The sequence below is a fragment of the Suncus etruscus genome, chromosome 2 (assembly GCF_024139225.1).
Source record: "Suncus etruscus isolate mSunEtr1 chromosome 2, mSunEtr1.pri.cur, whole genome shotgun sequence".
Taxonomy (NCBI): domain Eukaryota; kingdom Metazoa; phylum Chordata; class Mammalia; order Eulipotyphla; family Soricidae; genus Suncus; species Suncus etruscus.
The window spans coordinates 94,674,115-94,791,819 of record NC_064849.1 but is presented as its reverse complement, the minus strand read 5'-3'; the positions used below and the strand labels follow the sequence as shown (position 1 = coordinate 94,791,819).

Genomic DNA, 117,705 nt, shown 5'->3' with positions numbered 1-117,705 from the left:
GCCCAGCACCTCTAGTCCCTTCAGTGGACTAGAGTCTGAAGATTGCAGGGTAATGGTGGAGAGATTAATTCACAAGCAGTCAGAGTTTCTTTGGAGTCAGCTTGCTTTATCCCAAGGCCCTTACCACCATATGCTTTTCCTCACATGGCTCCTATGCTAAGCTCTTTCCTCCAAGCAGCTTCTTGTCTGATCCTCCTCCTCTAGCTCTCTGCCTCTTTTTCTACCTTCCCTTCCCAGCCAGACTTTCTTTTCTTTCTTCAAAACAGCATGCCCACCCTTGGTGTGGGTGGGTCTGATTCCCCAGGTGTAGTTTGCATTAACGGAAAGCCCAGGCGAAGGGATACCCCACACCACATGGCAACACATTATAGATGCATGCACACAAAGATGTGCATATATCAGCATTGGCACAGATGCACATGCCAACACGTACTCAAAGACACACATGTGAAAATTTACACACATGCAAAGACACACACCAACACTCACAGGCACACACAATGACCCACACCTGTCCACCTATCCACAAGCACACATTTGGACATGCTTACACACACAGGGCAGAAAATGTGAGCTCAGCTCTCCGCTGCACATCATTTTCAGTATAAACAGTGGCCTGATCAGTAGTACTGGACAACAGCAAGTGGAGCTGCCCAGGTCAGGTCAGCATCCCCCTGGAATGGGACATCCTCTGTCTCTTCTGTCCAGGTCAGCTCAGAGCCCTGCAGCTGCATGGTCTTGAGACCCTGAGCACCAGGATGGAGGCTCAGGCAGGGGTCAGGGGGACCAGGTCAGTCCCCACAGGGGCCCACACACCTGGGTTCTCTCCCACTGGGCATTGACCCCACCCCGGGCCCCCGGTGAGACTAATGCCCCCTCCCCTCCCTTTGGGGTCATGTCTCTCCATCTCTCTCAAACTCTGGCTCTTCTGTGTCTCTTCCTGTCTGTTCATCCCTGTCTCTCTCCATCTCCTTCACTCTGTCTCTCTTTCTCCCTCTTCCTCTCAAACCCCCAGCCCCAGATCCCTAAATATAAGTCTAATTCTTTCTTCCTTCCTTCCTTCCTTCCTTCCTTCCTTCCTTCCTTCCTTCCTTCCTTCCTTCCTTCCTTCCTTCCTTCCTTCCTTCCTTCCTTCCTTCCTTCCCTCCCTCCCTCCCTCCCTCCCTCCTTTTTTCCTTCCTCCCTCCCTCCTTCTTTCCTTCCTCCCTCCCTTCCAGGCCCCCTGTCCTGGGGCAAAGGTCAATCCTGACCTAACTGATAGTGACCGCATAGCCCTGTCAGGCTGGTTCTGAACATCCTGTGGACAGGAGTCGTGGGGTCTACTGTACAGAGTAGACATGACTGTCCAGTGTTCTTAAGGTGATAAAGAGCAGGGGTGAGACCAGGATGCCCCTGAGGGGTGAACAGAGGGGTCGGAGATGACAGCATCCCTAAAGGAATGATCAGGGGAATGAAGACCAGCCTGTCTGGAGGCAGGGCCAGGGGTCATGAGCCTAGATGTAGGGGCGGTCCTTCCTCCTGCCAGGCCAGCCATCCTCTCCTCTGGGCCGAACAGTCTCTGGAGAGTCTCTGCACCCAAGCACCCCGTCTTCATCACTGCCCTGCAGCTCCTATATACACCTGGGGCCCAATTTCGGGCCCAGGAAAACTTGGGCAGGGCTACTCTGAGCCCGGTTCCAGGGGGATCCGCACTCAGACGTTCGCCAACACCCCGTCTTGGCCTTAGGGTGCTGTACAGGGTCTGGGGGCACAGGCCTAGCCACTGCTCCCCAGGGTCCCTCCTCCAGGGGAGCTGGGCGTGTCTGGGCGGGCCAGCGGGAGGGTCCCGGCGCCACCCGCGGCAGATAAGGCATTAACAGCAGCCTCCTGGGCTCTGCTGACGCGGCTGCTTGCGGCCCAGGTGCGGGGTGAGGAGCCAAAGGTTCCCTATAAAGGCGCTGGGCCAGCCTTGCCACTCTGCTCCACTGCCCGCACTGCCGCCACCTCCCGCAGCCACCATGGTGAGGCTTGTGCTGCCCAACCCGGGCCTGGAAGGACGGATCCCGTCCCTGGACCAGCTGGAGCGGCTGGAGAAGGAGGAGGCCAGCTCTAGGCCTAAGTGGGACAACAAGGCCCAGTACATGCTCACCTGCGTGGGCTTCTGTGTGGGGCTAGGCAACGTCTGGCGCTTCCCCTACCTGTGCCAGAGCCATGGAGGAGGTAAGGCCATGGAGAGGAGGGTCATCGGGAGGGATCATGGGCAGGGAGGGGAGTCTGGGTGGGGGATCTGGTGAACCTGGAGGGGCGGGATGGGGGTGTTCAGTGAATGGAGAGGGATCCAGTGGGCAAGAAGGAAATCCCAGGGACCAACTGAGCTGGCAGGGAATCCATGGACAGGGAAGGGGTCCCAGGGGATCCAGTGAGCTGGCAGGGGATCTAGGGGGCAGGGAGGGGAACCTGGTGAACCAGTGGGCATGAAAAAAATCCTAGGGGCCAGAGAGATAGCATGGAGATAGGGCATTTGTCTTGCATGCAGAAGGATGGTGGTTTGAATCTCGGCATCCCATAAGGTCCCCTGAGCCTGCTAGGAGCGATTTCTGAGCGTAGAGCCAGGAGTAACCCCTGAGCGCTGCTGGGTGTGACCCCAAAAAACAAAAACAAAAACAAAACACACAAAGAAAAAAGGAAAAAAAAAAAAAAAGAAAATCCCAGATCCAGTGAGCTGGCAGTGGATTCCCGTGGGCCAGGAGGGAGCCTTGGACGTGGGCCCTGGGTGAAGGTGAGGAGGCTCTGCAGAGTGCCCGCCCAACACCCCCTTTGCTGGCATAAACACTGGCGGCCAGCGGGTGGGGCTGAGGGTGCTGACACTGCTTTGTGGTGGAAGGCAGGGCTGGGCAGGGGTGCCAGGGTAGGCCAGCGTGCCCTCCTCTGGGCATACACAAAGCAGCCCCTGACTCCGCTGTAGTCCTGGGTCTCCTGGTCTCCACCAGGCAGCATGGGCAAGTTCATAGGGAGCGGCCCAGATACCACCTGTGTGGTATCTTGAGGCTTGTGTGATCTCTGCCCTAGGTCCAGGGGCCCCTTGTCTCAGCGGGAGGCTGCCGGCCTGGTGCTGGGGCTCACCTGGGAAGGAGGCAGGGCAGGATTGGGGTGTGAGGTCTAGGGACCTGGCATCAGGCAGGATTTAGGGCTCCAGGCTGGATCAGTTGAGGATGACCACACAGTGTTCCTGGTTGACTCCACACAGCGGGACTAGCAAGGCTTGTGTTGTCCCCTCCCACATCCTCTTTCTTGGCCCGGTACTGTATGGAGTGCAGGCAGGTCTCAGGGCAGCACAGGGCAGGGGTCCCTGACAGAACGCACCTTGGAGGGAGGTGAGGTCTCAGTGAGGACAGGGACAGGCTGGAAGCTGTCAGCTTCAAGAGGCACTTGTATGCCTGGAAGGAAGGAAGGAAGGAAGGAAGGAGGGAGGAAAGAATGGAAGAAAGTGAAGGGGGAGGAATGGTATGTGCGGAGGTTGATGGGAAGAAGGAGGGAGGAGAGGGCAGAGGAGAGGGCGATGCTCCTTAGGAGCGGTGGCTCTGGGGATCTTTGAGGATGGGAGGAGGCCCCACCCCTGGGCAGTGACAGGCACTGAGTCCAAGGCACCCAGTGGAGTCCGGTCCCTGTGTTTGGGAGTAATTGACGGAGTCAGCACAGCTTTGCCCGTGGGTACCTGACCTTTGCCCACACCCAGGGCTAATCTGGCTGATGGTGCCAACCTGCAATGCCCGATCACCTGCAGCCTTCCTGGTGCCGCTATTGTGAGGGCAGTGCCTCCCCCTGGCACCCACTTCTGCACCCTGGCCCAGAGCACTTCAGTCCATATGTATGTGTGTGTATGAAACAGTGCACACATGTGCACATGCATGTCTGGCCCCGCACCCTGCTGACCACCCACCGCACCTGCTCTTTCTCCACAGGGGCCTTCATGATCCCCTTCCTCATTCTGCTGGTAGTCGAGGGGATCCCGCTGCTGCATCTAGAATTTGCCATCGGCCAGAGGCTGCGCAAGGGCAGTGTAGGAGTCTGGGGCTCCATCCACCCTGCGCTCAAGGGCATCGGTATGCGAAGGCAGGGCTGAGTAGGGCTGGGCCAGGGATTTTGGTCCACATGTGTGCACTGGGCCATGCCCCTGCCCTGCAGCCTGCAGTTCCCACCCCTACCCCCTGGTCCACCCTCTGACCCAAACTCAGCCCTTCCCTCTGCCCCTCTCTCTGCCCTGTCCTGCCCTGCCCGCCAACCTACTGGCCCATTGGTACCTGGCCCACTTGCTCTGGGCCATGTCTGTGACCCCTCTCTGACTCCTGATTCCTGCCTCCCCCTGCAGGCATTGCATCCATGTTTGTGTCCTTCGTGGTGGGCTTTTACTACAACACCATCATTGCCTGGGTCATGTGGTACTTCTTCAACTCCTTCCAGGAGCCTCTGCCCTGGAGCCAGTGTCCCCTCACCGAGAACCGAACAGGTGAGAGACACACGGGACCCCACCGGGCAACGCCCCAGTTCCCTTGTGGAACTGGAGACAAACTGCCCAGATGCAGGGACCTTCCTGGCAGGTCCTCCTTGTCTTCCCAGACTCGATGCTCCCCCCTGCTGGTGCTGGTGGGAACAAGCAGACCTGCCCTCCTGTCACTTAGCCCAGCATGGCAACCTGCCCTGTCCCTAGCTGCCAGACACCCTCTGGGCTTCAGGACACTTCATGAGCTCAGGAGGCAGGGCTGGGACCCATAGAGGCAGATCAGGTGGATCCTCCCCTGGCTGGATTGTCCTGCATATGACTATGTGCACATGGCAATGTGTTGCAAGTCAGCCCTTGAAGAGGTTGACTGATGGAGGGATGGAGGATGAGGCCTTTCTCTTCCAGCCTGGAGCACGCGTCTGCCACCCTGTCTTGCCAACGGTTCTGAGGTGAAACGGCGGGTAAACAGCTCGCAGACAGGCTTGTGGAAATATTAGCTTTATTTGGTGGACAAGACTGAGGTCCAAAGACTCAGCCTCAGTTCCAGCAAAAAGCCCCTCGCCTTCCACAGACCCTTGTTTTTATCCCCCAGAATCAGGTACCACCCAATGGTGGGATCAGATACCAACCAATGGTGGAAGCAGAATCAGGTACCATCCTAGGGTGGGGGCAGAATGCCAGGTCACACCCTAGGGTAGGGCACAATCACCGATCAGGTTAGGGTGAGTAACATAGTAATCCCCTAAAATATTTACATACACAACAACAATGAATGTTGAAGCCATGTATGTCTGTACACGCTCTGTGTCTTCATATGTGAATACATGTGTGAGGTTGCATGCATGTATGCCCTATGTGTGTCTGTGTGAGGGGAGGCAGAGGGGGCATGACTGAGTGGGTACTGTGCCGGTGAGGCCATGTGCTATGTGTACATGCAGGTCTGCATGTGTTGACACACACATGAGGCTGTATGCATGTCTGCATTGAGGAAGTGTGGTTTGTGCCTGTGTACAAATGTGTCTGCATGTGTGAGCACACGTGAGTTCTATATGAGCATACGTGAGACTGTGCATGTGTGTCTGCATGTATAAACACATGCATATGAGGTGGCACGTGCATGCATGCCTGTATGTGTAAGCATGCATGTGAGGTGACTTGCCCACATGTATCCTATCCTGTGTGTATGCGGGCATCTCCTGCCTATGCTTTCCCAGTGTGACCAAGGCTGTGCCCACAGGCGTGGTGGATGAGTGTGCACGAAGCTCAGCCGTGGACTACTACTGGTACCGGGAGACGCTGAACATCTCCACGTCCATCAGCGACTCAGGCTCCGTGCAGTGGTGGCTCCTTCTGTGTCTGACTTGTGCCTGGAGTGTCCTCTACGTGTGCACCATCCGTGGCATTGAGACCACGGGCAAGGTAAGGGCCAGTGCCGGCTCCCGCAGCCCCTCGCCAGCGTAGTACCCGGTCATGTCTCCCTCTTTCTCCCCTCAGGCTGTGTACATCACCTCCACGCTTCCCTATGTCGTCCTCACCATCTTTCTCATCCGAGGTCTGACTCTCAAGGGGGCCACCAACGGCATCATCTTCCTCTTCACGCCCAATGTGAGTGGCCATAGGGTGGGGCTGGGGCAGCAGCTGGTGGGGTGGGGCCGTAGCTGTCCCTGACTTGCAGCTGATGCTGTGTTGGGTGGCAGGTCACGGAGTTGGCCAACCCAGTGACCTGGCTGGACGCAGGGGCGCAAGTGTTCTATTCCTTCTCGTTGGCCTTCGGGGGCCTCATCTCCTTCTCCAGCTACAACTCTGTGCAGTGAGTGGGCTGCTGGGGCCCTGCCTCTGTCGGGAGGATGCAACGGGATGACCAGACAGGCAGAGCCTGGGGTAGGGACAATTCCTGGGGAGAACACAGCCGCCTCCTTCACCCACTTCTCTCAGCCTTGCCCCCTTGGCATGTTTGGACCCCAACTTTGGCGGGGTCAGCTGGGCTCAACTGCCCAGGACATGCAGAGCAACTGTCAGCTGCGGGGCCCCTGGGAGTGAGCATTGGTGGGTGGCAGGCACGAATGGGGAGGCCAGAATGAAGTGGGAAGTGAATGCTGGGCCTGGGACATGACACGCTCTGTCCACAGCAACAACTGCGAGATGGACTCAGTCATCGTGTCCATCATCAATGGCTTCACGTCGGTGTACGCAGCCACTGTAGTCTACTCCATTATTGGCTTCCGTGCCACTGAGCGCTATGATGAGTGCTTCAACCAGTGAGTGCCCAGCGCCCACTTTGCCCTCTCTCTCTGTACCCCCATGGGAGCCTTCGCCCACCCCCACCCCATCCCCTGGTTCACGGTGCTGATTATTCAGAAACATTTTTATTTTTTGGCCACACCCAGTGGCACTCAGGGGTTACTCCTGGCTCTGTGCTCAGAAATCACTCCTGGAAGGCTGGGGGACAATATGGGATGCCGGAATTGAACTGGGTCCATCCAGGGACAGCCACAGGCAAGGCAAACTCCCTACGACTGTGATATCATCTGGCCCCTCCAGAAACATCTTGACGCTCATTAATGGCTTCGACCTGGCAGAAGGTTCGGTGACACAGGACAACTTCACAGAGGTGCAGAGCTACTGGAATGCCACAGACCCCAACACCTTCGCCACTCTCAGCTTCCAGACCTGCGACATCAACTCCTTACTCTCTGAGGTGAGGTGGGGCTCAGGACCTGTGTTCAGAGCAGGGTCTGCTGCTTACCCAAGGCCCCTTATGTCTGTAGAGCTGTACCCAGCTGTGCAGGGTTATAAAAAACTGGGGCCACCAGTTCCTGAAGGTTCAGTGGTGCCAGTGGGGCTGGCGGGAGCTCAGAGTGCACATGCATCTCAAACATGCCTCCACAATGCCTGTGCCCATGTTGGGAAGGAGCAGGGCCCAGAGGCCTGAGCACCACTGGGTGCCGTGTCCCAACAATAATCCCTGTGTCTTTCCGGGCACTGCCATGTCTTTCCGGGCACTGCCACCCCAGAGCTTGGCATCCAAGCTTGTCTTCATAAACAAGCAAGGGGATCTGGGTTCTACCTGAGACCAGGTCACAGGACATTAGTCTCTTTGGTTTTGGGACCACACCCAGTGGTGCTCAGGGGGTTACTAATTCTGGAGGCTCTGTGCTCCATAATCACTCCTTTTTTTTTTTTTTAACCACACCTGGCTATGTTCAGGGGCTATTCCTAGCTTTGCTCAGGACGCCTTCCTGGCATGCACGGGGGGCCATGTGGGATGCCGGTGACTGAACTCAGGTCGAGCGCGTGCAAGGCAAGAGCCCTACCCGCTGTTCTATCGCTCCGGCCCCTCCATAAACACTCTTAACAGTGCTTGAGGAACTATATAAGATGCTGAGAATTGAACCTGGGTCGGCCACCTGCAAGGCAAATGCTTTCCCACTGTGCTATGGCTCCGTTTCCGGATTCTGAAACTAGACTTGTGTCTAGGGCTAGCATGTGGCATGGGGGTGGGGGCACAGTAGGGCAGACTCCGAACCCTTTGTTTTTCGAGATACAGTGGATCAGTCAGCAGCTGGAGCAGGTCCCAACAGAAGGCTCTGAGGAGGCCAGACCAGGCCTGAGATTCTTCTGCTCATGACTTAGCCTTGCACAGGCAGTGCTGTTGTGGGGTGCTGTGTGTGTGTGTGTGTGTGTGTGTATGTGTACCCTTGGTAATGCAGACCCTGCACCTTCCTTCACGGGGCTTCCCACTCTTCCCAAGCCCCCCAAGTCTCCCTGTAGAGCCAGGGCTCTATGCCCCGGGGAACAGCACTCTCCTCATAGGACTCAAGCCTGAGCATCCTGGACTAGTTCATTCCCAAGCCATGGGCATCCAGGTGCAGCCCTGCTGAGGTCCAGTGTGAGGCCTGCAGCAAATGTTCTCTGCCTGCAGGGTGTGGAGGGCACCGGGTTAGCCTTCATCGTCTTCACTGAAGCCATCACCAAGATGCCCGTGTCACCGCTGTGGTCCGTGCTCTTCTTCATCATGCTCTTCTGCCTTGGCCTATCATCCATGTTTGGCAACATGGAGGGCGTCGTTGTGCCCTTGCAGGATCTCAACATTGTCCCCAAAAAATGGCCCAAGGAGCTTCTAACAGGTAAGGGATCAAGCCCGGGACAGAGAGGGGCTGGCTGGGGGCAGCGCAGGCCCTGAGCCTATGTGCTTGCAGGTCTCATCTGTCTGGGGACCTACCTGCTGGCCATCATCTTCACGCTGAACTCGGGCCAGTATTGGCTGTCTCTGCTAGATGGATATGCCGGCTCCATCCCCCTGCTGGTCATCGCCTTCTGCGAGATGTTCTCAGTTGTCTACATCTATGGCGTGGACAGGTGGGCAAGGAGGCCTGGGTGGGGTGGATAGTGGGGGAAGGACCATCTTGGACCCAGTGGCCCCTCTTCCTGGCCAGCATAGTCGGGTGCCACCAGTTTCCTGCAGTGCCTGCAGACAATACTAGGGCTCTGAATCCAGCCTCTGAGCAGGAAGGAAGGTCAGCCTTGTGAAATCGCCCCATGTGCCATATTTCCAGCCCCAGGTGAGTGGATCTGAAGCAGGTAGATGCAAAGAATTAATAAACCAAGCCAGTCAGGAGAGAATCATGAGTCAGTAGCTTCTCACCTCATGATCTTTCTCTGCATGAACCAAACTGATCTTTCTTTATTCTTCCAGTACAAATTCACCCCAGTGCAGGAGGGTCAAGTGAGTGACAAAGGTACCTATATATCAAGCTACTCCAGCCTAGATGGATGTTTACAAAGGGATAAGTGAAAAGGAAAGAGGAAGTTGGGGACCACCTTTATTTTGGGTAAAAGCAGGGTATCATCTCACAGGCCCTGACCAGATGTGGATGCTGTGGTCTGGCATCTGCAGTGAATGAGCACAAAAGTCCTAGCCAGATATAGCTCTGCCCCATGGCAGAGGGGCCAGGAGGCCTGGACCCTGGACAGCTGAGAGCCTAGGAGTAGGCCAGGGAAGGGAGAGGTACCTTCTCCAGCATGGGGAGGACAATGGATGCTACACAGGCTCCAGGTCTCCCATGGGGCAAGTCAGCTCTGGTAGTGGACAAGAGTCTGTTTCCAGATCCAAGTCCATGGCCAGTGTGGGATCAGTGCAGGTCATTTGTGGAGTTTTTGTTTTGTTTTGGGCCATACCTGGTGGCACTCAGGGGTTACTCCTGACTCTACACTCAGAAATCACTCCTACCAGACTTGAGGAACCATATGGGATGCCGGGGGATCAAACCTGGTTCCATCCAGGTTGGCCCGTGCAAGGTAAATGTCCTACCACTGTGATATCACACTAGCCCCTGTTTAGGCCATTTTTGTAGGGTCAGTGGAGGTTAGTATGAGGTCAATGCAGGGTCAGTGCAGGGTCAGTGTGGGGTGAGTACAGGTCAGTTCAAGGTTAGCTGCTCAGGGTCAGTTGTGCAGGGTCTGCTCAGGGTCCATGCCCTGAGTGTGGGTGCAGGTAGTAAGCTGGTCATGTCTTCCTTAGATATGTCGGGGTTTGCAGCTGTGAGGGAACAGTGTGGTGGTTCTGGAGACAGGATCACAGACAGGAGAGTGTGGGGCGTCCTACAGGAGACAGGGAATAGCCCTCTAATGCCAGTGCAAGTGGCCTGCAGGGCACCTGGCCAGGCCTCTGGTTGGGAAGCCGAGTAGCCAGTGACACCCCCTGCCTGCTCCCAGGTTCAACAAGGACATCGAGTTCATGATCGGCCACAAGCCTAACATCTTCTGGCAGATCATGTGGCGTGTGGTGAGCCCCTTGCTCATGCTGGTCATCTTCCTCTTCTTCTTCGTGGTCAAAGTCAATGAGGAGCTCATCTACAGTGTCTGGGACCCAGCCTATGTGAGCAGGGGTGGCAGGAGTGGGGGGAGGATCAGGGGGAGAAGTGGGGACAGGAGGAGCAGAGGCCTCCCAACTGTTTACCTGGCATCTCCCCACATCGCAGGCGGAATTCCCCAAGTCTCAGAAGGTGCCATACCCAGACTGGGTGTATGCAGTGGTGGTCATTGTCTCGGGTGTGCCCTGCCTCGCCATCCCCTGCTTCGCCATCTACAAGTTCATCCGGAACCGCTGCCAGAAACGAGGGGACCAGCAGGGGCTGATTGGCACCCAGTCTATGGCCTCTCTCAATGGCGACCTCAAGCACTGAGCAGGCCGAGGGGCTGGCTGTGTGTGGTGGGAGCCAGCATGCACGGACACCCACACATGCAGCCATGCATATATACTCCGTGTATGATTGAGCATTTCCTCTATGTGAGCTGGTATATTTATAGGAGTGCACACATGAATCGTGTGAGGGGCTGCCAGGATGTATGCATATGTATAGTATAATGATATGTAAGGATGTGTGCGCACATGTATCGCCTGAGAGTATGTGATGATGTGTGCATGTGCATTGTATGATGCTATGTGAGGATGTGAGCACACATGTAGTGTGAGGGTATATGAGGATGTGTTTACATATGTATAGTATGAGGATATGTGAAGGTGTGTGCACACATGTATAGCACGAGGGTATTGAAGATGTGTGCACATGTATAGTGTGAAGGTGTGTGAGTGTGTACACATGTATGTAGCATGAAGGTATTGAGGATGTACAGTGAAGGTGAGGGTTGCATGCACATGCGTATCGTGTGATGACAGGTGCATGTCTATTCATGTGTGCACGTGTGTTTAGGCTTGATCTGTTCTGTACATGTGTGTGGGCTCCTACATGTGCACGTGTGTCCCACAGCTGCCTCTCACTTATCCCTTTCAGTCTGCAGAAATGTAGGCCTGCTTTGTTCCCCAGAAGATGGCAGCTACAGCATGGGAAGCCCCTGGTCTGGGACTTCCCCGATTTCCCTGCTTGCACCCTTTGACTTCAGAAGCCCCAGATGCAGCCTTTGACCCTGCTGTGGTGTGTCTCAAAGTGGCCAGAGGATTCTGGGCACCTTGAGGGGACCCGCCTGTATGGCACGTGTGCCCTGGCACCTCGAGAGCCCCAGCCCTAGCCAGCTTAGTGCACGCCGGCCCGTTAATCATTGCCGGGACACAGCAGTTCAATAAAACCCCGCTGGGCGGAATGCACCTCTGCCTGTTCCCGGAGAGGACTGGGTGTTCGCTGTGTGAATTTTTAGCCAGACGTCGGTGAGGCAGGTTATAGGGTAACCGGCCTTGCTGTTGGGGTGGGGGCCTGGTGTGGGAAGCACCCCCGCCCGGTCCCTGTGCACCACATGACTGTATCCACAGTGGGGTGGGGATGGGCTTTATCCTGTCTCGAGTCCCACAAAAAATGCTGGAAGCCAAAGCTTCCTTCTGAGGAGAGCTGCACTGGAAGTGGGCCCAGCCCCCAAATGAGTCCATTGCTGCCTGTGCCTGGCACCGGTGACCTAGAGAAGGAAGGAGAGTGTGACTTCAGGGCTGCGGGTTCTGGACTCCCACCCAGCTAGCCCTCCCTGAGAAATGCAGTAGGGCTCCAGGCACATTGCTGGGTGTCAGGGTCAAACCCCACTGTTTTCTGTGAGCAAACATGTCTGGACAACTCAAGTGGGTGCACCCGCCCCACAGAGCAGGGTTGTGCTTCCAAGCTTTCCCCAAGCCTCTCTTCTAGTATTCTTTCACTCCCTCATCCCCCCAAAATATTCTAGAAACATTCCGAAAGGCTCACATTTCCAGGACAGTTTGTTGGATACCTGGAGGGGCAGCGGTGTGAGGCCAGGAGGGGCTGGGGGGTTGTCTAACCTGGCTCTAGCAAACCCAACAGGGAGCCAAGGCAAAGGAAACTGAGCCTGTATAGGCAATATCCGGGACCCTGGGGGGTGGGGAGGACAGGCCTGGGGGCTACATAGGCCACGAAAGGATCCTCAAGGGCTGGAGCAACAGCACAGCGAGGAGGGCATTTGCCTTGTCAATGGCTGACCCAGGTTCAATCTTCGGCTTTCCATATGGTCCCCTAAGTCTTCCGGGAGTGATTGCTGAGCACAGAGACAGGAGTAACTAAGGTCCAAAAACTAAAACCAAAAAGAAAGGATCTTCAGACACACCCCCAAGCCCCACCCAGAGCCCCAAGAAGCAAAAATCCTACTTTTTCCAGGCTAGCTTCTTGGGAAAACACTGGGATCTGAGCCCAGAGGTAGGAGGCTCTTCACAGTGAGTGTGCAGCAAAAGAGCCTGAATGATGCCATGATAGTCCACCTGAGGCAGGGCCACGTCTCACCTGGACACCCACCCATGTGTCGGGGACACTCATGTTTTCCTATAGCACTTTTCCTCAGTCCCTCTGCTTACTGCACCTCTGGGTGGGGTGGGGGCATGTCACACACAGCAGATGCGATTCACACTGGTTCTCATGCTCCTAACAAAGTCCAGAGACTGAGGGAAGATAGAAAGTGTATCCATAGAACATTCTTAAACGGAAGGCAGGCCAAGACTGTAGGGCATCACAGCGGGGTGGGGTGGGCAGCACTGTGGCCATAATGGTGGGAGTTGGTGGCTGTGCAGGCCTGAGCCCAGTCCCTCTGCAGGAAAAAGTAAAGGACCCACTGGCTTTAGGAGCTGAAGGGTGAGAGGCCCAGGGACAGTGAAGGCCAGGCTGGTGGTTAGCAATTAACAGGCTCCTCCTAGTGCCTTTATACAGGCGGCAAACAGTGGTATTCCCTGCAGCCCCCACCGCGAGCATGGCAAGCACCTGGGGATCCGGCAGCGGGGACAGCGGGGACAGTGGGGAAGACAGACCCAAATGGGACAATAAGCTGCAATACCTGCTGAGCTGTGTGGGCTTCGCTGTGGGTCTGGGCAACATCTGGAGGTTCCCGTACCTGTGCCAGGCGTACGGGGGAGGTGAGCCACCCCACCAGGGCTGAAAGGGCAGATGAGCCAGAGGGAGGTAGCTGGGGTCCAGGGGGTGTGCCAGCCCCACTTGGCATATACCAGGAGTGCTTCTCCCCAACAGGAGCCCCTGGCATGAACCTCCCACATATGAACTGGGGCATCGGGCGGGCTCAGGGCCGCACACAATCCAGCACCCACCCCTTGGATGGGTACCTTGAACCTGCCTCGGACCCCTGTTGTGCTTTGACCCTGGAATAGAACCTGTATGAAAATGCCCCAGAAAAGGAGTCCCAGAGACCTCAGAGACCAAGTCCCTGGGGCCTTGAGAACCCCACAGGGCAGCACCCGGCACCTGGACCCCAGGCCCAAGAGGTCTCAATGTTTGCTTCAGAAGATGCTCTTATAGATAGGAATGTGGATGTCTTCCTCCATGACCCCACCCCTACCAAGAACTGGGGTAAGGGCATGCACGGGATCTTTGATGGGACCAGGAACCAGGCCCTGCTGTGGGCCAAAGCAGAGCTATGCTGCTCTTTGCATCTCTAAAGCTGCCTCTGGTGGAAAGGGCCAGATATAAGGGTCTGGGGTGCTGGTTCTGCAGACCCAGGTCCCAGCACAAAGGGGTCTGTTCTCATGTGCTGAGGCGCCCAGGCCAGCGCCCATCTGGTGGTCACAGAGCTTGGCCAGTGAACCTTGGTCACCACCACCTATGTCCACTCCCTTCTCAAATCCCACGGTAGACTCAGCGTCCACCTTGGCCCTGGGTACTCCCACTTGCTGCCTCTGCTCATCCTACAGGTGCCTTCCTCATTCCCTACCTCATTGCTTTGGTGTTTGAGGGAATCCCCCTGTTCCACATCGAGCTCGCTATCGGCCAACGGCTGCGCAGGGGCAGTGTGGGCGTGTGGAAGGCCATCTCACCCTATCTGGGTGGGGTCGGTATGTGTGTCCCCCAGGGAGTGTCCCTAGGGCAGGGGGAGGGAGTTGCTGCCTGTGGGAAGTGACCTCTGAGCCTTGCCTGGCTGGGTATATGGACACCTCAGGACCCAAACAGGGGCCAGGCCTGCTCCCACAGCCTCAGCTCGAGTCCGGGATGGCCAGGAAGGAGGTAACTGATTTGGCCACCCGCAGGCCTGGGCTGCTTCAGCGTGTCCTTCGTGGTCTGCCTGTACTACAATACGGTGATCACCTGGGTGTTCTGGTATCTGCTCAACTCTTTCCAGCAACCACTGCCCTGGTCCACTTGCCCTCTCAACTCCAACCACACAGGTGGGTTTGTAGAGGTGACAGGAAGTAGCGGCAGTTGGGCAGGGAGACATGACCCATGAGGCTCCAGATCAGGCCTGGCTATGGGGGTGGGGGGTCCCAGGCGCTTGCAGCACTGAACCCCTATGTGGGTGCAGCCAGCTGGGTGGTGCGAGGCTGGCATCCCTGATGCCCCTTGATATGCCCATCCCAGGCCTAGTGGAGGAATGTCGAGACAGTAGCACCGTGAACTACTTCTGGTATAGGCAAACACTGAATATCTCAGCCGACATCAACGACAGCGGGTCGGTGCAGGGTCACCTGCTGCTCTCGCTGGCGGCCAGCTGGGCAGTGCTGTACTTGTGTGTCATCCGAGGCATTGAGTCCACGGGGAAGGTAGGACCTTGCACCTCTGGGCCCCGCACAACAACCTTGGGGAGACTCAGGCCCCATGGTCACAGGTTGAAGGGGCACTGTCCTGTTCTGTCCATCTTGTTCTTTCCAGCCTTTTCTCTGGGCTCTCTGAGTCTTCCTGAGAGCTTCTCACAGGCAGAAGTGGGGTGTGCTGGGTGTCTCTATCTCTGCCCTGTCTGGGTGGTCAGTGCTGGCCTCAGTCTCTACAATCAGCGTTGGACTGATAGGTACATGGTGCCTGCAGTGGGGCAGTCTCTTCAGGCTTGGGGGGTCCTAGCCTGGATGTGGTCAGTGTGGCCCATCTCTACCCAGTGCCACCCAGGGTACTTTTGTACTGTGTTGGCACCAGGTGAGGCCATTGTGTCTTTCAGGCAATCTACTTCACAGCATTATTCCCATACCTGGTCCTCACCATCTTCCTGGTGCGGGGACTCACCCTACCCGGGGCAACTGATGGCCTGGTCTACCTGTTCACCCCCAATGTAAGTGGCTCTGGGCCTCAGCCCCCGACTGGATGGGAACCACGAGTCCCTCTAGGTCAGCAGCCCTTTCAGATGGTTCTGTGTTACTCAGACCCCCACACTCCTTGACCTGAACCCCTCGTAAGCCCATATAACTCACTGCTCTGGCTCCAGGCAGCATGGTCCCAGGGAAGACTCAGGGCACCTAGTACTAGTGCACCTCTCAAGCCCCCACTGTGGGCAATTGGGAGTCTCCGGACAAACTCCAGGCCTGAGAACAGAATGACTGAAGCTCAGATCTCTGTTGTCCAAGTGGTGAGGCAGAGACCCCTACTAGACAGTTGTCCCTAAGGAAGCCCAGAAGGTTCCAGGATAGCTGAGTGTGTGGTGCCTCCCACAGATGCAGATTTTGAGGAACCCCCGTGTGTGGCTGGATGCGGCCACCCAGATCTTCTTCTCTTTGTCCCTGGGCTTTGGGGGCCACATTGCGTTTGCCAGCTATAACCCGCCCAGGTAGGGCCTGATGCTGCTGAGTCAGTTGGGCTGTGATGCTCCAGTGCCTGCATAACTGGATGCCATCAAACTGCCTGTGATTTGGTGCGTGGAGGCGGCTGAGTACGGCTCCTCATCCCATTATACTCAGCTCAGCAGCCTGGGTTTGGGGACACCCTACCTTAGGGCCTGGGAGGTTGGGGTGGAGTTCTTCACTGTCTGTGGGACAGAGCCCTGAGCAGCAGGGTCCCAAGCAGAAAGAGTCCCCTCACAATGGGAGACATGGGGCTATCTCCAGGAATGACTGTGAGAAGGACGCCGTGAGCATCGCACTCATCAACAGCATGACATCCCTCTACGCATCGGTCGCTGTCTTCTCTGTCCTGGGCTTCAAGGCGGCTAATGACCATGGGCACTGCCTGGACAGGTGAGTGGGACCTCAGCATGCCCAGGTTTAGGCCCTGCCAATGTTCGTGGCACGAGGAAATAGATGTCTGTGGTGCTTGCTGATGTGCAACGGTCAGGGAAGGGGTCCTGGATTCCTGATGGCACAGCCCAGAGACACAGGCATGGACAAGATGTTCTGGCCCACTGCTGCCCTGTCCGTGCAGGAACATCCTGGTGCTCCTCAATGCTTTTGAGCTGCCTGACCAGAGTGTTACCCGCGAGGCCTACCCGGACCTGCTCCTGCACCTCAATGCCACACAGCCTGAGCACTTGGCTAGGCTCCCCCTGGAGGTGTGCCGTCTGCAGGACTTCCTGGACAAGGTGCTGGGACCCCTAACTGGCTGAGGCTGGTCCCCAAGCTGTCCACAGTCACTGGGTGGGGTGTGGTGCTGGGTGAGCCCAGGGGCACTCATGGGTGGCAGTGTCCTTAAGGGACACGCTCTGTTCCCTGGAGACGTGACATGACTGGCTGCGCCTGAGTGCCTGAACACACACTGCGGCAGTGTTGCGGGCACACAAGTCCCGTGTGTGCCATTGCAGAGTGCATCGGGCACTGGGCTGGCGTTCATAGTGTTCACGGAGGCCATCCTGCACATGCCGGGGTCGCCTGTCTGGGCCGTGCTCTTCTTTGGGATGCTCTTGTCCCTGGGCCTGTCGTCCATGTTCGGGAACATGGAAGGGGTCATCACGCCGCTGCTGGACTTGGGGCTCCTGCCCAAAAGGCTCCCCAAGGAGATCTTGACAGGTACGTGGGCCGTGGAACTCCGTCGGAGGCGGCCCTGGGCCCAGCGCGGGTGCCTCTCTGCCTTGTGGGACGCCCCCTAAGCCCGCTTCCTCGGTAGGGCTGGTCTGCCTGTTCTGCTTCCTCACGGCCACCTGCTTCACGCTGCGTTCGGGCAGCTACTGGCTGGAGATCTTCGACAGCTACGTCGCTTCCGTCAACCTCCTGGTCTGTGCGCTGCTGGAGGTGGTGGGCGTGGCCTACGTGTACGGGATGGAGCGGTGAGCCAATCCAGTTCGGGCCCGCCCTCGTCAGGCCCCGCCCCTCCCCTCGCCCACCCCGCCCTCACCTCAGCCTGACTGACCCCTGCCTTCTTCCGGGATTCGCACCCCTCTTCCTTCTCCTCATCCCTCAGTTCCTCTCTGTACACACCCCATCTTCATCCTGTGCCATATTCACACCACAGCCTTGGCCGCCCGCACTCCATTCTTACACCAGGTCCTTGACATTCTTCCTCAGGCCATACTGTGGGCCTTTTCCTCATCCCTCCCTCCCTACAGCCCAGCCCCACCCCTTCCCTCACCACAGCTGTCAGACCGCCCCTTACCCATCATCCGGCCTACTTTCGGCCCAGCCCCTTCCCTCTCATCCCTCTCACCACAGCCTTCAGATCCCACCCCCCCACCCCCGCAGTTCTAGGCCACGCCCCTTCCCCTGGCCCCTCCCTTCTCAGTCCTCAGCCACGCCTCTCCCGACCCATAATAAGCCCTGTCCTCTAAACGGCCCTCAGCCCCGCCCCTTCCTCTCATGCTCCCTCCCATCGTCAGCCCCGCCCCTTCTCCATCCCTTCCTACATCCTAAGCCCCGCCCCTTCATGATGCCACAGCTGTCAGCCCCGTCCCTTACCCATCATCCCTCCACACCCTTGGCCCCGCCTCTTTCCTCTCATCCCTCTCACCACAGTGTTCAGATACAACTTCCGGTTTCCCAACTCCCCACAGTCCTCGGCCCCGCCCCTTCCTCTAGCCCCTCCCTTCCCAGTGCTCAGCCACGCCTCTTCCCTCCCCACAATCATAAGCCCCGCCCTCCCGCAGCCTGTCTTCAGCCCCGCCCCTTCCATCCCCCCACCCCACCCTCACCTCACTGCGTCAGTCCTATCCTCCACTCACCTCATCCTGACCCCTGCGTCTTCCTGTCCTCTCACCCCTCTTCTCTTCTTCCCACAGTTCCTCTCTTCACACCATCACACCACAGCCTTGGCGCCCCCACACTCCATTCTTACACCAGGTCCTTCACATTCTTCCTCACACCCTAGGGTCGGCCTCGCCCTTCCCTTTCTGTCAGACCCGCCCTTTACCCATCATCCCTCCACCTCAGCCCTCCCTCGCCACAGCCTCGGCCCCGCCCCTTTCCTCCACGGCTTAGCCACGCCCCTTTCTCTCACCTCCCGCCCCAATCCCTAGCCCCGCCCACTCCTTTTATCTTCAGCCCTGGGTCCTGCTCCCCTTCCCACCACACGAGCCAGCTCCCTTGGTCTCCCCGGCCCAGCTGGTCTGCCCCCTTCCTGGAACCCGGCCCGTGACTGCCACTCCTTTCCCCATTGGCAACTGACGGGCGCCGGGTGCAGGTTCTGTGCCGACGTGGCCTGGATGACCGGGCGGCGTCCGAACCTCTACTGGAGGCTGAGCTGGCGGCTGCTCAGCCCCCTGCTGCTGCTCGGCGTGCTGGTGGCCTACGTGGCCCTGATGGTGCAGTCGCCTCCCGCCTACTGGGTCTGGGACCCGCACTATGTACGTACCCTCGGCGCCCTCCCCAGGGGCCTGCTGGAGCCCACGCGGCCCTGCCTTCCTTGCTGAGCCCGGGGGTCCTTGCAGGAGAAGTTCCCGGGGCGCCAGGAGAAGCGCTACCCAGGCTGGGTGCAGGCCGCTTGCACGCTCATGTGCTTCGTCCCCTTGCTGTGTACTCCCGCCGTGGCACTGATCCAGCTGCTTGCTCGCCGACGACGCCAACGAGGACACCAACACCAGGACGGCAGGGCCAGCTGAGGGAGAAGCAGGGGTGGGGGCGAGGAGGGGACAGGCCAACCAGCCGCCCGTGTCAGGCAAGCCCCATTACACGTGTGTTCCACTCCAGGCGTGCCTGCCGTGGTTAATTCTCCCTAGCAGACTCACCTGCATCTGTCTTCACACTGATTCTGCGCTGTGGGACACACAGAGCACCTGATCACCCACGGAGTAAGGCAAAACATGAAGGGTCCACACGGCTCCGAGGGCTGAGCTGTCACACAGGTGGTCCTCACCCATCACCCTCACTCATACCATCAGCCACGCACCCACCACGGGCTTCCTACTGGGCTGGTCTCAGGTGGCTGATGCCCTCCCAGCTTCACAAACTGGGTCCATTGCCTGCCCCACCCACACCGGCAGCTGTGGCTGAGCAAATCTGACTGCTATGGCGTGTGTGTGTTTGTGGTGGCGTGCCAGCTGCCTGGCCATGTCAAATCTGAGCCCTTTCCCAAGCTCCCTGTCCCCCAGGCGCTGTCCAGGGTCCTGGAGGGCCAGAACACAAGTCCTCGGTGTCTCACAGCCCCCAAGATCAGTCAGCCCACACCCTGTGGGCATCACACCCACCACAGGGAGCCCAGGATGCCCTCCACCCTACTCCATCCATGGCTGACCATGTGCCTCCCTCTGCCTTGTGTGCCCATCTTCCTCCGAGGTAGAGCCCGAGATTAAAGGGGTCCACAGGCACAACATCCGTGTATGTACACACACACACACTTGATGTCTCTCAGCCAGGATCCCTGCACCACGTCCATTTCCTTAAGGGTCTGCAGGACTAGGGTGGGATATCCAACAGTCCCTTCACCTGAACTTCATCAGGCCAGGCAAGTCTATGACGGGTGGAGTGGGTGCGCAGCAGGCCCTTCTCATTATAGGGGGGATGTCCTACACCCTTTGGTCCCGCACCCCTGTGTGTTTATGATGCCTCGTGGACTTGGACCAGCCATAAAGTGTAGCGGGCACAGGGTGCAGGCAGTGCTGGCAGGCAAGCGGCAGCAGTGCCTGTGTCAGCATATGACCTAGGCACAGGGGCCACCAGGTCAACACAGGTCTCCTAAGACTCCAGAGCCCGAAAGGCCACTAGTTCTGGTTCAATGCTGCCATCCAACCCCCCATCCAGTCCTGGACACCGGGAAACCCCCACCCCCGGTGCCCACCCCAACCCTCAATACCGAAGGGCTGGGGGCTCCAAGGTTCTGGTACAAGATCCTTTGGAACCAGCTGGTGACGGGCCTTCTGCACAGCCCCAATACCAGCATGCTGGTGCCCATAACCTTCTGGAACAGACCAGGATGGAGCAGGGCAGTAGAGAAATGGCCTGCTCTAGCAGCAGTGGGCGGGGCCTCTACTCCCTCTCACCACACCCACCCAGTGACCCTCTGGGGCCCTCATGACACCCCAGACACCCAACACACACACGCACAAAAACGCACTTGAGGCAGCAACATCAATACACTGATATGTATGTCAGGAGTCCAGGATGTATTAGGGACACTAGGATGGAGTGCAGCTCCATGGAGGCCTTTGGTCAGGGAAGTGAGGACTGCCCTGGAGCACAGATAGGGCCAGGATGCAGGTGATAGGAAGGTGATTCAGCAGTGCAGCCTGACATCCTGGGCTTACTCACGCCCATACTAAGGGAATGATAAAGGAACCGAGGGGTGCCGCGTCTCCATGGCAGGCAGTGAGGTTCAGTCCAGGATGGCCCTGAAGTCTGCGCTCAGGGCTGGGCAAGACGCCGCTTCCAGGGCAGTGAGTGTGGTCCGTGGGAGCTGCTGGCACAGCAGCTTTCTGGCTGCAAGAAGAGGGAGTAGGGTTTGATATAGCCACGGGGACAGGTGAACATTAGTCTTGGGGTCCCGGTGCTGGCTCACCTGAGCGAAGTGGCCCCAGCAGGCGGCGGTAAGTGGCTGGGTGGCAACTCAGCTTAAGCAGGAAGGCCTGCATAAACAGCCACTGTGTGGCTTCCCGGGGAAACGAGCCCAAGGCACCTGGCGCCCCCAGAGATACCCCTGTGGAAAGACATGGAGGCTGAGAGGCCCCGCCACCCCCACAAGCCGTCCTGGGGTGCTATTCACAAGGGCTTCCTGTACAGAGGTCCCTCAGATATAGGCTAATTCGGGGAGGCTGAGACAGCCAGGGCTGGGGAGCATGGCTTGCGGGGAGGTGAACCCCACAGCAACAGACAGTGACTGTGTCCCCAGGCCCTCTTCATGCCCTCCTATGTATACAGAGAGCAAAGTTGAGCCACCGTGTCCCCAACTGCTGGCTTTGGGTTGATCGAATGCAGGACACCTGTCGCGGAGGCACACCTGGGTTCCGTGCACACAGGAGCCTATGGCCACAGATGGCCATGTCCCCCAAAAGCCGGAGGAAGAAGGTAGGGTTCCGGCAGACAGGCTGGTCAAACGGGAGCTGCAGGATGCAGGCATGGAACCTAGGTGACAGCACAGGTGTGGGACAGAGTTGGGGACACAGTTGAGAGCACAGGGAGGAATGGGGGGACACAGTTCTGGAGCCGCAGAGCACAGGGACTGGGCACAGCAGGCATGAAGAAACTCCAAGAGCCTGGATGGGACCTGCAGGGGGTGGGGATGGTGCTGTCTCCCAGCATACCACGGGCTGCTCTGTGGTCACCATGGAGGCGGGGGCAAAGTCTGGTCTCCTGGGATGACAGGGCACATAAGCACCGGAAGGGGACCCCGAGTCCCAAGAGAGCAGATGTGAGGAAGATGACAGTAGGGTAGATGGAATTGGGGAGGGATGGTTGGGGTGGGGGAAGAGCACAGGCAGGATGGACAGGTCTGGGGAAGGAGGTAGGGACAGGCCACATCTGCCCAGTGGGTTAGTCTCTGCTGCCCCCTGGTGGTTGCAGGAACTACCTGTAGGCCTGTAGCAGGAAGATCTTGTAGAGGTTGGTGTAGACAGTAGGCAGCGAGTTCACCTGGAAAACAGGGCAGAGCCCTTCACAGGCAGGACAGGGATCAGAGGTCCTTTGCCCCCTAAGGAGGCACCACAAGGGAGGGCGGCCTCACTCCTGAGCAGGCTCTAACCCTGCTGGGTTAAGGGACACAGAGACCTGGCCCAGGTGAGGATCCCACAAGTGGCACACACACACTGCATGCGAGAGGTGTATGGACCCATGGCTCCTGGTGGGAGTGCTTCCCAGGCTTCCGGCAGGGTGTTCCCTTGTGTGCTCCCCACAGCTCCCAGCAGTGACCCAACAACTGTGTTTTCCCTGGCTCCCGGCAGGGTGCTCTCTCATGTGCTTCCCACAGTTCCCAGTAGGGACCCAAGACTCGTGTGCTACAATTGCTCTAAGGCCCTCGAGTTCCTCACCTGTAGGTCCAAAAAGAGCCCATGGCTCCGCAGACACTGTACCCGGAGGAGTTTGCGCCGCATGTTCCTGCCAGGCTTATGGCCCTGGGAGAAGGTGAGGCTGGAACAGATGGACGTCTGGGCGTAACTGGAACACAAAAGGGTCCCTGACATGACAAACCGCCTGGGTGCTGGAGCAGCAGGGAATAACAGAGTACATGTTCTCGGCTTCCTCCCAAAGACTCGCCAATTTGCACATGCTGTCGTGAGGAGCCCATAACCCACACTCCCATGCCATCAACTGGGGAAAGATGGCCCTGAGCAGTTAACACCCAGTATCCAGGACATGGCGGGTGCCCATCCCTCTGCTAAGGTGCTTTCCTTACGCCACCCTGAGGCATCTCCCTCTTGAGCTTCCTGGCAATCATCAGGGCCCGATCTGAGTGGCCCTGTGCCGAGGCTCTTACCTGGAGTAGTCGCAGCGCACCTCCAGGCTTCGAGTGTCCAGAAGTAGGCCACACCAGGGGAATAGGCAATGGGTGGGCAGCTGACGGGGGCTCTGAGCCCCCAGCTCTCCCTCCAACACGGGGAAGTTCACCACCGTCTTCAGCAGGTTGGCAGTACACCCATACTCAGGCACACCGTGCACCAGTGTCCTAACGAAGGGTTTTCAGAGCTAACACACACCATGGACATGGAACAGCATATGCCCAGAGACATAAGAAGAGCCCACACTCAGGGACACGAACCAGCACATGCCCAGACACAGCACAAAGCCCAGGACACAGGGACGACATGCAATGGGTAGTATATGGAGACATATAAGGTGGTGTATATAGCATGCATGTTTGGTGGTATATGTGGGACAGTGTGCATGTGTGCATACATGTGGGCCAGTGTGTGGTATATAAGGGACAGTGCATGTGTGGTAGTGTATGTAGCATGGAGTACGCATTTGTGGTATATGTGGGACAGCATGCACATGAAGTGCATATACCAAGCATGTGTATGACTGGTGTGTGGCAGTATAAACGGTATAAACGTGCAGTTGACCGCATATGACAGTGGGCATATAGGACCTGGTCAGTCTGGAGGGGTCACTGTAAGGATAGCTGGTACCAAAAGTAGGGAAGGTGTTGGGGATGGGCTTTCAGTTCTTGCATCCCTCTGACACACACAGCAAGACCAAGCCAGCCTGGAAGTGCCCTAAGGTATCTTCTGAGGGGCCCAGAGAGCCTGTGTGCAGAAAGGGAAGATCTCCGCCCCAGGTCAGTGTGAGTGTACCCCTGTACCCCATCCTCTCCTGTAACCTCAGGAGCCAGAGACCAGCACCTGCCTCAAGGCCCTTGTCCTGTCCTCTACACTCTCTGCGTCCATAGAGGCATGTCCACAGGGTGCCCACAGAGGTGCAGAAGCCTCACCTGAGAAAAGCCTTGGCCTGGGTCAGGTGTGGAGTGACAAGCAAGAAGTCATCCACCAAGCGCAGAAGCAGCCTGGAACAAGGCGAGGTGTGTGTGGTGGTGGCCACAGTCGGGAAAGGCAGGGATGAGCAGAGGCCTCACTTTGTCTCAGGGCCCATGATCTGCCCAAAGTCCCTGCCTGACCCTGCAGGCTCGTGGGGGAGTGGGGCCAGTGGGCATGTGCTCACACTATACCCATCCTGCTGGATCCAGGGAAACAGTTGCTCCTCCATGTGGCCATAGCAGAGGCTGCAGAGCAGAGTGGATAGGATGGAGCCCTGGGGGATGCCCTGGCACTGCACATAGAACCTGGACACAGGGAAACAGGGCACATGGTGGCAGCACAAGTGTGGTACGTGTGTCGTGGCAGACACGCAGCCCTCATGGCACAGACAAGCAGCCCTCAGAATAGCCTTTCCTGGGCCCAAGGATAGAGTGGGGAGCCGGCCAGGGTGGCCACAGTCTGGGCCAGTGGTGAGTCCACAACTCACTTGTCCCCAATCCTGATGACATGGTTCCGCAGCAGGCGCTGGAAGAGGCTGAAGAGGTCACGGCCCTCTTCATTCAGAGAGAAGCTCTGGAGTAGGGGACAGTGGGCAAGGCTCAGCCCTAGAAGATGCCCCAAAGCCCCGTCCCACCCCCCAAGGGGGCAGAGTAGGAGTGCACAGGAAATAAGCACCAGGCACTTGGTGACCACAGTGGCTGGTTGCGCTCAGTGGCCATGGTTATGTGCGTACGCACACATATAAGCACACATGTGTACACATACACGCACACACAAATGGTCCTGTGGGCACTGTCCACCCACCTGTTCCACCAGCACAGCGTCATGCAGGGAGCCTGCACCTTGTAGCTGTTGCACGAATTGGCTGAGGTAGGGTTGCAGGTCGGCCAGCGTGGATACCTGCACCACACACAGGTGAGCCCCCAGGCCCGCCAGCCCCCCCCCCCCCCGAGACCACCACACCTGGGTGGGAGTAGGCGGGAAGGGGCTGTGTGTGCAGGAGGAGCAGGAGCTGATCAGACAGACCCAGCCTCAGACAGCACCCTTGTCTGACCAAAGGTCCCACTATTCCCGTTAACCTAGACCCAGGTCAGGTCACCTGGGAACTGCTCCCACGAGGCCCAGAACATTTACCCCGATGATGCCCAGGGTCAGAGGGAGCAGCCAGACCTAAATGCAATGCGGCCTCCCAGAGTGGGGGACGTGGCGAACAGAGCAGACATGCACGTGTGACATGCCACACATCATGCATAACAGGTACCATGACATGTCACATGCTAGACACACATCACGTTACAGGCACCATGGCCCACATCAGACATGTATCTCAAACCATGTGTCATGATCATGCCGTGACAAGCACCATACATCACAGCCACTACACAGTACAGCTGCGCTCTCACGTGTGTCTTGAAAGCCATGCTGGCATGGCCGTGGGGGGCCCCCCAGACCACAGCATATCGGCGCTCACAGTAGGTATCCCAGGCACTCAGTGCCTTGGCCACCACCTGCAATAGCTTGTCCTGGGGGAGCGTGTCGTAGGCCCCGGTCACGTCCACCTGCAGGATTGATGGACTGGGTAGCAGCGTGGAGCCTCCCCCTACCCTGGGATGAAACTCCACCACTGGGGTATCACTGAGGCTTTTTGTGTGGGACTCACCTTCACAAACCACAACTGGGGCATGGGGTCGTGGGCCCGCTGGCGCTGGGCAAAGTCCCGCCAGGCCCTGAGGATGTCATCCAGGCCCAGCACAGAAGCCCCCAAGAGCCTGGGGTGGTGTAAACGCTCATAATTGAGCACCCCAAAGAGCGTCCTGATCTGCGAGGCAAGATGTGGGCCCTGAGGGATGGCAGGAGAGGGTGAGATGCCTGGACCAAGCCCACCTCCAGGTTAGACCCTGTGACAAGCTGCCTCCCTCCTACTCAAAAAACAGTGGTTCTCTTACCAGGGACACAGGTCATCCCTCAGCATGGTTCCCTGGAGGGGCCCAGGGATAGCTGGGGTCTCTATGAGGTGGATCTAGGGTCTCTTTGGGGTGATTCAGGTTCTCTATGGGATGAGTCTGGGGTCTCTCTGAGGTATCTGGGGTCTCTATGTGTTGTGTCTGGAGCCTCTATAGGTGAGTCTGGGATCTCTTTGGAATATATCTCAGGTCTCAATAGGGTGACTCTGGAATCTCTCAGGTTGGGGTCCGTCTCCCTGGGGTGTGTCTGGGATCCCTGGGTTGATCCTAAGCTGGTGCCCACTGGTGTCTCAGGGCCAATGTCCCAGGTCCCTGAGGCTTCTGAGCAGCCTCTGAAGCTCCTCGTATACCCTGAGGTGCTCCCTTCCCCACCAGCAGAATCTCCCACCCAGACTGAGTTCCCTGGCACCCACCACATTGCCAGTGCTGATGATGGGCCGCAGCCCATGGGCCTTGGGTAGAAAGCGCAGCCTGGACACGGACAGGGAGGGCCTGGCCGCCTGGTACAGCCTAACCTCTGCATCTGACATCCTCCGCAACCGCGCCCGAGCAAAGTGCTCCCTGCCATACAGATGGGGCTTAGGGCCATGGCCACATAACCATGCATTCATGTATCCTATGTATCCACTCATTCACATGTTTATATGCACATGCATCCACACATCCATGTATCCATGGGTCCATGTGTCCACTCATCCATGAGTCCATGTAGCCATGAGGGGGCGGGGCAGCACCTACCTCATGCCAATGTGCTGCAGCTTGCTCCACACGCTCTTCCGGTAGAAAAAGAGCTTGTTTTTCTGAGTTGTGGTCTCTGTGACATAGAAGAAGGCCCTGAGCAGCCCCACCACATATGTGTCCAGCAGCCAGGCCAATAGGCCCGCAAGAATGGCCTCCCGGCGCCGGTGCTCAGCCGCAGAGACACAGCTCGACCCTGTAGAAGAGAAGCCACAGCTCTCAGACAAGGCTGTGTTGGACTTCGGTGGAGACGCAGCCAGCAAGATAACCGTGTGTTACTTTGTTGGAGGGGGAGGGAGTGCCCCCAGCACAGCTTCTATACCACTGTCCATTGCTCCCCACAGCAGGATGCCGGGGACCCTATAACTAAAGAGTGACTCCAGACTTGAGAATCGAAGTCACAACACAGCAGGGAGAACATTTGCCTTGCACCTGGCCGACTGGGTTTGATCCCTGGCATCCCATACGGCAGAAGACTGCCAGGATGGCCACAGGGGTGTGCCGAGTGGGGCAGGGCTCCTCACCTGAGCTGGCCCGCAGCCATTCACAGTCTCGTACCCTCATCTTCCACATCAGCTCCTGAGCAGACAGACGAGCGTACTTGCCCAGAAACACGAACTTCTTGACGGTGCGCAGGAAGCGGAGCTGGTTGTGGCGGGAGCCCCAGAGGGGGGTGGGCACCAGATGGCGCAGACAGGCCCGCAGAAGCTTGCACACCTGCCAGGGTGGGCTGTGCTGCTCCAGAAGCTGCAGGAGGTGGCTCGGGCCAGCGTTGGCGTCCTCGGAGGGGACAGCGGGCAGCGGGCAGTGCACACGGAGCAACGTGGCGTAGGGGCAGCGCGCGTGGTTCGCCAGCAGCTCTCGGAACAGCGGCCTCATTCGCCAGTAGCGTGGGGGCAGGCGGCGAGGCGTGCGGGGCGCCCCGGGGAGCTGCGCGCCTAGGAAGATCATCTGCACCAGTGCACGGGCACCGGCCAGGGTGGGCGGCAGGGCGTTAAGCGGGAAGGCGGCGGGCAGACGCTCTCTGGAGCCCGCGCTGTACAGGTAGCGCTTGCTCTCCCCGCACAGTCGGGGCCGCGGGGCATCTTGCGGTAGTGGCCAGGAGTCCTCCCTGCACTGGCCCACGCCAGGCGTTGTCCTCGGCCGCTCAGCGGCCCCAGACCCAGCTCCTTCGACGCCCCGCGGAGTCAGGCTGCTTCGGGGCCTCTTGGGCCAAGGGGCGCCCGCTCCCGGGCTACTCCGACGCCGTTTCTGGCCGAGGCTTTCCGGGCCGGCGCAGAGGTCGTAGAGCGGCGCCCCGCACACCTGGTAGGCGCAGCTGGGCGGCACCAGCAGGTAGAGCGCGCAGTGAGCCAGCAGGTAGGCGAGCACGTCGTCGCCCAGGCGGCCGAGCAGCAGGCCCCACGCGCGGCTCCCGCGCAGCGTCTCGGCGGCCGTGTTGGGCTGGAAGCTGCGCACCGAGCTCGTGAAGGCCAGGGGCGGCCCGCCGTGCGCCTCGTCCAGCAGCGCGAAGCCGAAGGCCAGCACGTTCCTGGCGCCGCGCTCGCAGAGCCGCTGCAGCACCCGGGCCACCAGCTCCGGCATGCCGGACTCCTGCGGGCGAGGAGTCGCGCGTGGGCAGCGGCGGGGCGAGTGGGGGGGTCGCCGGGGACTCCCACCCGGGGCCCTCCCTCCGCACCCCGCAGCTCACCTGGCGGAAGGACGGGGCGGCGGGGGGCGGCCGCGCGCCCCAGGGCACGCACACCAGGCACCGCGCCACCAGCTTGACGAAGGCCGCCGGGTCCCCGCGCTGCACGAGCCGCCGGCCCTCGGGCCCGAGGCGCCGCGCGAACGCCGCGAGTGGCAGCACTTGGCGGTAACGGCTCCGCAGCAGGGCGAGCACAGCCCGGCACCGCGGCGCGCGCATCTTCGTCCGCACGCGCCAGCACGTGCGCAGCCCGCGCGGCGGGGAGGAGCGTGGCCTACAGAAGAGGCGCGGTCTTGAGAAGGGGCGTGGTCTCCGGACCCTGAGGGGAAGGAGGGGACGAGCCTAAAGGAGTGGGTGGGGCAAACGAGAAGTCAGGGGCGGGGAGAAGGGATAAAGAGAAGGCGGGGAAAGGGGCGTGGTCTGCCGGCGGGGAAGGATTGGCTGGGGCCGGGACCTCCTGGGGCGAGGCCTCTGGGAGAGTAGGCGTGGCCTGACGGCGCGGAAGGGTAGGATGGGAAGCGGACCTCTACAAGAGTGGGCGTGGCCTGCTGGCGCTGGCGCCGAGGGAAGGGACAATACGGGAAGGGAAGAGGGCGGGGCGTGACTGACCGATACCGGAAGAGGCGGGACATATGGAGCTAAGGCACGGACCTCTGGGAGAGTGGGCCTATTCCGGTGGTGCGGTGGGGAGGGCGGGGCGAACGAGTGGGCATGAGCGTGGCCTTCTTTCTCGAGGCGGAAGTGCCGATGTGGAAAGGGAAGTAGGGGGCGTGTCCTGTGATGCGGAAGGGAAGGGCCGGTACCGGAAGGGAAGGCAAAGGAGGCTTGGCCGACCTCATCGCTGCCCGCAAGTCTAGCGGGACCTGCTGCTGCAAGGAGCTGATGAGGGTGGGAGAATGGACGCGCTCCAGGCTCTGGGTCTCTTTGATGGGGCTGCAATTTCTCCAGGTCCACGGACTTTGTTGTGGACAACCCACTCACCCCCAGGGAACGCCCCAGTGGGGAGGGGTGTGGCCCGCCACTCCTGATAGCAGGAGCTGACAATTTAGGGGTGCCATGCTCCACCCCATGGCCCTCCACTGCTGAACCGCACTTTTGTCTGGGCTCTGGGTCCTACAGACTCTAAGTAAAGCAAAGGCCTGCGTGGGCATCCCCATGCCAGAGGTCCAAGGGCTCAGGCCCTTTCCAAATTGGTAGGTTGAGGAGGGTCGAAAAAAAGGCAACCCGACCCCCCTCTTGCTCAGCACTATGTGGGGATCAGTGTGTGGGGAGGTCCAGGTCTACAGGGAAATGCAGAACATTCTCTACTGTCGTGAAACTTAATGCTGCCAATCGGGTCAATCTGTCTTGCAAAGCGGCTTATCCTTGTCAAACATGGAATAAGTTCTGAGCACACAGCAAACACTGCTGACTTAAGACTGAACACACGGATACCCACCCATCCTGGGTCCTGGACAGCCACACAGGCCCATAGCAGTTTCCAGCTATTGGATTCTAGAGGAAGAGGATTAGACTTAGCACTCAGCCACCGAAGGCACAAGCTGGGCCGCATGCATGTATACACACACACTCCGTGTGTGTGTGTGTGTGTGTGTGTGTGTGTGTGTGTGTGTGTGTGTGTGCAGGTAGCACAGGGAAGCACACATAGTGCCCAGCCCCAGTTGCCCGGCGGAGGGCAGGTTCAGGGAGCTTGTAGGGGCACTGTTCTCAGTTTTTGGCACCCCTCCCCCCTCCAAAGTCTGCACTGCTCCTGGGTTAACATGTACTGTGGACCCTGCTCTTCAGGGTAGATCTCTCCTGGCATGAGCTTCTCTGTTCTTTGACCTCCCATTTCTCCAAACAACCTTCTGTTTGTGACTCTGCAACTCACCTCTGACCATGCTGACCACGTGGCCTCTCATCTCTCACCATGCCAACCAAGGGACAGTGGGCCTGGCTATGCCAGCCACAAGATCGACCAGCCTAACCACATGATCACTGATCATGCCAACCACAGGACTGTGAGCCTAACCATGCCGGCCACAATTTTGGCAATGCTGACCACAGGACCATCCTCCTTTGACCACTGACCATGAACCCACTCACCTCTGATCATGCTGACTGTGGGACCACCAGCCTCTGAAGGACACCTGCCCTCCCCCCACTCATAGCTATGATAAAGCTACACAGAGCTGTCTTCCACCTTCCTGTTCCCCATATGGCTCATGGACCCCCTTTCAGTTCTCTCTCAGCACTTCGGGAAGGAGTTGGGACCTGAGGCAGAATCCAAGGGTGGTGGTGCTAGAGACAGCACAGCGAAGGAAGGCACTTGCCAGGCATGTGACCAACCTGTTTGGTCCCTGGCATTCCACATGGTCCCCTAGCCTACCAGTGCCTCCTGAGCAGAGCTAGGAGTAAATCTGAGCATAATCAGGTGTGCAAAAACTCAAACTCTTCCCTCAAAGAACAGTAGCCAGCAGATCTCCATTTTTCTGTTTTGTTTTCAGTTTTTGGGTCATACCCAGCAGTGCTCAGGGGTTCCTCCTGACTACGCTCAGAAATCGCTCCTGACAGGCTCGGGGGACCATATGGGATGCCTGGATTCAAACCACAGTCCTTCTGCATGCAAAGCAAATGCCCTACCTCCATGCCATCTCTCCGGCCCCAGCCAGCAGATCTCAATGGTACACCTGTGAGCCCACAGTAAGTGCCAGTGATACAGTAGCTCCTGAAAGTACAGCTGGGTACTGCTGATACTATGGTCCCAGGCTCCGGGGCTTCCCTGTTTCCAGCAGCCCGTGTCAGATATCCCCTGCATCAGAGACCCCCTTGTCCTATGGGGCCCTTCTGTTAATGCTCCAGCCTTAACCTTAAGGGCCTTCCTCCCCAGAAAGCAATAAAGAGTGCTTAGTGCCAGAGAGCCACTGGGGAGATGGCTCAGCACACTGCCTGCAGACTATCATCAGCGTCAGATGAACTTTAAGAAGGTTGGCTGGGAAGGTGGAATTTACCCACGGAATTAATCTCCTCTGGGTCCCAGCACAAAGCCGGTCAGCTGGGCAAGAGCCTTAAAGCCCCAGCGCACACTCAGCTCAGGTCCTAAGAAGGGCCTCACCGCTTCTCCCACCCAACCCCAATCCCCTAGAGCTGGTGTTCAGGGTGCTCCCAGAGTGTGGCTCAGCACGGTCACAATCAGCTCTGTGCCTGCGCTTCCTGTCCCATTTGCCATGAGACCCAGACTCTACCCACATCCAGAAACGTGCTCACATTGGCCCCAGACAAGGAGCCCAGGGAAAGCCGAAGCTGCTGGGTGCTTCGGGTCCTCAGCCTTTCAGGAATATTCTGTGACTGATACCACACCAGACACCACACCGGGAGCTTGTGTGAGCAGCAGAGGGTAGGAGTGGGACAGCTGACCAGTGTTAGATCACCACAGGGGAACAGGGACCCCTCTCCACCAGAGCCTTCCCAGAAGCCCGGCCACATGCCACAAATGCAAACAACCACAGGGCTGCTCACCCCACTTCTCCCGCAAACACCCCACCTGACTCCACATCAGGCCAGGCCAAGTTTATTGAGTAGAAACACAGACATGTCAACTTTGAGACAATCTCATATGAACTGAAAACAAGTGACTGTGAAACCTCATGTCTGGGTGAGGGCCGACAGGATTGGAGGCCTAAGGATCCAGAGCACTTGTGCCCTCGGTGCAGGCCTGGCCCTGCACCGGGCGCTCCTCTGGCAGGCGGGCAACAGAGGCTTTGGCAATGCAGACGGGCGTCCAGGAAACCCTGCCTGGCACCCCGAGGATCTGCTGTGTGCAGTGCCCGCCTCAGTCCGGGTGTGATTTCTGCTGGGGCTTCTCCGCATACGATTCCCCGAATTCATTCACTCTGCTCTTATCCACGGGATAGAGCCTGCGGGCCAAGACAGAGCCTCACTGCCAGCCCCACCCAAGCTGATGTCCCTGCTATCCCAGGGAGCAGGGCAGAAGGGGGCGTGTGCAGGGTGAAGGTCTCACCAGCGCTGGTAGAGGTATACAAGAAAGACCACGTCATCCCGGAAGCAGGCCAACCGATGCGAGGTGGGCATGGTGATGATGAAGGCGAAGACATCATCGATGAAGGTATTGAAGGCCTGCGGGGGAAGGGGAGGGTCACTGCCAGGAGATGAGAAGGGGACTCCTGGGGTAGTCCCTCAGCTGAGGCTTCATGCCCAGGTACAGACCCCCAGGAAGGTCAGGTGAGGACAGCACCCATCCCTACTACAGCAAGGCCTGGGGGTGATGGAGGCTGCAGGGTGCTGACCTTGTAGGTGAAGGCTCTCCAGGGCAGGTGGGCCACCGACTTCATCTATGAGTAAAACATGGGTGAGAGCACGGCAACCCCTGCCACCCATCCCATCATGGGCAGCACCTCACCTTGTAGTTGACAAAGAGCTGTGGCAGCATGAAGAGGAAGCCAAAGGCGTAGACCCCTGGAGAGATGGAAGCTGAGTGGAGACCCCCAGCCCTGAAGGTCCCTGACAGAGTCCCCCAAGTCTCGGCCCTCCCTCCCCTGGGATCAGCCGACCCAGGAGAGACACAACTCACCATTGACGAAGCTGCTGATGAGCCACGAGTACCAGCTGCAGGGGAGATGGGCATGAAGGGGAGATGGGCATGAAGGGTAGCTCAGGATACACACCCATACCCAACTGGGCCTAAGGGAGCCTGCCTATGCTTGCCCTGGATGCTGTTGTGGGGCCCATCCTCCCAGCCGTCCATGCTGAGTGGAGCTGGGAAGCACCCACCTCTTGTACTTGACGTTGAGCAGCGAGTAGGCGGCACCCGCAATGCAGAGAGGGTATAGCAAGTAAGACAAGTACTTCATGGCCTAGGGGACAGCACGATGGGCCACTCAACCTCACAGCAGCAGCACAGTCCCACCCCCAGGACACAGGTGCTGCTGCTCCCAGTCCTCCCACCTGGCTGTCATCTCCCCCCATCCTCCCACCCCCCTGCAGGCACTCACCTGGCTGTCGTATTCCTCTGTCCGCCTCTCAGAGGCACAGGAGGCGCCAAACTGTGAGAAACAGTCCCAGCCCGTCACCTCAGTGCCCATCACTGATCTGTGCCCAGTGGTTGTGCCACAGGAACCCATGGCCACACTAGTTCCACCAGAGTGTTCTCCTGGGGTGGCCCTGCCTGTGCTGAGCAACGTGGCACCCAAAGCCCAAGTCTGCTCATGGTGGAAAACTGAGGAGAGGGTCGTGGGGCAGGATCATGGCTGCACCCCCAACTTCCACAGGGCCTAAGCTTTCCCAACCCTCAGTGCCCCACAGAACCACCTGCTGGGTGACGCCTGTACACTCAAGTCTCTGTGGGAGTCGTGGGGGCCATGTGCAGTGGCTCTGCCCCACAAGCCCACCCCTCCCCACCAGCTCCTAATAAGTGAAGGAGGGTCTGACTGTGGTTAGGGACGTACCTGAAACTTTGGCCTCAGACCACTCCACGTCACTGTCATCTTCAAGGCCTTCTTCACTTTCCACAGCTGCAGGGGGTGCACACTAGGGCTGCAGCAAATGACTGGCCAGCACCCAGACACCCCGGAAGCACAGAGTGGGAGGTTGCAGCTGGACCCATCCCACCCACCCTACTCCAGGCCCGACTATCATTTGTATGCTCATGCTCTGGAGTCCCTCCTCCTCTATGCGCAGCAGGAATTGGGAGCTTCCAGCCTCAGCCCCGAGTTCACCCAGACAGGCCCAGCTGGGTGGGACGCACCTCGATTGTGGCAGCAACACCCGCGGGGGCCAGCACCAGCAGGCTGGTCTGCTCATCCAGCAGAAACAGGAAGATGACCACGGTGCTGAAGCAGCGCCAGAGCACTGAATGGAAGGATTGGCGGGCATGAGGGCGGAGGGTGGCTGAAGCAGGCGGCCCCAGGACCTCATAACCCTGCCCTGCAAGCCTGACAGTACCGGCTTTGGTGGACATGCCGACCATGCTCTTCTTTTTCTTCCAAAAGCTGATGTCATTCTTAAATGCCAGGAAGTCGAAGAGCAGCTGAGTCAGAGGAGACACAGAGCATGGGTGTCATGACACAGGAGCCTGAGGTACAGGGCCTGGCCTAACTGTAGGTTGCCCCTGCCCACAGCCCACACTCACGTGAAAGGCAGCAACAAAGAAGGTCAGGGCCAGGAAGTAAAGGTTGGTGTCCACAAAGATGCCTTTCAATTCATCTGCGTCCTTCTCTGAGAAGCCTGTGGCAAACGGGGTGGTTGGCACGAGGGAGGCAGGCACAGGGCTGGGTGGCAACTCCCAGCCCACCTCACCCCCCACTCACCGAACTGCTGCAGTGAGTACATGGCATCCTGCATGTGGATCCAGAAGCGTAGGCGGCCCAGTGAGATGCTGTCATAGGCCACAGTGAGCGGGAGCTCGGTGGTGGAGCGGTGGATCACCTGTGCACAGCATAAGGCTATTGTGGACCCAAGGCCACTCTCCGGGCGTCCCAGCCCAAACACATCCCTCAGAGTCAGAGGCCAGTGCACCTCACAGGGCACCCATATGCAGAGATCACTGCTGGATAGTGACCCACCCCCCAAGCATCTCGCTCACATCCAAGGGCCACCACTGGGACACTGCTGCCACCCCACGCCAATCAGGCCCAGATAAAGCAGAAGCCCGGCATGGGGATGGTCCAGCCCGGGACCACACTCCCTGAGCCGGTGGGCCTGTCCCTGTGCCACCCTGTCCTGAACACGCAAGCAGAGGCACAGGCTCTAGTCAGGCTTTATGTGGGGTGGCCCGAGCCTGAGTCCCAAGGCTGGGGCCACAGTGCCTGTTGGATGCTCACCATAAGATCCTTCACCCGGTTACTGAGCTGGTCGATGAACAGGATTGGGAGGTAATGCACTGTCTCCCCAAGCTGTACTCTGCGGACAGAGCAAGGACACAATGGGCTAGAGCGGGGACCAGAATCAGAACTAGAACCCACCACGAGGCTCTGAGTCTGGTCCCAGGGATAGTCCTTGCCTCTGAGCACCACCTGGGAAGACCCACGTGCAGAGCAGAGGACACGAAGGGCAGGATAGAGAGGTTGCCTGAGCAGCCAAATAAGGGAAGCAGGTGCCAGAGGGCAAGGGATACCCACATCTTCATGTAGCGGTGTACATCTGCTGGCAGGGCAGAACCATCAAAGGCGAAGTCGTCCACCATGACATTGAGAGTAAGCCGGGGCCTCCAGTGCGACACAGGCTCATCGAGTGCACTTGATGGCTTCTTCCCATCCTCGATCTGCTGCTTGGGGAAGGCAGTTCAGCATGGAGGTGTGGGCGCAGTGGCCAGGCTTGTGGCCAACCAGCCCAAAACACCCATTTCGGGGCCCACATCCAGGGCATGAGGGACCCTGAGGGGCAGGGTCATGGCAGCCAAGGATTCATGCCGTCCATAGGCTCTCCCGGAAGGGTGCCCGTGAGGAGAGACTGAGTGCTGGCCCCACTCAGCGTTTCACTGCGGACAAGGTGGCCCTTGTGTGCATTGGGCAGCGTCCCCACCCATCCATGGTCCCGCAGGAAAGCCTATCTGGGACTTGCACTGCCAGTCACCATGCAGCCCTCCCACACCCAGTGCTCACTCTAGGGGCCCGAGGCCCTTGCCCAACCAAGTATGGACATACTCTCACCTGTTCGGTGGGCTCACCAGCGAGCAGGTTCACTTCCTCAGGTTTAGGGACCATGTAGGTGGTGAGCGGGCTCACCAGGTGCACCTGCTTGCCATCGTGCCAGGGCAGGACACCCACGTGGTGCAGGAAGATGTACGCATACAGCGTGCCGTTGTCCCGCGTCTTCTTGGGGACTGACACGTTGACAGTCCTGAGACAGAAGCCGGCACAGCTCAGCCAGGCAACGGGGCCAGCGCATCAAAGCACCGAAACCGAAACCCAAGCTGCAGCGGAGCCAGCACAGGTGCTCAGGAGAAATCGGCCTGGCCTCTGGAATCTCTGCCCCACCCCCTAGAATGGCAAACTCCTACCCACCGGCCCCCACAAGTCCTCAGTCCCAGGCCAGGTCTGCTGGTGGCTGGAACCCCGTGGACAGCAGACGCGCCTCTGTTCCCGGAGTTTCCCAGCCACCTGAATGCTGGGGGCTCCACAGCAGGAAGCAGTCCATCTGAGGGCAGACTCGGGGGACTAACCTTGTCCCCCAAAAGCTCCATCTCCTCGTGCCCTGTCAAGCCCCCCTCGGACAGTCCTGGACCAGGAGCCACCGCGCCCAACAACTTGAGGACCCCGCGATGACTCCTGAGCCCCTAGGCGGCCCCTCCTTGCCCGGATGACGGGCAGCTGCGAGCAAGCCTTGCTTCCGGGGCTCCGGGCGGCCACCCACCTCTCGAACTTGGACTCCACGTCGAAGTCCTCCACGTTCAGGACCAGATCCACGTTGCCCTCTGCGCCCAGGTTGGAGCGAGTGGTGGTGTAGACGCTGAGCTGCAGCTTGGGCCTGCGCGCCAGGTAGGGCAGGATGCAGTTGGCGTGGCCGGCGCAGGGGCGCGTGTACACGATGCCGTACATGACCCAGCAGGTGTGCACCACGTAGACCACGAACACGCCCAACACCAGGCTGGTGAAGGAGCTGCGGCCGCTCCACATGGCGCCGCCCGCTCGGCTCGGGCCGCCGCGCTCACGCGACAGCCGCCGCCCTCCACCGCCCGCCCCGCGGGGAAACGAACGCGCCGCGCGCCGTCCGCCGCCCGCCGCCTCGCATGTCCGGCCGCGCTCCGTCTCGGGCCGAGACCCACCGCCGCTTCCGGCCCGCACGGAAGTGGGCGCGCCGCGAGGACCCCTGGGAGGCGGAGGCGCAGCCGCGGCGCAGCGGGCGCGTCATACGCACGCGCCGAATCGGGCCGCGTCCTCCCGGCCTGCCCAGCGGTTACACGGCGATGGGGCGGGGCCTCAAGGGGCGGGACCTCCAGAACGAATGGGCGGGGCTCCGTGAGGCGGGGCGGGGTTGCCAGTTTGAGGGGCGTGGCCTCCGGGCGGCGAGAGTGCGAGGCGGGGCCTCCAGGCAGGAACGGGGCGGAATCTCAAGGGCAAGAATGGAGCGGGGCCTCCGAGTGGGATAGGGCGTGGCTTCTGGGCTACAATGTTGCGGGAAAGCCTCCAGAAGACGATGGGGCGGGGCCTCAGTGTGACACTACTGCGGGGCGGGGCCTTTAAGTGGCGATGGGGCGGGGTTTAAGGATGGTGGGGCGGGGTCTCACGATCTGGGACGGGCGTGGCCTGTTACAGGGATGGGGCGGGGCCTCTGGGCTATAATGTTGAGGGGCGTGGCCGTATGTAGTGATGGGGCGGGGCCTTCAGACGGCTGTGGAAAGGGGCGGGGCCTATTGGAGCTATAGGACGGGGCCTGGGGCGGGGGTGGGGACAAAGGTGCGGGCGGGGTCTCTGGACCGGGATTGGTGTTAGGGACCGGTGCCATCGAGGCTGAAGCCATTGACAATACTTTGTTGTTGACAGCAGGTCCCTTGGGCTGCTGGTCGACAGAGGGCGCCCGAGGGAGGATGTGGTTGTCCTGGCGCCAGGTGTGGCAGTTGCAGGTGCTGCAGGTGTTGCAGGTGCTGCAGGTACTGGCCATTTTCCAATGGGAAGTTCTCGGGGATCATGTGTGAGTAGCTGAAGCCATGCTGGCCCCATGCACAACAGCAGCTCCCCAAACTCCCCTGACCCAGCAGGAGGAGCTGGCGCCTCTGAAATGCGTTTTTCTCACTGCATGAAGAGCGTTTGCTCCTTTTACCCTAGAAACGGGTTCCAGGGCGCATCCCTGCATCCCCAGTCCACTGTAAGCGCCTGGCCCAACACCTCACTTCACTGTCTGATGGATCTCCTGGGACGTTGGTGGGCACCTAAGGTCAGACCCTCACTGTCCCCACCTCCCTGCCCACCCATGTTTTTGTTTTGTTTTGTTTTTACCATTATGTCTTTAATTGTATTTATTTACTTTTGGGTTTTGGGCCACACTTGGCGTCGCTCAGGGCTTACTCCTGGTTCTGTGCTGAGAAATCACTCCTGGGGGCCGGAGAGATAGCACAGCGGTAAGGCTATTTGCTTTGCATGTGGAAGGACGGTGGTTCAAATCCCGGCATCCCATATGGTCCCCCGAGCCTGCCGGGGGCGATTTCTGAGCATAGAGCCAGGAGTAGCCCCTGAGCACTGCCGGTGTGACCCCCCAAAAAATTTTTTTTGTTTTTGGGCCACACTTGGCATTGCTCAGGGGTTACTCCTGGCTGTCTGCTCAGAAATAGCTCCTGGCAGGCACGGGGGACCATATGGGACACCGGGATTCGAACCAACCACCTTTGGTCTTGGATCGGCTGCTTGCAAGGCAAAGGCCGCTGTGCTATCTCTCCGGGTCCCCAAAAATTTTTTTGAGGGGCCGGGCGGTGGCGCTAGAAGTAAGGTGCCTGCCTTGCCTGCACTAGCCTAGGACGGACCGCGGTTCGATCCCCCGGCGTCCCATATGGTCCCCCAAGCCAGGAGCGACTTCTGAGCACATAGCCAGGAGTAACCCCTGAGTGTCACCGGGTGTGGCCCAAAAAACCAAAAAAAAAAAAAAAAAAAAAAAAAAAAATTTTTTTGAAAAGAAAAAAAGAAATCACTCCTGAAAAGCTCAGGGGACCATATGGAGTGCCAGGGATGGAACCTGAGTCCTACCCAGAGCAGCTTCGTGCAAGGCAAACGCCCAACCTCTGGACCCACCCTATGTTCTGAGGAGGGGTGAGTGCTTCCAATAGGTCCAGGATGTGCTCACGGGGTGTTCCCAGGAGAAGGGGAGCACAATGGGATATTGGACATGACACAGTTTTGTCCCTGCAGAGCTAACTCAGCCCTGTCAGCTAGGACTTCGCTGCTCTGGGAAGACTGGCCCACGTCTCTGGACCCCTGGGAGCTGTATACACCTGCTGATGCACCTGAGGACACTGGGCCTGGGACAGAGCCCACAACAGCGGCCTTAGAGCCAGCCTGGCTCTGCAGGGGCCCAGGGACAGCTTCAACACCAGAGTGTCTGTCAGGCTGACAGCACCTCCTCCCAGCCTGCTGCCCTCCTCCCTACTGACTGCCCTCCTTCCCACTCTCCTCCCCACTCTCATCCCCTCCATCCTCCCTTATCGCCACCCTTATCCCCATCTGCTTTCACTGCGGTGCCAGAATGCAGAGCCCAGGCAAGACACAGCTGGAGTGGAGTAGTTGTTGGCAGCCGGGTTTCATTCCCGAGTTTGGCAGCCCCACATTAGATATCTCTGGACCCACTGCAGATTATAAAGCTATCGATCTGTGTCCCACCTTGCCCCCCACAAGGCTGAAGGCCTGGGGGTTCCTACTGCCCCCAAGGCAGGCACAGGCCAGCTATGCTACATCTGACCCCAAGCAGTGGGTGCAGGGCCTGCTTCAGCCCCATCATTCCTGAGATGTCACTTGGAGGGCCACATGGGTCAGAGGTCAGCCTGTCCCTCACCACTGAACCCTGACCCCAGGCACTGTGTGCACAGAGTTCCTGTGGGGCCCCAGAGGAGAGGTTTCAGTTTCTTCTCTCAGCTGCCAATGTGGGCTCCATGTTTTCTGTCCCCACCTCACCTGGAAAGTTGGCAATATCCCCAATACCATCAACTTTGTTCTTGATCTTAGCAACACAAACGGGCCCTCAATAAACAAGACATCAAACGGGGAAAAAGAAAACAAATTAAACAAGGAATTCTGATCATTTGATAAACACAGAGAGCCAGTTTTCCTAGAAAAATCACGAAAACAAGCTGTTCTTTGTTCCTCCCAGTGGGGAGTTCCTTACTTTTCAATAAACTTTTCTTTCCAAGAAGTCAGAGTCTGAGACTCCTTTTTTTTTTCTTTTTTTTTCTTTTCTTTTATTTTTGGGCCACACCTTGTGGTGCTCAGGAGTTACTCCTAGCTCTGCAATCAGAAGTCACTCCTCTGCCTTGCCTGCGCTAGCCTTGGACGGACCACGGTTCGATCCCCCGGTGTCCCATATGGTCCCCCAAGCCAGGAGCGACTTCTGAGCACATAGCCAGGAGTAACCCCTGAGCGTCAAACAGGTGTGGCCCAAAAACCAAAAAAAAAAAAAAAAGAAGTCACTCCTGAGCGTTTGCCTTCCATGCAGAAGGATGGTGGTTCAAATTTCTGCATCTCATATGGTTCCCTGAGCCTGCCAGGAGCAATTTCTGAGCATAGAGCCAGGAGTAACCCGAGTGCTACCGGGTGTGACTAAAAAAGTTAAAATTAAAAAAAAAATAATAAAAGAAATCACTCCTGGCAGGCTCGGGGACCATATGGGAAGCTGGAGATTGAAGTCGGGTTGACTGCATGCAAGGTAAACACCCTCCCATTGTGCTGTCTTTTGGGGCCCATGAGTATCTTTATTATTCAGGCTTTTCATCCTGAAAATATTGAGAAGCCTAACACAGACTAACACAAACTCCCACCCCCCAATCACTTTACCCCCTCCATGCCTCCTGGTGCGGCCAGTGGATAGGTCTGTACCCCTAGGTCCTACCTCCACCCACATCTCGATGCCAAGGAGCAGAGCAAGTCCATGGTAGCCTCAGCCCAGGCTCAGAGCTGCAACTCTTCCTTCTGATTGAAGCACAGGTTTCTGGCTACAGAACATGGTGCAGCTTGGCACCTGTTCTTGCCTGCCTTGGCACCCCATCCCACTGTCTTCTGATCTGGGCACAGTGGTAAACTCAGGGATGAACTGAGGCATGGCCTCCAGCAGGATTGCCTAGAAAGGTTCCCTGGGGCTGACAGCCCCTACCACTTCAGCACCCAAGATGGGAACCTTCCAGAAGATTCCGGAAGCCACATACAGAGCCTGCTCCAGTGGTGCCACCTTCCCCTTTGCCTCCAGAGCTTTGGTTCTCGATGGAGCAAGATGATTTTTATTTGTTTCTATTGAAACTTAGCAAGACGTGAGGGAGAAGTGCTCCCAGTGGGAACAAGTGGACAGGGACAGGCGAGCATGATTCGCATTTGAGGGAGACCCCAACTGGAAGAAACAGCCACCTCCAGAACTTTCTTAAGGACCATTCAGGGTGTTGGAAGCAGCTGAGGAGGTCAGGGAGCCTCTCTGGGGAAGGATCTGGGGTGTCTGTGAACTGCATCCAGGGCACAGGCATGGGGTGGATTCAGCTCCTCCACCAAAGGAACTGAGGAAGGGCACACCTGCAGCCTAAGCCCCACAGACAGGAGTCGGAGTTTAGCTGTGGGATAAGGGTAATTATGTAAATTCTAGATAAATAGTAGACCTGGCTGGAAAGTTCAGTTACATAAGAAGTGTTTGCCTTCAGACTGAAGGAACAGCTCTGGCAAACAGGGTACTTGCTGGTAAGGTCCCCAGGGTGGAGTGGGGAGAATAGCGGTTGGTCCAAGGATGCCATGCTTTGCAGCCTGCAACAGGCGGGGCCCTGCTCCAGGGGTTGGTAGCAGTTCCCCTGCAGGACAAGATGTTTGTGGGAAGCAGGGAGCTGAGGGAAGGACTCACAGGCTGGCTCTGGGTGTGTGGTGGGTAGAACCTGCACCCACATAACTCCCTTTCCCACATAGCCTCCCATCCTTCATTCCCAGGGACACAATGTCCCCCTGCTCCTGCAGTGACAGCAGCTGTGCCCCAAAGACCCAGGACACAGAGCCATTCAGGACAGTCCCCCAAAACCTCTCTGTCCAATCAGAGGTGCCTGTTTGCTCTGGCTAACTCCGTACCTGCCCACACTTGGTGCTCACATCTGTCCCACATCTGCTGTGCTCACATCTGTGTGCTCACATCTGTCCCACACCTGGTACATTCACATTTATCACACACCTGGTGCACTTACAACTGTCCCACACCTAGTTTTCTCACATCTGTCTCTCATCTGGTGTGCTCACATCTGGTATGCTCACACCTGTCCCACACCTGGTGCATTCACATCTGTCCCACATCTGGTACACTCACATCTGTCCTCACACACTGTTGGAGAAATTCAAGGAATGGAAATAGAAGCCAGAGAAAGGAGTTTATTCTCATGGTCCAGGCCCAAGAGTCGCCCTGATTCAAGGTCCAAACAAAAGGTCCCTCCATGTTTCTGTCTGTCGATGCAGAAACAGGCGAGCAAGCCAGCACTCAGGTGAGCACAAGCTGATCTGCAGTGAAGGCTGATGTGGCTTTGAAGAACAAGGGTTTGGGGCCGGAGTGATTGCACAGTGGTAGGGCATTTGCCTTGCACATGGTCAACCCAGGATGGACCCAGGTTTGATTTTCCCATATGGGCCCTCTGACCTGCCAGGAGTGATTTCTGAGCAGAGCTGGAGTAACCCCTGAGCACCGCAGGATTTGACCCAAAAACAAAACAAACAAAACAAAAAGAAGAACAAGGGCTTTGCACTAAACTTAAATGTTCTGCTCTGGTGATTTGGGCCTTTTTTGGGCTTGAAATTCTCCATCACCTTCCTTCACTCTCCTTTGCCCATTGTTGGGTTACACCTTATTTTACCTAAAACAAAGTTTATCTCTGATTTCTTTGTATCTGTTTGTTTACAACTTGGTTTCACCCAAAACAAAAATTGTCTTACTTGTAAACCTGGGTAGGTTTACTGTCCCACCCAGGGGTGATCTCTGTACTCAATAAAAAATGGTGGTTCTGGCAGGCAGAGAGCTGGATACTAGCTAGAAGACTGCCAGACTATATGTGTTTTCCCCTCAGCCTGTGAGACCCTTATTCAGACTTGTTCACCTGGACTTGGAGATATGGTGTGTGGGGTGATTTTACAGCCTATAAATATAGCAGTCTACTATTTTCTCCCATACTACCAGATTTCCATCGATTTCCTAAATTCTCATCTGTCCCCTCACCTGACTACTTAGGTCTGCCCCACACCTGTCTGTGATGCTCACCTGTGTTCTGTTCATGACAGGGGCCTCAGGCACACAGTGGCAGGAGGAGCCCTGACAACCCAGGTCTTTTTGAGTTTGCCCTGGACACAGCAGTGGGGTCACCCTGGCTCAGGTTTACCTGATTCTGCCAGGCTACCCACCAGGATCCAGCTTGCTGGGTGGAGGACACAGTTGACAGAGGCATGACTGAATGCAGGGCAGTCTCAGAATACTCGGCAAAAGTGACTAATTTCTATTTGTTTGGCTTATTGGGGGTGGGGTGAGGAAGGCCACACCTGGGCTTACTCCTGCTTTGTGCTCAGAGATCACTTCTGGCAGGCTCAGAGACTATATTGTGGTGGTGGGGACTGAACCTAGGTGGTCTGTGTGCGCCTAAGTCACTGAGTTCTGTCACTATGGCTGCAGCCCTCCACTGATGGATTTATCATCACACAGGACCGAGATTCATTCAAGACTAAATGTGTTGGCAGCATTTCTGCACGCAAGGCTCGTTGGGGACTTTTGTTTAAGAAGCCCTGCACTCAGGGTTTTTGGGGGGATGCTTAGGGTCATAGAGGGACCCCCAGATCCTGGGGGCTGGTCAGTGATGCCATGACCATAATGGGTGCAGAGCATAGGAGAGCAGGAATGGCAGGAGTGAGGACACTGGGCAAAAGAAAGACACACACACACACACACACACACTGGAAAGGAAGGCACGCAGCAGCTCAGCACTTGATTAAAATGCTTCTCTGAGGGAAAGTCAGGTGCCACTGACCTTATCTCTGCTGCCTGTAAAGGTCACAGGCTGTGTGACTCTGGGGAGCAGAGTGTAGACAGAGGCGGGGAACCCCCAGAGCATAGGAGAGGCAGCTGGGGTGTGTGGAGTGCAGAGGATGGTGGGAAGAGCAGAAAACTGGCAGCACAGCCCTGGGCCCATTCCTTCAGGTCTTCCCTCTCCATCACATTCCTCTGGTCCTGCTCCTTGTCCCCTGCAGCAGCAGCCAGCCAGGCCCAGCTGGAACCAGGATGTCCTATGCCATGACCCTGCTGCAACTAACTATGGAGACCCGGCTGGAAGCAGCTCCCAGCATTGGGGTGCACTGGCTCCTTCTGCTCCCTGAGCCTGGCAAAAAAAGGTTGAAGTCTGGAGTACCCCCGAGATCCCAGGGCCCTATGCGTCTCTTTTCAACCTCTTCTCTGCCATCCTGGTGTCTCTGTGCTCATGAGTGGTCACACTGAAGGTCACCATCCCTGTCCCCATTACCCTATGAGGCAGCTCCCATGCGAAGGGGCCATCCCAGCTGCCTCAGGTGTGGGTACAGACTTGGTCAGCCCTGCTGTTAGAACCTGAGCTGCAGAGATGGGACAGGGACAAGGACACAGTGTGGGATAGGCTTAAGCATTCTTAGGAGGATCTGATCCTACTCTTAGTCCTTCTTGCACTGGAGTAGGGAACCGTCCTGGAGCTGCGGTGAGGTCCTTCTGTCCCGAGTTCTGTCCCCACTTTCGGGAGCTGGGTTGTGAGTAGGTGTGTCACCTAAGAAACTGCTGCAGCAGAGGCATTGCCAGGTCTCTGTCAGTCATGACCCGTCGGACAGGCACTCCTTAGCCAGGCACCTGGAAGCCCTAATCAGGGTGCAGCTGGATGAGCAGAGCCAGGACTGACCCATGCTGCAGGGGGAGGGTGGTCAGAGCTCAGCCCTAGCATCCAGAGGCTCAGAGCTGGAACATGCACAGGGAGCTGGAGAGGATGGCTCAGGCACGGGGTCTCAGCTCCCTGGAAGAGGCACCCTTGTGTATTCCTGGGTGTTGGGGGAATCAGGTTTCAGTGATGGGCTAAGCAGGGGTTGGCAACCTTTAAGACATAAAGAGCCACTTGGACTCCTTTCCGAAGGGGGGAAAAAAAAACCTGGGAGCCACAACTGAAGGGGGGGGGGACCCGGGAGCTGCAAAACCATCGCGACATTTAAAACAAATATAGAAGGTCAGAGAGATAGCAGAATGGTAGGGCATTTGCCTTGCACGCAGCCAATACAGGATGAACAGTGGTTCGAATCCTGGCATCCCACATGGTCCCCCATGCCTGCCAGGAGCGATTTCTGAGCACAGAGCTAGGAATAACCCCTGAGTGCCAGTTGTGACCTAAAACCCCCTCAAAAAAAACCAACCAAACAAAACAAATATAGCACTGCATACATTGTTTCTTATCTTAGTGCTATATACAGGATCATGCAGTTAGCTCTCCATCTGAAGAAATAACTTTTTCACTTAATGTAAAACATGGGCCCGGAGAGATAGCACAGCGGCATTTGCCTTGCAAGCAGCCGATCCAGGACCAAAGGTGGTTGGTTCGAATCCCGGTGTCCCATATGGTCCCCCGTGCCTGCCAGGAGCTATTTCTGAGCAGACAGCCAGGAGTAACCCCTGAGCACCGCCGGGTGTGGCCCAAAAACCAAAAAAAAAAAAAAAAGTAAAACATGTATTTGTGAAAATTAATAGCCAATTAAAATATTTAAGTGATACCGCTCCCCACTCCCCTGCTATTGGCCCTGCTGTCGGAGCAGCAGCAAGTTTCAAAAGAGCCGCATGAGGCTCTGGAGCCGCGAGTTGCCGACCCCTGGGCTAGAGTGAGATCTAGGGTTGGCTCAGTTACCCCATGATCCTGCCATTTTCTTCAACAGTCTGAAATTGCTTTACTTGAATCATTTAGAAGCGAGTCCTGGGGGAACCCACCAAAGATACCAGGGAGATGGAGGGACTGAGCTGAGGGCAGGGCAATAGGTGAGTGGGTGTGCAAAGTCTGGACTTGGGCAGGTTGGGGCGAGGGAGTGGGCGTAGTGATGGATATGATGAAGGGATGGGTGTGGTCCAGGGAATAGGTGTGGCGACTGATGATTGGTCCAGGAGTGGGCATGGTTGATGAGTGTAATTAAGGACGGGTGTGGTCCCAAAAATGGGCGTGGAGACTGATCTGATTGGTCAAGGAGGTGGGCGTGGTGCTGGGTATGATTAAGGCCGTGGGCATGGCTCTGGGAATGGTGATAGCTGTGACTGATGGGTGTGATTAAGGGATGGGCGTGGTCCGTGGGAATGGGCGTGGCTCTGGGTGACCTTAGGGTGTGGTCCAAGAGTGGGCGTGGTTCTGAGTGTGGTTAAGGCCATGTGTGACTGTGCTGTGGTCCAGGAGGCGTGGCTCTGGGAATGGCGATAGATGTGATTGGTTCAGGGAGTGAGTATGGCTGTGTGGTTCAGGGGTGAGTGTGTCTATGTGTGTGACTTAAGGGTGATGGTGTGTGGTTAGGATGATGGGCTAGCTGATGCTCCTGGCCTAAGGCTAGGTGTGGTGAAGTGGCGTGAAGGTTCCAGAGTGGGCATATCCAGGGAGTGGGCGTGTCCAGAGAGGGAGCAAGGAAGGAACCAAGGGGACTAGCCATGAGCCAAGGATGAGGCAGGAGAGAAAGGTGAAGACAGCAGCACGGCGCCACATAGCAGTTCCCAGGGGTTTCTTTATTGTCGGATGCCTGCACGAGTCTGACTATTGGACGAACACGGACAACATGGTTGGATGCAGAGCACAGCCGTCCACAGCGGCCCCTGCCTCCAGTCCCTCTCAGGGACACTGACATCTACCCTTGGGTTGCTGCTCCCTGGCACCACAGCCACGGCTCTAGCACCGTCACTGGGGACCAGACCCCATCTACCCCGCCTTTGCCCAGCCTCACACTGGGGTTGCGTATGACTCAAAACCAGCACTCTGAAGATGATGAGAACCTGTGATGAGAACCCCAGAGCTGTGATGAAGAGATGAGTGACAGGAAACCCTGTGCTGCAATGAGGTGTGATAGCCTCACCCCTACCATGACTCCCCACCCACCCCCCACCCCGCCCACTGCAGGGGGCCGGTGTCCATGAGAAGCACATATCCCCAGTGCCAAGGTGTCCAGTGATGTGGGTTGAGAGGGGAATGAGGATCAGCCTCCAGGTCCAATATTCTGTCTCAGTGACCAGGAGGTGACGATCCTGACCTGCGAGGGACATGAGCACTGTGATAGTGCATTTCTATCTGGGGCACCCACAGGATGGGCATGGTGGGACATGGCAGGACACTGGACCCCAGCACTGAGCTCCTGCCAAGCAATGAGGCTTCTCCTGCAGTGACACAGGCTCTATGCTGGGGCCATATGCTGTGGGAAGGGGCTGCAGTGACAGAACAGGGGATGGACGGACAGATGAATGAGGCATCTCCTGCAGTGTAGGGCCGGTGAGGCCTGTCCTGGGAGGTGAAGTCTGGTTGGTTGTCTCAGCACGGCTGCACCTCCACTGTGCTCACACCACTAGCCAGTGACGCAGCTGCACAGGAGCAGAGGTTCAGAGGGGGGCACCATGGCAATGGGACATGGCAAGGATGCCCACCAGGTCGCTCCCAGGGTCTCATACAGATAAACCCATCCTGTGGGGTCCTGGGCCTTGGAGATCCTCTGACCCATATTTGCACATGCCAGGGTGAAAAGGGGGACTTGGGGGAGAGGAGAGGAAGAGGCAGGAGAGGAGAGGAGGAGATGAGAAGAGGGGAGGGAAGAGAGGAGTCCCAGGTCCCTCTGTGCAGAAAAGCTGGTTCCCATGGACATGGGGGCATTCAGCCTGAAATGGCTGAGGTAGCACTGTCCACGTGCCTGAAGGACTTGGCAACTCCTGTTCATGGGCAGCAGTGTCTGAGGTTTCTGTCCCCCTGCACTGTTCCCTTCTGTACTGTTGTCCCCTTTCTCCCTCTGGCTCTTCTCCCTGTCCCCTGCCCCTCTCCCACAGGCATGCTCAGGGCTGTGGCTGTCCTTTCCCTCCATGGACCAAGCGTCTGTCTGGCACCCACCGTGAGCTGCCGCACCTCCCCGCTCTCCGCCAGCTGCCGCTCCTTCTCAGGCGTGACGGCGCAGGCCAGCTTCTGTGGAGGAAGGGTGGGTCCTCCAGCCATTAGCCCTAGGGCTCTAGTCTGGTCTGACACACAGGCTGTTTTCCAGTAGTACACCCTACCCCACACATCTGAGACACGCATATGGACACACACACTTGCACTGGTCTACATGCACATACTAAGAGGCAGAATGCAGACATGTGTGTAGCACACAGCCTGGGTTTTGAGCATGAACACACGAGGATATGGAACAGGGACATGTCCACTCAGAATGTAAGTGGGTACTCTCGGGGTACCCTGCCCAGCCCTGACCCTACCCCTGTTCCCACTGGCTCAGTCTCAGATGTCTTGGTGCTCCTGTTGAGAGTTTGTGGACAAAGGCAGTGAAGCCCCAGGGGCCAGTCACCCCACTTTAAGGGTGGCCCTTTCCACTGTGTATAGAAGCAGAAATGTGGGCATATAGAGCTAGGACACACAATCCTGTAACACAATCCTGCACACACACTGAACATGTACATGAACAAGCACCGCAGCTAGTGCAGACAGGGAGCAGCACACACACACACATGCATGGCAACTAGAGCATCTATACACACACAGGATCGAGTTGTCTACCTTGGCACATGCACAACCCCAGTCATGCGACAGGTGAGTAGTCACACACGCAGGTGTTTGCACCTGAGCATCGGCACACACCCAGCCTCGTCCGCTGGGCTCCCTGCCCACTGCTGCAGGGCACTTGGCAGCAGACCCCACACATGCACACAGGAACTTGAGGGGGTCCAGGATAGGGAAGGTTTGGGGCTCCACACGCACCTCCCTCAAGGAGCCAGGCAGGCTGCAGAGCTTGTAGGTGGCGTAGATGGGCACCATGGACATGGAGGAAGCGGCGATGGTCCAGCCCAGAACATTGGCCCAGTCGGGGAACACATAGGCGCCATAGTGAGGGGGCCGGAAGGTCACGATACTGACCACGACCACAAACTGCGATAGGGCAGGGCAGGGTAGCGGGTGAGAAATGGCTGAGGGGCAACTCAGGGTCCTGGGTCTTGTCCTCACTGCTCATCCAGGGAGGTGTCAGGCTAGAGTTTGCACTAGGGGGTGGGTGCATGCTGCCCCCTGTACCCCATCGCACTGGGTCCATGGGCACTGGGCCTGGGTGGTGGTACCCCAGGGCAGGAAAGGCCTTACCAGAAGAAAGCAGGGGCTGACGAACTTCCAGCAGAGCCGCCAATACAGGCTGGGCCGCTGCCCTGTCATCTGCTTGATGTCCTCACTGAACTGACGCACGCCTGCGGGGCAACTCGGGTTCAGGCTCTGGCTGTGCCCACACTAAGCACCCAGCTCCCTGCCAGGCTTCTGCCCTGCCCACGTCACACTCCCAGGGAGTTCTCTGTCTAGGGGTTCCCAGGACTCTGCACTCAGAGTCTCCAGTAGCCCCTTTGACCTTGAGGGGGGTTGTCTGTCTGCAGTTCTGCTGCAGGGATTCACTCCAGGGATCTACTAAAGGAATCAAATGTGGGACTTGCTGCAGGATCTGCTGTGGGGATTTGCTTCACTTAGGGAATCTAATGTGGGACCTGCTGTAAGGATCTGCCATGGGGATCTGCTACAGGGAATCTTTTGTGGAAAATCTGCTGCATGGCTCTACTGTAGGGATCCTCTATGAGGAATCTGCATAAAATCTGTCACAGGAATCTGGAAGGGACCTTGGGGTTGACTGGGGAATCTCCTGTGGAGATCTACTGGGAGATCTATGACAAATATGCCATGGGGATCTGTCACGGGGATCTGTGAGGGATTTGGGGATCTGCTGGGGGACTGACTGTTGGAAATCCACAGGGTATCTTCTGTGGGGTTTCTTCTATGAGGAATCTACCATGGGGATCTCTCACAGGGATCTTTGGGGGATCTTTGGGGGATCTACTGTGGGGCTGCTGCAGAGGGATCTCATGGAGGGGACCGGCTGCTGGCAGTGCTCAGTGGCAAGGTTTGCTCAGGCCCAGTCTCTGCAGATGGCTCTGGGCTCCCCCTTTGCAGGCTTCCCTAGGGAGGGCACAGAAAACTGCTCTGGCGAGTCAGAGCTCAGGTCTGAAAAGGTAGCTGCATGCCCAGATCTGCTCTGCCAGAGGGATCCAGGCCCAGTTGTGCAGGTGGGAACAGGCTCCCTGGCTGTGAGATCCAGGGTTGGGTCCCAGGAGTAATCCCCAGGGTGGTCTCAGAATCCTTTTTGCAGGAGAGAACGGTGAGAAAGGGCTGCCTGGTGGGTCGCATGTGAGAATGTCACTGACTGGAACAGCATTGGGTACTCGGGCACTCAGGGGCTGTAGCAGGTGATCCTGTCCAGGTCCTGTTCCAGGGTCAGGTTCTGTGTGTGGGTAAGGCTGTGCCCACATAAGGGGTGGGCCTTGTCCCACATCCTGAGGCTCCCAGGACACAAGTGGACATTGTCCAGCTGACCAGCTGACGGGCCCTGAAGGCAGGAGAGCCCCTTAGAGGAGGATTGGCTGATCACAGCCAGCACTCCAGGGAATATACCCATCTCAGCAAGGATATGGGGGAGCCATGCACCACCCCAGAACCATATTGTCCTGCTCAGCAGTAGGGTTCCCACTGGCCCACATGATTCACACAGACCCATGGGCCCACACAGGCTCTCACTGACTCGCATGGGCTCACGTGGTCCCCAAAGCCTCACATAGGCCCACATAGACTCTCATGGGCTCATAGGCTCTCATATATCCAGGCAGGTTCTCATGGGCTCTCACATACCCCAGGCTTTCCCACGCTCACATGTGCACCCAGGGCAGCCTGGTGCAGTGGCCCAGTCTGGCCTCACCATAGAACCAGGCCACGCCAATGGCCTCGATGAGCACCCCGAACAGGATGGACGTGCCGGCTGCGAAGTGGTCAAGCAGTGTGAAGACATAGATGCCACCCTGGAAGAGAGTACCTGCTGATGCTGATGGGGCCAGACTCACCACCAGCTGGCCGACCCAGGACCCTCTGCAAGGCTGAAGGGCTGGGGACCCCATGGGAGGGTGGGAGAGGGGATGAAACAGTCTCAGCCACTCGGGCAGGGACCTACGTTGGTGACACAGAGCAGGGACAGCAGGAAGGTGCCGAGGACGATGGCCAATGTGAAGAGCTCACGGTGCCGGTGCAGCAGCTGGAACTCGTCCACCAGCCCCGTGATGACCGATTCCATCCCGCCCATCTGTGGATGAACATGGACAGAGACATGGACAAGGATATGGGCATGGGCATGGTACTGTTGCCTCCAGATGGCCCACCTGGAACCCTGACCCCTGCCCACTTCTGCCCTCTGCTGTAACCCCTTGCCCCGAGTACCCTCACAGGGTTCTATGCTCCTCCCAGCACTCACATCCTCACAAGGGTGCTACAACTACAACCCAGGCACACTCTGGAGTGGTGACTGGGTAGGGAAACAGAGGACAAGGATGGGGGCCTGGGGCTCAGCTCTGTGCTGGAGAGGGAGTGACAGCACCTGAAGCCTGGGAAGACACATGTGCACATGCACAGAAGACACATGAGGCACACATGACACATGTGCAAACAGACAAGAGGCACACATAACCATAGACACAGACATGGAACACATGTAGTTGTGTGTATAAAGACATATACATATAAACTCATGAGCAGAGAGCCATGAATCACATGTGTACAGATATTGGCACATGTGAGATACTCCAAACACATATGGTCTACATGAGCATATGTATATACACATGTAGACATGAGACCCATGTGCATACCCACACAAGACACGCTGTGCATGGGGCACATGTACACACCACATACACTGACATGAGACATATGTGATATACATACATACCCACATAAAGGCATGAGGCACACATGAAACACATGTGTACATACAGCACACATAAGACACAAGTGTATACTGTATTCTGAGATATATGCACAAATGGATGCATGTGTACATGGACATACAATGCACAATGAATGTACATGTACATCCATGTGGGCACAGAATGAGCACACCAGGTGGACATAATCAGTCACACCCCGTACACAACTGTACACTGGAAATTCAGTGCCCTGGCCTCTGGCCTGCTGGTGCCCCTGCCACTCGCCCTGACAGCACTGCCGACCTCTTGGGCCCTAGAGGCCCCAGGGAGCACTGTGAGGCCCAGAAGGAGGGTGTGCGGTGGAGCACTCACAGCACTGTCGATGCCCAGTGTGAGCAGCATGAGGAAGAAGACCACAGCCCAGGCTGACGACAGTGGGAGCGTGGCTAGTGCCTCGGGGTAGATGATAAAGATGAGCCCAGGGCCTGCAAGGAGACACCACGTCACCCCAGGCACTCTATCACCTACATCACCTGCACCACCCGTGGTGACATTACAGTCGTCCCCAGTGCCATCCTTGTCATCTGTGGTCAGTCACATGTCACACCACACCTGACGTTACAGGCACACCATCACTCGCTGCAGCACCCGTCCCATGGTTATGATCATACTGTCACTGCAGTGTCATCCCGTACCCTGTGGTCAGTCACACCATCACCTATAGTGTCATCCTGACACCTCCAGTCCCTCCTGCTGCCCACAGTCACCCCATCACCTGTGGTCACACAATCAGAGTCACTCCCATCACTGTTGCCACCTATGGTCAGTCCTGTTCCCCATGATTAGATAGTCATCTTCAACACCCAATCACCTATGTCACCCCACAGTGGCCACTCAGCATCACCCACTGTCATCTTGTAACAGCCCGCCCACCCATCCTGAGGACACAGAAAAGCAGGAAAATGATGGGAGCTTGGATGAGGGACTCCTTCATGCCACCTCCTTTCGGCACACTCGGTCTCCACCCACAGGACAGGGGAGAGGGCAGAGTTCGGGTGGATGAGGGCCTTAGGGCTCTTCTGGCTCAGTTCTGTGGCCTCCAGTGCACAAGGTGGGGACACACCTGCCCATGGAGGGCCTCTTGCCCTGTCTGCCCAGGTCTAGATCCTGGGTTCTCTGGGGTTCAGTACCCAGAAGCTTGTGGGCTAAGCTAAGATTCATCCCTCACTTTCTGACAGACACAGATAGAGGATGAGTGACAGTTGTTAAATGAGGGCAGCATGTCCCTTGATTGCTGTTTAGCTTAATTAAAGGGCCGAGGAAGTGAAGGACATAGGTCAAACTCTCAATGCTCTTCCGTTTGCCGCCCCACGCCAGGGCCTCTCAACTCTGGGAGGTGGGAGGTCATACCACCAGTGCTCCCCAGGCACCTCCTTTCCTGACCATGGGACCCTGCTACAGCTCCACCTGTAGGCAGGTGGGCCTGTACCTGGGGACCCCAATCACAAGGTCCCTGAGAAACTCTATCTCCTGCCAGTCAGAACCATACAGAGAGCTGGGCACAGCTCAGGGTCAGATACACTTGTAATGGTACAACTGATGCCCAATAATAGCTTGGCACCCTGCCCACCTGTGCCCATTCATCTGTGCTCAACCTGTGTCCACCCCATCTATGACCACCCCACTTATGTCCACTCCCAGTGCACATCACTTGTACTCACCGACCTGTACCATCCACCTATACCTACCCCTACCCATCAGCCCCTTGTGACCCTCCTTGCAGCAGATTTGGCACAGGCACAGTCGCTCTGCACAGGATACACTGTCCCCAGGCACCCAGTGACCACGGCAAGTGTCCCAGAGCCAGGGAGGATCCCCCAAGAGCAGTTGTTCTCAGTTTCAGGGGTGTTTAGGAAAAGGGGCCCAAAATGGGCAGCGTGGCACTCACCATCCTTGGCCACATCCCCAATGGGCACATTATGCTTCTGGGCCATGTACCCCAAGAAGGAGAAGACCACAAAACCCGAGGAAAAGCTGGTCAGCGAGTTCACTGAAGTGGTGACGAGGGCATCTCTGTGGGCACAGGACAGCAGGGTCTGCAGAGCAGTTGCCCAGCCCACAAACACCTACCTGCCCACCAGCCACTGACCCTGCTCACCCAGCCCAAGGACCTCCAGGGATCCCCATACCCACAGACCCCTGTGCCCACCTCCCAGTGCCCAGCCCATAAACCCCATCTTCAATGTCCCATGCTCACCTGCCCAGCATCAAGTCTGCAACCCCATGTGCCCCCCAGTGATGCCCAGGGCTGGGTCTCACCTGTAACAGTCATTGGTGAACTTGTTGTAACTGGAGAAGGCGATCAGCACCCCGAAACCCACGCCCAATGAGAAGCATATCTGGGTGGCCGCATCAATCCAGACCTGTGGGAAGCCCACCCAGAGCAGGTCAGTGGGGGCCCACCCGGCTCCCTACTGGGATACGAGCCTCAGCCTCATCAGCAGGCAATCAGATCTGCCCTCTGTGTCAGGGTGTGCCAACTTGGTCGCCCCAGGAATGGGCATTACACTTGGCTGATCTTGAACCCGTGTCAGACACTGCTTCCTCTCAGGCAGATTTGACATGCATGCAGCAGATACATACAAGCACCCAGCACCCAGAAGATGGGCGTGTGGTACATAATGACACACACAACCACCACACAGTGAGCACATGACACACGCATATCATGACATAGTGAGTATGTGACACATGCATGATCACCACGTGATGAACACATGACATTTGCATGCCCATGATACAATGAGCACACGACAGATGCACGACCACCACACCACCACATGCTCAGCACATGACACATGCTCAACCACCACATGATAAGCACATGACATATGCATGACCACCATGTGGTGAGCACATGACATGGCCACCACATAGTAGCACACACCATGTCCCATGGCAAGCACACAGCAGAACCCACTGCTGCCCAGACTCACGGACGCCTCGCAGAGCCGGTGGAAATCCACACTGAGGTAGGCCCGGATCCCGTCCATGGCCCCCGGAAGCGTGATCCCACGCAGCAGCAAGGCAAAGAGGACCATGTAGGGCATGGTGGCCGTCACCCACACCACCTGCAGGGAACCCTCGCTGCACTCTCTGTGTGCCATGCACCTCAGAAAGCACTGGGAGGGATAATGGGCCACCCTACTGCACCCATAGCCTAGGTTGCCCAGTTTGCCCCCCCCCACATGGGGCTGCTCCCTGACCCCATCCCCCACACACACCCTCACCTTGCCCGATGTCTTCACTCCCTTCCACAGGCTAAAGTAAAGCAGCACGATGACCAGCACCAGGCAGGCCGTGAGCTGCCAGCGGGGCGGACCCAGGTCCTCGATGCCGCGGCTCTGGTGCAGGTGCAGGACAGCCCGCCTGGGGGGATGTGGACCTGAGGGGCTCAGCTCCCCCATCCCAGTCCAGCCCCGATTGTCCCCTCACCCTAGCTGACAGGAGCAGCCAGGCAACTATCCCTGTGCCCAGTGAGCCAGGCCAAGAGGGTGGGGTGGGTGAGGAAGTGCCATGGGATGTCAAGGGTGCTATTTCACATGGAGCAACGTTGGGCAGGACGTGTCCACATACAGACAGATCATGTCCACGTGGATGAGTCTACACAGACACAGGCCATGTTCATGTAGACAAGTCACCACAACAGAACATATCCACAAGAACGAGTTATCACAGATACGCTGTGTCCACATATATAATTCACCACAGACACGGACTGTGTCCCAAGTGGATGTGACTGTCTACACACAGTCATCACAGACATGGGCTGTGTCCATGAAGATAAGCAGTGGTCCCTCCCCACAGCAGCAGAGAGAGGCAAGATGTGACTTAAGAGGATGTGACGATCATGTCAGCCTCAAAGGACAAAAGCCAATGGCATGTGATGTGAGTTTGGGATGGACCCCCTCCCCCAGGAATCTGAGGGCACAGTTTGGGTGTGGGGCTTGGGAGGAGCATTCTGTGCTCATCACCTGTGAACCTCCAGTCTAGGGCTCCCTCCTGGACACAGTCACAGCAGGGCCACTTACTCGAAGTACTCGGCGGCAGGCGTGGCCTGAGCACTGGCGTTGAGGCCATCGCTGGCATTGGTGCGGGCATCAGTGCAGGCGGCACTGTTCCACGAGTTATTGCAGTGGGTCCAGGGCAGCTCAGCAGTGAAGGAGGAAAAGAGATAGTGCAGTGCCCAGGCAATGATGACGTTATAGAAGAAGCCCACGTAGAGCGAGATGAGGATGACAGTGAAGCCCACGCCTGGGACAGTGGGCAGAGCGTCAGGTGCTTGCCCACAGCCCTCAGGGCCCCGAGATGGAGGCTCTGAGGGCCACAAGCTCAGCAGACTACTGATGGATCAGGATCACCTTGGCAAGCCAAGGACAAGCATGGCATGCAGGACATGTGAGCAGCTTGGACCTCCTTCAGAGGTCCATGTCTATGGTCCATGCCATAGAGAAACACGAGGGGTGTGAGGTAAATGGAGGCCTTTGAAATAGTTCCTATTTATATCTTAACTATTTTCTGTTGGTCTTATTTTCCCATTGCCTTTCATCTGGCTTTTGCCCCTCCCCTGGGGGAAGAGGTTTTGTTTGGAGCTCAGTAAAGGGGAGGCAGGATAGCTAAGTGGTGAGCTATCATCTAGGTTTGTGGTTCCACATGGTGGAGTAATTGGCTTATGGGTGAACAGCTTGCAGTGTGAGTTTTCTTGCCTGCTAAAACCTCCATATCTGTGTGGATCACTTATTGCAGAAAATTACTACCAGACCAGCTACTTCTATCCTCCCCAGATAAGGGATATGGGATTCCCCTTTCCTTATTGGGGACTGTTCAACCTGAACTGCTACAAGGGGTATGTAGGGACATAGATACCATGAGAGTCCATGTAGACACCCAAACCACAAAGAGACTCAGGGATATAGGGACACCATGCCAAACAGGCACCATGGCCTGAAAGTTCACCCCTGAGGCCAGCTCTGCCCATGACTTCAAGGGCCACTCAGACACTAAGGGTTGTCAGGCAGCCAGGCTACCCATGACTACCAGGTCATCCCATGGTCATCCCATGACCACATTATCTAGGATTTCCACAGGTGACAGCGGCCAAGGGGGACCTGTGTCCCTTGTGGCATCAAACAAGGGGCCATGGGGAGTCCATGTCTCCCATGGTCCAGGCATTACTGAATCCCATTTTAGAAAGAGCTAGCTGCCCCATCCCTGGGACTGAAGAGTTCATGACATTTCTCTTTAGCATCCCTCAATTCTGTGGAGATGATACGCCTCAGCATCCGTCAGCTCTGTGGAGATGGTTCGCCAGGGTATTTAGCGTCCTCTTTAGCATCTCTCAACTCTGTAGAGATGGTTCACCGGGTCACTTCCCCTCAGCTCTGTGGAGATGATTCACCTCATTATCCTTCAGCTCTGCGGAGATGGTTCACCAGAACACGTTTCCTCAGCATCCCTTAACTCTGGAGTTGGTTTGCTGGAGTACTTCCCCTCAGCATCCCTCAGCTCTGTAGAGATGGTTCACCAGAGCATTTCCCTTCAGCATCTCTTAGCTCTGTGAGATTTATCTCAGCATCTTCAATTTTATGGAGGTGGTTCAACAGTGCATTTCCTGTCAGCATTCCTCAGCTCTGAGGAGACAATTCATAGAACACTTCCCTTCAGTGTCCCTCAGCTCCACGGAAATGATTTTCTAGGGCTTAACCTTGATGAAACTCATTAATACCCACTCCTATGACCAGGAGGGACACTGGCACAGTCACAACCTTAGAGAAGCTGATTCCTAGCTCAGGCATTTCCCGGGCAGCTGGCACCGCACACAGAGATGCCTGAGAGAAAGAGCTGAGGATGGCAGGACCCTGGAAAACACACTCAGCTGTGCGGGTGCGGTTCCAGCCTTCGGTGTTCAGCAGTCCTTGTCCAGCAAAATGGGAGGAAGGGAAGAAGCTGGGGCAGTGTACCAGGGGCCAGGAGATGCCTGGCTTGAGACTTTCAGCATCACTTTCGCAATCATCCATTCTTTAAAGTCTGGTAATTCATGCCAACTTGGTCCTTCTATGGCCAACTCTGGGTGACTGTCACAGTGGCAGGGCCAGGTCCACTGCATGATCGTTCCAGCCATTGGCCCTTGTTCCCTGGGCACAAACGTACCTTCAAGGTGCCGCCACTCGCCAGCTTTGATCTCTCTGCCCAGCGGCCTGTGTGGGTTGCACGTTCCAAAGTTCAGGAGCCACTTCTGTGTTCCAGATGCCCTGATGGTTTCCCCAGTCACATAAGGCTCCCAGAAATTCCAGCCTGAGCTCCATGGTAGCACTGCCTACGGAAGTTTCCAGAATGGACCCTAGTTCACACAGGCAGCCATCTCCAAGGCAGGGATGCCTGACACCTGCAGGCAGTGCTGTGCCCACACAATAAGGAGGCAACCCAACTCTCTGCTGCTGCCCTGCCAGACTGTCCATGGTCCCCAAATCACATCAAGGGCCCAGATCCTTGGATGGCCAGATGGTCCAAATCCTCTACATTGCTATCAGGTCTACACTGCTATTGGATAGGAGGTCTGGGCTCTAGAGCCCTCTCAGCAGCAGAGCGGAGGCCAGTGTCTTTTTCATGGCTCCTCAGAGGTTCACTTTGTCTGCAGACATGGTTAGTTCTGGTGGGAATCCTGGTGGAGGTGTGGCATGGCCCTGGCAGTTACACACAGATGCCCTAGACTCAAAGGGTTCTGCCTAGAAACCTGGGGAGGGGGAGTTTGCTCAGGTGGGGGCATGAGTCTATCCACCCTGCACTGCTTATGAAAAGCCCCTAGAGGCTTCATGATCACTTGGGGTGAGAGACAAGGACAATGGACACAGAGAGAGGCGTGGGTGGGAGGTGAGAACAAGGAGATGAATGCAGGAAATGAGAACAAGGAGGTGTGCGCAGGGGAAGTGAAAACAAAGTGTGTGCAAGGAGGTGAAAACAAAAGTTTGTGCAGGGAGATGAGAATAGAAGAGCAGGGCGTTGAGAACAGGGAAGCATGAGCAGGGAGGTGAGAGCAGAAGCTGGGCAGAGAGGTGAACATAGGTAAGTGGGTGCAGGGAGGTGAGCAGAGAGCTGGGAGCAGGTGAGCAGGGAGGTGAGAGTGAGAGGAAAGCAGTTTGAAAGTGGGAGGTGGGAGGAGAGCTGAAAGCAAGAGCTGGGCAAGGAGGTGAGAATAAGGAAATGTGTACAGGGAGGTTATAATGAGAGGTGAGCGTGGAGGTGAGAAGGAGGTGATGAGGGAGGTGAGAGCAGGAAGTGAGTAGGGAGATGAGCAGGGAGGTAAGCAGGGAGGTGAGAGGAGAAGGCAGGGAGGTGAGCTTGGAAGTGAGCAGGGCTGGGCACAGTCTTGCTATGCCTGGGTATGTGTGATCTGTAAGCTGATGGTGACTCACACTATGAGGACCAAATGCTGAGACATTTGGGCAAGCTCTGGTTTAGAGCATCTGGTTATCTTCGGGCCCAGGAGGCAGATGAGCTTCTGACTCGTCAGCTGTCCCTGCACCTGACTCAGCACCTGGTTTAGCACCCAGTCTAGCACCTGGCCCTGCATCTGATTTAGCACCTGACAACACCCAGCCCTACACTTGACTCAGCATCTGACTCAGAACCTAGCCTTATACTTGACTCAGCACCGAGCTTAGCACCTGTCACCTGTCTCTGCACCTGACTCAGTACCTGGCTCATCTCCTGATTCGTTACTTAGCCTTGCATGTGACTCATCACCTGCTCCTGCACCTGACTCAGCACCCAGCCCTACACTTGACTCAGCATCTGACTCAGCACCTAGCCCTATACTCGACTCAGCACTGGGCTCAGCACCTGTCACCTGTCCCTGCACCTGACTCAGCACCTGACTCAGTACCTGGCTCATCACCTGATTCATCACCTGGCCTTGCATGTGTCTCATCACCTGCCCCTGCACCTGACTCAGCACCCAGCTCTACACTTGACTCAGCACCAGGCTCATTACCTGTCCCTGCACCTGACTCAGCACCTGGCTCATCACCTGGCCTTGCATGTGACTCATCACCTGTCCTGTCCCTGCACAGGACTTAGCACCTGATTCAGTTCCTGATTCATCTCCTGGCCTGGTACCTGACTCAGCACACAGTTCTACACCTGACTCAGCACCTGTCCCTGCACCTGACTCATCATCTGTCCCTGACTTGACTCAACAGGGACTCCAGCACCTGTACCTGACTCAGTGCCTATCCCTGCATCTGACTCAGCATCCAGCCCTAAATTTGACTCAGCACCTGACTTAGCACCTAGCCCTGCACCTGAATTAGCATATGACTCATCACTTGGCCCTTGACTCAGCACCGGACTCAATACTAGGCCCTGCCCCTGGTCCTTTACCTGACTCAGCACCTGGTCCTGCATCTGACTCAGCATCTGACTCAACACCTGGCCCCATACCTGACTTGGTACCCAGCCCTGTCCTCCCATGCAAAGGATGTCTTGAGGCACAGTGAGAAGAGGCTTGGGTGACAACTGTGGTTTCACTGAGCCAGGTGACAGAGGCAGGTAACTGGCTGAACATCCGGCATGTGGACATGCCCAGCACTAGGCTACGAGCACTGTGAGGGGAAGCTAACTCAAGGAGAGGAGTTGGGGTGTCAATGAGTGGTGAGAGGCGCCTACCTTTGAGGAGGGGACAGATCTTCCAGACGCCCGCGGCACCCTCCCGGTTGAACTGCCCGAGGGCCAGCTCCATGTAGAACAGCGGCATTCCCGCGATCAGCATGAAGAGCAGATAAGGAACCAGGAAGGCACCTGTGGGCACCATGTCATCCCTGCGGAGGCTGCAGCTGGCTCTCACCGCACCCACACCCTGCACCTTCCCTGCTAGGCGCAGGCTCATTGAGGCAGGAGTGTGACCCAGTCCTGCACTCCTGAACTCCTCAGGTTCTCTCCTGGGGCTCCACCCAATAAAGGGTCAGGCTCAGCTCAGTCTCAGAGGAGGGCAACCCCTACCTGCTGGGGCCTGTGGGCACAGCCCTGCAACCTGCTCTGGGTGGGGCAATGAAGGGGTGAACTCGGGGAGGGGGGTCAGGCCAGAGCAGCTGCCCAATCCTGGCTTCTTTCTTGCCCCCTCCATGGTCTCTCCTGCCCCCCCATGGTCTCTCCTGACCCTCCATGGTCTCTCCTGCCCCCTCCCATGGTCTCTCCTGCCCCAGAGTCTCTCCTGCCACCCAGGGTCTCTCCTACAACTCAGGATTTCTCCTTTTTTTTTTTTTTTTTTGTTTTTTGGGCCACACCCAGCGGTGCTCAGGGGTTACTCCTGGCTGTCTGCTCAGAAATAGCTCCTGGCAGGCACGGGGGACACCGGGATTCGAACCAACCACCTTTGGTCCTGGATCGGCTGCTTGCAAGGCAAACGCCGCTGTGCTATCTCTCCAGGCCCATGGATCTCTCCTGAACTCAGGTAGTAGCTCTAACCAGGCCCTGCTGCAGTGAGGGCACAGGGTCCAGGCGCCAACCCATGACTGTGGGCACCTCACTCATCTGGTGTGTCTGCAGTCACCTTCTGAATAGATGCTTGCTGGGGAGCCTATGGTCACTGCACAGATCCTGAGGACTCTATTGGGGTGCAGGAGACCATGTCCAGGATGCAGCCCACTGGCCCCAGGTGCAGAATGCAGTCTCACCTCCGCCGTTCTTATAGCACAGGTATGGGAAGCGCCAGACATTGGCCAGGTCCACTGCAAAGCCGATGACGGACAGCAGGAAGTCGATCTTCTTGCCCCAGGTCTCCCGTTCTGGGGGCTGCACTGGTGTGTGTGGGGGGCTGACGAGGGTGGAGTTGGTGAGCTGCACCCCGTTCTGCTCCTTCACCAGGACCAGCTCCACCGCCTTGGGTCCCATGGCGTTGGCCTCCTTAGCTGGGGCCACCACGGGGGTCATTAGGGCCCCGGGGCATCTGCTGCGGCTCATGGACAGTCTGGGCAGGTCTGGGCTTCCTTCAGTCTGTCAGGTGAGAGGAAACAAGAGGGGATGCACCCCCAGGGGTGCAGGACAGGGGAGCCTGGGAGCTCCCTCCTCAGGGCAGAACAAATCTCTTCCAGTGCCCAAGCGCTGAGGATCTGGCAAACTGATCTCAACTGCCCTGGGGACATGTACATGCATGACACACAGCAACACAGGCAATGTAAAAGCAGGGAATCCATGATACATGCGCAGATACAAAAACACACGTGTGCAGTAAAACGAGGTGTGCAGTACTTCTAGGCACATGTGTGCACGGCCCACAGGCGACATGCTCACATACGCACTGCCCATGTGCTCACACACGAGTACATACACACACATGATCACATACGTGTGTGATGTCACATGCTGGCGTGCAACACAGCCGGCCAGGAGGAATGCACCCAAGACCCAATAAAATCTCACACCAGAAGCTTCTGTTGCAGCTTCCCTGGGACGACCTGCCCAAGGCACCTTCTGGAAGGGGATGATATGGGGGGGGGGGCTGTCCTGCAGGTTAAGGGGACGAGTCAGCACCGGCATCCAGGCAGGGGGACAAAGCCGAGGGACCCTTTGGAGCCCTGGGTCCTCCTGTCCTCCCAGCGTCTCTCCTGCCCCACAGGTTCTCTCCAGTCCTGGGTGAGGTTTGGGCGCTAGAGACAAAGTCTCTTCTTCCTGAAGCCCCCAAAGGAGCTGCGAGTGGAGGTTGGGTGACGACTTGGCGGGGGACAACTGGGCCTCTGAGACCTGGACAGACCCCAACGTCTGCGCCCCGGTGCGCACCAGGAGTGTACGGCCCTGCCCAGCACGTTGGCGCAAATCCGGGACTCCAAGCCGTTTCACCACCATCGCCCCCGGGAACAGTGCGGGGCCAGAATCCCGTCCGTGTCTCGGCCACGCACCCACCCACCCAGCAGAGCCTCACTTTTGGAGCGCAAAAGGGGCGCGCGTCTTTTGGAGACGCCGCGCTCTGCAGGGCGCGCCGACGGTGCCCGCCCCACCTGCATGCAGCCTTCGGGATTCGAGGACTTTTGGGGCCCGGGACGGGGGATCCGCCTTACCTGCACGGCCCGGTTAGGTCCTGGGCTCCAGCCCCGCACGCTCGCGCGCTGAAGACTCCGACTTCGGCTCTCTCCGCTGCGTGGGGCGGCGCGGCTTCGATTCTTAAGGCTCTGCCCGCCCGCCCCGCCTGACGTCGGGGGCGCCCCCGATGGCTGACTCCGCCCCGCGACACCCCGGTGGGCGGGAGACGCCCCGCACCTCGCACTCGTCCCTGCGAACCGAGCCTCTGGGTGCCCTTCCCGCCACGCGTCCCCCCCTGCACCCCAGGACCCAGGCCCACACCAACCCGCACCCTGCCCCGTGCGTCCTGGCCCTTCGTCCCCGCGCTGTGCCCCTGCCTTGGACGCTCTAACGGCTCCACTCAGCGCAGACCCAGGTACCAGACACCTGTCCCAGCTTTCTAGCACCCCACATAGCCTATGAGAACCTGCTCCCCGTCTTTCTGAGGCTGGGTCCCTCCTAGTAGAGCGGTTGGTTGATCCAACACCACAAAGCCTGGGCAGGGCTGTGGGTGTCGCTGAAAGGCGGCTCCTCAGTGGCACAAGGAGATGGGGTTCAGGACAGGCACCCCGGAGAATGAGCAAGGTTCTGCTGGCTCAGGACACGGGAAACCCCCTTCCCCGCGCTTATCCGAGAGTGGTTGGCAAGTGGGAGGAGTGGTAAGTTTCTGGACCCCATACGGAGCTGGGCAGGTCCCCTATATCCGCTCACCACGGAATGGGAATGTGGGATGAATAGCCAAGGGGCTGGGGAGCAAATTTGCAAGCATCAAGTGGGAGCCTAGCCCCAACCCCCCAAATAGTGGATGGCCCAGCCTCCCATCCTTCCCTTCCCCCTCCTCCCAGCTCCATGCAGGCCCCACCCAGAGGCCAGAGCACACCAGTAGCACCAATGTGGGTCCTTAAGGGCTAGGGGGCTGGAGGGCTGGAGGGCTGGGGGCAGTGCCAGGGACTGCCTGCCGGGGGCTCACGGACCACATGGGGTAGATCAGTCTCTTGCTGAGATGGGGTGACAGGCAGATGGTGACCTGCCTCCTGGTGCAGCTGTGAGCTGCGTCACCCCAGGACCTAATCAGCATGTACCATGTGCCATAGGGAGATTTTTCCATGGGGGGTGGGAGTCGTGCGACAGGCTCGGGCTACATGCTGTTATAGGGCACAGAGCCAGGGACAGAGAGCCACAGAGGGGCACTGTGCCAGGATATATGGGGGTCCTGGGGTAGAATCGGAGTCTAGGGGAAGTGTCTGGAGTCTGGAGTAGGGTCTGAAATCTGGGAGCGGGGACTGTAGCTGAGGCAGGGTCTGGCTGCAGGCACAATGCTTGATGCTGGGTGGGTGGGGGACCACGGGCCAGGCCCCACCCTCAGTGGATAGCCCCTGGGGCAGTTGAAAGGCAGTGGCCAGGTGTGCTGGGAGACTTCCTGGCAGAAGTATTCCTACACCAGATTTGCTTCCATCCACACAGCTGATTCAGGAGCAGGTGGAGGCTCTGGAGCAGGTGCAGGTACAGGTGCTGGAGCAGATACTAGAGCAAGTACAAATTCTGAAGCAGGTGTAGACACAGGTGCTAGAGCAGGTGCACATCTTGGAGCAGGGGCAGGAGCAGATACTGGAGCAGGTGCAGCACAGGTGATAGCACTGGGGCACATGCTAAAGCAGAGGTAGGTGAAGATGCAAACGTTTAAGTAGGAACAGATGCTGGAGCAGGGGCAGATGCAGCACAGGTGGTAGCTCAGGTGCAGGTGGGGTTCAGGGGAAGTGCAAGGGATCCTGGCTGACTGAATGAGGGTAAAACAGGGATACGTGGTTCTTGAGGGTCTCCTGTTTGCTCAGATGTGGGCCATGGGGGTTCAGGTGACCCATTTCCTGTGTCTGGGTTGTCTAGGCTGGCCTGGCCAGAGGAGACACTTGCTGGTAAGGGGTGCTATGTGGGGTGCAAGACACTTAGGGTCCTCAGGCTCCCAGAATGGAATCTCCAGAGACAGCATCTCTGCCGAGGTCACATGGTGGGTGCTGCCACACTCTGGGTCCTTCTTCTGGGTCCAACTTCTCAGGCCTGCAGGTAGTGCCCTCTTCCATCCTGACTGCACATTTCCACTGCCTCAGGATGGGTAACGGTCCTCTCCCCTGCGGATTCGGACACCGAGATGAAGCAGATGAAGTAATGGGTGAGGTGAGGGTGATAAGGCCCCTGTGTGAGGGGAGGGGGACTCTGGCCCTGCAGCTATTGGAGCGTGCTCCAAGTTTATCCTAGGCTCTCTTGTTACAACAGGTAGTGGAGACTGCAGAACCTTGAGGGTCCCACTACTGTCCTGACCTGTCCCAGAGATGTTCTGGCTCCAGGAATCCCAGCTAGAACCCCTCCCTCCTCCCAGCCCCTTCCCCCTCCCACCTCTACTCCATCTCTCCTCCCACCTCCCCTCTCCCCTCCTTCCTCCCGCCCTGGCCCCTCCCTCCTTCCTCTTCCCCTCCCCCTCCCTGCGTCTCTGCAGCATCTCATGCTGCTACCCAGCACTGTCCTCCATGGCTGGCCCTCTCACCTCAGCCAGGACAGCTGGGCCCGACTCCCCCTTCACCTGATCTGGGCCTCGCGGCCACAGAGCTTCGGCAGCGAGCAGGTTATGCAGCCACAGGTGCCTGTGTACCCCAGCTCCTGCAAACTGGCTCAGGATCCTACTCGCTACCCTTGGGGAGCCCTGGAGTGTTCTAGATTTTCCTTTGGCATGGCAGGTAGGGGTCTGGTTGGACCCCACTGTCCTTGGGGTGTGCTGCTAAGCTCTGGTGGCCTGGGCAGTTGATCTCTGGTCATTTCTTCCCGCAGATGTCAGAAGGGATGCCCACGCAGACTTTTCTGGATGCCCACTGCTCACTGGCGGTTCTGGCTGCAAAGAGCAGCTGCCATGTGCAGGGCCAGCGGGCTGTGTGCAGAAAGAGCTTATACTGGAGCGATTCGAGGGTCCCTGAGCCACCTCCCCAGCAAGACTGTCTGTGACAGGCGCTCGGCGTGTTTGCATCGCAATTAAGGCAATTTGGTGAAAGCGGTCGCTCACATTTTCCCTGTAATTACCCTCTATTCCCTCCCGCTCCATCGATCAGGAGCGAGTCCAGCTTGCAGCCCTGTACTTGCAGGTTCACCAGGCACTATGTCCCTGAGGTCTGGGGCATGGAGACCCACACAGCACGGTGTCCTGTGAAGCTGGCCCGAGTTTATTCAGGATCCAGGCCTCATCTATCCTCCTTGGCTGCTTCTCTTCTCACTTCTGCTGAGCTAGAAATAAAAATGCCCCATTTACCCTGCTCTCCTCTGGGGACACCCATCTTGCTTCTTTTCCCTCCATAGGAGCTTCCACTGTTCTGGTGAGGTGTTGGGTGTCTGGAAGGAGTGGACCCAGCCTGAGAGCTTGTCTGTGCTCTGTCCTGGGGCCGCTACAGGACTGTGGCCCTGTATTTGTGAGGGGATCAGGAGGCCCAAGGGTTCCCCTGGAGACTCTTGACCAGGCAGGTTGCCAGCTCCCTACTCAGATTGACACACGACACAGGCCTGTAGGGTGGGGGTGTCAGATGCTGGCTGGCTTTCTCATTGGTCACCCCCAGCAGTGCTCTGGGCTCAGCATGTGGCTGCTGGCTCACTGTGAGTCTTGAGGATTCTGGAGTCCTCACATGGGAAGTGCTTGCAGGTAGGCCTCAGGTCCTGCACGTGTCAGGTCCTTGGTCATCTGAGTGGCCCTGGCCCTGCCTGTCTCCTGCCCATCTGCTCTACCATGCACCCAGCCAGGTCACTCTCATATAGATTTTTTCTTTTCTTTTTGGTTTTGGGCCATACCCAGCAGAGCTCAGGGTTACTCCTGGCTCTGTGCTCAGAAATCACTCCTAGTAGACTCAGGGGACCATATGGGTCCATCCCGGGTCTTCCTCATGCAAGGCAAACAAATGCCCTACTGCTGTGCTATTGCTCTGGCCCCTAGTTTTCTTTTATCTTCTTTGGTTTTGAGTCACCCAAAGCGATTCTTGGGTCCTATTCCTGGTTCTGCACTCAGGAATCACTCCTGGCAGGGATTAGGGAGCCATATCAGATGTTGGAGATGAAACCCAGGTCGATCATGCTTAAGGCAAATGCCCTGCCTGCTGTCCTATCACTCTGGTCCTGGCATCCTCTCTTCTGCATGGAGACTCAGTGCTGTGGCCACTAATCAGCTCAGTGGCTGTTATAAGAAAGGTTGGGGGTGCTCGCTTCAGCAGCACATATACTAAAATTGGAACGATACAGAGAAGATTAGCATGGCCCCTGCTCAAGGATGAAGCGTTCCATATTTTTAAATAAACCTGAGTGCAGGAAAAAAAAAAAAGAAAAAAGAAAGGTTGGGGGCCGGAGAGATAGCATGGAGGTAAGGAGTCTGCCTTGTATGCAGAAGGATGGTGGTTCAAATCCCAGCGTCCCATATGGTCCCCCAAGCCTGCCAGGAGCAATTTCTGAGCACAGAGCCAGGAGTAACTCCAGAGCGCTGCCAGGTGTGACACCCCCTTCCCCCAAAGAAAAACCCAACAAACAAAAAGGTCGAAATCTGGCTTTATTTTCTTTCTTTGGGTTTTTGGGCCACACCTGGCTGTGCTCAGGGTTTACTCCTGGCTCTGGGCTCCAGAATTACTTCAAGCAGGGCTCAGGGGACCAACCCTATGGGACGCCAGTAATGGAACGCTGGTTGGCCATGTGCAAGGCAAGTGCCCTTCCCATGGTGTTACTGCTCCAGTCCTCATCTTGATCCTCCTCACCTAGACAGCCGCCCGCCGGCGGTGGGGGATGATCAGGATCCCTCAGGGCGTCTGATGGTCAATGGGGGGATGGAGCTTAGCCGTAGGGAGATGCCCAGAGTGCAGTGTGGCTGGGAGGACTGGGCGATCACTGTGTGGTTCACCAAGCTGACTGGATGCACTGCAGGCAGCAGGGCCTATCTGTGGCGATGTGGGCAACATGGTTCATCCCCGAGAATGGAGGAGAGATGATCATGTGACTTGGCCACAACACTGTACTGCACCAGCTCAGACACCCACTAACTAGCACAGCCAATACAGGGGTCCGGCTGCTTCCCTGCAGCGCCCCTGGTGGACATTCTCACTGCCACCATGGGGCATGGCCTCAGCACCTGGTGGACACCCTAACCTGCCAGCAGAGGTGCAGGCAGGAGCTGGTGTGTGTGTGTGTGTGTGTGTGTGTGTGTGTGTGTGTTGGGGTTGCTCACTCCACACACCTCATCTCCCTCAGTTGCTATGTTTGCTTGCGCACATCTACACATTCTATGTATGCACAATTCATGTGCAGGGTGTAGTCACATGTACCCATGGGCTATGTATTACACAAACCTGTGGACTGTCTGTGCACACAGGTACATGTTTTATTTTTCACCCTCTGTCCCCGCCCCAGACTATGCCTTCTAAGGGTATCTGCAGTGGTATCGGCTATAGACAGACTCACGCAGACTTCATCAGAGGGCTCAGGGAATTCCCCCATGCCAGCCCAAGTCAGGACTCCTGTGCCCTCACACAGGGTGTGCCCTCCACCAGAAGCACCCTCTCCCCTCCTTTGGACACCTCTGGAGATTGGCCAACATGGTCTCATCAGCCCACAGAGGTCCCTACCGTCCAGGTCAGTGGGTCTGAACAACTCCTTCCAGGTCAGCACCCAGTCCCCGCTTGCACATGCTGTGCCTGTTCCGCTCAGAGACCACGCGTGGCCGGAAGTCGAATGCAGCTCTGTTTTATTCTCCCAACAGACAACCATTGGCCCAGGACTGTCAGTCCTGCCCGAGCCCCTAGTCTCTGTGGGGGTGGGGCAGTGAGGGGGCCCTTTCACAGGCTGATGTCAAGGGCTTCACAGCACCCATCATGCTCAGCCTCTAGGACCCCCAGACATCCTGGTCATCCCCTGGTGGTCGCCAGGAGCGGCGCTGCTCTGTAGAAAAGGGGGGAGGTGTGTGCTTCCTTGCTAAAAGACCAAGTGCCATGAGCACCAAGGCTGCGTGCTGGTCCCTGGGGCCTGACAACATGGTCAGACTTGGGGTCTCACCTCAGAACTAGACCCAGCAGTGGGCTTGGCTGGGAGGGGGCTTCCACCCTGAGGCCCTGCCTACAAACTTCATCTGGACGTGGAAGGCCAGGAACCCCCACAGCAGCAAAAACTGAACCTCAACATCTTACGATGGAGTCCTGGGCACCCTGTCACTGCAGGGACAGTAACGTGGGGGCCAGGGTGGGTGTGGGGGGCCGCCCCAATCTGTGCTGCCTGTCCGTCTGCCCACTGGCTCCCGAGGACCTAGAAGGGCTCTGTGGGACGGAGGTGCCATGTGGGTCCTCATGGAGGCTCGGGAGGTGGGGAGCGATGTGGGGACTGCACCTCAAAAGGGTCTGCCCCAGAGCTCTGAGCCCAGAAAAGTGAAGTTGAAAAAGAACCTTCTCTGTCTCATCTTTTTTTTTTTTTTTTTTTTTTTTTTTAGAAAAAGGGCTGAATGTTTCCCGTAGTATCTAAATGACATTTATAAAATACTCGCCAGCCCCCAACAAATGTAGAAACGTGTAAAACCAGCGCCATTGGCACGGAATGGTGGAGGTGGTGGTGGCGGCAACAGGCACCGCAGGACACGAGGTCTGCTGGGGTCCGGGTGACCAGCTGGTCTGGCTTTGCCCCAAGCAGGGCGGCCAGGTGGGAGCAGAATCCAGAAGCTTTGCCCTAGTTCAGTTTCTTGTAGGAAGGCTCCCACCCTGCAGCTGGGCTCTCAGGGCTAAAGTCGGCACAGAAGCCGTTGGGGGCGAAAGCCTCGGAGCTGGGACCGCAGGTCTCCACGCTCTGCTGCTCCAGGTACAGGTAATCCTCCGCGAGGCTGGGGCAGGCGGCCACAAACCTGCTGAAGTCGGCTGCAAGACAGACAAGCACCTGTTGTGGCCTGACATGGGCGGCCCAGAAACCCTGACCCAGAAACCCCGACCCCATACAACAATAGACTTTGCTTTGCTTTCCGTTTCTGATTTTTGGGCCACACCTGGCGACGCTCAGGGGTTACTCCTGGCTCTGCATTCAGAGATCACTCCTGACAAGCTCGGGGGACCATATGGGAAGCCGGGGATCAATCCAGGGTCAATGGGTGACCCTCTGTGCTAGCATCCTGACCCAAGATTTGGCTTTTTCTACAGCTTATAAGTATAGCTGGGCTGGGAGATTAGAGGAAGGGGCTGTCACTGGGTCTAGCTCTTGGGGGGCACCGTGAGGGACCTCCCTGCTAAGGGGGATACCCATTGTTCAGTGCCTGGCCACTGAAGTGGGAGGAGGGTGCCAAGTGCTAGGCCACTGCACCCCTTCAGAGAGACAGCTTAGCACCCGGCAAAAGCACATGAACACATGTATACAGTGCATGTCAAGGCTACAAACACGTCCAGACACATACACTCTGCTAGATCATGTCCACAGCAGTGCAGTACACAGAGACGCTCCCTGACATTTGGGAGCGAGCGTGAGACCCACATACAAGCCCGAGCGCTGACCTTTCCCGAGTCAGCACTGAGCAAACACCGTCTGCGACTGGCGGACATGAAGGATGGGGGGGCTGTGTGGGGGGCTGGGAGAGAGACGGGTGAAGGAGAGGAGAGGGAGACAGGAGTGAAGGAAAAAGAGAAAGGAGAGGAGAGATACAAGAGAGAAGAGAGACAGGAGAGAAAGGGAGAGAGGGAGAGAGACAGGTGGAGAGAGACAGGAGAAGAGAGACAGGGATGAAGGAGAGAGAGATAGGAAAGGAGAGAGATAGGAGAGAGGGAGGGAGAGAGAGACAGGTGAAGGAGAGGGGAGATAGGGGCGAAGGAGAAAAATGAGGAGAGAGGGAGAGAGACGGGTGAAGGAGAGAGACAGGAGAAGAGAGACAGGGATGAAGGATAGGAGAGGAGAGAGATGGGAGAGAGACATGTGAAGGAGAGAGACAGGAGAAGAGAGAAAGGGATGAAGGAGAGAGAGATAGGAAAGGAGAGAGATAGGAGAGAGGGAGGGAGGGAGAGAGACAGGTGAAGAAGAGAGAGGGAGATGGGGTGAAAGAGAAAAATTAGGAGAGGGAGAGAGACAGGTAAAGGAGATACAGACAGAAGAGGAGAGAGACAAGAGAACAGAGATAGGAGAGAAAGGGAGAGACAGGTGACGGAGAGAAAATCGAGAGGTGAGAGAGGGAAAGACAAGGGTGAAGGAGAGACAGAGACAGACATGAGAGAAGAGAAATAGGAGAGAAGGGGGGAGAGGGAGACAGGGGTGACAGAGAGGGAGAGAAAGGTGATCAAGAGAGAAAATCGAGGAGAGAGGGAAAGACAAGGGTGAAGGAGAGACAGACAGGAGAGAGATAGGAGGGAGAGAAACAGGGGTGAAAGAGACGAAGTGAAGGAGAGAGGAGAGAGGAAGGGGAGAGAGAGGGTCAGAGGGGTATACGTTTGAGGGTGTCATCCACCAGCCTTCTCCAGGGGACTACGGGTGGTTCTTGGGTCTCAGTCCTGTGGGTCCTGAGGTCTCCCTCTGCGGGGGCTACAGGTAAGGCTGACTGAGACCCGACCTTGCACCCCAAGCCTCTCAGCTCCTGTGCCCGGGCCCCTCAGCCCTTGCACTTGGAACTCAGGGCCACTGGCTACACCCCTGGAGACACAGGCCCCCCACGCCAGCCCGGCTGGGGTAGAGCCTTTGGGGGACACTCACAGAATGTGATGCAGCCCTTCCGCTCGTGGTCGATGGCCTGGAAGAGGCCGCTCACGGGCAGCTCGGCCACACCCAGGACCGTCCTGAGGACTCGGGCCAGAGTATCCTCATCCATGCTGCCGTCCTCTGGGTGCCCGAACATCTGCAGGCAGGGCCGTGCTGGTCAGGTCAGCAGGTGGCCAAGGCAACGCTGGCCCCCTCTGGCCCCACAACTTGGCCCCTGAGCGTCCACCCTCTTTTGGCCCTATGTACCACTCCCAGTAAAGTGGAGCGCCCGTTGGATTTAAGTCCCGACACTGTGTCTGGCTCTTAGAGTCTGGCTTGTGTGATGTAGGGAGTGGTCCCTCTCTTGGGCAGTGATGTCCACAGCCTGGTGTGGGGTGGCATCCTGTGGCGGCCCTGCCCTGTGACCCGCAGAGCTGGCTGAGGATTTGGGGTGTCCCCCTCCCCGAGTGTGTGTGCAGGAGGCACCTGGAGCCAGCACTTACCTTGAACGCCAGGTGGACAGTGTCCAGGGTCCGGGCTGGCCGGCACACGACAGACAAGGCCACCACATACTCGCGGGGATCCATCTCGCCGTTGTCGCCCTGGGATGGATGCTTGGGAGTCAGCCTTGGCCGCAACCTCAGTACCCTCGCCAAGCGCTGTTCAGCCCCGAAGTGGCACAGATGTTGTGGGCAAAGGCTGAGACCCAGGTCTGTGGGCAGCACATGTGGAGAGCAAGGAGGAGCCACAGGGCAGGGCAGTGCACCTTGGAGTCACCCTACAAATGTGTGTAGGGGCCTGCACCCCTGGCCCATGTCAGCTCAACAGCAACTCAAGGGGAAGGCAAGAAAGGGCTGATGCAAAAGGTGCCCGTGACATCCTACACATCACAGCAGGACAGTGCAGACTGTGATGTAAGCTTCCCGCCCACTCTACTACTCTCCAGTGCTCAGTCTGACCCTGAAGCTGTTGTGCTCCTGAGTGCCTGAGCAGAGAAGCAACCACAGCTGTGCTAGTGGCGATCACCTCCCTTGGCACATAGGCACAGAGCCAGGGGCTGCTCCTGGCATCTGGGCAGGGGGAGGATAGGTTCACTGGTACAGATCAGCCGAGCAGAACCCATGTGGAGCAGTGACACACCTATGGGAAACGCTCACCTAAGGGCAGGTCTATCACAGGACAGCCCAAGCTTGGGGCACGTCCCACCCAACTCATGCTCACCCTGTGGACACACCCACCACCCATAAACACGCCCCATCCAGAACACGCCCACCATCCTATAGGTACACCTATAGGTACACCCAGCCCAAGACATGCCCTTCTCCCATGTGCACACTGCACCCACTGCGCCTACCCATATTCATACCCCAAGACATACCCAACCATAGGACACTCCCACCTCCCATGGGACACACCCCAAAAGAACCACAGCACACGGACATGCCCTGCCAACACAAGAAATGCGCCCCACAGTCACAGAGAAACACGGCTGCCACACGTGGCCATCACATGGCAGGTGGCAGCTTGATTCACAGGCATTCTTATTTTTTTTTTTTTTTTGTGGTTTTTGGGTCACACCTGGCAGTACTCAGGGGCCACTCCTGGCTCCATGCTCAGAAATTGCTCCTGGCAGGCATGGGGGACCATATGGGACGCCGGGATTCGAACCAATGACCTTCTGCATGAAAGGCAAACGCCTTACCTCCATGCTATCCCTCCGGCCCCCACAGGCATTCTTAAATGCTATCAGAAACATGAGATCATGAAAACACGAATGCTATCACAGGTATGTGTCCTAGGCCATTGGGGAAACATGCATGCAGCCCTGAAAGTGTGTGGTTGTTGGGAGGGTACAGTGTTTGAGGCACACAAACAGCATCTGCCATTGTGGGGGTCCCACGGGCAATTATGGCGACCTCCGCTCTGCACTCACCTCATCAAACAAGCTGAACAGGTCTTGCAAAGCCTGGGATTCAGGCACCCCTAGGAAGGCTGCAAATTCTGGGAGTCTCATCTTCACTGCTCCCCTCTTCTTGGCACTGTCTGAGTATGTATCCAGCTCCTTCTCCAGCTTTTCTGGTTTTAGCCTAAGCAAAGAGGAAAATCTGCTTAAAAATTAAAAACAACAATAGCGATCTACAGAGGTGACTCAGATGCCCAGAATAGTGGGCAAGGCTGAATAGAAGATATATCTGGGGGGCCGGGCGGTGGCGCTAAAGGTAAGGTGCGCCTGCCTTGCTTGCGGTAGCCTTGGACGGACCGCGGTTCGATCCCCCGGTGTCCCATATGGTCCCCCAAGCCAGGAGCAACTTCTGAGCGCATAGCCAGGAGTAACCCCTGAGCATTACCGGGTGTGGCCCAAAAACCAAAAAAAAAAAAAAAAAAAAAAAGATATATCTGGGCCAAGACAGTCCTCCAGGGCCCAGGTCTTGAGCCCAGAACCAATGTGGCATCTCAGCTGGCCCATAGCTCTCCCTAGCCACACTCACATCTGGCCTAGGCCCAGCCACAACCCAAGCCCCAGCTCATCCACATCTGGTCCCATCTCCCCTCATAGTCCCCAGCCCCACACACACATCTGGCTCAAGCCCTGCCCAGGTCACAACCCCACCCACAGCCCCATGCTCCACCCACATCATACAACAGCCCCACCCATAATTTCTGGCTCCACCCACACTCCCTTGGCTCTGACCACATCATACCCCAGCTCCACCCACTGCCGAATGCAGCCCTGACCACACTGGCAGGCGGAAGCAGACCCACACACTCACCCCAGGCTTCTCACCAGCCTGGCGAATTCCAGAAGGCAGGTGTCTTCAGGAAGGCGGAGCTGCCCCTCAGCCAGGGCTAGCTGGCAGTCCTCGAAGGTATAGTCGGTGACAGGGACACCCAGGGCCCTGCAGGACACCACAGTCACCCTCAATTTCCGGACACATGTGGATCACCCCAGGGCATTCTGTGCTTGGGTGGGGCCACCAGAAGAGAGATGCAGGAACAGAGCCCCGTAGACATTCAGGGAAGGGGTCCCAGCTCAGTGCCCAAACCTCACTGAACCCTTGCACAGACACAGGCCCACAGAGACCCACAGTGCACTGCACAGACCCCCTGCACCCTTGCACTTTCCAATGCAGTCACTGCAGTTGCCAGTGGCAACAGCTTCGAGCCTCCCACCATGAGCATCAACTCCCACCCTGGCTGCCTGCACCCCTGCATGGCAGGGGTGGGGTGGGGCTGGGCTCACTTACTCGGCCATTAGGTGCCGGACATTGCTGGCGTAGAGGGCAGGGTCGTTACGCTCCTCCTCCGAGGGGTGGTACACAGGTAGGAACTGTGGAGAAACCGGGGTCACCAGCACAGCCTCCCCCAGCTCTGGAATGACACAGGAACAACCCACACTCCCCCATGGGGATAGGAAGGCCCCTCGTGCCCAGCTGCACCACAGACATGGACAGGGCAGGCAGCAGGTACTTCCACTGGCCCTAAACTGAGTGACACATGGAAGAGGAACCCCAACACCTGGGCACCCACCCACATACCCACCTCGATCTCCACGCGGCTGTGCAGTTGGCAGAGCGTGAGCCATAGGATCTCCAGCCTAGGACAGAGCGAGGTCAGGACACTGCCATGGACGGTAGCAACAACAGGACATTGCCTGGTAGCCCTGCCCACCTCCCAGAGCTTCGGCCTGGCCAAGACAGCCTGAGGGAGTGACCAGCTAGGGCAACTGTCTGGATCCACACTGGCCTACAGTAACTGACTCCCTCTGCCCGCACCCCTGCCTACACTGTCTTGCTCCTACATCTGTGAAGGACACAACACTCCCACTTTGTTTTCTGGGCTCAGACAAGCTGTGTCATCTTGGACTCAAGACCCGCTACTGCTCTCCGGGGTACACGGTGACAAGCCTCCAAGTGCTTGGGCTCATGTGGGTGAAACGGGCGAACATGTGGGCAGCACATGGATGACTTACGCGCCAGGTCCCTGCCACGTCCATGTGATTGTGTCCTGTAGGCAAGAGGGAACTGTGACCAGCCAAACCCTCACGCCCCTTACTGCCTCCCTTCCAAGGGGCCCTCCCGGCTTAACCAGGGGCCGCTTCGATTACAAAGAACGTTCTAGAACCTCCAGCACAGGTGCCTGAGTGGGTCAGTAAAGAGAGCCAGCAGCAGCCCTACCCACATGAATACACCTCTCCTCAGCACACCTGGGCCTCACAGAACTTCATGCGCGGCCAGCACCCGCTCTCGAGACTTCTAGAACGGGCCCAGTTAAGGATGCGCTAAAGGCGCTGGGGAAGTGCCAGAATGAGCAGGGTCACCCCAGGACCTGGGGACTCTGGGAAATTCTGGGAGAAACCTGGGTCTCAGGGAGCAGGACAGTGGGACACGCAGGACTTACCAGCTTGTTGGGGTACCGCAGCACCACGGGCTGGACAGGGACTCCAGGGATGAAGGCGCCTGCACAGAGGAGCCCCGTCACTCTGGGCTGTACCTGGGGCCTCTGAGAACAGGCCACACAAGGCGGCCTGAGACCTCGTTGGGCACAACAGGAGTGGGAACGCAGAGATGGGCAGGACCACAGGCCGTGGGGGACATGGGGCCAAGCATGCCCGGGAACAGCTCTCTCTGCCTGAGGCAGTTTCTAGGCCTCCAACCCTTCTGTGAATGTGGGGGCTCTCCCCAGGGTTCCCCCACAAACCCTGATGTGCAGAGGAAGACGTCCTGCTGAGCCGTGAGGTGACTCTCGACCTCCAACTATACTACATGGTGGGGACTGGTGGGGTGGAGCAAGGGTTCACCTCCCTAGGCTGGCAGAGATATGAAGACTCAGGGTTGGAGGGGACCTGGCAGTACTGAGGGACCCAGGGCTAGGGAGATCCTGCACTCCACCTTCACACTAGGCACTGCCTGCTTTGCAACAAGTCAGCAACATACAGTTCTCCTCATCTTCCTTATGCCCCACCAGTAGCCTCCAAGAGCCCCCACTCATCCCATGACCATATGCCCTGTAATGACCCTCCATGGTCCTACCCAGCCACCTCCCGCATGATGGGTCCAACTACCAAGCAATGGGGCCATGTCCCAGGGTCCGAAGTCCTCACATGGTTGCTGCCCTTTAGCCTGGGGCCCTCAGCACCAACAGTGCACCCCAAACCCAGACCCAGACCCGTAAAGGCAGGGAGACCGCCAGGCTAGGCGGTATGAGGCGGCACAGATTCATCCTGGGCAAACACAGCCGTTTACTCTGGGGCTTTGCTTCGGGCTGCGGCTATTATTAACACACGCAGCCTGCTCGCAAATACCACCTTAATATTTTCCTTTCTCGGGGAGGAAAGATGAGTCTTATGAGACATTTACATACCAGGCTTGAAGGTAATCAGGCACGTTCTGTTGGTGCAAGTTCCTTCTGGAAAGATCATTATCTGGAAGCAGATAAAAAATAGGGGGTCAGTGCTGAGTGTCTGAGCACGGAGCTGCGTGTTCCGTCCCCTACTGGCCGCTGCGGGAAGTGCAGTTCGAGCAGAGGCCTGTTCCCAACCAGCATCCACCAGGGTGACCAGACCTGAGTGTGCTGAGTGGACACGTACGGGTGGGGATGTCAGCAGAAAGAATTGGAATAAGAGGGTCTGAGAGCAGGGGGAGCCTTGAACACTCACAGAATCAGTTGCAGGAGATGCCATCACCCCAGTGGAGGCAGACACAGGCCGGGGAGGGCAAAACCTGGCCCTAAGTAGGAGCCTGGGAGGTTTCTTTGCAGTGGGACACAGTCTGGCCGGGCTCCACACTCTGTGTTCACATGGAACTCATCCATGGTGTCCCATGTCCTCTTAAGCCAAGCCCCAAATTTTATTTATTTCATTTTATTTATTTATTTATTTATTTATTTATTTATTTATTTATTTATTTATTTATTTATTTTAGGTTTTTGGGCCACATCCGGTGACGCTCAGGGGTTACTTCTGGTTATGTGCTCAGAAATCGCTCCTGGCTTGGGGGACCATATGGGATGCTGGGGGATCAAACTGTGGTCCGTCCTAGGTTAGCGCTTGCAAGGCAAATGCCTTACGACTTGCACTCCCGCTAAGCCCCCCCAAGCCCCAAATTTATTTTTCTTTTTTTTTGTTTTTGGGTCACACCTGGCAGCGCTCAGGGCTTACTCCTGGCTCTATGCTCAAAAATCGTCCCTGGCAGGCTCAGGGGACCATATGGGATGCCGGGGTTTGAACCACTGTCCTTCTGCATGAAAGGCAAACGCCTTACCTCCATGCTATCTCTCCGGCCCCTAAGCCCCAAATTTTAAGTGCCAGTTCGGGGACCCTGGGGACACCCACCAGCTCTGCCCTCGATTCCAAGTTGGGCTCACCTGTGGCCACTTCCCCTTGGACTGAGCCCGTCTCTTTATCTCCTCCACCGTCTTCCTCCTCGAGTCCTGGTCTGAGCGCGACACAAACACAGGCCGGATGTACTTGATCAGGGCTGTGAGGAAGAGAGGGAGAGAGCAGTGGGTGAGGAGTGGTGAGTGAGCCCGAGTCACTGGGGGACCAGCACCTGGGACCAAAGGAGAAAGGAGATTGCTGTCCTCCAACAACTTAGGAAAGCTCAACTTTTTTTTTTGTTTGTTTTTTTGTTTTTGTTTTTGGGCCACACCCGGCGGTGCTCAGGGGTTACTCCTGGCTGTCTGCTCAGAAATAGCTCCTGGCAGGCACAGGGGACCATATGGGACACTGGGATTCGAACCAACCACCTTTGGTCCTGGATCGGCTGCTTGCAAGGCAAACGCCGCTGTGCTATCTCTCCGGGCCCAGGAAAGCTCAACTTTGTGGGAGAGGGTAGGTGGGCCAGGGGTGGCAGTAGGAGTGGGGTGGGACACTCGGGGCGGGGTAGGGGTGACTCATAAGTCAGGGACACGATGCTGGGATACCCCTGTGCCTGGAAGGTGGCTGAATTGCACACCCACTCTGTGAGGGTCAGTAATGAGGGGAGGAGCAGCCATGTCCAGGGCAAGGAGGCTCAAGGTCACAGCAAACACCCCAAGACAGGGCTGGGTACTCATCAGAGCTGGGCTGATGGAATCAAAGGAGAATACACACGCTCCGGGGTGGGGTTGAGCCCAGGTTGTGTGGGGAGGGTGTCCTATACTGGGGGGGTCCTCTAGGACAGGGTCCAGCCCGAGATAATACTTTGCCGCCCACCCACCTGACCATCCAGACACTCACTTCCCCAGATGGGGATGTCCCTGCTCTCAGCCTTCATGACGATGGACGACATGGTCATGGTGACGGGAATGGCATCGAAGTAGGAAGAGTGCGGGGCCAGAGTGAGGATGGCTGCCTCGGTGGGGGGTGCCCGGCGCCCCTTCACAGACACGTGGTGGAAGCCGCCAGCAAACCACATGGTGCGCATGAGGGCCTTGAGCAGGACGTCCACGACCCTGCAGGGACACGGGCAGTGGGGGGGGGTGGCGACACCAAGCCGGTGGCCACCTGGGACAGCATCCCTCCCTAACCATCAGGAATGCAGGCCCAGTACCTGCATCAGAGAAGGGAGCACAGATGTGAGAACTAAGGTTCACACACTGAACCTCAAGTCCTGAGCCAGGTTCTGTGCCCCAGGATCACGCCTGGCCCTGAACTGGGGTCAATCCCTGGGTTAGTAAGACCGTTACAAAGGCAGTGTCCGTCCACTGTGCCATTTCTCCAGCCAGGATTTGGGGCATGACAATGAGGAGAGAAACACCGACACCAGCCAGGAAAGAGCCACCAGGGCCAAGAGCAGAGACAAATGCAGAGGAACAAGGACAGCCACAGGGAAGGGAGGGAGGGGCCTGGAGCCAGACTGGGGATGGACAGTTCCTCTGGTCATAGACCAAATGGAAGGTGCCGGAACTCTGGAAAAACCAAGGCCAAGTTGGCGGCGAATTACAGATTACAGGCGAGGAACGCAGGCACTAGACAGACACGCTCATGTGATAAAGATAATGTGTACACACACACAGACCCGAAACAAACACACAGGATATGGATACAGACAACAAACACAGGAACATGCAGAGATGACACACAGGTATGTGCACACACAGTGATGAAACAAAAACATGCGTGTGCAGGCACAAGCATACGCAGGGATGCCTGAGCACTGGGAGTGGAGCCCCTCGCTGTGCAGAGGGACTAAGCTCAGGGTCCCTCACAGCTCCACTGTGCACTTCCTGAGACACCTTAGTGGAGGGGCTTGCTGGCAATGGGTGTCCGGTGGGCACCCACATGCCTCACACACAAAAGCTGCCCCTAGTGGAGGATGAACCCACAAAAAGAAACACCAGAACACAAGCCAGGGGGACACTTCTAGGGACAAAAGGGGCCTCAAATAACGTGAGCCCCAGCAGAGAAGACCCCCATGCAGAGAAGACTCCACAAGGGGACTGTGTTGAAGGGGGGAGTGTATGTCCTGAGCTGCCATCCACAGAAACCCTGCACCTCATCCCTGCTAATGGCCCTCATGGTGCTGGTTTGCGGGCACAGGACAGAGGACAACTGAGTATTAGGCCCTGCCCTGGCACCCATGCAAGTGTCTGGCAGCTAGCCGAGGTTCTTCATTGAGGAGCCGTGTCCCTTTGCCTGCACTTCCTACGCCCCATCAAAAAGCAGCGTAGGGTATCAGGCAGGTGCAACACAGCAGGAGATGGGTAAGGGTTCCCCCAGGGGGCAGGGCCATGGTGCCCACAGCCCAGTGGGGGCGCCCGCAGAGCTGCCAGCACTTACTTCCGCCACAGGGCTGGGTTCGTGGGGGGTTCCTGGTCCTCGGGTCCCAGTGAGGCAAGCAGGGCGAGCGGCCAGGCCAGTAGCATCATGAGGACAGCCAGCAGCAGACGCACAGGGAAGAGCGTCAGCGACATCAGGAGCAGCTGGGGAAACAGGGGGCCCGTCACCAGCCAGCGGGGACAAGCGTGGGCTGGCCACGAGCTGGGAGATGTGATTGAGGATGGTCCTGCGTGCATTCCCTGCCAGCCCACCCCAGGCCACACTGCCCTTGGTGCAGAGAACAGGAGCACAGAACAGAGTCCCCAGCAGCTCCAAGGCAGCAGGGGCTCCAGGGAGGGCAGACCTTGCAGTCTGGAGGCTGCAACACTAGGAGGGGGTGTCGGAAAGGGGACAGATGGGGGCTGTTGCAGAGGTTGCAGGTGCAGGGGAGGGGCTAGTTAGGATGCAGGCCTGGGGAAACACACCAGCCTTTCTCAGGCCCTCTGGCCATGCCTACAACCATAAATACGCCCCTTTGTCTGCTATCCTTTTCAGTGCCCGCCCCCCATGACCACACTCCTTCCAGTTCTTTCCCCACCCTGGCCACGTCCTCAGTCTCCATCCATCCTCCCTCCGTCCTAGGCCACACCCCTAGTTTTGATCCTCATTCCTGGCCACACCCCTTCCCATTACACGCCCTTCCGTGGCCACACCCCTTCCCAGTTCTTGTCCCTACCCTGGCCCCGCCCTCTCCTTGGCCACACCCTTCCCACAATTGTCCCCGCCCCCTCCCAGTCTCCACACCTCTACTCTGGCCTCTCCCTGGCCACACCCCTTCCCAGTTTCAGTTCCTCCACTGTGGCTCCGCCTCCTCTCAGTATCCACCTCTTTTCTTTTTTTCTTTTTCTTTTTGGTTTTTGGGCCACACCCTGCAGCGCTCAGGGGTTACTCCTGGCAGGCACGGGGGACCGTATGTGATGCTGGTATTCGAATCATCGTTGGTCCTGGGTCGGCTGCTTGCAAGGCAAACGCTGTGCTATCTCCCCGCCCCCACCCTTCTTTTAGTATCCGCCACTTTTCGTGGCCTGACACAGCTGGCACACTTGAAGGTCACGAAACTTCTGACCCACACAGGGCGCCAAACAATGGCGGAACTCAGGTGTGAGGCCAGGGGTCCCAGTGTGGAGGGCACAGGGCAGCAGCATGGCCTTGAGTAGTGCTTGCTCTGGCTCACAGTAAGGCACCCCAGAAGGGGCCACACCAGGCCCAAGTTGCCCATGGTTGCAGGTCTGACCGCCGCTCGTGCAATGCCCATTCCCCCAGACGCCAGGCTGCTGGAGATCCTCTGCTGCCCGGTCCGGTTGAGACAGGATGAAGTGGAGGTTTCTCCTATGTGGGGCTTGCTCTGCTCACGGCCCTGACAGTCCAACCTCACCAAGCGTGACTGATGTTGGGTTCCACATGCACCCCAGGTCTTACACTCTTGGGTTAGCCCCTGCACCTGGTCTTCTGTAGGGCTTGTGGTGGGACCCACTTCCTCCCACAGAGAGGCTCTGGGAGGTCATGGGCAGGCCTGGGGTGGGGATAGGGGATGTGGCCAGCCACCTTGGGAGGAAGTTGGGGAAGGCTGAGCTGAGCTGAGTGTGGGGCCAGCCCTTCCTCACCTCTACCACCACCACCCTGTCTAAAAGGTAGGAGCCTCCAAATTTTCCCCCTCACACTCACCATCCCCCATGACCCCTATGGGCCATCCCAGGTCATCCCAGCCCAAGCCGAATTCTGTCCCCTCTTCTTGCAGCACAGAGCAGGGCCTTGTGGATGCGGAGGGATGGGGCCCTGCTTCCCAGGGCCATGGCAGACTGGAGGCACAGAGGGAGGCCACAGCAGCTTCCTGCCTTGGTGGGTGGCTGGGCCGCACTCTCTCTCATAGCCCTGGCCTGTCCTTTCTCAGCAGGCTCAGGGCAGATGCAGTTTCTGGGAGCAATTGCAGGCCCCAAGCCTGGCAAGCAGGGCACAGAGACAGCTGCTCTGGGCTGCAGGATCACCAGCAGCATACCATCCCGCCCTGCCCTGTTACCAAGACGGTATCTACTACAAATAATGAAGCATGCGGGATCTCCTGGGGTGACAGCGCCTCCCCATACAGCCTTGGGGCTGAGGGACTGAGGGTCCCCGTGGAAACAGCCTCTCACCTTCCTGACAGCAGGACCCATGCAAGACAATGATGGGGAAACTAGTCATCAGAGCCTGACAGGCCACCTGGCAGGGCCAGGGGATCCAGTTACCACGGCCCTGGGCAGTCTCACAAAGCACTTAATATTTTGGGGATGCAGAATTGTGTTGGGGGACAGAGCTGTCTTCAGGGTGCAGCCCGTGTTTCCACAGCTCAGCCCTGAGGAGGCCCTAACTCCCCAGGGGAGGACATGGAAGGCCCTGCTCCAGCTGCTTCCAGAACTTTCCATACACTATGCCCTGTCATCTCCACAGGTGTCACCAGCCCAGCTTCTGCCCCAGTCCCACCTGTCCCAGAGGCCCCGACCCCAGAGTGTCCTGGGGAGTCACAGGTGGGCAGTGCCCGGGCAGGGAGCAACAGGGAAGGCTGACGCACTAGGTCCCCGTGACCTGTGAGGGAGATGGAGCTGACTGATCCCAGACCCATGTGGCCTGAGTCACTTGGTGGCAGCCCATCCATGGGCAGGTGCCTGTGTGGGCGCCTGTGTGGGCAGGATGACCAAGTTCTATAGGGGGGCTTGATGGTCACCTCACCCTCAGCCACAGTGCTGTGACTTGGGGCAAGGACAAGTTGGTGAGACCAGTAGAGTTGAGAAGTGCTGAGGACAGGAATAAGATGACAGGTCAGAAGGGAGGTGGGGCAGAGCAACAAGACAGATGGGAGTGGGGCAGTGGTCTTGCATGCAGCTGACACGGGTTTAATCCCCACCCAACACTCTGTATGATCTCCCCACCTCCACCAGGAGTAATTTCTTTTCTTTCTTTTTCTTTTTCTTTTTTTGGTTTTTGGGGTCACACTCAGTGGCACTCACGGGTTAATCTTGGCAGGCTCGGGAGACCATATGGGATGCTGGGATTTGAACCACCATCCATCCTGAATATGCCCTACTGCTGTGCTATCTCTCCAGTAATTTCTGAGGAGTAATTTCTGAAGGCAGAGCCAAGAGTAAGCCCTAAGCATTGCTGGGTGTGGCCCTAACCCCCCCCCCCCAATTCAGAATCTAAATAAAGCCCTCTCTGTATCTCCCAGCACAGATGTAAGGACACAGATGTGATCAGGTGCACAGAGATACAGATATACATACAGGTGTGAACAGGTATACAGACAATATGGTCACAGACCACACCATACATCTGTGGACACACAGATGCACAGACATGACATAGTCATAGAGACAGACAAATGATCAAATACACAGACACAGTGATACAAATACAACATAGAGACAGTCATGTGCAGTCACATGGTCATACAGACCCGAACACAAATGTACAGACACAAAAGTCACACAGACACGCACAGATATACAGACACAGGGAGATGCAGATAGTAGACACTAATCCCAGAACCTCCACTCCACACCCAGGGGGTCTCGCCCTGCTTCCCTGCAGTGTAGGAGTCAGGGCAGTCTCAGGGAGTGGAGAGTCAGTGTTTCAGCAAAGGTAACCTCAGGAAGGGGCAGTCTCTTGCCCAGACTGTGAGATGACAAAGGTAGGTGCTGGCCAGACCCACAAGCATGCAGTGTAGGGAAGGTGGCAGAGGTTTGGCAAATGCCTCCTGGCTGGATGGGCCTGACCCCCAAGAAGGCAGAGATAGAGGGGTAACTTCACTACACCCCACAAAACAGCCTCGGGCCTGACCACTTGTCCCAAGCATGGCACAGAATCCAGCTGTGAAGGAGGTCTCAGAGTTATCACCAGGTTATTCCCCTGGGAGCCACCAGTGGCACTCGGCTACACCTACGGTGACTCGATAACCATTTCAGCCTGGTAGTAACCTTACCCATATGTGGACCCCAGACCAAACCGGGTCTCCCAACCCCAGCAATATAGAGGTCCTTGAAGTCTCACGTCAGAGTCTCGCTCCCTTATACCTGGGGAGGGGTCAGCTTTAGGGTCAGTGTAGGCTGCAAAGAGCCCACACAGCCCAGCCTGTCCCTGAGAGCTGCCAGCCTGTAGTTGCTGGTGACAGCAGCTCCGAGGCTACCCAGGGATGCCACCAGGGGCAGGCTGGCTGCGGTGACCTGGTGACCTGAGACCTCAGGGAGCAGTGGGTGGGGCTGTGGCCGCAGGGCACTGTGCTTAAGACAGTGGCAAACAGCTGCTCCTAGGGGACACCAGGCTTCACCAGGCAGAGCCAGCCGTGGGGAGGTGGGAGGACATGTCTCCAGGTCTGGGAGACAGAATTGTGGTCCTGCAGGCATGCCCATCGGTGCACAAACCCACAGTCTAATCCCTGCAGTTTCATCTGCTCAGGCCACGAATGTGACACTGTGCAGGGAAGGCCAGAGGGTTCCCAGAGCTCCCCATGACCACAAGACAAGGTTTGGAGGAGTAGCCATGTAGGCACCATCCTCCCCGGGGCAGTTCAGTTCCCCTTGCAGGGGTCTCAAACTCGAGGGCCACGGCCCTCCGTACAACATTTTGTGGCCCTGCCCTAGAGGAATCTTTTTTTGTTTTGTTTTAGTTGCTTGGGTCATACCCCCCAATGTTCAAGGCTTACTACTGGCTTGGCACTCAAGGATCACCTCGACTTTGCCTCCTGCGGCCCCCAGGAAAATTGAGTTTGAGACCCCTGTTCAGGGCAACCCAGCACCCAACACTCTCCCAGCATGCTGGGCCACCACTGCCGCATCTTTCTCAAGACAGACTCAGAACATGATGCTGTGGCAGACACAGCCACCTGTCCCATCGAGTACAGACTTAGCAAACTTCCCCGGATGAGGGCAGGCACCGCACAATTCCCACAGGGGGGCTCCAATGCTGGGAGGGAAATGAGAGGCCTTGAGCAATAGCTGAACTTATATTCCGAGCCTGCACTGCAGCCCTGCTACAGCTGGTCTCTGGGGACCGACCTTCCCTTTCTGGGTCCCCCTAGCCCTAAGTCCCACCCCTATCCCGGCACACTGGCCTCACACCTGGATGCTCGCTGCTAGGACATCCTGGAACCACAACCTGGCCGGAGATGACACGCCTGAAAGCTGCAGCATCCATATGTGCCACCGCATAAGTGACACATGCACACAGTACATTCATGCGCACAGCGCACGTTACTCACACCACAGTACACATATGGCACATGTTTCATTCACACACATGTACATAGCACATGCAGCACGCATAGTGCATACATATGAAAAGTATACATGATGCACGCCCAAGGTGTATGCACACGCACACACAGCGCATAAAAGACATACTTGGTACACACAGTGCAAATGTGCACATCTCAGCAGAGGCGCACACGATGCACGCATGCGCATATAGCAGTACCAACACACGGTGCGCTCACGCGCACATTGTCACAGATGCAAACAGTACACACAAGCGCATATGGCGGCAGCAATACACGGCACACGCATGCGCACGTTGTTACAGACGCAAACACCCTACACGCATGCGTACATGGCAGCAGCAACACAGTGTGGCGCAAAGAGGCGCAAGTCGCAGCAGTGACTCAGGTGACTGCAAGCTCCTGGAATCAGATGCGGGCCAAGCCCTACGCCCCAAGGTGGCCCAAGAGCTCATAGTCACGAGCCCCCAAATCTCACATTTCCAGTCCCTTTCCGGCACTGGAGGGATCAGGAAGACAAGAGGAATGTGCTGGCCCTGCTGGTGTCTGCTGTCCTGACCGCCCAGGTCCACCGTGGCTTGACGCCAATGCATCACACATCCAAAGATCAAGGTCCATGCACCCCAAGGCGCAGGGCTCTGAGAAGGGCCGGTGGCCTGCACCCCTCTTACAAGCCACCTAGGGGTGCATAACTGGAAAGGAGGGGAAGCAACGAGCGCAAAGCTAGGCAGCTGCATACAGGAGATTCCATTCCTACCTCTTGGTGGTCAGGTTGGGGGGTGGGGCAGTGCCTAGGGCTAGCACCTGTCAGAGTGGGTGCTGAGAAGTACAGGAGGCTGAACCAGCAGCCTCCAGAGGGCTGTGATTAGGTGCATGGTAGGACTGGCAACTCCAGGTCCAAAAGGGAATCCCCACCTGCAGCGAGGGGAGTGGGTGGTGACCCCAAGAGAGGTAGTTTGTAGGGTCACCTGGAAACCACCCAGCTATCCCCGCACCCATGACAAGCAGTGCTCCAGGAGGTCCCAGGTGCGATCACTGAGTCTGCAAGGCAGGAAGCCTGGGGGGTGGGGTGGTTAGAGCCAGCACTGCATGCTGCAGTCCTGCTGTGGCCTTGTCACACAACAGGGCTGGCAGAAGTGGCAACTGCAACCACCTGGGGGCCCAGAGGCAGGTACCTCACTCCCTGCCCCATGCAGTCCTTATCTGCAGGTCCGGGCCAGAGGGAGACATGCTGCCCCACTGGGGAGCTGGCTGTTCTTCAAAGCCTGGAACCCTGAAAGGACACAGCACCAGGTCCAGGCCAGGATTCCAGTACCAAGGGCCCAAAGGGCTATGGCCAGGACTACCCGACAGCGGACGCTGGAATCCAAGGCGGAAATGGGTTTCTGAGAGAGGCTGCAGTACTAGGCAGTACTAGCCCATGGAGTTCCATTCTGGGTAGGCTGGGCAGGGGGAAGGTCCCTGTAGTAGGAAGGGGGAGTTAGTGGAGGTGGGACTATGAGGGGACAGCAGCATGGGCAGCGCTGTGGACACAGACAAGCAGGGACCTCCAGGCATCCCCAACCTCTCAGGGACCACGGTCGGACCTGGGCAGGACCAAGCCTGGATGCCTGGCCCAGGACCTTCAGCAGAGAGCCCAGCAGAGAACCTGGCTCCACTCGGGGTATGGGTACGCAGTGTGCTTCTTGTCCTGGTGTGTCAGGCAGGGATGCAGGAGGAGCGGGCCTGGGGCAAAGTGCACCCGGGTCTGTCCGGGCATGGCGGGCAGCCATGGGGAAGCCATTTCCAAACTTACTCAAGCAGTAAAGCTCAGGGTGGCGGGAGATGAGGACACATCCCGACCTGGTGATCCCTTATCCTTCTCCGCCACACCCAGGTATAGGCTGGATGTGTGGGTAGATAAGACGCTCATCAGCTACGTGCAGGCGACCAGATACCATCCTGGTAGGTGTGTCCAGCCAGGGCAGCAGAACAAGTCCAGACAGGGCATCACTGGGTAGGGGCCCAGGCCCCCCAAGCTGGGCCCGGAGTGACCACAGTCCTGACCTGGGTTGGGGGGTGGCAGTGGGAAAGGGCTGGGTAGTGTGACTCCCTGAGGCTTGATTACTTAGTCAGTACCTACTTCCTGGAAGCCAGCTCACCAATCCCACCGCTGGGACGTGCCCAGAAATGGGGAAACTGGAGATGGGTGTCTGACCCCCAGGATCCTCATGAGAAATGGCTGCTGGGGAACAAGAGGGCACACGGGCATGACTCAGACACAGGTAAGCCCCGAGCTTATTCTGAGCAAGGGCCAGATGGTGTCACTAATCCGTGGGCACAGGCCCCCCCCCCCACTGTATCAACTGGGCCCTGGGGCCACACCCACGGGGGCTACCACCCAGGACTGGGAGTGGGGTGCCAACAGATGGTTCAGGAGTCCTATTCCCTTCCCAGGCGGTCCACAGCGCAAGCTACAGTTTGGGGTGCCTTCACCGGTGCCCCTGCTCCCTACCAGTCCAAGACATCCCGCACTGGTCCCTATCTGGGAAAGTGGAGCTGCTCTTTCCCCTGGTGTTGTCCAGTCTGGAAAAAGGCACACACAGAAATGGCCCCAGGGGCTGAGCCGGGGTCACAAGTGTGTGTGGGGGGCACCTGTAGTCAGCGAGCCAAACACCCCAGGACAGCGGTGGCACTGACCGCAGGCCGCAAAGCAGTGTGTGTCCTTGGAGGCGACACCCATGACCCTCCTAAGCGCTGGAGGACCCCGCCGTGACCCCCCACAACTTCTGGGTGACTTGGGGAACTTTCTCACGCTCGGGTTCCTCACGGGTGAGTGCGCACCGACGCATCTGCACCCCTGAAGTTGGACGCGCTGGGCACCGCACCCCACCTGCTGGCACAGCACCGGGGAGTCCACGCACTCACACACATCCCGGCAGGATGCTCCCAGCCCGGCCAGAAGCCGCCACGACCCAGGCACGCAATGGAACGAACCCCCAGGGGTCGAGAAGCGACAGCGGCGGGCGGGGACAGGGACGCAAGGGCCGACCCTCCCTGCCCAGAGCCCGCGCCCGGCGGAAGACCCGCCCCTTGCGCCCGGGCTCCACGCGGCCCGCAGGCCGACCCCAGCCCCGGGGCTCCCGCGCCAGGCGCTCGGGGCACCCGGGGCACGCTTCCCGGGCGGGCCGGGGGCTCGGCCGAGGGCCGGGCTGCCGCGAGGGCGGGCGCCGCGGGGGCGCGCGGGGTCTCGGGGCGCGGCGGGGCCCGCGCGGGGGCTGGGCGGCGCCGGAGCGCGCGGGCAGCCCCTCCCGAGGCCGGGGCACCCACCTGGGCCTTCTGCCGGGCGCCGAGGCGCAGCTCGTGCACGAAGGGGTTCCGCCCCGGGGGCGCCAGCCGCCGCACGCCGCCGGCCCCCGCGCCGGAGGCGGGGGCAGAGGAGGGGCCGCGGCCCCGCAGCCTCATGGCCACGCGCCCCGCCGCGAGGGCAGCGTGCGGGCCGGGACGCCGAGGGGCGCGAGCGGGGCGCGGGGCGCGGGGCGGGCGACGAGCGCGGGGCGCGGGCCGAGGATGCGCGGCGGCGGCGGCGGCGGGCGCGCAGGCGCAAACGCGGACGCGGGCAGGGCCCTCGGGGCGTGGCTTAGTGTGACCACGCCCCTCGAGGCAGGACCTCAGTCTCGCCTGAGCGCAGCGGTCCGGCAGAGAGGGCGTGTCTTCATTTAGACACGCCCACAGGGCGGGGCCTAGAGTCGTCCGAGTCCCTCCGGGATGCGCAGCCTCGGGTCCTGCAAAAGCCGCTTGGGCTGGGTGGGCGGTCGCGCAACTGGGCAGTCCAGGCGCAGGACTTGGTCAATGGCCCGGCTGTCGGTTCCCGTGGGGCGGGCCCAGTTCTCCCCCCACTCAACGTTCCTTCCTATCTTGGGCCCCCGAAAGAGGAAGGGCCGGGCGCGACTCTCTGTAGGCCCAGTCGGGCCCGCACGTGCGTGGCAGCACCCAGGAGACCTCCGGCCATGCTGAGCTGAGAGCCAAGGGGTTCAGGGTGCACCCGCAGGGTGTGACGTGGGACCCCACTGCATCTGAGGCCACTTGATCACTGTACCCAGGGGAGGTGGAGTGTGTCCCCAGCTGGCACCGTGGAACGTGATGTTGTGGACAGGAGGGCGCGACCCCCACTTGGAGAGGGAGCATGGAGATAGCCGGCCCAGAAAGAAAAGGGGTTCCTGCGGGTCCATCGTGCAGGCTACCACCCCCACCACCACCCCCGGCCCAGGCTGACAGGTTTTGCCTTCTGCCCCTCAGCACTGAGTTTCTTCCTGCCCCGAGCTCTGGATGCCAATATTGTTCTGACTACCTGGGAATTCGGGTTCTGCCTGCGCTAGAGACAGCCCCCACACCAGGAGACCAGGATGAGAGAGAAGTGCATGTGGCCTGCACAGGCTCAGGGGTGGGTAGGGCTGGGCACGTGGAACCTAAAGGCAAGTGGGTTTGGGGACACCTAGGGGGTCCCAAAGGGGAAAGCCTGAGTGGGAACTGGCCTGGGCTTTCTGTGAACTCTGCTGAAGCCAGGGTGTACCTAGGGGCGATTTGGAAAAATCAACCCATGTTCTTCGATGCTGGTTGGGGTGTAGAGGGCCCCACAATAGGGATGAGAAGCTTTAGGGACCCAAGACTGCTATTCACGGGCAGAGCCTTAACCTCCTCTCTTTCTTCCCAGCTTGGGTGTCTGCACCCCGATTCAAGCTTGGAACGGAGGCTAGGAGGTATCAGTCATCGTCAGAGAAGCAGACTGTGTGCCCAGACGTGGCTAAGTGGAAAGCAAGTACCCCACAATAGGGGGCCCTGAGCTTGGTCCCCGTCAGTCTGGTCCAGCTGCAAGGAAGGGGCCCTCCAAAAAATTTCAGCCCCTCACAGCTGCTCTCCTTGCAGGAATTGAGAGCTGGGAGTGCACAGAGTTTTGAGTTACAGATCTGATGCCTGTACGAGGCCAATTCACCTTTTCCATTCTTTTCTTTTTATTTTTATGTTTTTGGGTCACACCCAGCAGCGGTCAGGGGTTACTCCTGGCTCTACGTTCAGAAATCGTCCCTGGCAGGCCCTTGGGACCATATGGGATGCTGGTATTCGAACCACCATCCTTCTTAATGTAAGGCAGACGCCTTACCTCCAGGCTATTTCTCCGGCCCCACCTTTTCCATTTCTTAAATTTTTCTTATTATTTTATGGTGTTTTGTTTTGGGGCCACACCCAACAATGCTCAGGGGTTGGTTACTCCTGGCTCTGCACTCAGAAATTACTCCAGACAGGCCCAGGGAGTATATGGGATGCTAGGGGTTGAAACCAGGTTGGCTGCACACAAAGCAAACACCTTCCTAGATGTGTTATCCTCCAGCTGTTCCATTTCTTTCTGAGTCTGTTTGGAATGCCTAGAAATACAGCCTCGGGTTCAATCTGCTTATGAGGTTACTGGGGAGAAACTTTTTTTCATTTTTCTCTTTTGGCCCACACCTGGCAGGGCTCAGTGGTTACTCCTGGCAGTGTTCAGGAACCTTATGGGATGCTGGGGATTGAGCTCGGGTCAATCTTGTATGAGGCAAGTGCTCTCCAGTCCCAAGCATCTGTTCCTTGTTGCCCTCAAAGTCCTTGTCTATGGGCCCAGAGTGACCTCTTCCACCCTACGAGAGAGAGTTGTGCCTCCATGTCCCTCCTGTCTTTTGGGGCGGGGTCATTGTGCTGACCTTCCTAATGAGCATCCACTGTCCTTTCCGATTACATTTCTGCTTCTGGTTTTGCCATTCCTGTTATCATTATTATTTCCTTCCTTCCCCTGGCCTGGGGCCTAATCTGCTCTCACTGAGTAAGTGGGTTCCTTTCCTCTGTAGACTCCTCCCCCAGGAGGCTTGTCTGCTTTTACTGAAGCTCCTTTTACTTCAGCTCCTTCGGCTTTTTCTCTGCTTCCCTGCTGCCTGTGGTGTGTCCATTTCCAGACATTTGGAGAAGTTCCAGCCCCATCCTTGGTATTCTTGTTAATGCACCTTCTTGGTAGTCAGAGCACACAGGCTTTTCTGGGGTGGGTTGAGGCTGTAGGGGGCCAGGGACTGCCCTGTGTGACTTCCATTCCTGCTCATCTCTATTTACTTAATTTATTTTTGTGGTTTTTGGGCCACACCCAGCAGCATTCAGGGGTTACTCCTGGCTCTTCACTCAGAAATCGCTCCTGGAGGCCAAAGAGATAGCATGGAGGTAGGGCATTTGCCTTGCATGCAGAAGAACGGTGGTTCGAGTCCCATATGGTCCCTTGAGCCTGCCAGGAGCAATTTCTGAGCATAGAGCCAGGAGTAGACCCTGAGCACTGCCGGGTGTGACCCAAAAACCAACCAAACAAACAAACAAAATCGTTCCTGGCAGGCTCAGGGAACCATATGGGATGCCGGGAACTGAACCTGGGTTCGTCCTGGTCGACCACATGCAAGGCAAATGCCCTGCTGCTGTGCTATCGCTCCAGCCCCATCACTTAATTTTTTCGTGTGTTTTGTTTTGGGGGCTACTCTCAGCAGTGCTCAGGGATTAATTATGGCTCTGCTTTCAATAATTACTCCTGGCAGTGCTCAGGGAAACATATGGGATGCCAGGGATGAAAACGGGATCCATGGCATGTAGGGCAAATGCCCTTTCTGCCGTGCTATCTCAATCCAGCCCTGCACCTATTTTGTTTTCTGTTTTATTTTCTGGGCCATACCCTGAACCCAGGGTTCAGGCCTGGCTCCTAGACATTCTCTCTTGGGGGACCAGGGGCATCAGGGTCTGGGTCAGGGCCCCCTGAGCCCAGTTAAGGCCCTGCCCCATACCTCATGAGGGCCTGACTGGACTGTCAAGACTTGTGTCCTCTGGTCACTGACTGTCATCACCATAGTGGGCCAGTCTGCCCTGCCCTGTCGTGGATAGCTTATGTGCAGTGAGACCCAGCCCTATAGGAGAACCATTCCCCTCACCACTCCCCTCTGTGAAGACAGGCGTGGCCATGGATTCCCTGGGGAACCCATGGGTTTGCCATGATCCAGGGCCACTGGTACCATAGGTAGAGATGGCACTTGGAGGAAGTCAGTGCTGTGACCCCCCCTTCTCCTGAGGATTGGAGGCTGCCAGCTCACCCCCATGTTTGGTGTTGAGGTGCCTGTGTCTGGGAGGGACTGGGCTGAAGACTGTGGAGTCTCCCATGGCCTATGCCCATCTCCACCATCCTGCCTCAACTGTGTCTACTCCCACTTCTGGCAGATGTTGGTTTTGTGTCTACTATCTGGGACCCTGTTGTTCTCTGCTCTTGGGGTACCTGCACCCTCCCCAGCCCCTCTTCCCACCATGTCTGAAGTCCTTTCTGAAACTCTTCTTTTTTTTCTGAAACTCCCTTCCCTGCCAGGGCTTCTGAGCCCCCATATTTCTACCTCCCCCATCTCTATGGGGTGGGGTCAAGACCAACCAGGGTGCACATATGCTATGGGAGTCTAGCGTCCACCTCCTGCCCTGACGCACCCCTTTCTTCTGGTGATTACAACATTGGCTCTTTTGGCCCCTAAGAGAGGTGTCCCAGCCTCATGTAGCCCCAAAGTCAGATAGATAGCAGATGTGAGTGAGTGGATCACCCAACTTGGTACCCTGAGTTAGCTGTTCACACTCTACACACACCTGCACACACATACACATCTCTACACACACTGCATACTCACCTGTATAGATATCACAACCTGCAGACTCACTGCACACCTCATAGCTTCATACACTCACCCCCGCAACACACATACACCTGCACACAGAATTACCCCTGCGACACACCTTCCCTGCACACCCTCCCCCACCAAACACTCCCTTCTTCTGTACACCTCCCCGGCCACCCGCTCTGTCACTTCTGCCCTCTCCAGATCACCCCACAGGAACTGGGCCCTGTTTACTCCCGGCACTTCTCGCTGAGCAAACAGGAAGGAGCCTTAGTGGGAACCAGCCTCTTACACCAAGAGGTCAAGTATGTCAGGGATAAGTCCTCCCTGGCCTTGGAAGTTTCTGCCAAACTAAGGGCTTATGTGCTTCGGGGGAGCAGATCTGGAAATTTCCAGAAGAATGTGGAGGGCTTAGGTTCCTGTGTCATAGGACACAGTCAGGGAAATCTCACTGTCACAGCTGGGGGTGGGGTCTGGGGTCACATAGGGCATCACAGCTGGGGTGTTTGATTTGGGGGTTCACACTTGGTGTAACAGCTGGGGAGTCCAGAGTCACATGGGGCATCAAAACTTGGAGTAGGGTCTGGGGTCATATAGCATCACAGCTAGGGGATGGAGTCCAGGGTCACATGGGAACATCACATATGGACTCAGATCTGGGGTCATCTGGGGGTGTCACCATGAAGACCAGAGCTCACACTGCCAGTTCTGCTTCATCTATGGAGCTGCCAACCCCTTCACCTGCCCCTCAGGGCCCCTCTGTCTCTGAGGATACCCTACTCAGAGATTCTTGGGGTCAGATCCCCACCTGGAACTGGGCCTAGTGTCCAAGAGAGAAGAACATGGTGGCTGGAGTGAGCCTGGCCAAGTCACACAGTGCTGATGGTTCCAGGGAGCTGATCACCCTAACCTGACCTCATACCATTTGCCATGGCCCCTGGGGTCCTTCTGCCCAGGCCCATTGAGACTGTCCACTCGGCATGAGGTCCCATGCCCAGACCTGCCTGTTCTTGTGTACAAGAGTGAGGTACTGGGCCCGGAGAGATAGCACAGCGGCGTTTGCCTTGCAAGCAGCCGATCCAGGACCAAAGGTGGTTGGTTCAAATCCCGGTGTCCCATATGGTCCCCCGTGCCTGCCAGGAGCTATTTCTGAGCAGACAGCCAGGAGTAACCCCTGAGCAACGCTGGGTGTGGCCCAAAAAAAAACAAAAAAAACAAAAACAAACAAACAAAAAAAAAAGAGTGAGGTACTGTTCATCAGCCCCAGGGGACAAGGGAACAGAGACTGGGAGAGAACAAGCACAAAGATTGAGACCAAGACAGACACCACCCGAAGCAAAGACTGGGGTGGCTCTGGCAGGGACTTACCCAGCCTTGGGAGCATAGGAGAAAATGGCTCCACTATGGGCACTCAGGGCTTCTGAGGAGCTTCTGAAGCCTGTCTGGATACTGGGCAAATCACTGGGCATATAGTGGGCAAAGCGCATGGGCTAACATGGAGGCAGATGGGACTGTGAGGGGAAACTGGAAACAGGGTCCCTTGGGCTCTGTGAGTCAACCTTGCCAGTCTCGCAAGGGCAGTTGAGGCCTTTCATTTTGTTTCCTTGTTAATGAAACCCCTGCCTTCAGACGCACCCAGTCAGCTATTTGGAACTTCCCCTTTGAGGCAATTGTCAGGAAGCTGATGAGCTGTTTTCTGCCAAGTGCCTTCACTTGTGCAGGCCTGGAGGCTCCGCCTCACCTCTGAAGAGCACCAAGTACCTAGCTAGGCAGCTCTGGGCATGGCAACTACTGCCTTTCACGGGTTTATCTTTCTGGAAACACTTAGCTACCCAGATGTCAGCCCATGGTGCTCCTGAAGAGTTGGGTTTGGCCTTCATGCTCCAACAGTGGTCCTCAAACTACGGTCCATGGGTCACATGTTGTATTTGTTACAGTTTTGTTTCTTCACTTAAAATACTTAAAATAAGATATATGTCAGGAAGGGGACTTCTTCTGAGAATTCTATTTGTGGGTGATTGTCCTTCCACTGTAACTTTACCTTGTCCTCTTTCTTTGCATCTTTGTTCTCATAATTAAAAATTAAAAAATAAGATATATGCAGTGTGCATAGGAATTTGTTCATAGTTTTTGTTTTTACTATAGTCTGGCCCTCCAACGGTCTGAGGGACAATGAACTGGCCCTCTGTTTAAAAAGTTTGTTCCAGACAGTGCTCCTTAAGGCAAGGACAAAGACACTGGCCTGAGAGTCCATCCCATTTTCCTTCCATAGCTAAGGCCATTCCCTAGCCCTGGTGGGCAGCTTCTCAGCTGTCCCGGAAAAGGCTGTGCTCCTGCCAAGTGCGGCTGATGGACGTGCTCCTTTCCCTCAGCGCTGCGCTGCGGTGTTACACATAGTTCCCTCTGTGCCCCTGGGCGTGTGCCAGGCACCCAGAGCAAGTGCCCTCGTGTGAGCTGCCAGCTCTGAAGGCGGCAACAAGAAGCCTCTGTTCCGGGCAGCTCTGGGCTCAGCCTGGTGCCCTGTCAGGTGGACGGATGGGCTCTGAATTAGGGCAGATCCTGGCAGGGTCTGCCACACACCCCTCAGTTCAGTTCATTGGGTGAATCCAGGGAAGAAGGCCCCCATAGCACATTTTCAGGAGGACTTCAAGAGTATCAGTCCCTCCATGGCCCCTGCATCTCTGCACAATGTCAGGTTCCGTTTTGTGGCTGGAAACAGCATGTGGGCTGCCGTAAGCGACCTGAGCTGCGGCTGGTTCTGGGAAGAAACCCCTAGCTGCAGAGATGGGGTGCATTCAGATCTCAGTCCCTTGGGTTGGTTTGGCTTTAAAACCTGAGCTGGTTTCCCAGAAGGAACTGGGGAGGGGGGTTCCCGCTGTCCTGGGCGGGCGGCAACTCTAGGCATCAGCAACCCTATGGTGAGGGGACAATGGACCAACTCCAGATTGCCTAGCCCCCCCTGGACCGTGGTGCAGGTAATGAGGCACATGGCCCCACAGCCCTAGGACCACCTTGCTCCCCAAGGGGCCACCTCCAGGGCAGGAACAGTTCTAGGGAGGGTGAGCATGCAGAGGGAAGTAGGTTTTCCCAGGGTAGCAAGGGCTCAGCTCAGCAGGGATAGAAGCCATGAATGCTTGGTGTGGGGTGCAAGTTGCAGGTCTGGCCAGCAGGCAGGTTCTGCGGACTGGAGTAATGTCTAGGTGGCTAGAGATTTCAAGCATTAGTGGAATGTCATGTCCAAGAGTGGATCCAGAATCTGGGCGGAGTCAGCTCCTGGGAGGAGCCAATGTTAGAGCAGAATCAACCCTTGGGTGGAACCAGTGTCTGGACGAAGTCAGTATGTGGGTGGAGCAAGTGCCTGGGCGAAGCCAATGTAAAGGCAGAATCAGCCCTTGGGTAGAGCCAGTACCTGGGTGGAGCCAATGACTGGGCCCGAGTATAGACTGGGACATCCTCCCCAGAGCCCCACAGTTCCTGGGGGACCTGGACCATCCCTCTGAGAATCCTGTTTCCTGCCTCTGTGGTTTCTGAGCCTCAAGCCCAAGGCGAAGCTGCCAGGGCGAATAGCAGGGGTCAGCAGGGACATATGGGCGCCCACCCCTGGCTTGGACCTGACACAGCAGCTACCCTCTTGGATACAGCCGCCTCCCTGCACCCTACTGTCTGCATGGGCACCAGCGCCCTGGCCAGAGTTTGCTGGATGCTGCCTCCCAAAACAGGGCAGCACCCTACAGCCAGGCCCGTGGGATCATTTCTGTAAAGTGAACCCTTCCTCCAACTTCCCTTTTCCCTAACCTCTTCTTCTAGTATGTAAAAGACCACCTGGATTGCAGGATTGGGTTCTGGGGAATAAAGAAAAGGAGTGCCGGCTTTGGGCTCTGCAGAATGAGCACATGGTAGAGGCTGCACATGGCAGAGAATGGCCATGAGGCAAAACGCAGACTAACTCCAATGAAACTTCAATTCACTGGTTTGGTTACCCTGCCTCATCAGACCGGTCCACCTGAGGGGTTACAACACAACCTCACCCAACTCATAGATTTATATATTTTTATATTTATATTTATTATATTTATATAAATATTATATATGATAAAATAAAATATAAATATAGTATATAAATATTTATATACTGTATTTATATTTATTATATATTTTTATATTTATTTTACAGTTTCAAAGGTACTACAGGGCTGCAGCTTCAGAGGAGAGCTGTGGGGAGTACGTGGGGCCCCCATTCTGGGAAGGGGGTGTCATTGTGGGGCACACCTCTCCACAGTTTAGTGCATGTGACCTTAGCCTCATAGCTCCCCTTGACCAGTATGCAGTGGGTGGTGTGGGGGACACAGATTTGAGATAACGTGGCCGCACGATGCAGAAGAGAAAATGGGGAGGCACATGTGTGCCCCATCTGGCTGGGCTGGTCAGTGGCTTGTGGAAAGTCTCTGGACCTGCCACCATCTGAGGAGAGACCTAGAAGCAGGGGGTGGGGGCTTCTGGGACTGTGTAGTCAGTACTGGTCCCTCTGTCTTGATCCTACATTCTGTCATCCCCTCCCCCCACCTCCACAGGGGCCTTGGAACCTGAGTCTGGATGGCTGAGGGACCTGGGCTATTAGAGTAACTGGTTCTTTCTTTCTTTTTTTTGGGGGGGGGGGTTTGGGCCAGACCCGGTGACGCTCAGGGGTTACTCCTGGCTATGTGCTCAGAAGTCGCTCCTGGCTTGGGGGACCATATGGGACGACAGGGGATTGAACCGCAGTCCGTTCTAGGCTAGTGCAGACAAGGCAGGCACCTTATCTCTAGCGCCACTGCGTCGACCCCTGGTTCTTACTTTCTTTTTCTTTTTTTTTTTTTTTTTTTGGTTTTTGGGCCACACCCGGTAACGCTCAGGGGTTACTCCTGGCTATGTGCTCAGAAGTCGCTCCTGGCTTGGGGGACCATATGGGACACTGGGGGAATCGAACCGTGGTCCGTCCAAGGCTAGCGCAGGCAAGGCAGGTACCTTACCTTTAGCGCCACCGCCCGGCCCCTGGTTCTTACTTTCTTCAGGACAATTCTTTGTATGTTCTCCTGGGCGGGAAGCACCTCTGGATTGGCCCCCTAATCCTACTTGTTCTCCACCTAGGGATCAGGGGCCAGAGTGATAGCACAGCAGTAGGGCATTATTTGCCTTGCATGCAGCCAATCCTGGACGAACCCAGGTTCAATTCCTGGCATCCCATATGGTCCCCTGAGCCTGCCAGGAGCAATTTCTGAGCTCAGAGCCAGGAGTACCTCTTAGTGCCGCTGGGTGTGACCCAAAAAACAAATAAATAAAGACCTTGGGTCAGAGAGACTTCTGTTTGTTTTTCTTTTTGGTTTTTTGGATTTTGGGCCACACCCGGCGTTGCTCAGGGGTTACTTCTGGCTGTCTGCTCAGAAATAGCTCCTGGCAGGCACGGGGGACCATATGGGACACCGGGATTCAAACCAACCATCTTTGGTCCTAGATCGGCTGCTTGCAAGGCAAACGCTGCTGTGCTATCAGAGAGACTTCTAATTTGGCCTCCTAGCTAGCCTATCTGCCTATAGGTACCTTTGAGGGCTTGCAGAGAACTTGTGGGGGAAGTTTTTGAACCTGTTTCGTCTTCCTAATCTGTGTGGATTATTTTCTTTGTCTGTGTTGCTTCCAGACCCGAGTTCCTCAATCCTGAGGATAGGAGCATGAGGCTTCCTCTACACTGGGCAACATCACGGAGGTCTTCTGGGAGGGGACACAATTCTAAGAAAACTGCCGTGGGCCCCTCACAACCACCTTCCCTCTCAGGATCCAAACCAGGGGAGCATCTGGGGACCCCTACAGAGTCTCAAAACCAGGCTGGAGCCCAGAGCCTCATGATTGGAGGGCAGTTTGGGGTCCCAGCATGAGCAGGGACCCAGGCTGCTCGGACCTGTTTAGCAGAATTGGGGGGCTTCCAAGGGAGGGGGCAGAGGATTGAGGGGTGCTGGGAAAGGGTCTCTGTGGGGAGGGAACAGAACGGATCTGGAGTTAGGGATGGAGGGCTGAGAGCTTCAGGGGAGGTGTCAGGGGAATGAAGGGTTTGGGGAGGGGTCCAGGGGCTGAAGATTTCAGGAGAGGGCTTAGGGATCTGAGGGGTGTGGGGGAAGGGGGTTGATGGTAAAGGGTTGAGGGGGTCGGGTGTCTGAGTGGGGACTGATGATATAAGGTAAGGGGTCGGGGGACAGGGGGCTGAGGATTTTGGGGTGAGAGGTCTGGGGTCTGGAGATTGAGGGGTGCAAGGAGATGGCAGAGCCGGGAGTTGTGTTCTTGTCCCAGCATTCCACCGACGGGCGTTTTTGGCGATCTGAACCCCGGCAATGCCTCTGCGAACTGGTCTGTTCAGAGCAAAGCGGGATGGGAGCGGTCCTGCCGGTCCTCCCGAGCCTGGTGCCGGAGACCCTAGGCGAAGAGGGCACAGCGTGGGGGCTCTACGCAAGTACCAGGGATCCCGGGAGCACGAGCATCTCAGACCTCGGCACTCAGCGCCACCGTGTGGCCAGTGCCGCGATATGCAGGCCCTGCCGGCTGCTCGGCCACCCGCTTCCGTCCACTACACTGGGTCTCCGGCGTCTGGTCCCCGGCTCTGCCCGGCAGGGACACAGAAATCGGGCGGACGGGAGGGTCGGTGCCTGGTGGGACACAGCAGTGTCCCCCATTCCCAGCCCCGCGCTCCCGGGCCGCCCCAGCAGGAAGCGAGAGAAGGGGTTCCTTGGGCCTGATATTGGGGAATGGTGCCTGAGACCTTCCTAGGAAGAAGAGCCATTCCAGAGACAGGGGACTGGGGGGGGGGGGCGCGTGAGTGGGAGGGAAAGATGTCAAGTTTGGACAGCATCTGGGGGCCAGTACGAGAGCGCCTCATGCTGCGAGGGGTCCCACAGATGGAGGGGGCAGGAAGAGGGACCCCATAAATGCAGGGGATAGAGGGGAGAGTCCCGCAGATGCAGGGGGAGGTGGGCTATGGGGTGACTGGACTGAGCTGCGCTGGGCCGGGGGTGGGAGGCCTACTGATAGAAGACTGGGGGGTTCCTGCACCTGCCCCGCCCCCTCCTGCAGGTCTCAGGACTTGGAGCTGCAAGTCCAGGGCCCTGCCAGGCGCCAGGTGGGACTGGACTCAGTCCTTGGGCGGATTTCAGACCTTTCCTGGACAGGCCGCCACCTCCGGAGGAGCGGACGGACCCTGCCGGCCCTGCCCTGCCCAGCTCCACCCAGGCCCCGCCCCAACCACGCCCATCACAGATGGCCGACCCCGCCTCTAGCCACGCCCACATATAGTGGGCCCCGCCCCAACCACGCCTACATCAACATGTCAGGCCCCGCCTTTAACCACGCCCACCACAGCTTGTTTAGCCCCCGCCCCTAGTTATACCCCATCAGAACCCGACCCGCCTCCAGCCAGCCCACCAGAGTTTGACCACGCCTCTAGCCACACGCCCCATAAAAAGCACCGCCATGCCGGCCTCTAGCCACGCCCATCACAACCTGATTGGTCCCGCCCCAGCCCCGCCTCTTACAACTCTTCTCGGCCTCGCCCCGTCGCTCTTCTGTCCCGCCCAGTCCCTTTTAGCCCCGCCCCTCTCATACTAGGCCTGGCCAACACCGTTCCAGTGGCCGAATGCCGGTCGCGCAACCTGGTACAGAGTTATGGTGCAAGACTGGAGGGGACACCCACTGACACCCCCAGCAGAGTGCACCCTGCTGGCCCTGAAAGCTCTGCTCTCTAGGAGGGCTGTGCTCTGCACCAATAGTGGCTAGTGGCTGACACCCCAAAACCTGAAGGTGCCCACAGTCGGGGGGGGGGGGCACACCGCTATGCTGAGATCCCCTGCAGGGCCCATGGCAGCAGCCCTGAAGGCTCTGTCCAGGAGTCTCCCCTGCCCTTTTCCAAGCCCACATTTGTAGGGTCTGGCTGTGAGGGCTGAGGATGGAGGACTCTGGGATCCCCAGGACCTGGCCTGGCAGGCATCACACAGGCAGGGGTTCGGTGGGGTGGGGGACCACGCCGTGCAGCAGAGGGACCCCATAGGCTGGCTCAGGACTCAGCAGGTGTCCATAGAGCCCCTTGCTGACTGTGGTGAGAATGATAGGAGATGGGGCCTGGTGCCTGATGTGGGCCACAGTGGGCAGATCCAGCACTGACTGGCACAGAAACCTGGGGAGGGGTCCTTGGCTTCCTCTTCTGCTTTCATCCTCCAACATGTGCCAGGGTCAAGAGCACGATGAGGATCTGAGTAATAATTGAGAGGAGAGGGAGGAGGAGTTAAAGGTGAAGTGTCAGGCGTGATGAATGAAGGGTTAATAGTGAGGAGTGAGGAGTAAAGAGTGAAGGGTGAAGAGAAAGGGGTGAGGGGTGAGAAATGAGGGGTGAGGAGATGAAGGTGTGGGGTGAAGGGGAAGGAGGTGAGGGAAATAAGGGGTTGACAGATGAGAGGAATGAGGTATAAGTTTGTGAGGGGCTGAGTGGGTGAGGAATGAGGGGTACCTCAACCCTAGAGAATGATCCCAGAACAGAGAGTGCCTCAAACACGGTACAGCCTTTCTCAGTGAATACCCTCACATAGGTCTCCTTCAACCTCTCGCTTCCCACATGCTGTGTGAGGTTGGTCTATTTGGGGTACCCTATGTTTGGGGTACCTATGAAGCCCTTTGTGTATGAGATGTGTGTGCTTTGGAGTTCCCTGTGGAAGGCGCTCATGTCAGTGAGGAGTCCCCCTATGCTACTCACTGTGTATCTTTCGGGGTCCTCCACAAAGCCAGGCTGAGGAGAGTTTTGGGGTGCCTGTCTCATGCCCCTGGTGGACAGAGCTGTTATCTCCAGTTCTCCCCCAACAGGATCTCTCCCTTGGCACACCTGGGACCCCTACTTGGTGATACTCTGTGCCCTCAACACTTTAAACTTTTGGGGGTGCCCCTGTCTGGTTTGTGTCTCCTGCACATGCTTAATGGGCCTCTCAATTGTGTTCTGGGGGAATCCTGAGGAACCCCTATACCAGCCCTGGGGCTTGATTTGCAGTATCAGAACCTCAAGGCCCTGGACAGCAGCTCCCCCTCAAGTCTCGGCTGGGCCTGATGGTGGGTGAGGAATCATTCTGGGGGTGCTCAGGCATGATCCTGATGCCAAGGTAGAGGCAGCTGGGTGCTCACAGGCAAGAAACGCAGTGCAGAACCACGAGGAACTGAGACCAACAGGCCTTGGCCTGTGTCAGAGGAAGAGACTGGGGCCTCTCTGCGGGGTCCGGAGTGGGGTGAGGTGAGGTGAGGTGAGGGAGCGTACCCTGACCTACAGCAATCCCCGGGGCCCAGCCTGCCAAACCCCAAACAGCCCCCCGTCGCCCGCGGAAACGAACCTTATTTTCTGTTAATTTCCGAGTTGTCTGCGAAGGTGCCGAAATTGGATATTGGGGTAATTAATTCACACGCACCTACAGGAACAGGAACACAAATTATTTGTAACATTTTGTAAGCACCGAGATTAATGTAGTGTGAATTTGTCATTTCAACCAAAGTTACACATTTCCTATATTATAATTTAATCTTTTTAATGTAAAAAGAATAGGAATTTTGCCCTTTCTGGCCTCTCGGGAAGCAAGAACCAGTGTATCTAATTATCTGAACACGTAAGAACATAGAGGAATCGCAAATGGTGAAATGATTACGGGGGCGCGGCGGCCCCGTTTCTGATTAAACCCCCCGGTGGAGCCCGTGGCGCTGAGGCCGCCCTCGTGTTATCGTAATTGCATGTGTCAGAGCCCAGGCTTTTGTGGAGAGGGACCCCGGCACCGTTTTAATTCGAACGCAGATAACCCGGGGCTGGGGGGCACAAGGCTGGCCAGGGGCGGTGCCCGGGGTTGGGGTTAATGGAGTGGGTGACCAGGCAGCTGGGATTTCCCTGCTGCTGGGCCCTACCTGCTCTCCTGGGAGTGGGGCTCCGGGGTGTACAGGAGCCCCAGCTCTGCCCTGAACTTTGAAACTGCTCCCAGAAACCCTGCCCAGCCCCATAGCCCCCCCACCCTGGCCTCACTGTATCTTTGGGGGTCTCCTTGGAGGACACGCTTCCAGCTCCTGATGGGCCAGTTGCTAACCGGGTAGAGTCTACTGGAAATTTCTGAAGGCCGGAGGGTTTGTCCCCCAGCCCTGCTGCCTGTTTGCTGTGTGCCTGTCCCAGGCATCAGGGCAAGTGGCCCGGTGGTCCATGGGGCAACGCCCGCTGGCCCCGGGTTCGTTTGCTTGTGGCCGTGGAAGGACTCATGAGGGGGCACGCAAAGAGACCATCCCTTCTCTTTTCTGGAGCAGCCTGAAGGAAGCTTCCCCCCTCCCCCCCCCCCCCAGCAAGGCCTTCCTCCTGGTCCTGCGTGGGTCCCTGGAGAAGCTCCTGGGCAGCAGGGGGCGTCCTTGCTCTGCTCAGCAGGGCAGGAGTCCCCTGGGAACAACCTTCCTGCCCCTCCCTGACTGCCTCATGGGAATGCCAGTGTGGTTGGTCACCCAGGCAGTAAGAGAGCATCTGCCACTGAGCCCAGGCCAGGGGCCATCAAAACTGAGGTCCTGTGCTCCACCACTGGCTGATGAATGAACCCTCATCCCAAGGCTACTGCAGCGGCCACGTGCTACACGGGAGTCACTGCACGTCTGCCACGACCACCCACTGCAAGAAGCCACTGCATGTCTGCCATGGCCACACATTGCAAGAAGCCACTGCACTATCAGCCACTGCCATACACTGCACAGGAGCTGCCTTACTGCATTTGCCATGGTCAGGTTCCTCTCCAAAGGTCAGGGGGCCAATGAGGAGGTTCCAGGGCTCAGGGTTAGCATGCATGGCTCCTGAGCCTCAAAGACCATGATTTTTGTCCTCGGTTCCCCCTCTTTTACACACACACACACACACACACACACACACACACACACACACACTCTGCCAGAACCAACCTGCTTGGAAGAAAATAATCCAAGTGATACTGTGGGGTCTCCCTATTGGCAGAGCTTGGGGTTCCTGGAGTTGTTCCTGGTAGCACCTGGCCCAGCATGCAGGTCTGTTTTCTCACCTGGTGATGCTGGGGTGCCCTGGAGTTGGGGATTGAACCAGGGTCTTCCCAGTGCCTACCCTATGCCTTGACACTCTGAGCTACAACCTGTCCCCCACTCTCTTTGAAAATTCTCCTTTTCAGGACTGGAGAGATAGCACATTGGTAGGGGTGTTTGCCTTGCATGTGGCCTACCCAGGATGGACCCAGGTTCGATCACCAGCATCTTGTATGAGGCTGCCAGGAGAGATTTCTGAGTGCAGAGCCAGGTGTAATCCCTGAGTGCCACTAGGTACGCCCCACCCCCCCAAAAAAAGAAATTTCCTTTTCAGTGCTGCATTTCTTTAGTAGTGGTGCTGGGATTAGGGGATGGAGGTGTTCGTGCAGCCCTTGCAGCTATGGAGCAGACTTTGGGGGGGGGAGCATGGGTCACCTCTGCCAGACACCCAAATGCCCCACCCCCAGCCCTGGCTCCAGAGCCTCTGGGACTGGACTGAGCTCACCCCCCACCCCCCACCCCCCACCCCCGCGCAGTTTGCTCTCCTAACTCACAGCGACTCCACACCCACATCCCAATTGCTACAAGCATCAAAAATTACTTAAAACAAATTTATGGCACCGCAATCACATCACAATGGGTCGTGTTGCTGGAAATGAACTGCTACAAATGGCTGTTTAAATTAAATACGGTGGTGGGGAGTGGCGTGAGGCTGACAGGCACGACCCAGAGCTGCCCTCACCCTGCCCTGTGCTCGCTGCCCTCACCAGCCTGGGGCTGTCAGGGCTGTCAGGACTCGAATGACTCAGTCCCATTCTGTCCCAGGGCCTGCAGGTGCTCAGGGGAGGCAGGAAGAGGAGAGAAGAGGCTGGGGGAGCCTAGGAGAACAGGGCCAGGGTCAGTCTAGGAGGAGCCCTGCCTGAGGACCCCGCACATCAGAGGGAGAGGAGCAGTGCAAGGGCAGGCCTAGGGCTGAGAACCTGCATCCCTCCACCCCTGCACCCACCCTCACTCTTCAGCCCACCCCTCTATCACTCTACACCCTCTACTCTGCACCCCATCCCTGTACCCCTCTAACCTCTTACCCATCCCTTAATCATCATCCCTTCTACATGGTACAGGGACAGGGTGCAGGGTAAGTGGTGTGGGCGGCTACAGAATCTCAGACCTTCTGCCTGCACTGGCCACCACCAGGGACAGGAGTGGCAGGAGGGACAGGAGAACGTGCAGGGCCCCCAAGACAGCCTGGAGTCCCCTGGGGCGGTTCACCCATTCCACCTTGACTTGGCTCATTCCCCGTGCCATTCCTGTCCCATGGGACTCCCACATACTGTCTGACAGGCTGTCCCCACCTGTGGCCTTGGGCTGCCCCATCCATGTCCTCAGCAGCAGGGACTAGTGGGCTGCTGCTGCTGAATCCCCACAGCCAGTCTGTTTGTCGTCTTTTTGCATATTCATTGGGGCAAATTGATGGGTTGGATTCTATGAAGATGAACAAGCAAGCACACGGCTCTGGATAGCAGCAGCGCCACCTCAGGCCGGGAGGAGCTGTGGTGGGAACGAAGAGCAGGACACAAGGACATATTGCTCCATCCTCAACTCTGTCCCTCAGCTCAGACACACACCAGTGCGCAGACAGTAGGGCTGTTGACAGCCACCACCACCACACACCCTGCAGCCCACGCCTTCCAGGCACATCAGCCTCAGGAAGATGGGAGGATCCTCTATCCCCTCACACCAGCCACAAGAGAAGCAGACATGATGCCCAAAAGCACTGGTGTGGGGTGCAGAGCTGTGGACCCTAGGAAGAGTCAACAGAGCACCCCTGGAGTAGGGCAGAGCCTACCAGTTCTGAAGCAAAGCTCTCTGGTGCTGAGGCCTCCCATCTGTCCATTCCTCCGCCTGTCCATCTCTCTACTGGTCCATTTATATGTCCATCTGTCCCACCCGTCCATCCATCTATCCGTCCCTCCATCCTCCACGAGCTCCACATTCTGCCCTTGTCATTGCAGCTGAGTGGCAGTAACAGTGCTGAAAGTGCATTGGCCTGGGTGTGGTACCCTGTGCTCCAGGGCCCTGTGTGCTCCACCATTGTCCCAAAGTCACCTCCAGTGTCCTAGGCTGGAGAAGGCAGCCAATCTGGCAAAGGAGGTGACAATGCTCTGAGGAAGGGAAGTGGACTCAGAGGGTCACTGCCCTCCCTGACCCAGGACCCCAGGAGTGATGATCCCTTCCATCCCTAGGACATAGCTCTGACCAACCAGCTCTGTGCCAACTCCAGGGGCCAAGTGGGGTCATGGGGGGACCAGCTTATGGGGGATCAGACTGGATAGGACTAACTCCCTCAGAGGGAACCAGCGTCCTCAGGCTCAGGGATCAGGGTAGGGGAACACCAGCACCCCAGGGGTCAGGAACAGGGGACACCAGCTCCCAGGGTAACCAGATCCCTATGCTGGGGGAAGGCAGGGAGCAGCTTGTTTCTCCCTGCTAGGGTGTGGCCCTGGCATCCATGTCCCCCTGAGGCTGTGCCTGGGCTCCTGCCTGCTACCTGCTCCGGCCAGGAGGGTCTGCTCGTCCCCCTCCAGCTGGGTGCTGCCCCGTGAGTTCTATGCTGATTCCCCGGTTGTCACTGATGTATGGGGGGCACCCTAGGCCTCCCGCCCCCCACCCCTTATCTGCACCCGCAGCTCGGCACCCCCCTCCCATCTGCATTGTGCAGTCAAATGTGGAGGGTCCCTTGGAGATTCCGACTGAGGGGCAGGGGCAAAGGATCTGTAATAATTTTAAGGACATTTCCCAAATGTTTATTTAGATAAAAGATGGATAACTGTGGAACTCCCGAACCTGCGGCCCGATAACTTGGTTTATTAATGACCTGCCAGCCGCCCAGGCTGGATAATTAAAGTTTTCCCCCCAAAGGAAGAGAGTGGACAAATTTCTTTGATGGTTTGATAAGCAGGGACACTGGTTGAAAACTCTTGATACAATCAGGGCTCATTCGATTTGCGGGAGACAGGCACTGCTATCAGTTAATTTCACCTGTGAATAGTTAATTACCCTCGCAATGCAGATGCGGCGGCCATTAATAAAATTTGACTATGTCATATTTTCTTTGTCACACAAGAGCCTTTAATCTCTCTGAATCTCCTTCATTCCTTTCTTTTTCTTTCTTTTCTTTCTTTACTTCTTTTTCTTTCTTCATCCCTTCTTTCTTTCCTTTAATTTTGCTTTCTTTTTTCTTTCATTCTTTTCCTTTCTCTCCTTTAATATTTTTTCTTTTCTACCTTCCTTTCTTTCCTTTCTTTTCTCTTCTTTCTTTATCTTTTTCTCCTTTCTTCTTTCTTTAATTCTTCCTTTCATCTTTCTTTCCTTTAATTTTCTTTCTTCTTTTATTCTTCCGTTCCTTTAATTTTTTCTTTTTCATTCTTTCATTCTTCCATTTTTCCTTTTTCTTTCATTCTTCCCTTTTTCCTTTTTCTTTCATTCTTCCTTTCTTCTTTCTTTCCTTTACATTTTTCTTTCTCCTTTCTTTTTTTTTTCCTCATCTCTCTTCCTTTCTTTTTCTCTTAGCTAGGGAGACAGCTTTGGGCACTGGGGTTTATGGCTAGAGGAGGGGATGGTCTGGGGTTCAGGCCTGGAGGCTGAGTGAAGTAAGCTTGGAGTGCAACTGCCTGAGCCACGCTGGGTCAGTGTATGCATGGGTGGTGCCTGATGGGCCAGGCATCTGCCCTTACTGATGCCCAGCTGGAGTGTGGCCCCTGGCCCAAGCTCCTGGGAGGTTGGCACCTGGCCCTCAGGAAGCTCTGATAGAACTTGTCCCTGGGTGTGGCCTGGAAAAGTCAGTCAAGTGCCACCTGACCTGGCCAAGCTCTGATGCCACTGTAGGGGTAACACAGCTCTGAGACAAGCGGGCGCTCCTGTATATAGAGGCTTTTATAATATTTCTCTGATATTTGTTTCCCTGCCTGCTTTCCCACCTATGACCTCCCAGGTGGGGGGGGTGCTGTTCAGATCCGAATAAATAGGAGATGAGCTGGGAAGTCAGGGTCCTTTTGCAGTTGGCTAGTGGGCTCTTGGTTTTTGGAGCTGCTGGCAGGCTGACAAAGGATTCTGTCTGACCTTCTCGCCTTTTTTACCCTCCTGCCTGTGTGGATTATTTGCTGTGGATATATACTACCAAAATTGTTTCCCCACCCTGGTGGACAGGGGAAATGGGAATTGCTTTCCCATTCTGGGAGCTCTTTGGGGATCAAGCCTCAACCAACCTAGGAGAGAACATGACCCTTAAGGCCCCCACTTCCTGCAGGACACGTCATCCCTCCTGAGTTCTAGCCTGCTCCAGAGTGGGGTACTGGAAATTCCGCCACTTTTTTATTTTTTGTTTTTGGGGCACACCTGGCAGCACTCAGGGGTTACTCTTGGCTCTGTGCTCATAAATCGCTCCTGGCAGGCTTAGGGGACCATATGGGAGGTTGGGTATGGAACTCAGGTCCGTCCTGGGTTGGCAGTGTGCAAGGCAAAGGCCCTCCCACTGTGCTACCACTCGGGCCTCAGTCCACCACATTTTATTGTGGAGATGACAAAGCAGGGGTGGGGGCTTTTCCCAGGGGTCAGCCGGGAGTTGGCTGAGCCTGGCCTCACTCAGAGCTGAGCTGAGAGCAGAGAGGGGCTGGCAGTTGGGATGTTTTGGGAACAGGCACAGGGCATATGGGATTCAAGTGGGCAGGGAGTGGGATGAGCAGTGGAGGGGAGCTGGAGAGGGCTAAGCACCAGGGTGAGGAAAGTAACCCCACGATGTCCAGGGAAAGACCACCAATATTCCCAGCTGTATCCACGTCTGCACATGGTTTCCACACATGGGCCCTGTACATAGGTTCTGCATCATGTGGTCCTACATGTGTCCCTGCACATGGTCCCTGCACGTGGCCCTATATGTAGTCTTTTTTTTTGTTTTTGTTTTTTGTTTTTTGTTTTTTGTTTTTGGGTCACACCCGGCGGTGCTCAGGGGTTACTCCTGGCTGTCTGCTCAGAAATAGCTCCTGGCAGGCACGGGGGACCATATGGGACACCGGGATTCGAACCAGCACCTTTGGTCCTGGATTGGCTGCTTGCAAGGCAAACGCCGCTGTGCTATCTCTCCGGGCCCCCTATATGTGGTCTTATATGTGGGCCCTGCACATGGTCCCTGCATGTGTTTCTCACTCTCACCCACATGCCTGCCAGTGCTCTCACGAAGGCTCTCTTGTACCTAGGGCCCAGGTGTCAGGGCAGGCACTACCTTGCCTTGCTGTAAGCAGGTAATTACGGAAGCTCAGGCTGCTCCTCCTCTGCCCCAGGCTGGTGTTCCAGAACATTCCAGAGAGTGCCAAGCTGGCAGCTACATGGACAGTGGCTCACACTGCCCACAGCCAGCAAGGAAGACGGATGCATTGAGCACGCTGCCGGGAGATTAGCATCTCACCCGTCCAAGACGGATTGACGCCGCCCTCTCCCACTCCCACTCCCGCAGGGCCAGCGCCTTCTGCAGCTCCATTAGCAGATCCGTCACGGTGTCTCTATCTCCCCCGTCCGGGAGCATCTGTCCAGGCCCGGGCGCTCGGCCTTGTCGTGTTGCACGATCCATCCCGCCTCTCACTTGGATAAGGACAGGCTCAGATAAGATGCTATCGTGCCTCTCCTGTGCCTGTTCTGGGGGCGGATCCGTTGGGGCTGGCACATGGCCCATAGCTTTGGGCTGGGACCTGGGTGTTGGAGGCCTGGGCAGGAGCTACAGTGGGGAGGGCAGTTTCCCCAACTGCAGGGTCTGGGATTGCTCTGTGGGCGGTTGTCCAAGGGTCAGTGTGGGGTCTTTTATATATATATATATATATATATATATATATATATATATATATATATATATATATATATATATATAAACAAGAAAAAAGAAGTAAAAAAAATATATATATTATTTTTTTTACTTCTTTTTTTTTTAATTATTATTTTTATTTTTGGGCCACACCAGGTGACGCTCAGGGGTTACTCCTGGCTATGTGCTCAGAAATCACTCCTGGCTTGGGGGACCATATGGGACACCGGGGAATCGAACCGAGGTTAGTCATAGGATAGCGAGCACAAGGCTGATGCCTTACCGCTTGCACCACCACTCCGGCCCCAGTGGGGTCTTTTATATTTTATTTTTATTGATTTATTATTTATTTATTTATTTATTTATTTATTTATTTTTATTTTGGGGCCATACCGACGGTGCTCTGAAATCACTCCTGGCAGGCTTAGGGAACCATATGGATGCTGGGATCAAACCTGGGTTGGCCAGTTTAAAGCAAACGCCCTCCCTGTTGTGCTATTGCTCCTGCCCCGTGAGGCCCCCCCCCCCCAGACCCAGCTGCACCCGACAAGGGGTATTAGGGTATCCTGTGTTCATCAGCAGGTGCTGATGATGCCAAAAGTCCCAAGGGAGAAGCACTGAAGGTGAAGCTGGGGTCCAGCTTCTGGAAGTTTCTGTAGCTGAGCCCTCATGGACTGTGGGGGAGATCTTAGAGCAGACAGGGGTGAGACTGGCTAGGGGGCAGCAGGGCCACAGAGCCTGACAGGGACACCAGCCCTCATTTGTGAGTAGGAGACAGCTGGGGGCGGGGGAGACACCGAGCAGCCCTGAGCCTGCCCTCCTGGGACCAATGGCAAGAAGCCTCAGTGCTTCCAAGACCCTTGAGAGTGAACTTGAGGGGGCCAGCACCACCCGGTCTGCTCAGCACTGCTCGGTCCCTCACCTGCCCCATTCCCCTCCTGCCTGCTCCTGTGCCTCCTGCAGAAAGGCCCCACCTCTTCCCAGATGGCCCCCACCCTCTCCTGGGCAGAAGTGGCTCTGAGGGACCATCGAGAGACCAGCCTGCTGGACAATTGGTTTAATTTTATTCATTTATTTATTTAGAACGTTTTTTATTCATCTTCTCACCTGCACAGGTGGTCAAGTAGAACCCAGACAAGCTGAAATCACCCCCCCTAAAGACCGGTCTCATCCTAAGAGGTCAAAGTCCAAGGTGAGAGTGAACTTAGCTTCCATTCTGAGCAGGCCCCATTACCAACTGCCCAGTCAAGTTTACACCCACTCCCCTCCTGGAAAGTGCAGAGAGAGGCCTGGGGCTCCCCCAAGAGCCAGTCTTGGATAGTTGGTTTTAGAATTGACCCCCTGAGGAAAGGGCTCAAGAGCACAGTGGGGAGGGAGCACAGTAAGAAGGGAGCACTCTGGCCTTGCATATAACTGACCTTGGTTCTATCCCACCACTTGATATGGTGCCCTGAGTACCATCAGGAGTGACCCTGAGTGCTGAGCCAGGAGTCAGTCCTGAGCACTGCTGGATTGGCCCAAACACTGCAAGAATTGCAGGAGGGAGGGGGTCGAAGCCAGGATAAGCAGGGAGGGTATTGGTCTTGCACACACAAACCCAGGTTTGATGTCTGCCATTCCATAGTGTGCCCCCAGCCTGCCAGTAAAGATTTCTGTATGCAGAGCCAGGAGGAACCCCTGAGCACCTTCGGGCATGACCCCAAACTCCCACTCAAAAATCCCCAATAACTACAGAGGGGAGTGTTGCATGTCAGTCCCCGAAGAGGTTGACTGATAGAGGGATGGAGGATGAGGCCTTTCTCTTCCAGCTCGGAGCACGCGTCTGCCACCCTGTCTAGCTGACGGTTCTGAGGTGAAACGGCGGGGTAAACAGCTCGCAGACAGTCAGGCTTGTGGAAATATTAGCTTTATTCGGTGGACAAGACTGAAGTCCAAAGACTCAGCCTCAGATCCAGCAAAAAAGCCCTGGCCTTCCACAGACCCTTGTTTTTATCCCCCAGAATCAGGTACCACCCAATGGTGGGATCAGATACGAACCAATGGTGGAAGCAGAATCAGGTACTACCCTAGGGTGGGGGCAGAATGCCAGGTCACACCCTAGGGTAGGGCACAATCACCAATCAGGTTAGGGTGAGTAACATAGTAATCCCCTAAAATATTTACATACACAACAGGGGAGTACCCCTCAGCCCTGGGAAAGGTCACCCATCCCCTATCTGGTCCCCCCCAGCATCCCAGAGAGGTTGTAACTCACCCCCCAGCCCATGTCCAGGAGAAGGGTGGGGGAAGGCTTGGTTGGTGGGGGTGTGTGGCCAAGGAGGTGAGAAAGGCAGGGACAGAGGTGCCATTGGAGCTGTGGAAGGAGGACCCTGGACAATTCTCAGGGGTGGCTTGGTTGTGCAGCTAGCGCAGTGATGAGGGCAATCCTAGGAACAGGGCTGGGCTGGAGAACAGAACAAGGAGCCTGGAGCAAAGGCACCGTCCAGTGTGCCTGTCCAGTCTCCAGATGGGGAGCTGGCCGGCAGGTGCCCACTGGGTGGGTGTTGTCCACAGAGGCTCGCTGGAGAGGACCAGCACCGGCTCTGACCTGCCCTCTCAATCGCCAACAAGCGTTTCTCACTCCATTTAATTTTTGTTTGGTTTTGTTGTATTCGATGTTTTAATTACCAAAGTAGTGTCTGCTCATTGTAGCAAAGCCAACAATCTAATGAGAAGTTGGCCTCTCCCTCCCGGCCCTCCAAGCCGCCTCTCAAGGCGCAGTGTGGAAAATGGGGTGATTATCTCAGCTGAGATTGTGTGGAGGGAGCAACTCTGCAGGCACCGGGAGTCGATTTTAAACAAAGCCATAAAGCACCGTGTCACCCACTCCATCTCTCTCCTGTCCTCACCCAAATTGCCTCAGCACTCCACTCAGAAACGCCTGTGTGAGATCGGCTCTAGCTGGGCTAGGTCTGTCCATGCACAGACAGAGTAGCTGTTCCTGGCCACTGATTCTGCAAAGGCCACGTGGGGCCACCAGGGTCGAGGCAGAAAGACGCCATCAGCACCATGATATGGCACCCCACAAAGAGGGCTAACCAGGCAACAGAAGATCAATGAGCTGGGAGATGTCTCCAAATGGCCCGGGGGTTCCCCATTCTCAGACAAAGTCAGAAACACAAGGGGGTATCGTGTGTGGCCTATATCATACACCTGTTAAAGCATTTGCCATTCTTAGCTAGCCCTGCATCTTAACTTCTTTCATCCATGTCTCTTCCAACTTTATCCTGGCAAAAGACCCTAATCCCTTGGGTCAATGGCCTTATCTCACCTTCCCAAGACCCCTCCCAGGAGTGGGCGGGGTCTTGTAGGTAAAGTTACGCGTAGTATCCGGGGTGGAGTCACATCATACCAGCACAGCAGCACAAGGGCACCCTAGAACACTCACAGGAGCACACACACTTGTGTGCTCTCACAGATACATGCACTCAAGCAAACACACACACACACAATACTCTCACAGCGCACATGTGTTTGTAAGATAACGCCCAGCAAGTAACCCAAAATAAAGGTGTCGCCCCCTGTCTTCCTCTTTCCTTAAAACCTCTTCTTTGGATATGTAAAAGCCCATCTGGAGGGCTTGCTTGAACTTCTCCCTTCCTCCTGGTGAATGGATATTGGTTTAATAAAGAAAAGCCAGTTTTAGCTTGGTGCTCAGAGATACCAGGAGACTACCCCAGGGAATATCTCACCAGTCATAGGTGGAGTGCCGGTTAGGGTGCCAGGTGACATGGAAACCTCCTGCCCAACCCCAGGGGATTGGAGAGACTCGAGTCTGGAAGCAAACGCCAACACAGGAAATAATCTGTATGGTTAAGGCGATAAAACAGGTTCAGGAACTTCCACACACAAGCCTTCCGCTTCTAAGAAGCAAATAACTCAGTTGTGAAAAAACCAAAACTGCAAAGGGTTTCTCCTGGAGACTTGGGGTCTTTATTGGGAAGTGCAAGACCACACCCTGGGGTGCAGAACAGGTAAGATAAGAGACAATCCAAAGGATTCTTCCATCCAAAGGTGCTTCCGTCCAATCATTGCCAAGCACCAACAAAAGAGATATGCTGGGGCTGGAGAGATAGCATGGTAAAGCATGGTAAAGCATTTGCCTTGCATGCAGAAGGTCAGTGGTTTGAATCCTGGTATCCCATATGGTCCCCGAGCCTGCCAGGAGCGATTTCTGAGTGTAGAGCCAGGAGTAACCCCTGAGCGCTGCCGGGTGTGACCCAAAAAAAAAAAAAAAAAGAGTTATGCTTGGGGCCTGAATGGTAGCACAGCAGTAGAGTGTTTGCCTTGCATGCGGTTGACCCAGGACAGACCTGGGTTTGATCCCCGGCATCTCATATGATTCCCCTGAGCCTGTCTGAGTGAAGAGCCGGGAGTAAACCCTTAGCACTGCAGGTTATGGTTCCAAAACCACACACAAGCATGTCCTGGTGGTGTTGGTAGAGCTTGCTCAGGCCCTCAGGGGCCACCTCTCCTGTTGTCCCCCTCAGAATCTGGGATCCAGGTACTCTGCCCACAGACCATACCCAGAAGGGTCTAGGCCCTTGGGTCCACTGTGGCAAGGCTGCTTATGTGGGACCAGGGAGGACCCCACCTTTGGGGAGCCCCAGACTCTGTGTCTAGTACTCTTGGGGGGGCAGATAAGCTGTGCCTGCAGTGACACTCGATAGAGTCAGGGCTGAAGGAGTAGGATGAGAAGAGAGGAACCCTGCAGAGGCTGAGGAGGGTCACAGAGGGACTGGTCACTGTCTGCCTGGTGTTCTGCCCTAGTGCTCCCTCCTGACCAGGTTTTCATGACCCAAGTGCTTCTCCTGCCCAGAGGTGGGGTGGCAGGCCCATGAGAAGCCTGTTCTTTCCTCATAGCCTGTGTCACGACCAGAACCCAAGACTGCAATGTGGACTCAGGTGTCAAGATGATTGCCACTTATTTTCTTCTGAAGCTAAAAATGTGTCATGTTCTGGTAACGAGAATATTCAGGCTGGGTGGGACACAGAGGAAGGGGGAAAATCTCATATGAAAAGGCACCAAACCAGAGCGAGAGCACAGCGGGGAGGGCACTCACCTTGCATGTGGCAGACCGAGGTTCCATCCCCAGCGTCCCACCTGGACCAGAAGTAATGCCTGAGCAGAGCCCTTGCGTGGCCCCCCAAAATAAAACTAAAAGGCAGAGTAACTAAGAGCTATAGTATAGCCCTGGTGTGGGGCCAGAGAGAAAGCATGGAGGTAGGATGTTTGCCTTGCATGCAGAAGGACGGTGGTTTGAATCCGAGCATCCCATATGGTTCCCCGAGCCTGCCAGAAGTGATTTCTGAGCAAAGAGCCAGGAGTAACCCCTGAGCGCTGCCGGGTGTGACCCAAAAACCAAAACCAAAAACAAACAAACCCTGGTATGACTGTTTTAGTCCTGAGGTACCTGGGTGTGATTGTCCCTTTGTCCGGAAGTACCCTAGTATAACTGTTGTCCTGAGGTATCCGGATATGACAGTTCCTATGTACTGAGGTACTCATGTGTGACTGTTCTGTATTCTGAGGTACCTGGCTAGGACTATTCCTGTGCCCTAAGGTACCTGGGTGTAACTATTTCTATGTCTTGAGGTGTGTGGGTGTGGCAGTTCCTGTGCCCTGAGGCATTGAGGGTGCCACTGTCCCTAGACTAAGGTGCTGTTGTCTCCTGATTGATCGCACCAGGCTGTAGGCTGCATGCCCAGTCGCTTGGCATCAGCCTAGCTGGGCTCTCCCCAGCTTAGACTTTCATGTCAGCACATGTGGGAGTGTCCGTGTGATTGCGTGGTGCTGTGTGCAAGTTTGCTGGATCTGGAGCTCACATGTCCATGTGAGTGTGTGTGTCTGTGAGCCATACCTTGTGGTGAGTGTTCACACATGTGCATACATGTATCACTCACGTGTGTGTACTCCCCAAAGCATGACTCTGCTCTCAGTGCCCTATTCTCAAGGACAAGTCTTGGGGGGCTGTGGGCTCCTGGGGGGGGCACTGTTTCCAGAGACATGCTTACAACTCATCGATGGCGCCTCCTCAAGCAATATCACCCCCACCCCCCCCACGAGCCTTTGTTTCTCGAAGGGCAGGTCCTGTTTGGTTCTAATGAGTAGCTTTTCCTAAAGAGAAACAGAACCACGGCACAGCCCGGCGTGCCTGCAGCTTGTAATCATACATGTCAAACACAGCCCAGCACTTTCTGTCTCCGATGCCAGCGCCAGCAAATAACATAGTGTGGGTGCAGGAAATTGTGTTTCCTTGACAGAAGTTAATTCTGAACTAAGTATTCCCAGGGAAGAAAGGCAGGGGGGACATTCTGACGCGTCCATCATCTGTCCTTAGAGGACACGGAACAAATGTGTTTTCAGCAGCGTTTCGGCCGCCTGCGGCTATGTGCACTCCCAGTGCATCTGGTACTGGAGGGGACTGCTGTACCCAGCACCCAAAGGGCCTGTGTGCTAAGGAAGGGGAGGCTGTGGGGAGCAGGATAGACCCCCTCCCCTGGAGGGCTGAACCTACCCTGCTGCCTTGTGGGGCCCCAGGAAGGGTCTCCTCAGAGCCAAGACTCCAGGGGGCCTCACAGCTCCATCCTGAGTTGTGACCACTGCCCTGAGCTCATTCCTGCTCCTCTCAGCCCTGAGTCAGTGAGGGGGGATCCTGAGCCCCTTGTCCAGCTAATGCAGCTGGGACACAGAGGTGAAGGGGAACCCCACCTTCTTCTGCTCCTGAGCCCCTCTTCCCTATGGGGTACATCTTCCCAGCACTGTCTGGGGTTGCCTCCCTCTAACCATATGTCTGGGGTGACCCTTCCCTACGGAGTGCCTCTCCCCAAAACTATCTGGGCACTCCTCCCCCAACTGCCTCCCTAGGTGACCCTCTCCCACAGCATCTATCTGGGGTGCTTCTCCCCCCATAGGCAGCCTGCAGTGCTCCTCTCCCACATCGTCTTCTGGGGTGTCCCCCACACTATTTCCTTGGGGTGTTCCTCCCCCAGAGTCTGTCTGGCGCCTACCCCCATCTACTGCTGGCCTTGCAGAGCAGTGGCTTGGGAAGAAGGGCTCACCTTGGTAGGACTGTGAGGTAGTGCCTCCCTCTCTCCCACCCAGGTCTCTCACAGCCCCAGGCCTCCCCCATCCCCCCAGCAGCCCCTCCACCACCTAGGTCCCCCAGTAGTAGTCTTGTTCTGGACCTACCTGGGATGAGTGTTCTATCTCTCCAGCCCAAACTCACATGGCACACTCACATTGAC

At 56.9% G+C, this 117,705-nt stretch overlaps 6 protein-coding genes and 1 pseudogene across 7 annotated transcripts; 3 read left to right on the top strand and 4 right to left on the bottom strand.

Moving 5' to 3' along the window:
- Window positions 1–1,997: 1,997 nt before the first annotated feature.
- Window positions 1,998–10,665, top strand: SLC6A19 (solute carrier family 6 member 19). Its single transcript, XM_049767927.1, has 12 exons — window positions 1,998–2,199; window positions 3,942–4,082; window positions 4,349–4,486; window positions 5,718–5,899; window positions 5,975–6,085; window positions 6,178–6,290; window positions 6,610–6,738; window positions 7,022–7,178; window positions 8,403–8,607; window positions 8,680–8,839; window positions 10,196–10,358; window positions 10,462–10,665. Exons 1-12 carry the CDS (start codon window positions 1,998–2,000, stop codon window positions 10,663–10,665), a joined length of 1,905 nt encoding a protein of 634 aa, XP_049623884.1.
- Window positions 10,666–13,174: 2,509 nt separating this feature from the next.
- SLC6A18 (solute carrier family 6 member 18) lies at window positions 13,175–19,153 on the top strand. Its single transcript, XM_049769030.1, has 12 exons — window positions 13,175–13,337; window positions 14,127–14,267; window positions 14,460–14,597; window positions 14,788–14,969; window positions 15,359–15,469; window positions 15,849–15,961; window positions 16,239–16,367; window positions 16,552–16,708; window positions 16,928–17,132; window positions 17,230–17,389; window positions 18,736–18,898; window positions 18,983–19,153. The coding sequence occupies exons 1-12, from the start codon at window positions 13,175–13,177 to the stop codon at window positions 19,151–19,153; spliced, it is 1,833 nt and encodes a 610-aa protein (XP_049624987.1).
- Window positions 19,154–20,638: 1,485 nt separating this feature from the next.
- TERT (telomerase reverse transcriptase) lies at window positions 20,639–30,222 on the bottom strand. The gene is made up of 19 exons (XM_049769029.1): window positions 30,213–30,222; window positions 28,994–29,117; window positions 28,346–28,616; window positions 27,180–28,248; window positions 26,656–26,851; window positions 26,306–26,478; window positions 26,123–26,130; window positions 25,614–25,793; window positions 25,357–25,512; window positions 24,758–24,853; window positions 24,441–24,526; window positions 24,145–24,258; window positions 23,911–23,982; window positions 22,957–23,145; window positions 22,511–22,637; window positions 22,054–22,115; window positions 21,484–21,608; window positions 21,046–21,183; window positions 20,639–20,966 (listed from the first exon to the last, which is right to left on the bottom strand). The coding sequence occupies exons 1-19, from the start codon at window positions 30,220–30,222 to the stop codon at window positions 20,863–20,865; spliced, it is 3,300 nt and encodes a 1,099-aa protein (XP_049624986.1). The 3' UTR covers window positions 20,639–20,862.
- Window positions 30,223–31,845: 1,623 nt separating this feature from the next.
- On the bottom strand, window positions 31,846–37,086 carry CLPTM1L (CLPTM1 like). Its single transcript, XM_049767930.1, has 16 exons — window positions 36,692–37,086; window positions 35,989–36,178; window positions 35,458–35,603; window positions 35,161–35,239; window positions 34,648–34,765; window positions 34,470–34,564; window positions 34,283–34,367; window positions 34,086–34,189; window positions 33,787–33,852; window positions 33,334–33,384; window positions 33,113–33,195; window positions 32,913–32,947; window positions 32,742–32,797; window positions 32,629–32,673; window positions 32,343–32,458; window positions 31,846–32,238 (listed from the first exon to the last, which is right to left on the bottom strand). The coding sequence occupies exons 1-16, from the start codon at window positions 36,952–36,954 to the stop codon at window positions 32,154–32,156; spliced, it is 1,617 nt and encodes a 538-aa protein (XP_049623887.1). The 5' UTR covers window positions 36,955–37,086; the 3' UTR covers window positions 31,846–32,153.
- A 10,328-nt stretch (window positions 37,087–47,414) lies between these two features.
- On the bottom strand, window positions 47,415–62,017 carry SLC6A3 (solute carrier family 6 member 3). 2 transcript variants are annotated; one of them, XM_049767925.1, is made up of 14 exons: window positions 61,702–62,017; window positions 60,695–60,826; window positions 56,062–56,284; window positions 55,261–55,399; window positions 54,967–55,101; window positions 54,290–54,393; window positions 53,919–54,043; window positions 52,343–52,455; window positions 51,223–51,351; window positions 50,974–51,073; window positions 49,326–49,426; window positions 48,951–49,118; window positions 48,093–48,164; window positions 47,415–47,575 (listed from the first exon to the last, which is right to left on the bottom strand). In XM_049767925.1, the coding sequence occupies exons 1-14, from the start codon at window positions 61,985–61,987 to the stop codon at window positions 47,552–47,554; spliced, it is 1,851 nt and encodes a 616-aa protein (XP_049623882.1). In that variant the 5' UTR covers window positions 61,988–62,017; the 3' UTR covers window positions 47,415–47,551. The 2 variants fall into 2 exon arrangements, with proteins under 2 accessions (XP_049623882.1, XP_049623883.1); XM_049767926.1 differs by lacking the exon at window positions 54,967–55,101.
- A 5,287-nt stretch (window positions 62,018–67,304) lies between these two features.
- Window positions 67,305–67,396, top strand: LOC126002225 (uncharacterized; annotated as a pseudogene).
- A 1,421-nt stretch (window positions 67,397–68,817) lies between these two features.
- Window positions 68,818–89,265, bottom strand: LPCAT1 (lysophosphatidylcholine acyltransferase 1). The gene is made up of 14 exons (XM_049767931.1): window positions 89,131–89,265; window positions 80,538–80,680; window positions 78,996–79,210; window positions 78,143–78,255; window positions 77,141–77,201; window positions 76,178–76,236; window positions 75,750–75,784; window positions 75,320–75,374; window positions 75,025–75,107; window positions 74,551–74,676; window positions 73,713–73,866; window positions 72,283–72,381; window positions 71,795–71,936; window positions 68,818–69,987 (listed from the first exon to the last, which is right to left on the bottom strand). The coding sequence occupies exons 1-14, from the start codon at window positions 89,263–89,265 to the stop codon at window positions 69,803–69,805; spliced, it is 1,605 nt and encodes a 534-aa protein (XP_049623888.1). The 3' UTR covers window positions 68,818–69,802.
- Window positions 89,266–117,705: the final 28,440 nt, after the last annotated feature.

Excerpts from the sequence above, each read along its gene's own strand:
- TERT (XM_049769029.1), bottom strand. Across the intron at positions 24,854-25,356 it reads GCATGGCTTTCAAGACACAC|GTATCCACGCTGGCCGACCT; the intron begins GTGAGAGCGCAG and ends TGTGTGGTGCAG. Across the intron at positions 24,259-24,440 it reads GTCATCAGGATTGGGGACAA|GTTCTATGTGCAGTGCCAGG; the intron begins GTGAGTTGTGGA and ends CCCTGTGTCCAG.
- SLC6A19 (XM_049767927.1), top strand. The coding sequence starts at position 1,998 with ATGGTGAGGCTTGTGCTGCCCAACCCGGGCCTGGAAGGACGGATCCCG. Across the intron at positions 4,487-5,717 it reads CCTCACCGAGAACCGAACAG|GCGTGGTGGATGAGTGTGCA; the intron begins GTGAGAGACACA and ends CTGTGCCCACAG. Across the intron at positions 6,739-7,021 it reads TATGATGAGTGCTTCAACCA|AAACATCTTGACGCTCATTA; the intron begins GTGAGTGCCCAG and ends TGGCCCCTCCAG.
- CLPTM1L (XM_049767930.1), bottom strand. The coding sequence starts at position 36,954 with ATGTGGAGCGGCCGCAGCTCCTTCACCAGCCTGGTGTTGGGCGTGTTC. Across the intron at positions 32,674-32,741 it reads AGCTCTTTGTCAACTACAAG|ATGAAGTCGGTGGCCCACCT; the intron begins GTGAGGTGCTGC and ends TTTTACTCATAG. Across the intron at positions 32,459-32,628 it reads GGAGAGCCTTCACCTACAAG|GCCTTCAATACCTTCATCGA; the intron begins GTCAGCACCCTG and ends CTTCCCCCGCAG.
- SLC6A3 (XM_049767925.1), bottom strand. The coding sequence starts at position 61,987 with ATGAGCCGCAGCAGATGCCCCGGGGCCCTAATGACCCCCGTGGTGGCC. Across the intron at positions 60,827-61,701 it reads GTGCTATAAGAACGGCGGAG|GTGCCTTCCTGGTTCCTTAT; the intron begins GTGAGACTGCAT and ends TGGTGCCCACAG. Across the intron at positions 48,165-48,950 it reads TGCCTGGCTCCTTGAGGGAG|AAGCTGGCCTGCGCCGTCAC; the intron begins GTGCGTGTGGAG and ends CTTCCTCCACAG.
- SLC6A18 (XM_049769030.1), top strand. The coding sequence starts at position 13,175 with ATGGCAAGCACCTGGGGATCCGGCAGCGGGGACAGCGGGGACAGTGGG. Across the intron at positions 14,598-14,787 it reads TCTCAACTCCAACCACACAG|GCCTAGTGGAGGAATGTCGA; the intron begins GTGGGTTTGTAG and ends TGCCCATCCCAG. Across the intron at positions 15,470-15,848 it reads TCTACCTGTTCACCCCCAAT|ATGCAGATTTTGAGGAACCC; the intron begins GTAAGTGGCTCT and ends TGCCTCCCACAG.
- LPCAT1 (XM_049767931.1), bottom strand. The coding sequence starts at position 89,265 with ATGAGGCTGCGGGGCCGCGGCCCCTCCTCTGCCCCCGCCTCCGGCGCG. Across the intron at positions 80,681-89,130 it reads GCGCCCGGCAGAAGGCCCAG|CTGCTCCTGATGTCGCTGAC; the intron begins GTGGGTGCCCCG and ends CTGTTTCCCCAG. Across the intron at positions 71,937-72,282 it reads CTGTCCACCTGGCGTTCAAG|ATGTTCGGGCACCCAGAGGA; the intron begins GTAAGTGCTGGC and ends CCCTGCCTGCAG.